The sequence below is a fragment of the Numenius arquata genome, chromosome 7, assembly GCF_964106895.1.
Source record: "Numenius arquata chromosome 7, bNumArq3.hap1.1, whole genome shotgun sequence".
NCBI classification, from domain to species: Eukaryota; Metazoa; Chordata; class Aves; order Charadriiformes; family Scolopacidae; genus Numenius; species Numenius arquata.
The window spans coordinates 57,178,808-57,322,986 of NC_133582.1; the positions used below are offsets into that span (position 1 = coordinate 57,178,808).

Genomic DNA, 144,179 nt, shown 5'->3' on the forward strand with positions numbered 1-144,179 from the left:
AGATGCCAGCTCTGGAAGCTGCCAGCCTGTCACCACAGGAGTGGCTTTTCTTCTGGCAGTGTATTGAAGCTTGATGGCACGGTTTCCCCTCGAGCAGCCTGAGTGGTGGCAGCTGGCAGTGTGCTTGGTGCTGCTCGCCTTGTCACTGCCACTGAGAGACGCAGCAGCTGAGAAGGCAATCCCTGGGATACTGAAAAACAAGGCTGCTCCAGCAGTAGCAAGGATCCAGCCTTAAATGAATATGATGTACTCAAAGTGCTCTTGAAGGCTGCTTTTCCCCCAGGAAGTATTTCTTCATGTAATTTAGGTAGAGCAAGCAATCAGTCGTGTTAGAAACAGACAGCTCTGGAGCACTGACCACCTGCAGATGCAGCCATTCAGTGGGATTGCTGACGTGAGTGATAATAGATCTGATGAGTGCTATTAGCTATCAAGTGATATTACGATAGGAGCAGGCCATCAAAAGCCAGGTAGACTTTATGGCACTCTCCCTGTCAACAGCAGGCCGGTCTTTGTTTCCGGTCTCAATTCTGGCTGTTGGTGCTAAGTTGTTTTCCTCTGAGATGACCAGCAGGAGTGGAATTCAGGTCTTTTTCTTCCGCTTCTCATTGCTATATCTGTGTTGGGGCTGGAACTCCACTGGTTCATCCCCGTAAGTCTCTGCTGTCAGAATTCCTGCAGTGTTTCCAGGTATCTCGGTGTCTGCCCTGAGTGTCATTCGCACCTGAGTCAAGGGACAGGAAGGCTGCAGGTCTGACAGAGCAAAGCAGAAGATCCCTCAAAAGTACAGGGTTTACTCCAAATACGGGGTAAATCCTTAACTGCAGAAGCCGCTAAGACAGTTCTTCTTTTAAATTTTAAGCTCTATTTTATTTCACATTCTTGTGTCAAAGGCATGTGCCCTGCACTAACCAAATGATGTAGGCATGTGGGAAATAGAGCACGTTTAATATTCTTAGTCAAGAGTTGGGGGTTTTTTTCACAGTGCTTTATCAGATCTATTTAATGTTATTTTAGTGAGCTGGGTGATTTCTGTTTTGGGGTTTTTTTATCCTGTGAAGGATGCATTTCTGCACATTACTGGCTAGCACAGCAGTGAAAGATGGCTGGTGAGAGGTGGGGCAGTACCATAATTAGAGGTTCAATACCTTCTCCAAAACTGGAAGGAGTTTCTGTTTCCAGTGCTGCCTCTTGGGGGAATATCTGGGTTTCCAACATTTCTGGGGTGGAGGAAGAACCCAGAATATCTATGGGTTCCTGATATTTTAAGGGGCTTCTTGTGAGAACAGCTAGCGTGAATTTCATCATGGAAAAAAATTTCCTGCTTAAATGTCATCTACAGCCTGCTTCAGACCCCCCACTACTGCAGGACTTCAATTGGCAGGTTGTTGCTCTGCTGTCTCTCAGTTATGTTTGTAGAAGAAAGTGCTTTTGTGCTTTTCCTCTTGTTTAATTTTAGGTTCCCAACTATATTATTAAAGTTGTCCCTTGTGGATTCTTCCCTCGATATGGGAAAATGTTGGCCTTTTTATTTTTTTAAAAAAATCTCTGAGGATTAATATTCCCAAGAAGATCACACTTGTCGTCTGTGCTATTTTGATGTTAAAAATTCAGGGTTCCTTTGCAACATCAGCACCACCATGTGTTCCTCTTCAGTCAGTCGTCGGTATATCCACTTACAGCTTTCAGACCCTGTGGAAACCAGTTGGAGTTTAGAGTCATGAGAACCACTCGCTTTAGGACTTCTTTAGTAGTTATATTTATATATCTCTGATTTATATCAGAGCTGATTTATCTATGCTGATTCTGCTTGCCTGCATCTGATTCTTGCCTTTCATCTATCCTACTCGACTTCAGTAATGTATTTAGGTGGGTTTGCACACAGGCAGAGCATAAACAAGCGTCCAGTTACTTTCCTGGTCCTTGAAGGGAGGATTGTGTTATTCAAGTTTAAATAAATCATCCAGATGTGTGCCTGTATCGTTTGAGCTGCATTTTGTCCTTAGAATTCCTCAGTTAAAGGAGGCCCTTCAGCTGCTGTTTCAGGAAGGGTTCTTTAAAAAAAGAGTCATTTCAGTTGCTGTGACAGCCAGGAAATTATAACACAAACGTAATGACATAGATGCTATATAAATCACTAAACTATAACTGGTTGTTACAAAAATATTAAAGCTTACCCACACAAACAAAACTAAGAAAATATGTAAAGAAAACTGTGAATGTGAATACGCACAAAATGTGGTTGAAAGCTGAAATAAAAGGAAAGAAAGAGAGGTAATGCTCTGCTGATGGTACCAGGGACGCGAGCGTGCCTGGAAGAGCAGCAGCACGCGAGAGAGCAGGACATACGTGCTATTTGGTGCAGAAGTGACAGCACGTGACATTATTCCAAATTATCTTTCTGTCCTGTTTTTTGTATCCGGGACCGGTACTGAATGCTCCTCTCTCTCTCTCTCTTTGCAGTGTTTCCAGGTGCTGGCAATTCCCCTGACAAGCTACTGGCCTCTTTAGGATCTCTAGAGACGGTGTCCCTTTGAATGTGGCTGCTGTGATTATTTCAGGGCTGGAGGCAGATTTCCCCAAGGAACAGAGAAATTGTGCCAGCAGATGTGGTTTGTGCGCTCTGCTTCCCGCGGGCCCGGCAAGGGAGGCTGGGGGGACACCAAGGGGGGGCCAAAGCAATGCCAGCTTGCTCCCTGCCCACAGGGAAAGGGGGCATCCCCCTTCCTTCCCCCTGGGCGAGGGGCTGTGGGAGGGCAGAGGTACAGAAGTTGAGCTGAGGGTATCAAAATGTTTGCCCGGTCTTTTTGGGACCAACCTGTGAGGGAGAGGAAGGTGGGATACTGCAGTAAGTGAGAGGTGATCTGTCTGGGAGCAGAAGGCGACTCCATGTTGGATTTGTTGAATTATGCATGTTTTGTGAGGGGAGAGAGAATTCAGGATGTTCTCAGCTGGGTACAGGATGAGATAGCCTTTGATTAGACATCAGCCTTAATGGTTTCTTCTGGAACAGCTTTACAGGTCCAGAGGTTTCTGCATTCGCTAATGTTTTAAGCTGAAATCAAAATGCAGGACATCTGAAGTCTGTGATAGCAAAAAGAAGTATAACATTGTTTCTGTTAATCCCAGAATCCTGCTGTCTCAATAAATCCACAGAAAAATATTTTTATATTCAAAAGGTGAGAAAAGCGTGAACTTCCAGGTCTGTCCATACACGCTTCTGTCTCTTGACACAAGAGACATTTCTGGTTGTGGAAATACAGTCTCATCTCCGGGCTCTTTCAGAAGATGTCTTTGCACTGGCATTAACCCAAGGGCCTGGATCACAGGGATAGCAAGAGACAGACTTGATGCAGGAATGGGCTCCCTGCCACATGGTAAATACCATTTCCTCCCAGGTAGTGTAGTGCTGACTGTGACCCTCGAGCAAAGGTGGAAGAATCTCAGTCTCCTATATTTGAATTTCTTTAGGTCATCAACACAGTGGCCACAAGAGAGATTCTGTGGCATCTTTTAACCTTTTCTTCCACTGTCATGTCCTACTTATTCTACAAACTATAAATTATCTGCCTGCCCACTTCCCTTTAGAATATCCTTCAGTATCACAGATACCATCTATTTTCTCTTGGGTGGTCTTATTGATACAAAGCTAACTACATTTTAGAGCAGTTGTTCTCAATTTGGTTTTTATTTTTTCAAGGCTGCTGCTTCTATTTTGGACCTGGAGAAGGACTGATGTACTTGAGAGCTTATTGATTTTTTCCAGGTAGACTAGGGGGTCTAATGACATAGAGCTGCCTACAAACCTTGGTTTTGGTTATATGCTTGGATACATCAATAATACTGTTTTGTTATTTCTTCTGGCATAATTTATAGCTGTCAGCATTACGCAAATATCCCAGCAATAACTCGTAATGATATGGGGAGAGTTATGTTGGCCTGTCAGCAATGTTCCTAAATTTCATCAGGGAAAAATAAACAGAAAAATCTCAGGCAATTGATGTCCAGGAAGAGACTGCAACACAAATGCATCTTGCCATGATAACAGTCATTTGTTCTTTCTGGGTTGAATCTTCCTTTTTTTTTTTTTCTTTTTTTTTCTTATTCTTGTGTGTTTCTAAATCAGAGAAATCTGGTGTTTCCGAGTGTGTTTCTCCCTGTTAGTGGAGCTACAGGGCAGCGTGTGGTTTCCCTGCGGTCCCGTAGGGTGAAGGGTGCTGGGTGACAGTTCGGAAGCAGACACTCGAGTCTTGTAACGCCATCAGCAGAAGTGCTGTGATGAGTGTAGGACGCAGCGGCACTCGTTAACGTTGAACTGTTAAATGAGACACTTGGACTGAGGTAATTGAGTTTCTGGCAGCCTGAAGCCATGGGAGTGACAGATCCAAGTACTAAAATGTTACCTGTCAGTCTGCAGCTGTGTCATATTAGCAGTTCCAGCACTGTCCTCTTCCCTCATGCTGACTGGGAGATGATGATGGTGGATTTTGGCATATACAGTCCACCAGTGCCTCCCCAGGGGACATGTCCTGTACGCGTGCAAAACACAGCCATCTGTGTGGTCCTACTCAGTGATGGCTGAGACTGGCAAGTGCATTTCTCTCTGCATTTGATGATCAGAGGGCTGGAGCACCTCTCCTATGAGGACAGGCTGAGACAGTTGGGGTTGTTCAGCCTGGAGAAGAGGAGGCTCCAGGGTGACCTTACAGCCCCTTCCAGTACCTGAAGGGGGCTACAGGAGAGACAGGGAGGGACTCTTGATCAGGGAGTGGAGCAATAGGGTGAGGGGTAATGGTTTTAAACTGAAAGAGGGGAGATGTAGATTAGATATTAGGAAGAAATTCTTTCCTGTGAGGGTGGTGAGACACTGGAACAGGCTGCCCAGAGAAGCTGTGGATGCCCCATCCCTGGAGGTGTTCAAGGCCAGGCTGGATGGGGCTTTGGGCAACCTGGTCTGGTGGGAGGTGTCCCTGCCCATGGCAGGGGGATTGGAACTGGATGATCTTTAAGGTCCTTTCCAACCCAAACCATTCTGTGATTCTCTCTTGCATCCCTCATGGGAGAGGCAGTGGGGAAGCAAGCATGTACCCTTCAATCTCCTTGTCTGGATCACCTCAGGTGGGTACTAGGGATGCTGCTCTCCCGGCATGGCCCCTGGTACTCCAGGGCAGCAGGGAACAGTGGTGAAGTGGGACTCCAACCTGCACAGTTCCCACCAAGCCTCCTGAGGTCCCTTGTAAGCTCAGGATTTCTTTCTCATCAGAGAATAACGCGGCTATACTGGAAAGAAGAAACCCAGAGAGGGCTGAGCATCTGAAAGCCCTGCTGGTGTGTGGGGTGACATGAGCCACCAGATGCTGTTGTCAAAACATTTAAAAATGAAAAACTATTTTTGAACATTATCTTTAATTATAAGTAATACATTAAAATGCTTACTCTAGTATGCCCAATTGAAAGGACACTGTAGAAAGGTTGGTGCTGGTCTCTTCGCACAGGTAATTAATGACAGAACGAGAGGGAATGGCTTCAAGCTCCAGCAGGGTAGGTTTAGACTGAACATTAGGAAAGAATTTTTCACAGAAAGAGTGGTCGGGCATTGGAATAGGCTGCCCAGGGAGGTGGTTGGGTCACCATCCCTGGATGTGTTTAAGAGCCGTTTAGATGTGGTGTTGGGGGATATGGTATAGGGGAGAACTTTGTAGAGTAGGGTAGATGGTTGGACTCGATGATCCCAAGGGTCTCTTCCAACCTAGACGATGCTATGATTCTATGCTATGCTATCTCTGGGGGAGTAAACCGTGGTAACTGTTGTGCTGGTAACTGGATTCCTGATGGGGGAAAAAATAGCAAATGAGCAGGTCACTGGGGACACCAGCGCAGCCAAGGGCCAAATATAGGCTACACACACAGCCTGGGGGTGCCCCCCTGCCTGAATGGCCTCGTCTGCAGGTGTTGCCATAACTTCCCCTCTCCGGATTTGTTTCTGTTTACATGACGCTCTAAAGGCCCACGCGGCTGGTAAGGAGCAGGATTTAACTTTTCCTTAAATATCATAGCACAAAACCAAAAGTCTGGTGGAGAAGTGGAAGAAGCCAACCCTGAAAGATTTGTTTTTTCCCTCCTTGAAAATCAAAAGATTGGCTTTTTTTAGAAAATATATACTTATGTAATCTGTCCTCGTTTTGATTGTTAATAACTGGCACAGCTCGGGCAGCACTGGATGGTTGGCTGCAATTAACCTGTGTAATATTATTTGTGCTTCTTTTTTGAGAAAGGACTGTTTTGTCTTAGCCCACAAGCCTTACTTTAGATAATGAAAAGCTCCGTTTTTTAAGTGCAAATGTGATTTTAAAGGTAGTTATTCTTCTTCAGGAACAAGATGGGAACCTAAAGCAAAGCCTTTGAGATGCCAGAGGAGACCCGTTACAATTGCAGGGCGCTTTTCCAGCGCATCATTCTCCCCTTCTTCTGAACGTGCTGTTCAGACAAACCCAGTGAGGCTGAATCACCTGGTGAGGCTGAATCAAATCTGCCACCGCTCTAGGGCTGAACCCGCCCGTTCTGAGAGCTCACGTTTTGAGGAAGGTCTTCAGAAACCAGAGTTCAGCAACCCCGCACCATTTCCGACACTGGAGGTAAGGGTTCGGACCATGTTTTTGTGCTCTCTTTGCTCGGTCTCCCATTGCTTAATGTACAAGCCGTCCTGAAACAAAATCATGTCGCTCAAATACAAGGTGCTTCACGCTGCTCGTGAGTGCTTAGTCGCCAGCTGGGGCCAAACCACGGCAACTTCGAAATCTCTTCATTTGAAAAGCTGTAGAGGTAAAATAATGCATAGCTTAGAGGTATTAAAAGGAATCTAAAACCAATTTTAATAGCTAGATGATCAGTTTTACGTGTTTTCCTAAAGTAGTTGCCCAGCCATTTCTTACAGCAGAGGAAGGGAGAAGGCTGAATCACTGTCTGTCTGGTTGTTACCTCCGTTACTCCTAGAGAGCAGGGTAAATTCCAAGCAGTGATTGCATTCAGGCTGAAATCATTATGTGTGAACAGTGCTGCCAAATCCCAATATTCTGGATTTTCTGAACATTTTTATTAAAATGAAAATATATTCCAAAAAGTTTTGAAGTTAAAACCCTAATGTATTTTCTTAGATAGAACTCTCGTGGACTGGAACTGAGTTGTAGTCAAAATACTCCATGTCTGATGATCTTCCCATTAGTATTGCACACACACCTCTTACTTGTGCAGTGACGTCCTCACACGTGTACATTTTAAATGGTTTTCTTTTAAAATAATTTTACATTTTATAAAATTTTATTTTTATGCTTAAAGACGTTTTATTATGTAAATATAATGCATGTCACATGAATTCTGAATATGCGTAAGATTTAGCAATCATATATTATTTCTATTGGGCATACTAGAGTAAGCATTTTAATGTATTACTTATAATTAAAGATAATGTTCAAAAATAGTTTTTAATTTTTAAATGTTTTGACAACAGCATCAATGGACAGGGCCCTAATCTGAAAGAAGTCCATTACTTGAGCTCAGGGTTCTTTGTTGAATGAACATAAGCATCAGTTCACCACTATCACCTATGTTCTGAATTTTTTAAATATTAAAAGAGTAACTGGCCATTATTTTTATATGTAAATAGTGGACATGTGGTTAATAAGAAAACTACTTAAATCCGTAAGACGGAACCAAGAGAAGAGCTAAGGCCAGGAGCAAGGAATCACCTTCACGTTCAATAATCCCCACTTCAAAGTGCATCCTATTGCAATTTATTGTTGAGTAAGAGAGAGATGTGCAGTTCTGATATTTAGATTCCACTGATGTTTCAAAACTAAATGCAATATATTATACGAAGCACATTTTCTGTGAAGTATCTTTTTATTTTTATAAGAAAACTGACTCCAGATTCAAAGACTATATTTAGCATTGACTGTAACTTTAATTTCTCTAGCAAACACCGATTCGAGGATTGCACTGAAGAAATGCTTTGGCTTGGGAACATTTTTAACTGAAATGCAGGCTCTGTGAAGGCTTCCAGGGAAGGGTCCTTCACCTGAACAGTCACATCAAAAGCTCTGCCCAGCTTCTACACCATGGCCTTATTGCAAAGCACCGGGTGCCTTTGTACTCAAATTCAGCCTGGTACAAACCAGGTCTATTTGCATTCATTCGGTTGCCTAGTTCAGTCTCCGGCAGATATTCAAAATGCTGGATGAAAATACACAGGGATGTGAGAAATCCCCATCTCAAAGATTTAAGTGGAGACAATTCCTGAAGACTAGAACTGGAAACAGTTCCTGCTTCAGCAAAGGACCGGGTTCTCTCGCTGGGTGCGGACAAGCTGAGAGGGGCTGCCAGGAGCTAAACGTGGATGCGACACGAACACAGAAGGCGTTGGGTTTTGGGAGTTGTGTGACTGAAAAAGGGACGACTACCCTCAGTCCTGGGTGCAACTCGTCACCCAGCTCTCAACCACAGCACTGTCCTAAAAGCACCCTTTTCTCTCCAACCCAGCGACACCGGCGTCAGTGATGGGGGTCTGGCTTGTAGGCACCAGAACTTCAGTGACGTGGACCCTGCCGAGTTTGAGAGTGAGCTCTGCTTCCCTCGGCTGCAAGCTGAGGGCACGGAGGCATTAGGGGTCTACGTTTTGCTGCCTTTGGCCACCAAGTGCCTCCTGGTCGTGACGATTTTTTTCTCTCCAGCAGGTGGCCCAGCCAGCCTTGTCTTGCCATCCCCAGCAGTCCCACCCCAGGTATGTTTCACCCTGTCCTCTGCGCATTATCCTAACGGGCACCTTTGAAATCAGCCTGAATTCTAGATTATAGTGAAATGTAGTTTTATGTACACCCCTCTGAATATTCTTTACAAAACTGCAATTGTGAATTTGAAATGTTTCTAAGCAATAGTGGCTCCTTATCGATAATGACTCAATGCTACCGCTTCACAGCTGCGGGGCTTTCTGTGAAGAAGAGATGGTCCTGGCTCAGCGGTGCCTGGCAAGTTTATTTTTTGTAATAACAAAGACTGAAATGGAAAACATGGAGCTAATGCATCAGTTCTGCTTTTTAACGTGACTGCCTTACTGTCTGCTCTAAGTTACTGGAAATACCCACGTGACATATTTCCCTTTCCAGAGATCAATACCTGTTACGAAAACAAACGCTGTTCAGACAGAGAGCTGGGAGGCAGCAGCACTTGGTTTACGCTTACTCTTTGCTGTTTCCAGTAAAGCCAGACACATCCTGAGACAAGACATTTACAACCACATGATCTGTGGTTTATACGAAGTGTTGAATTTCTGTAGAAAAATCTATACTATCTGTCAGCTTACTGGTTTCTAACGACTAAGCGCACTGCTTCATTATGCATATGCTCCTTCACGCTTGTCCCCTGTCAGAATAGGAGCCTGTCTTTTCTAACCCTCACTAACCCAATGGCTCATATTTCTCGTGGATTTAACTCTACGTTTACAGGGAAGGATGCAGGGTGTTTTAAGTAACATCTCCGATTCATCTTCTCTTTAAGGATCAGCGCGATGTATGGGCAAGCTGCCGGTGTCATCCTGGGCTACCAGCGGGGCCAGCGAAGGGGACAGTGGGGCAGGAGAAGGCGACTTCCCAAGGAACTGGAACTGTAAGAAATAAAACAGCAGCCACCGTTACCTGATCAACTGTGGCGCGCTAAGAACTGCCTGTCGGGAGATGCTGCTGCGCTGGACCACTGCTGCCCGGTTCCCATCCACGAGGCAGGATTCCAGGAATGCTGATCCTGGAGTGCTGGCTGAGCATTCCCACAAGGTCAGACCCCTGGCTCTGGGGTGTGAGACGTGCACGGGTGCACAAACCCCCACGGTGGCCCTGTCTATGCAACATCCCAGGCACTGGAATTGTAAGCGGCATCGCATCAAGGCACAAGGGAAGTATTAAAGGAAGCAGGATGGGTTCTGAGAAGTTTATATATTCACTTGTGTATTTCAGTCAAATATCTAATTGTAACATCATGCTGATGTAAATAAATTTCAGATTTCACATGTAATGATTTTGTAATGCACGTTTTGAAGCGAATGCTTCTAAAATGAGATGTTTTTTGTTGCAGAATTTAGCCATCACCAATAACCGGGTGCAGTCTGAACTGGGAACAGCCTATTATTCCACTGAGCATTTGCATCCATTTTGTACATTCAAAGCGGGGGACTCCGCAGGTTTGTTCCTGCACGTTTTATTGGAATTAATAAATTGAACAAATCAACATTTACTACGGAATCTGCTTAATCTGTCCAAAACTGTATGGGAATAAAGATTAGACAGTGATCCAAATTAACTACGGGTGCTGATTTTGTAATTAAGAAGTACGAAGACAAGCTTCTTGCCATTCTTAGGTAATTTCACTTGAAGAATCATAAAACCTTTGGCAAATCAAATTTAGGAAACGATGACACAAACACCACAAAACTAAGATATAAAAGCCATTTATTCAAAAAAATGTGGTGGTGTCAAATCACATACACAAGCCAATATTGAGCTACAAACACGGACCAAACAGTTCTATAAACAGAAACTGGAGTGTTCATATACCATAGTACCTGAAAAAGACCGTTAATAAAAAGGAGTCCATAAGTATTTCATGTCACTGTTTCTATATGGCTCCTTGCTGAATGGCGCTGCCTAAGTTAGTGTACAATGAGCCAGAGGTAGAGTCCCAAGTCAAGCATCTAATGCCTCAGGGCTCCGTTAAAAACCTTTATTCTTCTAAACAAAAGGAAAGCCTAGCCTATAGTTTTCTGTATGACACTGAAGTAAAGCCTCTCTGCTGGAAGAGCAGGGCATTCCCAAGCGCGTTTGGCCTTAACCCTAGATGGAGCCTCTGCTTTGTGGAACCGTCTCAGTTCTCCTCCCCTTCGGACTCCGACTCTGGAAAGAGAAGTAAAAACGCTTCATGTAGGTTTGTGCAAGGACAGCGACGCCAGTAATTCTGTGAAAGTAACACTACACCCTTCCAAAATTCAACACGAAAGTTTTCATCGCACCCGGTACTTCCCAGGAAAGGCTGGCAGATTAAGCGGAGTAAGGCGGAAGGAAACTCAGAGCTTCGGAGGAGGAAGATCTAACTCTGCCACCCTCCACCGAGCTCTTCGCTTACAGAGCTCCCACTAGAATTTTAACCAGATCCCTATGAATTCTTCTGGTCCTCGTCTGCGGAGCCCTGCGAAGCGTATCTGAGCCGAGTTTAATAAAGCATCAGCGTTATTTGCTCCCTCTTCTCCTCCCTGTGAGCAGCTGTGCTGCTCTCATCCAGGAAGCAGCCTTTAAACTATTTGCTCTGCAAATATCAATCACCATCATCATCATCATCGCCCAGCCTATCGAGAATGGCTGTTGCCCTACGGCAGGTATGAAATCTCTGCAAACACCAGCTTTGACGATTCGTACGGCACAAGATAAAAGCAATTTAGAAGTAGCAGGAGGGGAAGTACTGGGCACTGGTGAGGCCCCACCTCGAGGGCTGTGTCCAGTTTTGGGCCCCTTACCACAAAAAAGACACTGAGGTGCTGGAGCGGGTCCAGAGAAGGGCAACGGAGCTGGTGAGGGGTCTGGAGAACAAGTCTTACGAGGAGAGGCTGAGGGAGCTGAGGGTGTTCAGCCTGGAGAAAAGGAGGCTGAGGGGAGACCTTCTCGCTCTCTCCAACTCCCTGAAAGGAGGGTGTAGCCAGGGGGGGTCAGTCTCTTCTCCAAGTCACAGGCGATGGGACAAGAGGAAATGGCCTCAAGTTGCACCAGGGGAGGTTCCGATTGGATATTGGGAAAAAATTCTTCACTGGAAGGGTTACTAAGCATTGGAACAGGCTGCCCAGGGAAGTGGTTGAGGCACCATCCCTGGAGGTGTTTAAAAGAGGGGTAGCCATAGTGCTTAGAGACATGGTTTAGTGATGGTGTTTGTCAGTGTCGGGTTGAGGGTTGGCCTGGATGATCTGAGAGGTCACTTCCAACCTCGGCAATTCTACAATTCTATGATTCTAAGTAGAAGTAAGAAAAGTAGAAGTAATTTAGAAGTAGGAACACACACAGTGGTTTTGTCTCCTAAAGGTACTTTTTCTGCCTGTGCTCACCTGGCAGGGAAGGGCTTCCTGCCAACAAATACCACACCTTAGATCAGATTTCTCAGAGCAAACACGATCTGCATGTTCTTACAGAAACATTCTGTCTCCATTCGTACTGGACTTTGTAACTAAGGACATCTGACAGAGGGGACGTGCAGGAAAGGATAAAAATAAAGAGCCACAGAAAGGCACATAAGCAGAAGATTAAAAGGGGGAGGGATAATTTGCTTAATTAGACCAAGACTGCCAGTTCGAAGTCTCAAGTGTGAAAAGAGCTACCATCTTCACAGTGCTGCCTGCACACGTGAATTGCTGCAGCCTTATCTGCTCCTCGGCATCACTACATATTCCCCCAAGTTTCTAAAACCAATTATCATAGAATGGTTAGAGTTGGAGTTACATTAATTCCGTTTACATTTAATAAATACATTTAATTACATTAAATGGATGCAAATGAACAATAATAATTATATCCCCATCTATTACACACGGCTTACTTGTCCCAATTGAGCTGGAATTCCTTTCCCAGGCAAAAAAGATAAAGCTTCAAGAATTTACCTACAGACAAGCGGTATCTGGTGACTGAAGGATTTCACGGGGACACCACAAACACCGAAAAGCAGCGAGTGCTGTCGGGCTCAGGCCCGACTGGAAACACTCTGGAGGAGTCTCGGCTGCGGTTCTATTCTATGCCCGGGACAGCGAAAGGCTGGAAAAATAAATGTTATTTGCCAAGAGACCACCATATTGTTTTGTAATGAATCCGTACCTTCTTCGGCGTTTTGCAGCCACTCCACAAATTTCTTCATCTGGTCAAGGAAAACGCTTTTGCCTTTAGCGACATGTGCTTCTTTATACCACTTGAGGATGGCTTCTTCACTCAGAACATCGGCTGAAACACAGAGCGGCGTTCATAAGAAAATTAAATGTATTTTTTAGAGGTTAGAAGATTTTGAACATGAGAGAAGAAAGATTTTTTTTTTTTTTCTTTTAAAGGCAGCATAAAAAAAAAGTTAGCGTGATCGCAGTGGAACAAGCTTTGCATGAACTATATTAGGCTGCAACTGCAGAATATCCGATGCGTATGAAGGGATTCCAGATGCGATAAAATGTGCAACGTATTAGGCTGAAAATAAAGTACCAAACGTTGTGCTTCTGTAAAGGACAGTTCTCTATTCATCTGTTGTAAATACACCACGGAAGATGGTTGGATAAATATGAATAAATAAGTCTGCACATCAGAACTTGGCACAGGAAGAAATACTGTGCTTTTTCTTGCTGTTGGGTCACAAATCTCTGCACGGTTCTAGAAATCTGTAGCGACAGACACCTCCCGATGGAACAGTTAAAAGACAGCCAGGAGGGATTTTTTGTTGCAAACATTTTTCCCTGCAGGTTTTATATTGTGTTTTTAGCTACTAAGTTCTAAGGCCACTGTTCAGACCCCCCATTTGAAGGGACGGGCTCAGAGGGTCGGCACGGCTGAGGTTTCTCCGTCAAGCACCGAGAAGAAAATAGCCGTCAGCGCGGGAATGTGAGGCCGAGTGAGATTCGGAATAAAGAACTCCTAACAAAGGGTGAGGACACTTAATGTTTCCAACAGATGCAAATGGAAGTCCAGCAACAGACCTCTAGCCCCAGGAACAAAGCTCCCGTGATCCAGCCAAGCCAAATATCTCAGTAATTGATGGCTGCGGAGGCAAAATGTGGGATCCACACTGGCATTTTGGCAGTTACGTAACGTAAGAGGCAACAACAAAAATAATCCAACTGTATTTGTTCTATAAAAAGACTAAAGACAGCTTTCTACAGCTCATTAAAATTTCCATTCTTTTTGCCTTTGAACAAACTACCCTCCCCTCGCTCTGCAAAATCAACACGTTTATGACGAGTTCCTCATTGCCTCCTTGAGCTCCTCAGTGCCCTTCCCACCCATCTGGAAGTCACTGGCTGAAACGCCGACCCCGACCACCACCTTCTGCTTCAGCCTGAAGGTTACAGCAGATGTGGCGGGGAAAGGAAGGTGGCAAACGGGAATAAATGCCACCAAAACCCCAAAGCATCTGATCAAATGAGACAGAGCAGACACAGGCTGAGAGAGTTGGGGTTGTTCAGCCTGGAGAAGGTTTCGGGGAGACATTATAGCCCCTTCCAGTACCTAAAGGGGTCTACAGGAGAGATGGGGAGGGACTCTTTAACAGGGAGTGGAGCGATAGGACGAGGGGTAATGGTTTTAAACTGAAAGAGGGGAGATTTAGATTAGATATCAAGAAGAAATTCTTTCCTGTGAGGGTGGTGAGACACTGGAACAGGTTGCCCAGGGAAGCTGTGGTTGCCCCATCCCTGGAGGTGTTCAAGGCCAGGCTGGATGGGGCTTTGAGCAACCTGGTCTGGTGGGAGGTGTCCCTGCCCATGGCAGGGGGGTTGGAAATCGATGATTTTTAAGGTCCCTTCCAACCCAAACCATTCTATGATTCTATGATTTCACATATGCTGTTGAATAGTAAACAGATGGAAGCAAGCAGGGATGTGTCTGAACTTAATCAAAACTATCCCAAGGCATCCAACAGTAACCCAATAGGAAGTCTCCCTGAAAACGGGGAATTTAGTGAGTGTGTGTGACTGGAAGTTACCTTGTCTCTCAGGCACTTTTCCAAAATAAAACCTCTTCTGCAGTTTGCTGCAGCTGGCAGTAAGCTGGAAACGCAGGGAGAACAGGACTGTGCTGGCTCTGGGATTTTTTCAGTACATACACAGTTGTGCTTCGTGAACCCTACGAGTGGCACATAAAAGCTCTGTCTTCCCGAAATCACAACCCACCACAATAACCTTTTTCTCCGATGCAACAGAAACACTGGAGCTGCTACAATAAATACCCGCCAGTAGCCTCTAGCAGCAGCTCAAAGGCATTGCAGCATTTAACAAAACAGGATTTTCCTTTAGCAAACTTGAAAATATTTCACAGGGGCTGTCGTGGAACTGCAGCTTTATCGCTGCGTGTAAAAAGCTGACGTTCAGCACAGAGTCCTGAGGGTCACACAACTACGACACCTGCAGAATCACTCAGGCTGTGGCACATATTATGATCCTTAGTGACAGGTGAAGAAAATCAGGAGAGACTTCAGGGAAAAAAAAGAAAAGAAAAAAAAAAAAAAAAAGGAGCAATCTCCTTTCCAGGGTTCAAGCCACCTCTTGGGCATCGGGGACATTTAAAACCACGAAGCTGCTGTACAGAAGCAGCCGCAGAAGCCCTTGCTGCACACCCCGAGTGCTGTGTCCAATTTTGGGCCCCTTACCACAAAAAAGACACTGAGGTGCTGGAGCGGGTCCAGAGAAGGGCAACGGAGCTGGTGAGGGGTCTGGAGAACAAGTCTTATGAGGAGAGGCTGAGGGAGCTGGGGGTGTTCAGCCTGGAGAAAAGGAGGCTGAGGGGAGACCTTCTCGCTCCCTACAACTCCCTGAAAGGAGGGTGTAGCCAGGGGGGGTCGGTCTCTTCTCCCAAGGAACAGGCGATGGGACAAGAGGGAATGGGCTCAAGTTGCTCCAGGGGGGGTTCAGATTGGATATTAGGAGAAATTTCTTCACCGGAAGGGTTACTAAGCATTGGAACAGGCTGCCCAGGGAAGTGGTTGAGGCACCATCCCTGGAGGTATTTAAAAGACGGGTTGATATAGAGCTTAGAGACATGGTTTAGTAATGTGGGGGTTTTTTGGTGTTTTTTTTTTTTTTTTAAATCAGAGTTAGGTTGATGGTTGGACGAGATGATCTTAAAGGTCCCTTCCAAGCCAGGCAATTCTATGATTCCATGATTCTATGACAGTCCACAATACGATACCGTACCGGGAAGCGCCCCCAGGTAGGCTCATATCTCAGTCCAAGAGTAATAGCATTTAAGTTGGTTTTTGGTTTTTTTTTTTTTTTTTTTTTGATTTGCAGACTGGAAGCTCAAAGGATTTGTTACCAAAGAGGGAGAGGGAACTTCTCCTCCCTCCCTCCTTCCCCAAAACCCCAAAGCTGATAACAGCAGCAGGCAATCTCGCTGTCTGCCTGGAAGATTAAAACGTTCCCAAGTCAGGTGGATGAAAAATTTCCCTGTATATAACTCCATAGCAATGAGCCTCCTACACTAACAGAGAAGAACAAAATGCAGTTGGCTCCAAAAAGGACAACTGCAACTCTCCTTTCATTTCTGAGCAGTATTATCTGTAATACATTCATGCCCGCGGTGCTCATAAGAGATGATATTCTCCTGTCAGCACGGAGATGCTCAATTAATCACGCGGGACAGGGTGTAGTTAATCATACCTCTAGGTTGCTTTGAAGCAATGGGAACACTGAGGAGGACGGGAGGAGAAAGGGAATGATTCATTTTGTGTATATATATATATATATATAGTGATTCCTCATTAAAGTTGATTATAGATATATTTTAGCGGCTGAACCTGAACAGTGTGGTTTGTGGGTGTGTGCACATCGTTTTCACTGTGGTCCCAGGCGGTGTCAGCCCCAGAGAGCTGCTTTTCCTGCAGGTGCAGCCAAGTGCCATTCAACCCACCCACGGCCAGAGCCTCCAGGGAGGTCCCTCGCCAAGGGGAGAAGCAGAGACTCTGAAGAGCCCAGTGCCTTCACTGCGGGGTTAACTGGAAAGTTACTTGAAGCTCCGGTCTCGGCTTTGTACTAAATCACCCAGTTCAAATGAATTTTTGCTTTCAACTCCAACTGCATAGCCACGGGCAGCGAAGGGAAAAGCACACCCCGTCAGCTGCCAGCACAGTCAATCAATCCCCAAAATTCAGCTGTGTTGCAGCTAACTCAGCTGGCAGGACACAGCCTTAAGGCAACGGCTCTTTCAATGCAAGGAGTGTCACCCGCAGTACAGTTAAGGTCTTTATGGCTGGTTTTCTTTTCGCTGGGAAAGTTTTGCATCCGGGACCAGAAGAAAGTAATTGAATAATGAAGATATTTAAAGATAATCGTGTTCCATCAAAAAACAAAACCTGTATATCGAGAGGAACTTGAACATGCGGTTCTTGTAAGCGCAGGATTCCTGCAGCCTTTGAGAAGACAGTCTGCATCGTTTGGTTCCAACATCTCCAGACTGCAGAAGGGATCTGTGAGGACTATTTACGCTGCCACAAACCAGAGCGATGCTTCACATGTGATTTTTTTTTTTTTTTGGTATTTCATAAACGTTGTCTCGAATTCTAATGCAAAAGTACACAGAGGCTTTGTGCCTGCCAAGGGTGTTTGCTGTTCAAAGGGTGGAATTCTGATCCTGGTGAAAGGAATGGTCATTCCTTCCAATAGCATCAAGATTTCACATTTGAAATTTCCAGGTTGGAGACAAACTGAAAGAAAGGAGATTCTGAAAATGCGTATGATACACAGCATGTAATCCAATAACGCTTCTTTTACCCACAGTTAAGGGACAGACTGCAACGTGGAATGGCCTAAAAACCAACACACATCTTACAGTGCGAGCAGAGCTAGAAGGGAGACTGGCAAACTTGTTAGGCATCACTCAGGAGAAATCACTAATTCTTATTCTGCAACTGGCTTTTAGATTATTGGTCAAAATGCAGTCGGCAGATGTACAATTGCACTGGCTTTAAGTGACAGCCAGAGAAGCACCATCACAGCCAGGGATCAGTACAGAACCAGACAGCTTTTTTTTTTTTTCCTTTATACTGTACCAGGAACACAAAGATATAATAATAATAATGTCAATAAGCTTTAACTGACTACAGAACTGCTTTTGCAGATTACACCTACAACTTGGTAAGAAGCTGCTACCACATAAGGGAAAAGGAAGCTTGGGCTTTCATGGAGGGAAAGGCGGATATTCCTCCTTGTTTAGAGACAGAATAAGAAAAAAAAAAAAAAAAACCACAAAGAAACCCAACAGGTTTTCTAGACCTTCTAGGTGCTAATGAGCCCCACCGTTCCTGTTAACATGTTTAGGTATTTCCAGGTAATTCTCAGGAAAGTAATCCAACGGCTATTTTATGATGGAAATATGGGAAGGATTTAAATGGAAGACGTTGGACATGCTGATGAGAGCAGTCACACAACTGAATTTGTCAAAGCAGGAGTGGCATTTGGTGCCTTTCATCACTGATGACTGTCTTCATGCCCAGGAAGCACTCCCTCATAATGAGTAATAAGCAATAAAGCGTCCGTATTCATGCTGGTAGACAGCTGCATTTCTGTCTGCCCATCCACAGATACTTCAGATGCCTTTATTTTTCACCAGAAAAAGTCCATTAGGTACCCTGAAACATCTCCAGATGCCGTGCAGGTTACACTTGAAGCACAACAGAAAGGGGAACAGGGGTGTCTGCTGTTCCCTCACCACCAACACAGCCAGGAACAGCTTTTGGAGGCTGTTTTCCTTGACTCTCAGGAAACAGAAAACATGCTGTCGTCAGCAACTAATCCACAGTAAAGTGTAGGTCTCTAAAAAGACTTGATGGCTTGTTTCTAGTGGATAGGTATGAACTGGGGAGAAGGAGAGGGCGAGATCTACCTGCACTGAAATAAAGCAGAGGCAGGTGGCTCTGGACAAGCCAAAGCCATGAGCCCTTAAAGCTCAATAACATTGTGTAGGAGAAATTCTCTTGTTGCCCAGAGAAGCTGTGGATGCCCCATCCCTGGAAGTGTTCAAGGCCAGGCTGGATGGGGCTTTGAGCAACCTGGTCTGGTGGGAGGTGTCCCTGCCCATGGCAGGGGGGTTGGAACTGGATGATCTTTAAGGTCCCTTCCAACTCTAACCACTGTATGATTCTATGATAGTGTTTATCAATGGCAGAATTTGAGAGCAGAGGGATAAGGTGTACTGCTTTTGTTTCAAGTGATCATTGAGGCCACGTTATATTGACACAAAAATGGAGATAAATCCACACGATTCATTTACTTCTGCCTTCTGAAGCCATTAAATTATTTTAACAGTCTGAACTTGTTTGCCTTGAACATGTACCTGGACACAACCGGGTGAACAAAGATCAATATTGGGTTTCTGCTCCTGCTGATTTTTCTCCTTCAACTATTTATAGCGAGAATGTCGGAACAAACAGTTTGGCACCCACCCACCACACGCGGTGCAAGAGCATTAGTCTCTATGACAACCCCATCGGAATAAACTTGCGAAGAAGTCAACTTCACAATAAAAATTAAATCCCTCAAACTACAGCACCTGCAAGAAACTGGCAGGAAAAGGGAAAGGGAAAGGAGAATAAGGAAAGCTCCTTCTGGCAGGGAGGGAGCAGCAAAAAAACCCAAACAGACCCTGAAAAATCTTCCTGCCAAGAGGGTTTGCGCTTTCAAGGTTTCTTAAAACCAAGCTCTAATCTACTTTGAAAATCTGCCAGTACTTTATAGAAATGTCTTCCTAGAACAGGTCTTATACAAGGACTAAACTGCACTTGATCAGACTGTGGACGGTCCTTGGATCCTGCTACGCTTCTTTTCTATGGGATAAACACAACAGAGAGAGAAGGGCTTGTTTTGGCTTTTCCTGCCGCCCCACGCTCCTTTAAACTACCAAAGCATGAGGTATTTCAGAGTTCAACACAACCTTCCTGTATGCAATACCCTGAGAACGTCTCTGTCTCCTGTTACATCGTAGGTGAGTGGTTGGCACAGAGAATCCAGGCATATGACAGCGGGAGGAGGAGACTTTTACCTTTATAAAAGAGTACCACTATCTTCTGAAAGGCTTTCATGAAGTGGATGTTGTCGTAACAGTACTCCTGCACCTTCTGGAGAAGAATCAGCTCTGACTGGCCTTGAGTGCTGAACACAGCAAGCAGGGGGGCATATTGCTGCAAGGAAGAGAGGGTAAAAACCAAAATGTATGTCAGTATACTGAAAATCAAAATAAATAAATGAATTCTTTTAATGCAGGCATCATGAATTTTGATCCCTGAAAATCTGTTTCACTGAAACCATAGATTTACTCGCCAATTGCATTTACTTTTAACACATACAATGCATATACATAAATATCCATTAGCTTTTGTAAGATGTGCTGCATGCCATCAGCTCAAAGTCAGTACCACTTATAGATCACTGAATTTTGTAAAAATCCATTTATGAAGTCCACATCTTGGAGTATTGCTGCTCGTACATGTCACAAGGCAGCATCTGCTGATTTGGGAGTGATACTTTAGTGATGTTCATCATGGAAGACATCCAAAGATGAAGCACATGAAAATACAAACCTGTAGCTTCACAGGGGTTTCAGAAGTGCCAAGAAACTGAATTAAATGAAATTATTTCAGGTTAACTGTGATCAAGTGGCATTATTTTTTTCCTCATTATCCCCATCAGAGTATCATGACAACCTTTGCTTTGGTTAACAGCAATGCTTTCAAAGCACAGCATTAACTGCTAACTTTATTCTGACAAGACAGTGGCAGCACATTTCATTGTCTTTTCCTGGAATTTACTAATATAATAAAAGATCAAGCAAAAACTTCTTTGTTATGATTTCTTTTCTCTAATTTCTGATCTTAAAATAAAAAATTATGTCAGAGGACCATATCCTGTTCACTCTTGCCTTAAAAAAATACAGTGTTTAATATCCATATCTCTCCAATTTCCTTTCCTTTCAGGTGCTATTGAGTTCAGCTAAGACTGCAATCTTAAATTTAAGGTAATATTAATAGCATTTTTCAGAGCTGAAGGAAGATGAATTACCCTTAATCTTCAGAGCCCCCCGGCCAAATACGGTTACTATTGTTCTCACACTGCTCAGTTCAACTTTTCTCCATCGTTTTCAGTAACACTGTCAGTTTGGCATTTTTCAGGCAGGTTTGCAATGGCCTGGTATGGCAGAGTTCTGGTCTGTGGGACCAGGGCTGCTGATGGACGCGGCCAGGTAACAAATCACCTACTGGTGGACCTGTCCAAGGGTACATACACCTCAGGACTTCTGTACAAGGGCGTTTTACTCAACATGATCCATTCTTCGACTATTTTCCAATCAAAATACATGAAAATTGACTAAAATATGAAAAGTTGGTCCAGAATGTCTTTTGCAACATAACTATCAGCTATTACTTTATAGACAGAGGGAGCAAGAAATGACAGCAACTGTAGTAAGAGCAGCCAGGCAGGCAGCCAGCATTAGTACTTTGGGAAGAACCTTCCTTACAAAGCACCTATGAGAAATTACCAGTGGTAGCTAACACTAGAAACTGAGTTTTTCCCCTTCTGGCAGGTACAGCCACATCTTTAGAAACAACGTCACTGTTTTGGTAAAAGCACTGCAAAACTCACGCAGGCTTTTGGGTAACAAGACTCCCTCTTTTTCCCCTTCCGGCCCTTGAAGCAGGGAGGCAGGGTAATATATACATTGCAGTTCATCCGTTTAACAGCATCAGCAGAACCCCCTCCCATCCAGAGCTCTGTGAAGTGCTGCTGTCTGTAAGCCGTAAGAAATTTATAAAAAATAAAAATACCTATCTTTTCGGTTTAGAAGTAAGATAACTTCGCTTTGCCACATCTGACTGATGCCCTTCGCATTCCTCGCTCACGCCTCAACTGGTACAGATTTATAATTATAAGTTTCAGTGGTGTCTAACTGACTAAGGAATCATAAAATAAGCTTCCTCTCATCGCCGGCTGAGCTCAGTGGCATTATTTTCCCTTTGCCTGGGGTTAGGGAGCGGCGGGTCAGCAGCTGCAGTGTCACAGAGCTCCCACCACAGCCCTTCCTGCAGAGCACATTGTCTGGAGGATTCTCCCCATCCACGGGGAACGTCTCTCCTCTGCGCCGGAGGTGGCCCAGGGGCCAAGCCCCAGTGTCATAGTGAGGTTACTGGGACAATGAAGAGCTTATCCTGTACGATTCAGGGTTTAAGAGCTTGCCCTGTCTTCTGATTTCAGCTCCTGCCAGTCCTGCCATGCAGCTGGCACACGTGGCATTTCCTGGTTCATGGCTGCCCACCACCTCCATTAGGAAGCCACCCATCCATTAAAGCTTGTTAAGGAACTGTAAACTAAGTCAATATTCTGTGCCTTGACACATCTCTTCAGGGGTCCCTCATGTACAGTTTACTAGAAGAAACCTACTAAATCCAAGAGTATCTGGTACCCAGATGTCAAAGCTCTGGGAACTGCGCTTTGTGAAAGTTATCTGTCAGGTACAGCCATACAAGAATAAATCACAGAATGGTTAGAGCTGGAAGGGACCCCAAAGATCATCCAGTTCCAAACCCCTTGCCATGGGCAGGGACACCTCCCACCAGACCAGGTTGCTCAGAGCCCCATCCAGCCTGGCCTTGAACACCTCCAGGGATGGGGCATCCACAGCTTCTCTGGGCAACTTGTTCCAACCACCTGGCATGTCCCATGTCCAGCAGTCATTTACATGCATCCCAACTCAAGCCACCAGAACGGAACAACTCCATGATTGCTTCAGGGCATGTGGGCACACAGGAGGGCACAGGAACTCGGCTCCATGTCACGCTGACAGTGTTAATCTGATTTCTGGAGTGGGCTCACACATTGGGGCAGCTGGGAGGCCACAGAGAGCAATCTGAGATCTGTCTCCACCTACCCAGAGAGGGAGGATGTGAAACAAACGCTACTTGTTTTTGAACACTGAAATATGAAGAAGCAGCTTAGGGAAGTTTGAATTCCTATTTCTACTGCTTCTTTTAAAATCTTACCTCTAAGTGCAAATAGTAAACGCCCCATACAAATTTGACCTCTGCTTTTAAAACGGTGGATGTAGCTAGAAAGACACCTATCTTCTATAAACAAGATGCTTGACCAAATTCAGTGGCATTACATACACGGCTGATGGCTTGGGTCAGTGAGATGCACAGGACTAAGCATGCAGTCAACAATATTTGTATAAAGCCAGCTATTTTTCTCTTTTCCCAGTGTTCAAATATTCCAAAAAGCGTTTGTTAATTTGCCCCGCAGTACTAGACAATAAATCTCAATGGATACTCTGTTACAGCTCAGAGAGATACCATCATTTTTTACATCAAAAGAACAAGAAAAACAATGTCTCTCCTCCTTCTGGAAACTATCTCGTCTTTCTACTGCCGTTTGGGTGACTTGAGAAGACTTCAAGGCATTCAATTTTACCATCAAAGACTACACAAGATCCCAAGCGACTACATTTCTAGGATGACTGACTGGAAAACCAAACTGAGATGAAAGGACAGCAGTAGCAGGAGCTAAACCAAAGTGGGAACTCCGAGTATGGAGAGGCACCCAATATGAAGAAGAAAGGTATTCAGATCAAGCTTAAGATCCATTTTACCATAAGGAATAAAGTACAGATTGCTTCTATCATAGGGCAAATCCGTGCAGCTCTGGCTACGAGGGAGTATTCTCTTGCTCATGGTTTATCAGCTTAAAAGGACTTATTCTGCTAAAAAGCCTCCTGCCGCTGTTCTCAGTGCAAGTGTCTTGTACAACACAATTCCTTCAGACTTGAGTGAGGAATACCAACCACAGCAATGACTCCCATGCATCTGCACTATTTTTAGGTTTGGGGTATTTTTCACAAAATACTGGGTTTTTGTACCAATATGCAACTGTGATACTGTAATCTGTCACCACTTAGCAAACTACAGCCCGTCTCTCTGTGCTTCCAGTTCTCTCATTCACAAGGACATACCTGGATCAGAGATTAACCACAATATACAACCATAGAATGGTTAGAGTTGGAAGGAACCTTAAAGATTGTCGAGTTCCAACCCCCCTGCCATGGGCAGGGACACCTCCCACCAGACCAGGTTGCTCAGAGCCCCATCCAGCCTGGCCTTGAACACCTCCAGGGATGGGGCATCCACAGCTTCTATGGACAACCTGTTTCAGTGTCTCACCCTCCTCACAGGAAAGAATTTCTTCCTAATCTCTAATTTAAATCTCCCCTCTTTCTGTTTAAAATTGTTACCCCTCGTCCTATGGCTCCACTCCCTGATAAAGAGCCCCTCCCCATCTCTCCTGTAGACCCCTTTAGGTACTGGAAGGGGCTATGAGGTCTCCCTGGAGCCTTCTCTTCTCCAGGCTGAACGACCCCAACTCTCCCAAGCCTATACAGTGCACATGCTCTCAAGCCCACTCCCGGGCTATTAGTTGACAAGTCTCTGAGTATCCAGCTCCCACAGTCAACATGGGCAACAACCGTGTCACAGGTGCTGAGCTCAGCAGCCCTGCCTGGATCTAAGCAGCCCTGTGCAAAGCCAGCACAGGTGCCACCTGACCGCGCTCCCAAAACTTCTTTGTTTCTGGCAAAGGCAGTTCCTGCAAGCTTACTACTCAGAGCTGAGTCTCAGCATTTGCTCAGCGCTGTCCCCAAAGCCAGGCAAGCTCTCAGGACCCGGCACAGTGAGGAAGGACAAGGCAGAGGGGGTCAGGCTGTGACCACCTCCGTTTGCCCTGGTTCTCTGCACTGTATGTCTCAGGGCACTCAATAATCTCAACCAGCTCCGTTTTTCATTCATTTGACTAAAGGAGAAGGGACTATACACAACGCTTGGTGTGCTCAGTGTCAGCCCTCAAAACTCTAAATCTCATGGATTTAAACAGGTAAAAACTTGACAGCTGTAGAACCTACTCCGTTAATTCACTTCCCCTCGTCACCCATGCACACACCTTTAGATGTTTGAGGGCTTGCTCTGCAACCAGCTCTTCTTTCTTGTTCCATTCCACGGCGTTCATGACACAGGTCCACAGGAGACCGATCACCGCCGGCTCTGGCAGCTCATTTCTTTTCATTTCTTCTTTTACATAAAGCACTACCTGGAGCAGGAAATAAACTGCTGTCTTAAGCAACACTCCAAATCAACCAGAAACAATGCTGACAAATACATTTACAAATCATTTAATCATTTACAAATAACATCATGGTATAGAAATAATAAGAAACAAAATTACAACAAGAATAATAAAAAGGAAGCATTTAGCATGTTTTTTATTTAGCAACATTACTATTACTTGACTACAAGTTTTGTCCCTCCCCTCCAACCTAACACTTAATGCAGTTAAATTAAATACATTCTCATCAAAACCAAAACCAAACCCCATAGTCAGCTCCACTTGCAAACCCAGAGGATGATTGGTTGCTTTAGTCTTAAGCACAGAGTGAATTCACGAATAAATTAAAATAATTTCCAGAAAAGCAAAGGAAATCTATGAGGTGCTCATATCTGTTCCTCTGCACTTACTGTTGATTTAAATCTTTGACTATTAATACATAAACAGAAGTTGTGAAAAAAAAACTCTTTACCTCTTTAATTGGGCATTCCTGAGAGAGACGTTCTTGTAGCTCTTTTTGAAGTTCTTTACGAGTCCCCAGTGACTGCTGGACTCTAAGGAAATCTGAGAGCTCTTTTAGACCTGCTTCAGTAAAATACTTGGCAAAATGGTCCACATTCTGCCGGTTGGCTGGAAATAGTTCCTAAAAAGACAGGAACGGTTCTCTGTTGAATAAATAACCAACTATGACTCCTGACAGAACAGAAGCAACATTTTTTAAGAATGAACAGTGGGAATCACCTGGTATTGCCATTAAAAAAACAAGTCAGTGCTTGTATTAACACCAGAAAAGTCAACACTTCGTTTATAATGTGGTGTTTTGTTATAATGGAGGGCAAAGCGATGGTCAATTACACAAAAACCTAACACCCTCTCTATAAATTCGTGAAGTGCACGAACCTATGAATAGCTGTGAGCTTAAGATGTCGCTCAAATCAGACCTCAGAGAAACTATACCTTTTCCACAGTCCAAGAGTCTTGTAGGGAAAGTACAAAGGAATAGATGGTAAAGCCATTATATGCAAAAGCACATTTATCATGCCCTCCCAGTGCATCCACACATTTACCTCTCCAGAAAAATACACTTCTCAATACACACATGGCCCAGGCATCCTGGCCCAAGGTCGCTGCTCTGCTGAGCAGTGATTACCACTAATGAATCACTTCATAAAAATCACAAAATCCACTTTGCGCTGTTAGCTCTAACTCCTGTAGGCATTTCTAATTCAAAGACATTGTCATTCTATGATTTATGAACGTCCAGCTACTTAGGAAAGTTAAAATTATTCTTAAAAATTGCTACAGCAAAGGCCCCATCTTGGCAAGGATTCAGTGGCATTTGTTTACCATCCAGCCCTTGCTGCCTAACAATGATTTGTGGGATGGATAGAACTTTTTTTACAAAGAAGCTAGAGACCCTCAATCTGTTTGCTTACCTAAAATGAGATTAAGAAGAAACTATCATGAAGGCAACTAAGCTCAGCAACACCATCTGATACTTCATAGTTCTTCAATATAGCAGCATAATGAGAGCCAACAGCTGAAAGCTTAAGTCAGTCAAGTTTGAAATAGAAATAAGATGCAGTTTGCTTTTTTCCCCTCTCTAATCAAAAGTGTAATTAGCCCATTTCCCAGCTTTATGGCAAATTATTTATGACTTGGACTCTTAAAATCAAATACAAATTGAAGAGATGAAGGGGTGTGGGTGGTTGCTTCACTTTTGAAATATTCTTGCCTAATCATAAATTATTGAGGTGGAAACAGGAAATACTGCTGAAATTCTCCGGGCAGCGCTACACAGGATGTAGCGCATTTGACTGGATTATCACAGCAGAAATCTTTTTGAGGATTACAAAAACCCTATTGATCTTCAGAAAGACACCGGGAGAGAAAAGCACATGACGCTGATGCATATTCATATATACTCTCTTTAAATACCTCAGGCCATTGCTGCAAACCCAGAACACAGGTTCTGAGTCCAAAGGCTGAAAGCCTTTCTGCATCGCTCCTACCAGGCCTGCTGTCATCACTCCAGGAGCATTTATGCTGCCCAGATGGCTGTTGCTGCAGAAAATTAGCTTACTGTGCTTTTGCTATACTATTTAAATGCTGTTGCTTTGGAAACTTATATTCTAATCATAACCCTTTGTACTTTATTTACTATTTACAAAACAAAACATATTTCCAAAAATAAAAGTCCTCACGCACAGTTGCTGGTGGTGTGTGTTTTGTTGGCAGTGGTTAGAAAAAAACCCACATTTAATTAATTCCCAAGCCCTTTATATACAGTATTGCAGAAGGCATTTAACTACAGGAAAAATAGAGACAGAATGTAAAAACATGTGATATTTAATATTCCTGAACTTGTATCAATGCTACAGCCATAACAATATTGCTGTGATCCATAATATTTAAAAAATACTAAGAAAGTCTGAGGGGAAGTTAACATGCTTACAGCAAACTGTCATCAGCATTTCATTTCCTTCTCTTTCCCATGGAGAGATAAGGATTATTGAAAATATATTGTACTTACTAGCAATCTCTTATCGAGGTTGGCTTTCCTTAAAGCAGAGGTAACAGAATTGGCATCTTTCTCTGCCATCCACGCTTTAAAAAGCTTTACAGCAAAAGAGGCTGCAATCCCTGTTTGAAAGAAAAAAAAAAAAAACAAACACAAAACCTGCTTCAGCAATTTTCAACATGAATTAGAGATGGCTTTAAGAATTACAAGGTTACAAAACAGTTACAAGAATATGGAATGAAAATACATTTATGACAACAGGACCAAACACGCAGAGCTGAAATGCTTGGTTTTTTAATTTAATTCAGTATTAATTTTCTGAAGTATGCTACATCACTTGAAAATCTTTTCATTCTGTACCGCTCGTCTGCATTCGATTGTTCAAAGATTTTTTTTGCAATTATTTTTTCTACCTCCCCCAATTTACCAACCAAGTCCAATGCAAAAGGAAAAATTATGCGTTAAATCAGTTAGGAAATGAAGGCACAAAATAATAAAGGGTAGTCAGGAATAAGAACTGAAAAAGCCCATCTCTTTAAAGGGCTTTTAAGCAAGTCCTGGAATAGGATTAAATAACTTTGCAATTTCAAGGTAACTGGTTGTACCCCGTCCTCCCAGGAGGCATTTAGTAGCTGGCAGAACCAGGCACAAATACTATTTTAAGTGGAAAAATTCCTTCCTCAAGGCACAGCTTAGTATTTTGCGCATTAAATCGAACAAACTGTACCTCCATTAGCTGTAGGTTTCCCAGGGGAGCTAAGAAACCATTAGCCCCGCACCTCCTATTTCCCCGTTTCCTAGAGCAGCAGCACCACCACGGCTCTGCCCCGGCTTCTCGGCTCCAAGTGACAAGTGCAGGGACCTGAAGGGTCTCAGAGATGGAGACCCAGCTCATCCTTGAGGAAGGTCCCCTGCAGGCCAGGTGGCTGTTTCACCTCCAAACAGTCCTGAAGCTCTGAGAGCTGAACAGGACCTACTGGTAGGAAGTAGTTTCATCATTCTCAGCCACTTTCTAGATAGACATCTATTCTTTTTATTTCTAGAATGCATTGACTAAATGAGTCATCAAACAACAGAAGAGATTATTCCCAGAGCAGCATGAACTTCATTAACATTCATTACAGATCTTGATTGTTATGACAGTTTTGGCAACCTTATTTCAAGATCCTTAGAGAAGTACCATATGGAACCACACATGCACAACGCCACGCCAAGAGAGGCCTACAAATACTACTTTGGGCTTCTTTTACGTGTTGTTCAGCAGGTTCTAAGTGAAACCAGAATGATGAAGAGATCATAAGTTCCGTGGGCACAGTAGTCAAGACTGACAAAGCCTGGTCAACCAACAGGGGTCCCAGGTGTAATGAACCTGCAAACACAGTTCAGCATCTCTGATGTGCCTATGAGTTCAATACCAACATCAAATGGAACTCTCTGGTCTCTGTCACCAAGCACTGCCCCCAATAAACACGTCCTAAACCCTTTTTCAAATTTCAGCTTAAATAACACAAGTTTTATGTCAGTACAAATATTAGTAGGAGGTTGTTCTAGGGCTTCGCTACCCGCATGTCAACTTCAGCCACTCATTTCATAGATTAACGCTGTCAGCTGCTCTTTATGTTTACACTGGTTTTTCAGCATGGGCAACAATAAGGGCATACTTAACCCTCATGAGGTTTCACCATAGCCTAGACCTTTCTCTGTCTTTGCTAGAATAACCCCAGCCATTCCCAAAAGACATTTTTTCCCATCTATACATCCTAGTAAAAGTAATGACAACACTGAAAAAGGGTAATCCTAAAATGAATTAGGTATTTGTCCTCAAACTTGATAGATCTATTAGCACAATCTATCCTCTCTCCCTTTCAGCCAACTCTTTGCCAATAATAATTGCCAAGCTGATCAACTCCCTCAGATCATTTTTTCCTCGTGTATTTTAACCTCCCTTGCCTGCAGCATTGTTTTTTGTAAATTAAAGAAAGTATCAAGTTTACTTTTATATGATCTGTTTTAAGTCTTGATCATTTTCCTGTTCTTCATTTATCTTCGCATCTTTAATTATTCTTGAACAGTGTCCCTGATTGAACAATCTTTTCCTTAAATGCTGACACATGTACATTTTTAGTATATATAAACAAAGAACCAAAAATATATGTAAGGTCCTGACAAAAGTTTAGCGCTCCTAGAAACGTAAGTTCATAACATAAATGGAATTTGTTCTAGGATGTGTACATAACAACTGTATTCCTAAAATGTTACATTTTAAATATAACAAATTACTTGAGTTTTGAAAATTTGAGTTTTCAGATGCCTCTTGTCTTCCCATAACTAGGACCAGACTTTGATGTAAAAACATTGCAGGCATTCTCCCTAAGACACGGATTAGCGCTTTTGTTTGAATTTTCTCCTGGTTTAATTCTGATTCTGAAAGCTGTGGGTGATGACAGAGCAAAGCTGCAGCTGTGGCTTTTCTTTCTGCAGCATTTAGGAAACAAATGTAATGGTTAGCATGCTGCAAACAAGAACGTGAAGTTAGAATACTTTTTTTTAAAAAAAAAAATAAAGTTAGAATACGTTTTAGCTAATATATAGCTCTTCAACAAAACCAAAATGATTTCAAGAAAACTGTTTAACACTGACAGTGCATTTACAATTATTCCAGGTAGTTGGTAACTGGCAGAGAAAGACATCGTTGAGCAAACATTTGGAAAATCAAGACTCTGAGGTAGATGGCTATAAATAACTAACAAAACGAAACCCCTCAATTAAAAAAAAAAAACAAGAAAGAAGTAATCTCACAAAGGCATTATACCCTAAGACTGAAAGAACAGTTACTCATCATATGGTAAATACAAGTCCATGGGAAAGCGTATCAATCACTGATCAATAACAGGTATCAAGGCAAAATGAGGGCTGGAATTATTCTTTTTATTTCTGCAATCTCCAGCTGGCTGGCACGTGTAGGTTTCACCAAGTACGTTGGCCATTGCTGTCTGTACACACTTCTGCTTTAAAATACTGATTTCTGTTGTGCAGTTACGGGTTTCCAAAATATAGAGTATGTTGCAAGAAAATACATCTCCGATTAAAGCTAACGTAAGAAAAAAGATCACATAGAAAATTACCTTCTTTGACTATATTGTCAGTGAAGAGACTTGTTAAGATTGTAGCAGGAAGAGTCCCGTTGGCTAACAGGATGCCAGAAAGCATCGCCAGCTTCGTCTGCTCCGTCTCAGTGAAGGCTTTAAGGAACAGCAGAAGCTGTGGGTCAGACAAGAGAAAAAAGTAAAAGATATATTTGAGTCACAGGCAATGATAACAGGTAGAGACAAATATTAGTAGACACTTTAATTTCTTATTTCTCAACCAGTCCCACTATAACTCATAGCAATCACGTCAAAATCTGTCCCGAAGCACGGCAGTGCTGTTTCACTGACCGCTTATAATTTCCCATTCCGTATGAACGCAAGCAAGTGGAATATGGCCTTGCTCATGGAAATAACACCCATTTTCTCCAAATGTATGTATACATGTGTGAAAATAAAAGTGCTTGCTAAAGGCTTGAGACCCACAGAAATTATGGGATCACGGACTGGCTGTGTTCAACAGGAGCCTGCCCATCCACTTCTTCTGACTTCGGGCTAAGCCCCACGCAGTCGCAGTTGATTTTCTATCTTACAAAAACTACTACTCGTATGAACAATAAAAGGATGAGAAAGTTTCCTGTTTTCCTTTTGGGGAAGGGAACACAGCACAATTACAATAGATTTTTCTATTGGCTAAAATAAGAAATATATTTCAAGTTCTGACAATCTTGATAAAGCTGACAAAGGAACAAAAGCTGCTTTAAGACCTCACCGTTTCCACTACTAATTACAAGAGGAAATAAATAGCTTGAGAAAAATTACAAATCCCACAATCTTAAGTAATATATTAATTACCTTTTAAAAGTCTAAAACCGGCGATTAAGTTGATTTTAAGTATCTTAATTTAATATGTTAAAATGAATGACTTGAAAGCATACTGATGAAGTATATTACACCTCTTTTCCTTTATATCAGGAAAAAAGCTGTGCAAAAAATGAGGTTTTGTCAATAGCATCACTGTTAACAATGATGTTTTCTTAACATGTTGTTAGCAATCATGATACGGGTGATGGCAAAAGGAGAGAGAGCACAGGGCAGCTTCATTCACTGCAAAAAGCTGCTGACTCCATCAGAAGCTAGCTTACAAATTTACCATCACCACAAAAAAAAAAAAAAAAAAAAATCAAAAAAGGGGAAAAAAAAGACCGCAGACATCCATTTCTAGAGTTACAAAGGAATTCTCTTTCCTCCTCCAGCTACCAGTGCTTTATTCACCCACCTTCTGCTGTCATGACACCCTTTTTGCTTCCCCAAATGAGCAATAGATGCAAGCAAAGCAGATCAGCTCATTCTGATGGAAATGTCCCACCCACCCCGGTTTCCAAATTAAGGTTATTTCTTAATTATCAAATCCTACCCATAACAAAGGGACAGGCTCTCACACGTCCCTCTGCTTGTTTGTCACCATGGCCAGTGAGAGCTCTTCCCCAAAATATCTCAGCAGCTTTTCACTGACTGCAAAGCTTTCTCAATGTACTGACATTTAAAAAAATTCAGATAACTAACAAAGTTATTAAAAATCGTGCAGTGTTTTATGAATAGCTCTGCTCTGTGTCAGTGAACAGAACCGATAAAAAACCTCATTCATACGATAGTACTTTACATAATAACATCACTTTTCAATTACAGCTTGCACAGACCTGAATGATTCAGCCCCAGACTAATCATTTGGCTGAAGCCCCACTTCAAAAAAAAACTCAAACAAATGATTGCAACATGCAGTTTTAGCTTAAAAGAAAAAATTATGAAACTATAAAATCTCAAGGTGTAACTTTATTTCAGCAAACTGTGACTCACAACCAAAAAATGCAGGAAAATTTGGGATGCAGATGAATGGAATTATTATTTCTAAACATATGGATGAGAAACAAATGGTGTGTTGTATTCCCAAATGCAGCAATTAACTGGTATATATAATAGTGCAGGTAATGGAACTCCAGGGCCACAGTTAATGGGAAGAATGAAAACATTTTTACAGGATTTCAATATAAGCCTAGTGTAAAATGGAGGCCTGGAGGTTTAAACCTTTCCTTATACAAGCTTTACCAACAATACTGTACCAAAATGAGATCTGCACAAGCAAAAAATCAGAATTAGAGCTCTTGTTCTTTACTGATAAGTACGGAGACTGTTAACAAAGAGGACGGAGCTTTATTTCTGTGTAGCCTACTTAGCTCTTTTTCCTTCTGCTCCCATATAAGCAGAAGATGAGGATTTTGATTAGAAAGTGGCAACACTGACTACTTTAACATGACAGACCAGGTTTTGACATACTTCTGAGCTGGAACCTCCCTTGGGTTTTGTCAGTAATGAGTAGATCATGAACGGTTATACCCCTTCACGTCAGATTTGAGTCATGAAAGCACCAACAGTGGGAAATCCAGATGCAAAACCAGAGTTAAGCAGCCCAAGGTGGAAAAGGATGCTAAGGGAAGGGCATCCAAATACTTATCAACTCTTGTTCAAATGCTTTGGAAGCTCTGAAATCGCCCATCTATGAAGTTCACAGCCTCACCCTCTTCCCTCTCCTTCAAAATATGGTTCTTGGAAGTCTCTTAGTATGAATCTGAATTACAGTGTTGAACTGTACCCCACTGCGGTATGTTTTGAGCAGGAACCTTGTCTTCTACACGTCTCTCCCCACCCCAAGTACTGTTGGTGCTACGAACATATTTTTTGTTTTACTCTTTTTTTGAAAAGCACCTCAAACTCATACATGTCATTTTCTGCTGTTCAAGGATGTTATTCTATACTTTCAAGCACTTGTGAAACACGGTCTAATTTCGGGAGAAGCTGGGTGATAAGAAGAATCAAACCCTTTCAGAAACCCACTTAACCATCGAGAAGAACAAAACATTCAGTTCAGAGCTGTTGTTTCAGATTTTTACTGCCAATTACTTTAGGGGCTCTTCTTTTACCATCGCTATTACAAACCTCAGCAGGGAAGTCACAAAATGTCCAAGTCACTTCAGAATAGCACCAAACTACACCACCCACAGAACGTTCTCCAAGCTGATGCTTAGCCAAGGACTGGCATTACTGCTTTTGTTAGATACAGACTGATTCCAGGCATAAAATGCACAGTTCTGGCTCAGAATTTTGGATTTCTATCATAGCTATAAGAACTCCCACCTATTTAAGTGGGAGTTCAGAATGCCTAATAAGCACAAGACCAGACCTAATGTGTTGTTCCATGCTATTTTTGTCTTTAAAGAAAAAGTCTTTTAGGCACAAATTGTGGGCAGAAAAGATACGCACAAACAAAGATAGGCAAGCAACATTGAAAAGCTTCTGCTCTCTTGTGATCTGGAAAACTTAATAGCGAAAATTAAGGAATTTTATCCACACACAGGGAGGGTGGTGTCGTTTTATATCTTCATTATCTGAAGTGGTCTGTTGCTTTAGCATCTGACAGCTTGTCACATCTGTAGACAATCAGCCATGGAGAAGGCAGCCAACGTAACAACAGATACCCGCTGACTGGTTCTGTGCTTCTATTTAGCTGACTTAAAGCATCTCTGTTTACGCCCCATTTGATCTCAGAATGTTTGTCTCTTCTTATTTCATAATTCCCAACTTGACTTAAGGTTCTTTCATTAGGAAAACAAGAACACGAACAAGGGACCTCCCAGCACTTCAGACATCCTCATATGACTCAGCAATATTTACCGCTGTTAAGACCAAAAACATACGTCATTCCCAAGTTTGATAAAAAAAAAAACAACTATATATAGAATGTGACCTAAACACACACACTTATATAGACATATAAGATATATTGCATTCTTCATCTACTGAACAGAAATACGTCTGTAAGAAAGATGAACACATTCGGAACAGAGAATTTTGCTGAAATTATTGCAAAATGTTGTCGTAAGTTAATGCTGGGATACTGGGCAGTGGTCATATGAACTTAAGCTGCTTATATCAGAATCAACAAGTGAGAAATGCACTTAAATATCTTCCTCTTCTGTTGAAATTGCTTGCACAAAATTATTTACATGTAAAAATTCAGATGTACAGTTTGCTTATGTCACTAGAAGAAAGAATAACTGGCAATTTTGTAGGGAGAGAGTTAAGAAAAAACTTTTGAAAGCTAGAAGCAGACAAAAACCGGAAAGGTGCTGGGAAATGGTAATGTCCTAATGATAAAATTATGAACTAGAAGACATAAAGCAAATACTTGTACAAATACTGCCATTTAAGACAATCTCTCTTGACAGAGAAGTCCCATGGACACCATCTGCTTCTTTAGAGTGAAACTGGTGGTATTGCCTTGGTTTTTTTAGCATGACTTTTCCCACGAGAAGAGCTAATTTCCCCCCCCAAGTGCTCTGGCTGCCCAATGAACCTGCCAGAAAAATCACTTTCATTGCTGGGACAGTGACCCATGAAACATGAAGGAGTCGCTGTCTTGCTTTTCGAACTACTGACTAACTGCAGCAGTCTTTGAACTGCTAAATCTTGCAGAAACGCCTTCTAGAAATCATAGAATCGCGTAGGTTGGAAGGGATCTTTAAGATCATCAGGTCCAACCATCAACCTAACACTGACAAAAACCACCACTAAACCATATCGCTAAGCACCATGTCTACCTGTTTTTTAAATACCTCCAGGGATGGTGATACTAATACTACGAATAATACTAATGTATCTATCTTCTGACCCTCTGTGAGCAGCTGCTCTCATGCAAGTTACTGTATACGGGGATTAAAGCATTAAATAGTTAAAAAACCTAGCAGCATCCTCAAGGAGAAGACTTGGTGGGTTCACACAAGCAGGGGGAGGGAGAAGGTAAGCAAAAAGCATCTACACAAGCCCAAACTTTCACAACCACCTTCCCAGCTTCTAATAAAGAGCATTAACTGAGGAAGAGAGCACACCCAGCACCCACACCAAGATTCACACCAGAGGTAAGGGTGGTGATGGAAGGGCAGATGGAAAAGTTACCCCCCAGCCTAGGACCACTATGCAAACCTCCACCTTGTGATCGTGATACAATCTGACACCGAAAACTATAAAAAAAGATGGACATAAAATCGAGATTTGCAGACTGCAAGGTGAAGAAGCCCATTCTGACCCCGTGCTGCCAAGGCTACGATGCCTCCAACGCTTTTAAACGAGCAACATGACTCCAGTCCCACTGTACCTCAAATTATTCGCATCCTCTCAAGCTAGCTTGTTCCTCAGCTAGAGAGTCAAATTATTATACATTAAGCATAGTCTCATCTGGTTATTAAGTATGCAAAGTGAATTCTTAGAAACTTAAAAGGATTCAAACCCAAGCACGATACAGAAGAGAGAGGAGGCGGCTTGAATTGACACGGCAATTGCTTAATATGCAGAACACTCTCTGAAACTTGAATGCTATGAGTCAGCGCTTCTCATGTCCATGATTATAGTAATTAACAGCAAGAACATTAGATTTGTGTGGGGAGAGAGGTAAATTTAGGTCTTTAGAATGATGTACTGAGCAATCAGCATCAGTTAATAGGCATGCTGGCCACAAGCGCAAAAATAATTTCCTATATGAGCAAGAATGTAAAAATCGGAGCCAAATTTATCAGAGCCACGAGAGGTGGTGGCGAGGCATCATGCTCCAGACTTACCCTCACTTGACCCTTGGAGCAATCTTGCTACTGCTTAAATAATATGGAAACACACTTTTACTTTTTAACAAACGCATTTTAGTCAGAGGACAGGTTTTGCCATTATCAGGGTGCATGTTAACCTACAGCACAGCACAGCCTCTATCACTTAGGCATTAGAAAAAGATATTTACATCTGTTACTAGGAACTCAAAACAGACAAAATAAATCTGTATTTTGTTTTTCAAAAATTTCTACCCAGGTTTCTCCTGTCTCCTTAGAATTCAGGATCACACAACAAAAGAGTTTCCACAAATATCCACCACAGTCTAATCTGCAAATCCTAAGCGCTCAGTGGTGATGACTTTCTCTTGCACATATCTATGCCCTCAAATACAAAAACTCGTGGTTAGGATTCATTCCACAATTCAGGAGTAGTTTAATACTCATACATCAACAGTTATTAAGCATTGGAAGAAGCTGCCCAGGGAAGTGGAATCGTCATCCCTGGAGGTATTTAAAAGATGGGTAGACGTGGTGCTGAGGGACATGGTTTAGTGATGTTTTTTCTCAGTGTTGGGTTGATGGTTGATGGATGATCTGAAAGGTCCCTTCCAACCTCGGCAATTCTATGATTCTATGACACCCTGCACAGAAGACTTGTATATATTCTATGGAAGAAAACCACCAAGAGAGCTGTTCTGTTAGCAGGACAGTAACACTACTCCTCGTTAAGAACTATACCCCAAAGCATATCGAAGTTCTGCACAGAAAAGCCTGGGATAAAAAGGCAACCGAAGGAAGCATTAATCCAAAATTACTCTACAAGTGCTGCCAGCAGTGTTCCCACAGACCTAAATTCGCAGACGAAAGTTGCCACCTCTAGATTCCATCCTCTTTTCCAGTAGAGCTAAATAAAATACATAACAGTGCCGCACTTGTACAAATACAATTATATTAGACATTGGGTAAAAAATATTAACGCTCAAGAGGAGACTGCCACCAACATTACCTTTTTGATTTCATCTTCAAATGCTTTCTCCAGGTATTTGTATCTCCTGATAAGTTTATTGAAGACCTAAAGATAAACACAGATTAACTTAAAACAATATAAGAAGCAGCCATCTTTCTTTACAAAAAAGGCAAGGGGAAACAAGACTGACACTACTGAATCCATAAAGACTATATTTCACAAATCCATGATAAGATGATTCTTTTTCTTTTTATTATATCCACAACAGAAAAGAAAAATTAGGAAGCACTGGTGGCTGCTGACACTCTACTATTCCACTGCACAGTTTTCCTTTAGACACTGTTTCCAGGAAATAAGCAGCCAGCGGAATGATATCTCTGCAGTTATCTGATATTTCTGCAGTTATCTTAAATCATAGAATCATAGAATGGTTAGAGTTGGAAGGGACCTTAAAGATCATCGAGTTCCAACCCCCCTGCCATGGGCAGGGACACCTCCACTAGATATAATGGTTTGATAATATATAAATACTAAAATCCAGGAAGACAGAATCACCACAAGATATATTGACTCCCCTTCCAGAAATAAGTATATTTCACTTGTTCAGATTATCAAAGATGTGTTTTCAGAGGAGCTTTCTGCTATTTAGCAAAGTCTTGTTACTGATGCAGATTCTGATCCCAGCACCCTTTAAATCAACCGTGCACCTTTTCAGCAATTTACCATTCTCAACACCTTAGCAGGGACAGTGACTTCTATGCTTTCAGTTACTGTCTCCAGCACCCCAATAATAACTAGTTCTTTAAAAAGATAAATATGTTACTCAACTAACAATAGGACTTTTGACACACGAGTGTCTCAATGGCATTGCATTTTTATGCAATACTACTTGTATCCAAAATTGCATGGTGGCTTTGAACTCTCAATAGAATTCTTACTGTACTTTCTCATATAATATTATCTTCCATTAAGGAGTTATGCAAATTAGCTTCTCTTCAGTAATGTTTTAGGCTTCACCGCTTATTTGTGCAAATTTCACATAAGCCTATTTGTGCAAGCCTTATTCCTGCAAACAGAAACTATATATCACATACGTAGGAGAAAAAGAAAGCTCTTGGAGTATTTGGCCAATTCCTAACTAGTTATACAACTAAAGGTTGGAGGCGTGAGCTTTATGTTTTTTGTCATTCATATACTTCATGCATTTCTAAAAATACGTTCATACAAATCTTTCAGGGTGAATACAGAAAAGGTCAACAAAAATAATAAGGATGGAGTCTAAAAACATACTGGACCAACAGCAGACTGAAAAAAAACTGTGTCTCTGAGCTGTGACCAGACTATCCTAGACGTCCTGTTTTTTTACCTAAAATGGAGAGGTTAGGGCAGATTACTGGTTAACTGGATTTTCAGTTGCCCTCTAAGTAGCCTATTACAGCCCAGACAGTCTGCAGATGTTCCACTATAATCCCTTTTGAGACATGAAAGGAAAGCAGGAATCAACCACGCCTGGACTGACCTGAGCGTAATTTCGGATGGCATCATGATCTTCATCTGCGAAAAATACACAGTGGTTGGTCATCTTGGTCTTGTCATTGTCATCTATGCGTGTGCCTCCCGGAGCTAGAAGAAAGCAAGAAACAATTTCTCACTTTAGAATGTTCTCTAATTATAAGATTTAATAAGCCTTATGTTAGTATCACTTAAGCAAAAGGCAAGGGTAAGAGCAAGCAGAGGGGAACTGAGAGAGACAGAGCTGTGTGAGGCTGTGGTGGCACCTGACAGAAAGGACAGCTGGCCCATATGCACCTTAGATCATACAGACCTCACGAGACTGAGACATTCAGGTCAAACTAAAGAGTCTCAGCTGTTTTTGAGAGCACTGAGTGTGATCCAATAAGCATGGCTTGGAGCATAACCCTCGTGCATACTTTAACTACTTACTTCAATGTAAATCCTTTCCAAAGAGAAAAGTATTAGCACTCTCTTACTAATTTGAGGACTTGGAACATTTGATATCCTTGGAACAATGGTCTCCTGAGGTGCATTAAAAAAAGCATGGCCAGCAGGTCGAGGGAGGTCATCCTCCCCCTCTACTCTGCCCTGGTGAGGCCCCATCTGGAGCACTGTGTCCAGTTCTGAACTGCTCCCCAGTTCAAGAAGGACAGGGAACTGCTGGAAAGAGTCCAGCGGAGGCTACGAAGACGATCAGAGGACTGGAGCACCTCTCTGATGAGGAAAGGCTGAGGGACCTGGGTCTGTTTAGCCTGGAGAAGAGAAGACTGAGAAGGGATTGCATCAATATTTATAAATATCTAAAGGGCAGGTGTCAAGAGGATGGGGTCAGGCTCTTCTCAGTGGTGCCTGGTGACAAGACAAGGGACAACAGGCACAAACTGGAACACAGAAGTTCCATCTCAATATGAGGAAAAACTTCTTTACTTTGAAGGTGACAGAGCCCTGGAACAGGCTGCCCGGAGAGGTGGTGGACTCTCTTTCTCTGGAGATATTCAAAACCTGCCTGGATGAGTTCCTGTCCAACCTGCTCTGGGTGACCCCGCTTTGGCAGGGAGGTTGGACTAGATGATCTCCAGAGGTCCTTTCCAACCCCTGTGATTCTGTGTGATCTCCCTAACCCCTCTAATGCCCATGTAAACATTCAAAGCACCGCTGCAAAAGTTTTCTCACAGCTTATTTTGTTGAGAGCTTTTTTCCTAGATATTTCCGCTGGCTTTTGTTTCCTGCCTTACCTCAAGCCTTACAAAAACATCTTTTATTCTTACATACCAAAGAGCAGGAAGCAGGAATCAAATGAATATGACCAGTAAAAAGAGCCAACTTATTCAAAACACAGAGGAAGGCGAAAGGTATTTTTTTGCCCGTGCTGTCAGTGATTCCTGGGAGAAATGCCACATGAACATCCACTAAGCACTTCTCATTACCCTTCACTTCTCCTCTTAGCTAGCCTTTGTTGTGATGTCTACTAAGCAAGCTTTGCAACAGCTAATAACCTGGAGTGCTGTATACACCTTTTCACACTAATAAATTCTGCTGTTTCCCCTAATTAGCGTCTCTCATTTTCTTTGCTGCTGCATTTATATGCTCTTTCACCTCAGACTGAAGGCTTCTCATAGAACCATAGAATTGCCGAGGTTGAAAGGGACCTTTCAGATCATCCAGTCCAACCATCAACCCAACACTGACAAAAACCATGACTAAACCATATCTCTAAGCACTATGTCTACCCGTCTTTTAAATACCTCCAGGGATGGTGACTCAACCCCTTCCCTGGGCAGCCCATTCCAATGCTTAATAACCCTCTCAGTGTAAAAATTTTTTCCTAACATCAAGTCTAAACCTCCCCTGGTGCAGCTTGAGGCCATTTCCTCTTGTCCTATTGTCTGTAACTTGGGAGAAGAGGCCGACCCCCATGTCTCTAAAACCTCCTTTCAGGTAGCTGTAGACAGTGATAAGGTCTCCCCTCAGCCTCCTTTTCTTCAGACTAAACAATATGCATTTTTTCTCATATTTGCAGAATTCCTCACACAATCAAATGCCTGCATAGTACTTCACTACAACCAATGAACAATTTTATGATACCAGATCCAAGAAGTATCCAGATAAGTGAAACAGTAATACAGTTAATAGTTTCCACTTTGGAAGGGAAGACAGCATCTTAAAAGAAGCAAGGCTGATCCTCAAAACTCTGCAGTTTACCTAGCATGCTGCCAGCTACCAAAATATCAAAGAGCGTGTCAGCATAGCGGCGATAATCCAGCCGTGAGCCAGTTGCATCCAGAAACTTGGCTATAGCCTCCAGGTCATTCCCAGCTTCATTGAGGCCTTGGACAATCGTATCCCTGAAGACTGTGGGTTCAAATTTCTCCTTTTCATCTGGAACAGAGATAAAGGCAAAGGGGAGAGCGCGTCAGTTTGAAACTTTCTGTTTAAAATCCCCTACCAGCCAGCAATTGAAATGACCGTGGCACCTATTCTTCCCCTTCTGTCAATGCACCAAGAGTTAGTTTGTTTGGCTTTTACTATCTGTGGAAATTTTGTAGTGTTTACCCTTGCTTCCATCTCCTCCTCAACCCTCCAAAATACCAAAACACATAGAAACATACAGGAATAAGCAAATAAAAGGGAAGAAAAGCAACTATTGAAATTGTTTTCAAACTTCATACTCTTGCTTCTCTTGTTGAAGCTGTTATTGAATGTGCATATCCGTATGCATTGCTAAATCTGATGGCAGAATAAAGGGTATGTCAGTTATGTGTAAACAATCTCGCTGTAGGAACGCTTCATTTCTTGATACTTTTCTTTAAATACCTATGGTTGCATATCTAAAGTGTTTTCAAAAAGACAAGTCTTCAGGAAAAGAAGAGATCGAGGTATTCATAGAAATACTTTTTATGTAAACGTTTAGGACCCTGCCACGTGGCGTAACCGAGAATTTATCTGTCGTGTTCACAGACCTAAGCAGCACTAGGAACACAGAAACGCAGCGCTCGCATCACATTTTCTACAGCCGTCCCTGCTTGAACTCAATTAAGGTACCGTCTGACCCCCAGACAAGGTCCCTGTGTCCAGGCCATTCCCCGCAGCAGATGTAACTGCAAACTCCAGACAAAGCCAGATGGATTTACCCGTACCTCCCGCTGCTTTTTCTTGCAGGCTGTTAACAGCTTACCAGGGGCTTGAAGCTTCTTAGCAAAGCAAGACCTGACTTTATACAAGGGCACAGATAAAATGCTTGTTACCATCAAAATAATGCTGAACTTCATCAACGCAACCGCGAGCTGTTCTGTGACACCCAAAAACCAAACCAAAGTTTCTCATCACCCGCTGACACAAATGTTGATACAAGTTCTTTAAAAAACTCTGCACGTATTACAACCAGAAGATAAATCCCGGGATTTTAGTTACTGAGATGAATGAGGCTTGGTAAAATTCCTGTCTAAAGGTGTGCAGACTGAAACGTGCCAGCTGCAACCCTCGCAGGCTTTTTTGGGAGAAGAGGTTCTAGATATTACCCATCCTTTAGTTGAAGGATTCCTTTCTCTGAGACTCACAGGGCAGCTTTTTATCCCAAATATTATCCACAAGACCTTGGCTTACATTAGCCTTTCTTCCCCTAATCTCTTTCCTCTGGCCATATTAGCCTTAGGGCAATTAAATAACTATTTTACACACAATGCCTACTTTTCTCAGCGTTAGTATTTCTAATACGTTGCTCTCTCTTCTTATTCCCTTGCATGCGCTTGGCATGTGCTCATTCTACCGTCTTCAGTGCATCACTTGCATTTTCTCTCTCACTTTCAATGCATTCCCTTCCCCCATAACAATTGTACCCAAAAAGCACAAGTCCCTCCTGCTCAGTGTCCCAGGCCACCGGGAAGCTCAGGGGTCCAGTCAACCCTTCCAGCACGCAGCAACAGCAGCTCCAGGGCTGTCCATCAAGTGTTCAGCCGCACTGGAAAAATGAGACACCACCTTATTTTCCAGAAATCCCCTGCTATGCCAAGCTTTTAGTGGCTCGTTAACTCTGTTACCTATCTCCAATGTGAAGGATGGGATGTGCTGCCCCATCCTCCAAAGCTGACCTCCTCAGACCAAAGCTGAGGATTACCCAGCTCCGTGGATACCCACATACATATGGCACCACGATTGTGTGCATCGCTCCTGCAACCACCTGCTCCCAACCCCAGCTGGTCCTGAAGCCACGCACACAATCCTAGGGCCAACCTACCATCTCCCCTACCACACTCTCGGCATCCAAACTACTCAATACACCCCTTCTCTGAACTGCAAGTGACTTCTTCCCAGGCTTTTACTTCACCCCAGACCTTGGAGATATTCAGGCTTTCAGTTGTGTTACTTGACTTTCTGCTGTGATCACAGAATCACAGAATTGTAGGCTCTGGAAGGGACCCTCAGAGATTATTTAGTCCAACCCCCTGCCAGAGCAAGGTCACCCAGAGAAGGTTAGACAGGAACTCATCCAGGCAGGTTTTGAATGTCTCCAGAGAAAGAGACTCCACCACCTCTCTGGGCAGCCTGTTCCAGGGCTCTGTCACCTTCAAAGTAAAGAAGTTTTTCCTCATATTGAGATGGAACTTCCTGTGTTCCAGTTTGTGCCCGTTGCCCCTTGTCCTGTCACCAGGCACCACTGAAGAGACCCTGACCCCATCCTCTTGACACCTGCCCTTTAGATATTGATAAGCATTGATGAAATCCCTTCTCAGTCTTCTCTTCTCCAGGCTGAACAGATCCAGGTCTCTCAGCCTTTCCTCATCAGAGAGATGCTTCAGTCCCTTGATCATCTTCCTAGCCCTCCTCCTTCCAGCAGTTCCTTGTCCTTCTTGAACTGGGGAGCAGTTCAGAACTGGACACAGTGCTCCAGATGGAGCCTCACCAGGGCAGAGCAGAGGACTGATGAAGATGTGGAGTTCGCCTTTTGAGTAACCATCTTGAGTTTCCACAGGACATGCCTGTGGGGGACAAATCAGAGAGGGTTGAGTGGGGCAACTGAAGGACCGTGCCTTTGCTCTGGGGAAATGCCCACAGAGAAATATTACTGGACTCTGACTGGTTACCAAATACTCAGTTACAGCTCTCTTCCGACTTGGAAGTACTAAACCAACACAAAGCAAGCAACAAACCAACCAAACTACAACCAAACAAGCCTTTTACTGAAGTAAGTGTAAGTACTTCCCTATGTGTACTTCAGGCAGTTTTATTTGCGCTTAAGAAACCCAGCTCCACCCATAAACAAGTATCTGAGTATAATTGTTCTCTTTTGGGTTACCAAGTATAACATTTGCAGGGGAAAAAAAAAAAAAAAAGAAAAAAGCTTGATGACTCATTAACCACTAAAAAGACAGAGTTCTCTTAAGAGATGAGTTGAAAAAGTAAAATAGCATTATTTTTTAAACTGTATTTTGTTTAAAAATTTAAGATGCTCACGTCTAAACCGAAAGGTGTTCCATGCTTGGTATCATGGGTACAGAGTGCTCAGTACAAATACTAACACCACAATTAATATTTCTTAGCTATTTTAAAGATTCTTCTCCTGCCCCAGAAGCTCTCCTCTCATCTGGAGCACGCTGCTATTTTCTAGTCTGTCACAACCTAAAAATTTACCCAGGAAGAGGAGGTAAACTCACTGCAGGAAACATGATTTAGAATCTTATTGAATCATTTTCCTACCAAGCTAATGCGCCGAAAAGGAATATGCTGATGTAGTGCAGCAGGGTGAGTAAGAAGCCATCACCCAGAAGCGGTGACAGTAACGTTGAGCTGTGGAGTACTTAATTACTGACCCAGCAGAGCTTCAATCAGGGGGAGCGGAGGCAGGCGTAGTTTGCAGATGTGGTGCGTACAATACCCCAGGCAGCAGCACTGCACACAGCTTTTCACTTGCATCGTGTTCCCAGATCCTTATTTCCTTTCTTTTGCTTCTAAGGAAATCACAAAGCACACTTATGCCTCCCCTCCTTGAGAATTAATCTTAACTCTTAAACGGAAGGCCCACAATTATATCTCTGTGGAAGAAAAACGAGAAGCCCTCTTTGCCCCCCTCCTGACTTCACGTTAGCAGAAAGGTGTTAATACTGACTTTTTACTAGATAATTTCCATTCTGAAAGTCGTATGCGTTATTTAGCTTAGCTTCTTTTTATGCTGTGATTTACCTTTTCGCACCAGTTTTTTAGCAGATATAGAGATAACATAGAGATATTAACTCTATGGTATCTATACCGTGGGGAACAAACCTGGGTCTCAGGTGTTGCCCATCAGCTTACGTTAACCAATACGCACAGTTTGCTCCTGTTAATGCTTCAGAAGCTTTCTGCCCTGTAGGTGTTTGTCAACTGTTTGGATCACATACATTTTCTTTATTTCCTACTGACATTTTTGCTACTCCTACTTCTTCCTCTTCCATTTCAGAAGACGCAAAGGCATGGATTGGCATACGTGCAAGTACGGCACAGGCAACACAATCCACGTTCCACGTATCCGCACCACAAGCACAAATCCCAGCCAGATGCCAACTACTGCTAAACCTCAGCAAAAAAACCCAGTATTTAACAGGTACAGAGATTATACTAAGAACTAACCAAACTGCTTCCTTTGCCCAGGTTGCTAAAAACTTGATATGGAACTGTGAGATGCCTCCTTCCCTCAGGAGGTTCTTCCCTCTACAACATCATTTTTCTTCCTTCAAATCTTTTTAAAGTGATTTCAATGCCTGTCCCCCTATATGCTGGAGGCAAGGTTTATACCTTTCATTAGGTCAACTAATGGAACTGGAAGGAGTGGGATTTACAAGCTCCTCCTTCATAGTCCTTTCTCAAAAATGTTTTAGACACTAAGCACACTTTCAAACAGCAAAGAAAAGAAATATAAATCATCATCTTCCTTTTTTTTTTTTGCTCGGTGAAAGCTCAAAAATTGTTTGTGTTCAGAGATTAGTGGTAGTGATAGAGTTCATATGGACAACTGCAGCGTTCCCGGGAGCTGCAGGAGAGGAGAGAGAGTATTGTAAGACACAAATCAAGCGGTCAGAACAGGCAATCCTCTCTCAACCAGCTCGCTACCCTCAGCATTTACACGTTTCGGAGCCCCCTCCTGTCTGCCTGTTGCACACAAGAGAATAGTCTCCCAGGACCAAAAATGCCACATCCAACCACAGCCATGTCTAACCACAGCCACGGCACCCGAGATCTCCCGCCTGGCTGAAATGTCACGACTCCCTGATATACTGAAACTCAGCAGAAAAAAAACCTAATAATATCTTCTCATCTAAGTCCAAGATGTAACAGTCTGGGACACTGCTACGATACCAAAAGAAGGGAATGATACAAAAAGAAGGGAATAAACGTGTTAGGAAGCCCTTTTTCTTCCTCGAGCCCTCTGCCTCCAGAAAGAAAACAGGTATCTATAATTTTCTAAGCAGGATCCTCAAATATTAAGGCAACCAGGATCCTGCCGTATTTGAAGAAGAGATTTTATGTTTTAAGCACATAAAGAAGTGTTTGCATGTTAAGATTTCCATATTAAAGCCATTTAATATCCCCAATCTCATTTAAATAATCCTTCAAAAATAAACCCCAAACCACTCCCCAATCTTCCAGACTTCTGCAAGTCTTTTCCTTCTCCCATCTAGTCTCAATAGAGTCTCTGTTGCCACTTCCAATCACTGTAATAGAAATTCAAGAGATAGGCGCAGAATTACAAATAAAAGCTCTTTATTTATTCTAATTATTACTTGTATTAAATAGGAGTCAAAGACCAAATCTATATTAGGACCCATGATGCCAAATACACTGCAAAGCAGGGACTGAAAAGGAAGTCTTCATGAGAGAGAGAACGTTTTCTAAGCCAATTTTAAGCAAATAATATATGTACCATAATCGACTGACATAGAAGGAATACCACATGGGTTCAATCCAGCAGTATGCACGTCTCATTGCTTTTACTGGTTGGCCTGACAGGTATTTCTTTAGGGATTGTTAATTCCACTCCTCTAGCTACATCTGCGCTGTCGCTCGTTAACGCAGCGTTCAGCTACTGCGCAGTCTTCTAGAACATGCTGGTAGAAAATTAATCCTACTAATTACTGGAGCATCCTGACATTTATATACAAACTATATAGGTTTCTTTTTTTTTTAATTAGTTACACCTACAGGCTTTGTATGTATATCACAGAAAGGACATTTTCCATTTAGAGACGACACTACTTAAACTAAGGGAGGAAGTGATGTGTGCAAGGGAGGAAAGACGAGAGAACGCTGGTACAGCCTTTTAACACGACTGAAAACAAACTATTTTGCCATTTTTATCCAAGCTTCGTGATCGTTCTAGATCTTGAGACGCTCACTCAGCTCTTCAGACTCGTGATAGAGTTTGTAATTTTCTGAAAAAGTTCCAAACTCTTTTTGTTTCTCTCATCCACAATGAGAAAATGCTCTGATTTACATTTTCTGTCACAAGATGTTAAGACCAAGCCTTAGCTTCTGATAAGAAACAGGAAAGTCACGAAGGAAAAAGTCTTGTTACAGGAATCAGGAACCCCACCTGTGTGTGCTCTAATAATCTCCTATCACAACTGCAATAAATCTAACACTTCTTTTCACAAACCAACTTTTTTTTTTCCTGAAAAAAAATAAATCATTTATTACATATATTTTTGCTCTCTGCCTCAAAGTGTTGGATATTCATCTCAGATACCCAGACCATGACAAATGAACTCTGAGTATGGTATGAGCAAGCACGCCAGGATGACACTCGCTGTACAGAATACCTGCACGATCGCTATAATTAGCACCGCTCGGCTTTCTTTAAAAATCGGTGCAATATTGTTCATAAGGAAAGAGAGCATTAGTCACGTTTACAGAAAATCAGTATCACAATGAGTAAAATGGGTCTTAGGCAATGGCAATTGTTTTATTTTAATAATTAAAAAACAAACTACAACTAAACTGACCTACAGCAGAAATAAACATTTGTGAAAAAGGAGCTTTTTGACTTCTGTTGTTAACAGAAAGCAGGGCCGACGCGATGACCTGACCATCTCATCAGAAGGAAGGTGAGAGAATCCCTTTTTAGATGTGAAAGGTTCATTTAGAGAAATGGCATTGATTTGGGTCAAAGAAATAAAAATAAAATCAAAAACCAAAAAGCGCCACATTTTCTATATGCAACCTTTAAACTAAAGCTCATATTTTGCTTTCTTAGTTGAAAGGGACATTTTACAAACATCTCGTAAGTTTTCTTCCCTGTATGTAAATATACTATAAACTCAAGTAGAATCTGATTTTTTAACTGATACTTCTACAAGAATTAACAGCTAATAAACTTAAATTTTATAAAAGTTCTAAGATACATAGAGAAAATAATAAAATTCATAAGAGCTTAATTAAAAATAACATCTATACTCTTGATGTGGCTGAAGAGGAGAAAAAACTTAATCCTACTGAACTTTCAGTTATTCCACCTGCCCTGTTTCTAGTCATTTTAACAAAGAGGAAAATAAAGTTAAAAAATGTAAGGTAACCTACCCCTCTTCCTAGTTTTGAACCGCTGGCCTGTTAGCACCGGCTTCTGATTCTTATTCATAAAATTTCTGGAGAAAAAATAGAGAAAAATAGAGTTTTACTACGGCATTTAAAGACAACAGCTTAACCTAAAGGCAAAATAAACACACAGTGTAGTAAAATCCAAACATGAAAGTTTGCTCTTGCCGTACACTCAAAGAATAATTGATATTATTTTAAAGATGAAGAGCAGTATGACCCAAGAATGACTTTGATGAGATACGCTTCTCTCAAACCCTGGCTCTCAGCATCCCTATGAAAACGGTGAAGATTGAGACCCAAGCAGGAAGGTGATGGAGCCCCTGCCCTTCCTGCCAGGTGGGGGGGATGGCAGCACTGCCCACACAGCATTGTAAAAATAATAACAGATAACCAACTCCCCCCCCCATCAATTTTGTGTATAAATACATAGTTGAGGACCCATCCCTGGAGGTGTTCAAGGCCAGGCTGGATGGGGCTTTGAGCAACCTGGTCTAGTGGGAGGTGTCCCTGCCCAGGGCAGGGGGGTTGGAACTCAATCATCTTTAAGGTCCCTTCCAACTCTAACCATTCTGTGATTCTACGGCATATCGTATAACAACAACATTAAAAAAGAACATATTGGATATATATTTCTTCAGACGCTAACAGCAAATCTCAATGTGCAACGTTAAAAAATTTGGGAAGCAATCATATATCAACGCCATTTTATCTAAAGAAAACAAAACTATTTTCCAGCTTTGGATATAATTAGTTTAATCCCACGTGACGCAGCTTGCGCAATGAGCAGCTAAACCGAGAGCTGCCTGTGAACAGGAGGAAACTCTGCAGCACGTGGCCATCGTCACGAGTCACCCCCTGTCCTGCCAGCAGCGAGTGCCAGCGCTGGGACTTACAGGCCACCTATTTCACACCCCGCTGGTCATTAGGTCACTGTTACATAGGATTTGCTCGTCCAGAATTAAGCCTTACCATGCAAGAAGCTTTGTCCTTTCGGCATGTTCTTGTAGTAAGTTTAGTTTTATAAAAATGTGTATTATTTGTATTTTTTTCATTGTGGACTGCAGGTCTAGTTTAAAAGTACACACATTTGCCAACATTTTTTCCTACCATGAGCAAAGAGAAACAAGCTCCGTGGCTAGAAAGATGCCATCAAGCAGTCATTACCATCCAGTTAATGCTCTCTACCCCGAAAGTTCATTTAACAACTCTGTTAACAACGCTCCAGCTACGCAGTCTGTTCCCATTCACCAGAATAACTCCAGTTGCAGCATCACCGGCCGGCCAGTTCTGCAGCACTTCAAATGTTTAACCTGGCAAACCGCTGCTTTCTAGTCTAGGTCTACCATTTATCTGCAGTCAAAAACCACCTGCATGCACCGGTAACAGCCAGGAAAGTTCAGGGTCGAGACTGGTTTTGCTTCCCGGGAGTCATGAAAAATCCAAAGATGCAACAAGCAGTTAAACCGAGAGGTTCACACTCCTCACTGAGATTTAAAGCTATGGTTTTAACAGACCACAGAGCACTTTAAAACAACCGCAACACTAAATAGCGTTCTGGAAAACAAATAAATTGAGAGTTAAAAATGGCAAATCATGGTATCACAGGATCTTTCAAAGCGCTGTGGGAACCAAGCATCCCTTCACAACAGAGCTCAGAAGTCTCTTTCCCCACTCGGCTGCCTCGGTGGCAGAGGAACAGGAGGTGCTTTACAAGTTAATTAGGCAGATAATCTAGCAGTCAGCGGGGATAAAGCAACATCCCAGCCTCTAGCCAGTGACCGGCCAGATCTGACATACTTTTTGTTTTGCCTTTGTGCCCTTCAGTTACTTGTAAGAGACCGATCTATAAAATATAATATTCACCCAGGTATTTTTAATTGTTTTAATGCTTGGCCCCCATACCTTACGCCTTGTTCTGGGTCTAAAAACGCTCATTTCAATAGAACACAGGAGAAGCCCATGAGGTTTGGGAATAAAGTATCAAACAAGTCACACAGCAGGTAAGAATTAATCCTCTTATCACAGCCCTTTCAGAGCGCAAACATGCCGTGGGGCTGGGATCGACACTGCCCACTTCATGAACACACAGAAGCCGTGGGGACAATGACATGAATGATACCTGACCTTCAAACCCAGCCATACTGGTACGGTTTCCCAGTTGCTATAAAAGATATAAACACATATGCTGAATTTCTAGCGCTAGACTTCTCCTTTCCTTTGATGCAGCGTCTTTTTAAGCTGCCAAAAGAGCTGCACGCACCTGAAGCCTGATTTTAAAACCGCTCCCCGTGAATATAAAATACGTCCTTTACGACAGCTGGGAACAAGATTTTAAAAAGACTCACCACGTGTGGCAGATTTAATGAGTAGAGGTTCAGCGCGACAGAAGAGATGCTTGAATAGTTAATTACTAGGAACACAGGATCTGCCTTCTCCTATATTTAGCTTTAAATGCACTGCGCTCTCATCTGCTGGAGCCAGGGTCAGGCTTTATAAGGCGCTCCCTCAAGCTCTGGCCCTGGGAGAGCACAGACACTTCCATCAAGAAACTGCAGCGTGAGCCTGAACAAAACCAACCCAGGGATCTATTCCTTTTATATTAAGAAAAAAAAAAGTCTTCACAGAAAGGGTTATTAAGCATGAGAACAGGCTGCCCAGGGAAGCGGTTGAGGCACCATCCCTGGAGGTATTTAAAAGACGGGCAGACATAGAGCTTAGAGACACGGTTTAGTGATGGGTTTTGGCAGCGTTGGGTTGACGGTTGGACTCGATCTGAAAGGTCCCTTCCAACCCAGGCAATTCCATGATTCTATCTATACGACAGCCCGGGACGTATCCACACTACAAATGACACCAGCTACTGCAAATGAGATTTTAAAGCGCTGTTGCCATCACAACAGGTGCCTGGATGATAATTTAAAATTTCCAAAAAGTGAATGCAATGCAAAAACTTGTTGGTTTTTTTGTTTTTGTTTTTTTTTTTTTTAATCAAGAACGCACCGACAACAGCACAGAAGTGATGGCTGGAGGTTGTAAATTCAGGGTGGCAGCATATAAACTCGCATGGCACATTTGATCGCGTTGCAGCGCAGCCTGCCTCTCAGGTGTCACGCAGCTATAAAGCCTTGAAATCATAAAAGACCTTGAACGATTACAAATATTCTCCATTTTGAAAGGTACAGGATCTGGGTAGGTCAAAGCCAAAGGCAAATTTTGAAATGCCAGCTAGAGAAGTTATAGCGGTTTCAGAGGAATAAAGAGATCTTAAGGATGGGTATGGGTAGGAAGGAAATAGCCTCAAAAAGAAAAGCCAGTCAAACTTTTATCTTGCAGCTCAACATCCTCCAGGATTCGCAGGAATTGCCAGCAGGAGAGACAGCAAGAGATGTGGAAATGATAGCTCCTCGGCACACTCCTTTCACAGACTCCACTCTTCCAGGGAAGACAGGAGAGGCTCAGCGATGGATGCTTTACTCTTGATTCTCCCTTTAGCATCCAGAAAACCTCTTGTAGAAAACTCACGTGTTCAAATTACATACCCAAATACTTTTTATTTTATAAGCAGGTAAGTCAGAAGCTGGGCTGACTCAAGCGGGAGATGACAGAGAGCAGCTCAGAACCAGGCACCACACTCCAAAACGGGCTCATTTTCCATAAAAACCTCAAAATGCCTAAAGCTTGCTGATAACTAACTTGCAGCTACAAAATTCTTCAGAAAAATAAAAAAATGCACGACTTAAAACCGTTTCCCAAATTCCACTCCCACTCTTGTTAACAGGCTTCTACTAAACAGATTCCTACTTTAAAAATGCATAAATTGTTGATTTGGTACATTCTCCTGAAACTGCTTGAAGTTCACAAGTTCAGCTTTCTCTACACTTGCTTCTCATTTAGATGCTAAAGACCCTCAATGGTTAAAATAAAACTGAGAGACATCTACAGGTGTAGATATCTAGACATAAGTGATAGAGCAGTTTCTATAACCGACCAATCCTCAAACAACTAATAGAAATTGTAACAGTTTTAATTAATAAAACCAGTATTAATTATTAAAATTAAGCAGGTCCACCTGCTGTAGGTGGGGGGTTGGACTAGATCATCTCCAGAGGTCCCTTCCAACCCCATGTGATTCTGTGACTCTGTAATTATTCAAACTAATTTATAAAATCAGCCACAGATGAAGTAAAAGTTCCTTCAGAGCTTCAGCAAGTTCAAACTTGCTTCACAAGTCAAAAAAATGTAGTCTTTTATCCATACCACAGGGAAATTCTTATGATGATTAACTCCTAAATTATTTAAAGCCTTGATAAGGCTGAAGTTTCTACCCAGCTAAAATACTGGAAACACTTGCTCTTGGAAACATACTGCTCAAATTGAAAAAAAAATACGTACTGAAAACCTTTACCCAAACCAATACTGTTTTTCTAAGCACCATTTTACACTTCTTTTAACCGAAATCTCCGAATCATCTGAGATTCTTCAAACATTAACGTGCTCATGATGAATTCAAGAACAGTTGCTTCGCAGCAGCGGAACTTCACTGCCCTACTTAGGGAGAGGAGGAAATCAATGCCAGACAACATCAAAAAAACCCAAAAACCAAAACGTTTAATAAACCCCCCTACCAAGATTTTATGGCCCTAGGTACGCAGGGCACTGTAACAAGGGCAAGGGAGCCCATGGGGACAGGCAGTGACCCTTTGGGCAGCCCACCGGTGGGTTCCATGGGATGCGGATGCTGCTGCGGGGACTGGTGCCCGCGGTGTTTAATTGACAGGGTGCTGGGGAGAGCTGCCAGAGCCCCACCAACACAGCACCACCAGCTTTCGCAGGAACAGATGCTTGGCAGGAATGATTTCCATCCCCTTCCCTCGCTCAGACATCATACGCAAGACAAGGAGCGCTCATCGCAAAGTCAAAGGAAATAAAAGCATAGATGGGGAGAGTTTCTAGGAAGGAAAAACTCCAACCCACACATTAAGGTCCATCTTCCCCCCCTGCCCCAAGAAGTGGAATACCCAGGATATTAAAAGCTTTATTGGGTCTTTTTCACCCAGCAATGTTACTAGGTGTTTTCATCCTCTCACTGTTACAGTTCTAGGCTTAAGATGAAAACCTAAAGAGGGTTTTCCACTTCTTTCAGCGGCAAGCCAAGGAGTTATGTTAAAAGCAAATTACTGAACTCAAGCAGCATGGCGGAAGAGCTGCCCTTGCTCTTCTGCTGAAGAGGACACACGTCCGCACACAGCCAGCAGCTGTCTCCGTTCCCCGGCACGGCAGCTACATTATGAGCTAACGAAATCTGTAGGTGGAAAACTCATAAATTATTACCAGTACAGAGGAATGGAGCGATGCAAGGGGACGACAGGACAGCACGGATGCAATGCAGCTGCTGGTTCTCCCCAAATCCTTGTCAGGCTTCCCGCTTCCCACCCGGACACCGAGTCCCTGCGGGGGCTCTCGCAGCTCCTCCTTTTCCACAGGCGCTTCCCAATGGGTGCAGCAACAACCCCGTGCAGCGCTGCAGGCTTGGGGAAGGGTGGCTGGAGAGCTGCCTGGTGGAAAAGGACCTGGGGGTGTTGGTGGACAGACGGCTGAATATGAGCCAGCAGTGTGCCCAGGTGGCCAAGGCAGCCAATAGCATCCTGGCCCGTATCAGGCACAGTGTGGCCAGCAGTAGAGGAGTGATGGTCCCCCTGTACTGGGCACTGGTGAGGCCCCACCTCGAGGGATGTGTCCAGTTTTGGGCCCCTTACCACAAAAAAGACATTGAGGTGCTGGAGCGGGTCCAGAGAAGGGCAACGGAGCTGGTGAGGGGTCTGGAGAACAAGTCTTATGAGAAGAGGCTGAGGGAGATGGGGGTGTTCAGCCTGGAGAAAAGGAGGCTGAAGAGGGGGACCTTCTCGCTCTCTCCAACTCCCTGAAAGGAGGGTGTAGCCAGGGGGGGTCGGTCTCATCTCCCAAGTCACAAGCGATGGGACAAGAGGAAACGGCCTCAAGTTGCCCCAGGGGAGGTTCAGATTGGATATTAGGAAAGATTTTTACACTGAAAGGGTTATTAAGCATTGGAACAGGCTGCCCAGGGAAGTGGTTGAGGCACCATCCCTGGAGGTATTTAAAAGACAGGTAGCCATAGTGCTTAGAGATATGGTTTAGTGACGGTTTTTGTCAGTGTTGGGTTGATGGTTGGACTGGATGATCTGAAAGGTCCCTTCCAACCTCGGCAATTCTATGACTCTGTAAGAGGCGAGCAACCACAACGCACACCAGTCCCACAGCCTGCACGGCTGCCGCAGAGGTCACTGCCGCGATGGCCGTGAAGCATTTTCTGCTTTAACACAGATTTCACACTCTCATAAGGCCACGAAATCCATCTCAGCTGCTGACATTTCCCAGAACGGGTCAGTGTGAAGGAAAAGCACTTTATTTACACATCCAGGGCAGTACAACGGCCAGCCCGCAACAAGAAGAGCTGCGGTGACGCTCCCTACCTCCTGCTAAAGTCCACTTCAATATTGTTGAAAAATAAGGAAATAAGAAGCTGCATTTGCTGCTCTTTCCATGGTCCCAAGAGCTGAGGATGGGACCAAAGCTGCATTAAGAAGCCACCTCTCCTCTCTCCCTCATTGCACATCTGGAGAGCTGGCAAAACCAATCCACTACACTCGGTGAGACATGACAGGTTTTCTTGTTGGTTGACTTGTGCTATCTCATCACCATTTTCCAACTCTTGCCCTTCATTCCTAAAATATAGATTTTTTTTTTTTTTTAAAGAAATGACTAACTTCAGCCATGGTACAAATCAGCAGGAAGGGTGACGCTGTCAGCCGGAAGGTTTATCTTGCTATTTTGCCACCCAGGACACCAGCAGAACTGTAATGTTTATGAAATCTTCATCCCCAAAAGCACAAACAGCACAAAGAGCAAAGCCAGAGCCAGGCTCTCACCGTGTTAAAATCTCCCCACTGGTTTTACTGCACAAACGACCTCAATGACAACGTGCAGGGACCAAGCAGTCGCGTAACGATGCGCAGGGTAAATACTGAAACACGAGGTTGACTGTATTTACTTGAAAAAAGGATACTGCTAATCCAAAGGTTTATTGCTGAAAAATACATCTTCTGTTATGGATTAATTTTGTTTATGACATCGCAGTACATGGAGCAACTAGATACCTACCGACCTTTGATTTCAGGCTTGGAAGCGAGCCCCAGTCACCAGTGGCTGTCATGTGGAGTATCTGAAGATAGTGTTGTAGCGGGTTTTCCACACACCCCGAATGCCCTGTCTTCCCCATAAGAGCCTTCCAGAAGCTTTGAAGGCCCTTAATCTATCTTTTTTTTTTTTTTTTTTGTTTTTGTTTGGCTGGGTTTTTTTTTATAATCACAGGACAGTGTTTTTCCACAGTAAAGAGTAAGTGTCCACTCCAATAAAAGTACTTGTCCTTTATTAGTATGCCCACTGGGAGAGAGAAAACAAAAGAGATTAAACAAGTGGAATTGGTTTCATTCTGCAGCAAGTAAAAACAAATACCAAAAGAGAATGAAACTTACCACACATTAAATAAAAAAATTAAAATTTGTGCTTAGGCAAGATTCTCCAGCCAAGAATTGTGTAACCCGTGAATAGTTATCCAGCTGAGAAGTAAGTAAACCCAGACAAAAATGAGAGACTCACCGAAATGCGTCCCATAAATCTCATCACCTAACTGCTAAACTGGGATGTTTCTTGAAAAACAGCCAAAAAACCACACTTCCATCAATTAATGTACAATCACACACTGCATGAGAGACACAGTCGCACTGCACGTATTTCAGGAGAGCGGGTATTTCTTAGGTCACTAACAAGGATTCCTACAGAAGCAGCTCAGCTGAATAAGAACATACGAACACAACAGCAACCTCCCACGAGCGAAGCACTCCAGATGCACTTCACCAGGTCAAGAGAACTGTAAATTGAACCACTGAGGCAATGACTTCTGTGTCTCGTAATCAGCAACCATACGAAATATGCATGAGTCATGGCACAGTCAGCAAAAAAACCCAGAAAAATATCTTAATCACTGACAGGTGAAAATAGAACCATAGAATCATAGAATAGCTTGCATTTGAAGGACCTTTAAGGGTCATCTAGTCCAACCCCACCGTGATGAGCAGGGACATCTTCAACTAGATCAGGTGACTGATCAAAATCTAGTTGAACTAGATCAAAATACAAGTCAAGAAAACAAAATTATATACTTGGGTTGACACACACACGAAATTATCTTTCAGTAACAGTACCCTGAAATAATGGAGACAGTGTATGGCTACACATCGGTTCATACCCTATTAACATTCATTTTAAGGTGTTGGCTAATCATCCAGCTCCGAGTTTGCATGCCTTGCCAGCAGGAAAACTTCTTAGAAAAGAAGAAGGGGATAAAAAGCATCGGCAGAGATCAGGGTCAGGTGAAATTAGAAAACAAGCAGAAGACGGTACTCTTCCAAAGTTAATAAGGTTTTTTTTTCATATGCAAGACACCACTTTTCATGGACTGTGTAGATGTTAGAACAGGACTCTTGAATTCAGAGGGACATTGGATGTGCTTTTTATACTGAAAAATACAACCACCTCAACCATCACTGTAAGAGGTGATGTTGCTAAAGGAAAAATGGTGTAGGTGAAATTCTGCAAAAACGATTACAAAGCTACTGCTGCAATTTAGCTCAATCCTCCATTAACGTTTGGCAGGGGGAGTTGTACTAGCCACTGTTCACAGCACACCTGGAAGAAATCATTAATGGAGTTACTTTATAGGGTCCCCCTGAACCAGGTCTTTAATAAACCAGTAAATGCAAGCATTCGGAAGAAAACTTGTTAAAAAAAAAATTGCGAGAGAGGCTTCATTCCTAGCAACAAAGTCTGCCAGACACGAGACAACACAAGAACAGCTCAGTAATGAAGGAGCAGCTTCCTCCTGCAGCGTACCACCACTCTGCTCAATCCAACCCGCTTCTCTATTTTTAATGTATCAGCCCACCAAAAGGTATCTTCTACGGTGTCGACTCTACTCATACAATTGAGATACCACAACAGTAAAATCAGAAGATGTGCCACTCCGTTTTTCTTGCTGCCTCAAAGCTCCGAGCAGCAGTAAAAGCACAGGAGATCACCAGCGTCTCCAGAATACAGCGTTGCAGCATTCAAAAACCCTTACATTGTCTTCAAAATTACAAGGGCCAAACTTAAAAATAAAAAAAAAAAAATAAAATAATACAAAGTGTGTATTGCCCAGAAAGCGATGCCTCCCAGTTGCTACCAGTTTACTATTTCGTGAACTAAATACAGTAATGGGAGGAGGGGTGTATTAATAGCCAGCACCTCTTACACACTTGCACGCAGCGAAGGTCGTGGCTTTAACAAACCGACAACTGCTGTAAGCAGTAAAGCAAGTTTTACCTTAGAACTCCCTAATTATTTCTTCAAAGCGTGTAGAAGGGAAAGGAGCTCACTAAATTAACACGTGGCTTTTTACCTGCAGGATGGTGAGTCAGCCTCCGGATACCTGCGTTGTAGTATTTCTGGCTAAAAAGAGATGGCACAAAGAGCCAGCAGTGGAAACGCATAATGCTTTGCACCATGTCAACTATTCCAAACACACCAACTAACACCGATGATGCTTGTTAGCAGCATTCACTTGGATGGAAAAGGAGTCCGTAACTGACTGACATCACTCCGCATCCCAAAAGTCACCCCATATTCCCTGCGGCTGCCGCCTCCCCCTGGGAGCAGGCAGAACATTTTGATAGAACACAGTATGGTGAACAAACTCCTGGAGCGGGGGATAAAAGTACTCAGCGCTGATTGCTTTAACCTGCAAAGAGTTATTTTCTAGGCAGTGCCAGACACAATCCCTCTCAGACCGAGCCGAGATAATTCTATGGCAATAGATAGTCATTCATATCCACAAGTTGACTATTAAAAAAAGAATCAACAAAAAAACCCCACCCAAGAGTGCATGGCACGGGGTGCCTACACAATCAACTATGATCCTGGGTGAGTCACAGAAATAGCTATCCCAGGTGGAGCACACGGCGGGGGGGCACACACTTGCTGTGCTACCCACCGCTTGGCAGCTCACCTACCAGCGCTCCCAGCTCCTGACTTCGGAAAGTCATTTCCTCACCTCTGCGTGGAAGCCTGAAAGCTCTCAGATGGATTCACGGAAGGAGAGTCTATCAAGGGGTATTAAACACAGGGATGACACAGCCTTCTAAGCAGAAAATTGCTTTAAGTATGACAAAAGCATGAAAAAGAAATGTAGCACTTTCATCTATCTATATTTTTATACTATTTCATCCTCCCCTCCCCTTTGTTTTTGGGTGTTTTTTTTAACACCTACCCCACTCCACAAGCCACTTTCAGAGACCAGACTCTGGACCAAAGGCCAGTTTCTCCCAGTAAGCCAAGCTTTAGCACGAGGTCAGGTAACTTTTAGGCATCACGTATCCCACGTAGCTCCATCTCACCCTGTGCTTCAAGAAAGGCTGTCTTTTAAATCCACAAAAGCACGAGACAAGCGTTACTCACACGTGACAGCGTTCTCCACTTGGAAGGACTATGATGACAACGCTGAGAATGCCACTGGGTGACAATTCAGTGACACCAGGTGACGAGAAGAAGCAAACAAAACCCCTGAGAGGATTGGCCTGGGTCAGCATGTTGTAGTGCTAGCTTTGTAGGAGGACTTAAGGTCGCTTCTTTTGAGATGAGGGAAAACATTCAAATTATGTGTCTTCAGCGATGAAAACACAAAGCTTTGATCCAGTCTGTATAGAATACTGTGATTCAACCCACGTATTTCTTCCCAGTGACTGAGGATGCTCAGCGTCGTGACAGCGAGACTGGTAACAGGAATTATACTGCTATTGCGATTGAGCTGTGTATTGCAATTGCTTGATTTCGTTACATGTAACTTACATTTGTATCGTGTTTTCAATATATTTCGTATCACTCTGTGAAATCAGAAATCCCATGTAACATCAACTGTCTTCAGGTAAGTAAATTAGATATTAAACATCACATCCTCCACACGTGGAATAACGAAAAGAAGCTGGTCAGGGAGTATTGGACCTTGACACTCTCACACACCAGAACAAACTGGGAGATCAGTTTTGGTTTGGTAACCAAAAAGCTCAAATGTTAAAGCTATCAAATATGGCAAAGTTCCTTCTATTTTGATATTCCATGCACAGACACAGTCATGGAAGTGCTCAAAACACCACACCTTCTCTCCGAATCAACAGTTCACCTTTTCTTAATCTTCTTCCATGCTGTATCTGGACTTAAATGACATTAAATGCAACACTTAACTGAAAATATAAATGCATAAAACCAAGAATGTGTCTTTGTCGGTAATCTAGACTCAGATGACTCTGAAATCCGTCAAACTAACCCAAAGAATTCATACTCCATCTATAAACACAGCATTGCAAGCAATGGCTGTTATGAATCCATCTCGATAGATTTGCTCCTCAAAAAGATACATTTATAAGGAATTTTGATCATAATTGCAATTAGATGAAAACCCAGCTCTCAAAAATACATTTATATACACAGGTGGCCAGAGTCAGAATTCAGACACATTGCCATGAAAGGAAGTCAAATGAAGTAGCAACATAAATCACCCAAGCTAGAAAAAAAATAATAGAGTAATTAGCCTGTTGCTTAACTAATTTGTATCAATTTTCCAGTATTAGCATCATGCGCTAACAGCATAATCAGATTACAAAAAAGCTAGAAGCAGCTAGTCAGAGACATCTGCTTCACCCAGACACAGAGCGGGGCAGGTATATAATATTTTTACCCCACTCCACGGCAGAGGCAGCGAATCCCACCCGCGGGCAGTGCCCTTCACGCTGCAGCAGCTCCTCAAGCCCTTGGTGCCCATGGAAGCACGGAGGGATGGCCGTCAGCTCAGCTCAATGCAAACCCCAACAAGTTAATTGAGGCTACGGGTTGTGAGGACCACCACCTATTTCGCTGCCTCCTAAAATGATTGACAATCAGCCAAGTCAAAACCCATATCCACTTTTCTCGACCAAACAGCCAACCGTCAGAACACCCCCCAAAAAAAAAAAAGGGGTGCCTTTGAACTAACTTTAAAAATGAATGACAACAGGCACCCAAGTCTGACCCTGCGGTCGTTGCCTCTTTTCACCATCAATGGAGAAATGTAAACATTTCCAGAAAATAGCCGATTTAAAATTTTCTGCTTGCCCATCTCAGGGTGAGATCTTACGGAAGTCTCTCGTGAACAGCTCCACAGCTTCAGCTTTAGGCACTTTTTAGGTATTTGAACAAGATCAAACTTCCTCCATCGGTTTCTGCAACAGAAATTCGCACCTGCAGGGTGGCAATCCATGTGAAAGCAAACCCAGAGACAACTCAATGACAACTAAAAACATCTCGGGCAGAGTTAAAATTCTAATTATGCACCCAAAATTAACAATGGGACAATTATTAACAGTATACTATTGAATTCTACAGTTAACTCAGTAGACCTGCTTGTTTACCTTACTGAAACGATTCACAGAATTTCCACTGTTGGCTAAGAAGTTTCAAAATCCAGCGTTAACCACAAATACGCCGAGAGAACAGGCTCAGCATGAGACCACAACCACCCACCTGCACCCAACCCAGCTCCCGAAGCCAAGCATTACCGCCGGGGTTATGGATTTCTAAGCAGAATAGGTTTAATATCTTTTTAAACGAGCATAAAACATCACAACGCCAGGCTTCCTCGGGCAGAAAAAGCACACATCCGCTTTGCGGTTGTTTGGGCTGTATCAAGGGTCAGCTCGGCACAATGATATTTGACATTATTAATAAGGAAATCTATTTTCTTCTGTACAGCATCATTGTTTGTGCGCTGGAAAGGCCAGTATCAGCAACCTACTTTAGCAGATAACCTAATAAAGGTCCCACGGAATGGGCATCTGTGGGTGTGTGCATACGTATGGACATGGAAGAGAGCAGAATGCCAATAAAGCTACATTAGATTTCTACAACTCACTTCCTACAAGGACGCAAGACATGAGGAATTTAAAAGCTTTAGGGATAAGAGCTAAAGGATTGATTTTTATTTTTTTTTTTCCTGGACTGAGAAAACCCAATGAAAGGCTTGGCTGGTTTCTCTGAGGATTTCAGAAGGACATGCCAGTTAACCTAGGGCTCTTGAACGCGGATCTGGAAAAAGATTCTACAAAATACCTTAACTTCCAGTGAAAAAGGAGTATACACCTTTCACTGCTACACCTCCTTTGAAAGAAGCAGCTGCTTTTCAAAAGCCAAAAACCTGTTAACGGCTGCTGCACCTATTGGACAATAAGGAAAAGAAAAAAAAAATTCTTTCTAATTTTACGAAGTGAACTGATGCTAAACTCCAAAATGTAGATGTTTGGTCACGGATACAGCCAAATTTAAAGTGAATGAAGTGACTGTTAAAGCCCATGCAGGGCTACGCATTTGCATCCCACCTTGAATGTCGTTCTGCCTAGTTTTCTGCTCTGTAGAGCTGAAAAACTAGAAAACCTGGCATATGCTCTTTGGTAATGGAAGATAAAATGCAAAGGTAACAGAACTGCCAACCTAAACCTATTTAAAAAAAAAAAATCTAAAAAAAAAAGAAAGCAGATATTCAACATGATTCTCAATCAGGGGCTTTGCAATAGTTGGCCATTTTCCTCTATTTTGACAATGATGCAAAACCAGAGTTGATATTTGATATTAAGAATACGTTGATATGAACTTTTATTAATCAATTGCTGAGAAAAGTGTGTAAGGTAGCTATTCAGTAATCTAATAACTAGGTTATTAATAGGACCTGAGTAATTTATACTGGGACTACAAGAAAACCCTAAATAACAAGCATGTTGAAAAGAATAAGTGGGGAACGCCTTGGTCTACACTACAAAGACAGTGCCCTTTTCCCATCACCAACACCTTGCTCTCCCTCAGCTTCAAAAGATTCTTTGGGGGTTTCCTCCTCATACCATAACACTGCTTTTGCAGTGGTGATGCCTACCAGGTCAGACCGACAAAGTCAATGACAAGACAAGGCAGAGGGAAATGGGGAAAGAATCAGATCTTCCCATACCCAGGAAATAAAAGCAACTCCAGGAGGGCACTAAGGTACTAAACTAATCCCAGCATCGAACAGGCTACCCATGAAATGCTTTGGCTTGACACATTTGGCTTCAGGGAGCTGTGGATCGCTGCTTACGGATGAAAGCTCAAGAATCACACAACTTCATCGTATGAGAGATCCGATAGTCTGATGCCTCGATGATTTAACAGTGTAGGTCACTAAACAACCAGTCCACTATCGCACTTGGATCTTGGAGGCACAACAGCAAGCCAAATAAATTGACATTGGGAAGAAGACACCATGACTTTTCAGCATACAGCAATAAATACTTTAACAGGCATACAAGAATTGAAAATAAAAAGCCCTTCCCTTGGCTCCTTTGGAAAAGTAAATTATGAGTATGTTTTCCTTTCTCTAACTCAAAGAAAAGTCTTCTAATAAAGTTGTGCAAAACTAGATAGCCAAACTGACAACCTGGCAAAAGATCTCACCCATGTACTTGAGCACAGGAGAAGGAGGTGTTTCCCTGTGCTGGGAAGGGACCCGAGACTGATGCACAGGACATTGAATCTCAACGGCAGAGCCAAGGACTCGGGCAGCCCTGGGGACATGCTGACTGGGGCCTCTTCTGGCCACAAAATGTAGGAAAAAACTCCATCTCGGACAGAATATGGGATTCAACAGCACAACACTGGGTTTCCAAAGCACTGGCTGATGGTTTGGGGATCCTCAAGTCTCGGTCACAGGAAACCATGCATTAATATAACACAGTCAAAGTAGACCTAAGAGAGAAGGGAGACTACCAGGCTTCAGGAGCAACCTCAGAGAGGTACAGAGACACGGCACAAAACCAGCAACATGACTCTAACCAAATTCATCAATATTGGCTCTTACAGAGAAGGTTGCAGTTTGAGAAGAATCTCACCATCCTCTCTTCTTCTTAAAGGGTTGACTTCTCCTTGAGTATTTAAAATAAATAACATACTTTGTTTTTCTAATTTCCTATTGCTTGAGGCATGAAAGGCTAGTGAAAATAAATGACTAGCCCTGTATCTGCTAATGCTCAGTAACACATTACGAAGATTTAACCTCCTGTGCCTTAGAAGAAAAATGACTAACATATAACCTGAATGCACTGAATGAATATTTCCTCTTAGAAAAGATTTCCACAGAAGTAGGGGATTTTATTTCTGGAAACAAAATCTAAAATGATCACTTAAGCTTACAAATTACAAACTGCTGAAATGCTTAGACTTCTTTTTCTGTATGAAAAAACCCACATTTAAGGAAAACACATGAAATAGTGGTTATTAAACTAAGTACAACCCCATAAAAGCTGTATTTAATTGTTCCTGCAGTAGCTGAAGGAGCTGTAGAAGGGTGTAACGCATTGGAATTCAAGACATCAGAGGAGATGCTTCATTCCTGTGTCCTGACCAACCTCTCTCTCCCAGACTGCATCTAGCATTTTCCTTGCCTGACCTGTCTCTCCTCAACTCTAATTCTCACCAGAGGTAATCCATCCTTCTTACAAGCTAACTAAAAGCAATAATCTTTGTCCGCTACTATGAGTCTGCAATAACTGCAAGCATTCTCTATACAAAACTTCTCCATCTGACCTAAGAATAACTCAGCTTTTGCAGAGCAAATCCTTATATAGGACTCTAAAACATGCCTATGTATTATGTACTCAATGCATTTTAGAATTTCCTGCAGAAAAATCTATGTGAACACTACGGCAAATCCACCTTTGTAATTTCAAAAGCTCTTAGATACATAGCAACAAACAGCCCTTATATAGACAAAGTCCCTATTACCGGAGGAATTACTATTGATTTACTTCCTGGAAACATTTTCCTGACTTCTGGGAATTTAAAAACCAAAATACATAACTCAACAAAAGACTATCTGTTTTATATGGCACGTGAGAGGAAGTTTTTTTGCTATATTAAAACATAGTTAGCAATAAAAGCATATCTAAAGATGGAGTGGGAACAAGACTGAACGACAGGGAAAAAAAAGCTCGTGCCACGTGTATCAGCCATTGCCCAGGTTTCAGCTTCTGCACCGACTCACCACCACCCTACATCTTAACTACTTGCTGTCCCTTTGCCTAGGAAGTGCGCACCGAGTCCTGCAATCTGATTTACCACTGATCTCAGCTGCCACTTGCACCCATCCAACCCCATGGCAAAACTGTGATCCCAGTCAGAAGGTTTACCAGCAATACCTCACAAATACCCGATTTCCTTCTTATTGTGCTCGCACTACACAACCACACTTTATGGAAGACCAAAGCTGTTAAATCCTAAAACTCAAGTGTTTGGCTCTGCTTTCAGCTTTACAGGAGGTAAGAACCTTGAGGACCACAATACTGCCATAAACATGGCCCCCACACCACCGTACCCAGCCCTTCGGTCACTGGACTCTCTCTTTATTTTCCTTTTTATTTTGGAATAGCTTTTATTTTGACTTTGCAGTCTCTTATGAGATCTATAGCTAGATTTAAGAGGTATGATACGGCAAGTTGAAAAGGGTTTTCAGGCATGCCAGATTATTATTGCACTCCACAGACTCCTCTCTTTAGGGAGAAGCAGTAGATTCTTTTTTTTCCATTTTTTCCATTTGTCAATTTTCCCCTCACACACCAGCGGTACCCCTGTGATCTCCGCATATTCTAGTTATCTTTAATAATTACTATAATTACTATTTTAAATTAACACATCTGTACTGCCGCATCGAGGGGAGTACTCGTATTTAATCAAAAACGGATCACACAGAAAAAGAAATCAAATCCGCCGTTTAAGGGGCAACCGGTGACAGTTCACCGGTGAGATTTATTGCAGGCGACATCAGAATGGAATTACTTTACCTGTGGGCTCAGGCAGTGAGAACTGATACAGGCGACAGCCTATTGCCTTACGTGCAACACAGACAAAAGAATTCTTCAATTTGAACAGGAGGAATCAGGACAGAAAATAAACCGAGGAGCGAAAAATGATGTCTCTTAAACCAATCTGAACTTAAGAGCACATATCCGTTCAACGCATAATCTTATTCGTCTGTCCTAAACAATCACCTTACGCCTGCAAACAGGTACATATATCTGTACATGAATGGATTGTGTAAGCAGAGTTTAAATAAACTTGTATTAAGAAGTTACTCATGGATTAGATCTAATGAGATACGTTTAACCCAACTGCCTCCACCATTCTTCACCAGATAAAAGGTTTGATTGTCACTAACTGCTGCTGACGCATCACGCTCCCAGGGACTTGATTTTTCCCGGCATCACACTCACGATTCCCAAAAGCTGGAGTGGGGTCTATACATGCTATAAAGTTTTTCAAAGTTCTTCCACGTAGAGATATATTTCCTTTACAGCTTTATGTAATTTTATTTACTTTACAGCTCTGAAGATTTGAAATTATTTTAGCAACACCTGTCTGAAAAGCCACTGCAAATCAACTCCTACAGAAACCGTGCTAATTAATGCACGACTGGGTTATTGCCAACACTCGCAAAGCTTAAGTGGGAAAGAACTTAGTCTTGCAAAGGTGCTCAGCAGCCACTAAACACATCTCAGTCCTTTATCAGCAAAAAGCTGCTGCTTCTATTACACTCACAAAAAAAATAAATTGAAGTACCTACCTACCTACATGGGATTCATTTGCATGAAACAATTTGTTTAAAGCTTGGATTTTTCTTAATCAAAAAGAATCACAATGACTTGAAGTCTCACATGAAAAACAAAAAAGGTGTATTGTTTGAGCAAGCTGTTCATGTAAGGACCATCTAGAACAATTAAGAGAATAGGAAATCAACCTGCAAAGGGGCAATTTGTTGTTTTTTTTTTTTTCCCCTAAATTATAGATCCAACGGTGAGTATATAAATGGAGCAAAGGGCACACATATATGGCTTTGTTATGAAAATAAGGATGATTTTCTTTAAAGCAGCTTTTAACCAGGTAGTACAAATACACATTTATCTAAGGCACTCACATCGCCCTCATCATCACGATACCTGAGCACCTCAAAATTCCTTCTTTGCACCGTCAACCCTCCCTTTCTGTGGGAAGATTACGTGGGTTTTCCTTGCACAATTAGCAGTTAAAGATATACACAAAAATAAAAGCATATACGCAAAAAATACACTTTGCACCCAATACGGATAACCTCTTGAGCACTTTAAAGACATCTCTACAGATGGCTGCATTCCGGGTGCAAAACCACCAAAGCTGGCCCTGCTCAGTCAGATCAGGTCTAGGAGCAAGCCACCACCGCTTGTGCTAAAGCGGACTAATAAACCCTGTCAGGAGGACCATGCTGTCATATGAACCTTCAAGCCCCAGACTGGCACTTTGGCACTGCTCTGTCCTGTATTTCCCGCTGGAGAACATGCTCATCTCGACACTGATTACCCAACAGTCCGGAGCAGACAATCCCTTGGAGGATACTTTGGCGTCCTTCTGACCCATATGCTTGAGAATCCTTCAAGTCAGGATTCAAGAGGAGGTGAAGAGGGCATCAGTCTCATCCGGCTAGACTTTGGATCCAGCTAGAGTCAAACGCTGGGATCTGTTCCCGAATTTTGAAGTGTGGAAAAAACCTAACTTTGTCCCACAGGGAACTGGTGGCAGATGGAGATCTCTGTCCATGTCTCAGACAAGCACCCCGGATATAGCAATACCCTGTCATTCAAAGATAGACTTATTGTGTTCAAACACATCCTGTGCACACCAGTCTCTGCCTGCTTTCAGCCTGTCTCCAGGGGTCTTTTTATGACCTACCTTCTGGTACAACCCAAAACTTGGCAACATTGACAGATCAGATCATATCATACGTCCAGTGGCTGTCCTGAGATCCAAATACACATGAAACCCAGAAAACCCTCCACTTACAATAAAATAAAAATACTTAAGGAAGTCGAAGAGTTATACAATGCCAATCAACTGGGGGGGAAACAGTAAACTACCCACATCTGAGAGGAAAAAACAGAGAATGTTTCTAGCAACAAAAACCTCTTGACCTTGCATGAACTCAAAGTGATCTAAACGAATAATCCTATTAAATACTCCTCGCTTTGGCCAGGATATAGCTCCCAGGATTGGAGTAAGCAAGACCAAAACCCAGTGGAGGTCTGTCTCAAAGGCTCAGCTCCACATGAAGGTTTCCCATAGCCCAGGGCACGCAGGAGGCAGAACTGCTTTACACAAACGCACTTGAGAACCATACGAAATGGCTTTTACATCGGAATGACTAAACAGACCTGACCCAAAACAGCAACTGGGAGCGTAGGGGTGGGGAATCAAATGAAACTGTTAAGTAGCAGGTTCAAAAAAAAAAATTAAAAAAATAAAAGTTCCTTTTTTAAGCATCTGTGCAAGCTGTATTCAGAGGATGCTGCAGACACAAAGTTCACCTAAATTCAAAAAACCCACCGCAGGCTCTCGAATACAAAGGTAAACACAAAGGTACCGCTTTTTGCTGAGGAAGCTGTGAACCAGCGGGACGGGAGCTGGGAGAATAAGTCAAAGGAATTATCAGTAGCTGTTTGACCTATTCTTCTGTTTTTCCCTGAATAAAATGTAGTGGGTCAGACCAAGTCTCTGATCATGCCAAGCCCAGGCACAGAGAGTGGCTACAGGATCTTTGACTCAGGCTACCATTAGCAGAGCAGCAGAGTACATGGTCATAATTCAAGCAAGCCTCCAAGACACAAGCAAAGGTGTCATTTGAGAAAGAGCAGTGTGAAACCAGTGAAACCAGTTCAGCACTCTCCAAGGCATAAGGCAGCCTTTTCTCCCCTAGCTTGACCCAAAAAAAAAAGCTTATTGTTTTGTATATTCACCAAAAGTGAATATTACTCAATTAAAGAAACCCCTGTTATCTTCTTGCATGAATCTTGCTCTCAACAAGTGCAGAAAACATCAGGTGTTTAGGAACACCTATACATTGATTACAATTGCCATCATAAATTCCCACAAGCAGACCAGAACCAGCAAACCACGGGGGAAAAAAACGTACCTGCTTCACAAATCAAAAGCGTTGTGTTGTATCACCAGACGATGAAATAGGGAAATTTTTTTATATGTGATACTTATCATTTGAAATCTAAACAATATATCGAGTCGCGGTGAGGTCAACATTTCCTTCTCCCTCTGTAACACCCCAAACTGAAATTATTAATTACCACACGGTAATACAACTTAAATACATGAAACGAACAGAAACAGCAGACGAAAGAAAATGCTTTAAGGGGCAAGACACAAAGGTCCAGAACATTTTCACGTTCCAGTTTCCCTGCCCTAACACAGACTCGGAAAAATCACTTGCTGCCTCCGCGCTTCAAATTCTATACATAAAATGGAGGTTACACCACTTCATTACCTCATCGCGATCTCGCAAGGATAAACCAAAGACTGTGAAACATCCGGGAACTACTGGACTGACGGTCATACAGAAGCCTTCCATAGGTAAGAGGAAGAAACGTTTTTAACTACTCTTAAAGTATTTTATTACTCTTACAGACGGAGCGCTCCCGCAGCCCTAGTCACCGAGTGAGCTCCAGGGAGGCTGCCAAGGAAAAATTGTGTTTGCCTGTTCACTCTGTGAACCGGGGTGACATTCTCACATTAAACAGTGACACTACCGGGAACGGTAGTGACATTCTCACATTAAAAAAGAGGAATGTAATATGCATACTTTTACATACTGAATGCCTGACAGGGTTTGGATTGTTGTTTTTTGTTGGGTTTTTGTTTTTTTTTTTTTTAAATGTGAAAGGAAGCTTATAGGCTCTTGTTATTTAATAACGCCACAGAGATTATCAGCATACTATAATATCACAAAATTTGTTCGCAGCGGGTAAAATTCGCACCCTGCAGTGAACCAACAAAAGACCACTTAAACCCTAATCTCAGCCTTCACGGTTGAGCCAGTGCCAGACTTCTGATAGCACTACACGGGGATACCTTTCTGGACCAGAAAATAAAAAGCACTTTTGTCTCGAGGGCATTTCCTTCAAGGCATTTTTGGTTTCCCACAAAAAAAAAAAAAAAAAGTCAAGGGAATCTGTTATAATCTGAAATCCAAAGCAGTCTCTCTTATTTACACTTGTTGATTCAAGTAAAACTAGATGGTGGTACATGCCTGTATTTCTGTGACTTCTAAAATCAGGGAAACGTACAGAATTGGACCGTTTTGTTAAAATGAAATCGTATCGCATTTTGGGTTAGTACCCGAACAGTTATGAAGATTCATCAGATGCAGAGAGCGTGCTCTTCTGTGAACGCGGAAGCAAACGATGGGACTTCACCGTTTCTGAAATTCAGTCAAGCAATTAATAAATGTGAAAACGGAGAATAAGATTAGTATTTAAAAGCCAGATTCCAAGAAATAAGCAGCCATGAGACAACCTGCCAGTACTAAGGAAAGGACAAAAAAAATCAGCTTACCGATAAGGCTATGCCTTCAAAAATTACTTACGGGAAAAAATAGGCTCCTTGAAAGAAAGGATATAAAAAAATTTTATATTGAGGAGTCTGACGAAGGAGGGTGAAAAGCACCACCATGTATTAGGGTTCTGCTTCTCCCTCTCCCTCGCACAAACGCGGGCAGAAGCGGGGGGTGCCGGGCTCCCTCTGCCCCTCGCTGGGACCCGCGGGATCCCCCCTGCGCCCACCCAGCGCCGGCGGCAGCAGTGGAAAGTTGGAGCCGGAACAAAGATCGTTTTTCCACCGACGGTTTAATTTTAGAAAGGCGCTAACAAAAGGCAACGGCTCCAAATCCCCCGAACGCCCCGCTCCCCTTCTTCCCAATCCAGCAAAGCACGCTTCCTTCTGGAGACGCGACGCCGCCGGGGCTTCACCCGGCCGCTCCAGCCGAACAAACACCTTTTCCTGACTGGAAAAAAAAAAAAAAAAACAAAACACGCCCCGCCAACCGACACCATAAAAAGGAAAGAAAGCAGCCCCCGGGGAAGGAAGGGCAGCCGGGCACCAGGGCTGCCCGGCCGCGGGTGCCAGCCCGCACCGCCCGGCGGCCGCCCGTCCCGGGGGCTTCCAGCGGGCTCAGCAGCCCAGGCGCTTCCCCCCTCGCAGCGGCCGGGCAGGCGAGGGCGCACAAACCGTCGGGACGGCGGCATTTCCACCCGCCGGCACCCCCCTGGATCCCGCCCGGACCTGCCATGGCCGCCGCGCACAGGCCCCGCGCCTCGCCCGCCCGCCCGCCCGGAGCTGCCCCACCGCCGCCCGCTGGGGCTACGGCGCCTGCCGGGGCTGAGGAGCCGCTCCCGCCCGGGGGCGGCCCAGCCATAACGGAGGCTCGCTCGCCCGCCCGCCCGCCCGCACCTGTCGGGTGGTGTCGCGGTCCGGGGAGGGGAGGGCAGGCGCGGCGGCACTAGCGGCAGCGGCAGAGGGAGACAATGGAGGAGTGAAGGACAGACACATTGACACACGGGCGCCGCTGCGGCCGCCCCCTCCGCCCGGCCGCACCACTCCCTGCACCGCCCCGGGGGGGGGGGGTGGCACGGAGGAGGGACGGGAGGGAAGCCAGAAAGAATGGACAAAGGAAAAGCAAAACCCGCTTCTCAACTTCACAAAGAGGGAGAAGAGAGGAGCGGTCTCCTTATCTCCGGCAGCGCCGAGCTGGGAAGTCGGAAGAGGGGGACGACCTGCACACAATCCCCCCCACGCCGTGGAGAGAATGGTTTTCCCCGCGGCCGGCCCCTGGCGAGGCGGAGCTGAGGGAGGAAGCGGCCATGAGGAGCGGGGCGGGGGCGGGTGCTGGCGGGCCGGCCGCGGGGAGGGGACGGGCGGGGGGCGCTGCGGGGCCCGGGGTGCCACCGCCAGCGGGCTGAGCTCGCCACGCCGGGCGGCACCGTCCCGAGTCCGCCTTACCGTCTGCGGGAGGTAGGGGGGGCGCGATGGCTCCCCCCAGGAGAGGTGACCTGAGCCCGGAGGAGAAGGACTTGCTGGGAGTGATCGCCACAGGTGAGCCCGGCTCGGCTCTCGCCCCTCGCCGGCGGTGGGCGGTAGCGCCGCCCCGGCGGGCCTGGCCCTCCTCGTCGCGGCCTGGTGAGGCTGCCGCCGGCGCCCCTCTCGGCGGAGGCTGTGCTGCGCCCTGCCCTGCCGCCGCGGGACGGGCCCTGTGGCAGCTCCGGCGGGCCTGGTAGCGCGCGGGCCGCCCGTCCGCCCCCGCCGCACCGGCCCCACCGGCTGTACCCAGGGAGGGTTTGCTTTCGCAGCCGGCGGCGTTAGCGGCGGCGGGAGAAGGGCAGGCCGCGGCCCCTCGGCGGGGGCGCTGGAGTCGTTACCGGCCGCGCTGGCGCGGGCCGCGGCCGGGGCAAGGCTCCTCGGGTCGCCGTTGCCGGGGTCCGCGATGCGGGCCGGCCTGCCTGCCTTCCAGCCCTTGGGCCCCGGCCCCCTTCTGCCAGGCGGGGCGAGAGGCTGTTCCCCCACCCGGCGGGGAGAGCCCGGCCCGCTCCTCTCCCGCTGGCCGTGGCCTGAGGCCTCCCGGGAGCGCGGAGGGGCCGGGCGTGGAGGGGTGCGCGGTGCTGCTCGGTTCGGACCGGGGAAGCCCAGCTGTGAGGGTCTAACTCTGCCAAGGAAAACTTCTGTCTTCCTTGTGCGCGTCCGTATTAGTCACGGGCGTTGACATTTATCTACTGACTTGTGTTAATATGCTGGGGGAAAAAAATGTGTTCTTGGGGATAATCCAGTTCTTCAGCCTGTTACAGGTTTTTCCTACGTGTTCTTGCCAGACCAGGATGTCCTTGCAGACAGGACGTTCTTAAATTTACAGAACTTGAGCTTGTCCAGGGTATTGTGCGCCTCTTGTACCTTCTACTGTTTTATTTTGTGTTTCATGTAAGCACTGTGGTTTCACCATGTTATGTGGCGCATATGCTTATTGCTGGGGGGCTTTCTATCATGCTTCTCCTAACAGTTGGATTTCACGGTCCAGCAATGTGAATTCCGCAGCCCTGTCTAAATAGTTATACTCCAAACGGTATTTTGAAAATGATGAACGATGTTTGTTATTTGGAGATAAACTGAAAAGATGTGTTCCATGTATTTCTATACGTAGTTTTGAGGCAATTTGAACCCATAAAATTTTTATTTATAATTGAGAGAGAAGCCCCAAAACTATATTAAAATATTCTCTGTGTCAGAGGCACAAGCATAGAACGGTCAGCAATTAATTTATTGTGAATCAGAATCAGTTTGATCGACTCACTTTAATCAGAGCTTCAGGTTTCATCTTGCAGACACTTCTATCTAACTTACCTGATGCTTATGATTAGGGTCGTGGGATAATTCAGGTTAGAAGGGACCTCAGGAGGTCTCTAGGCCAACCTTCTCCTCAAAATAGGTCAGCTGTGAGGTCAAACAAGATTGCTCTGGGTTTTATCCCATCAGGCTTTGAACTCCAAGGATGGAGACTGCAGTGTCTCTGGGCAACCTCTTCTGCTGCCTTACTGGGCTCATAGTGAAAATGTTTTTCCTTATATCCAGTCTGAAGCTTCTTTTTTCCTCACAACTTCTGTCTGTTGTCTCTTGGCCTCCTACCATGCACCACTATGAAGAGCCTGGCTCCAGCCTGGCTCTGGCCAACTCTAGAAGTCTTGGCTTCCGCCAGTTTAGTGTCTTGTTTGGAAAACCTTCAGTGTTTTGTCATGCAGAACTCTGAACTTATAAATGCAACTTTGCTTTGCTTTACCTTACTTGCATTAAAATTTACTTTGAAGATTAACCCTTGAAGGCTTGCTCTTTCTGATGCTGCTTCTTTTGCTGGGATGCCCTTCTGAACTACTCCGGGTCCTAATAAGCTTCTCACATGTTTAAGATGCCTATATATGTATATATATCTGTATGTTTGGGACAGTAGGCTAGTTGACAGTGCCCTGACTGTCAGTTAGTGTATTTTATTGGGTCTTTATCAGGTTTGTGAGATGACTCAGGTGACTTTTTCCCTGAAAATAATTATTTTTTTAAAAAATGGCTAAAGAAATTTGTTTAGTATAGTTAAACCACACCAAAAGCTTTATGAAAATAAATTAATCCTAGTATTTGTAATACTCTTTTGAAAGAAAATGAGCAAAAGCTGAAGTTGCAAGAGCTGCTTTGCTGAAAATTTGCTGGAAGAGCACCTCCTTGTGATATAGTGAAGATAAACATGAAGCCTATCATTAAAATGAAGGATGTAATGTTTATTTTTATTAAGGACATCAGTGCTGAAAGAGCTTTGCTTATGACTGAATCAGTGATCAGAAGTTTCTGTTAATTTGCAATAAATTTAATTCCCCAAAGTTAGTCTCTTTGAATGTTCTTTTATTTCGATTTGTTTGAATGCCTGTTGAAGCCGCTACTGAATAATAGCCCTTCAATGGGCTTTAAATCAGGTTCTTAGATTTGTGGCTTAGCTGAAAGGATTCTCGTAGCAAATTGAAAAATACAAAGTTACGGCCTATTTCTCCTTGCACAGATTTTTTCCAGACTTCAGTCTATTTATGCATTTGGCAATTTTTAGAAATGTCAGTGATCAAGCTACCTCAGTCCTTGTCTTTTCCTCCTCTGTTCTCTGTTACCAAATGCAAATTCTTTCCACTTTTGTGCACCTGGGAACTGCAACGTTGAAAATTCCAAATTTAAACAGGAAAGGAGATGGGAGTAAATGATAAAGCCTATTTCATTCAGACCAGAAAAATCTTTGAAATGGGACAATTTATTTTTGTGAGAATTTAGATAGCTCTTAGGCATAAGATGCTCCAAAAGAGGTGAAAGTACAGAATGTGTTAAAATGCTCAGTATCGTATTACTCATTCAGAATTGTTCTGGTGCTGTCTATGAAGAGACGTAGTAGTGTCCTGTTCTTGTGTGTGTGTGTAGATCAGTTTACTTCACAGAAAATGGATGTTTACTTCTAGCGCATGCTCACAGACTACTCTTTGATGTTGTGACTTCTTGGCTTTTAGCTTCTAGAACAGAGCACTGTTCGTTCCTAAGCCTCTCCACTAAGAGTGATTGATTTATTGATGGTTAATCTACAAAGATTTTGACTCTAATCACAAATGGAACTGATCGTTTTCCTCTTGATTCTCGATATATTCCCTTTCTCACCCCTCTTTTTTCTCTTTGTGTCTTTTTTTTTTCTTTTTTTTTCAACTCAAGGAAACACCGAGGAGGCTGGAAGGCTACTGGGCAGCAAGAATGTCCGTGTCAATTGCTTGGATGAGGTACAGCCAAAGTGTACAAGCGTTATGCTGGGTTTAGCAAGGAAAATACTAGGTCTGAAGGCCTTCTTGTTTTTAAGTAACGTTGCTATACAGAATCCTGGAAATCACAGCTATTCTGAAGATATTTCCAGCCTGCAGATGAATAACGAACCTTTGAAGAGCTCTTACTTTTTTTTAAAGACTGTTTAAAGATTAGTATTACTTAAGGTTCTACGCTGTTTGTATTTTCTCTCAAGTTCCAGCATGAGCTTTGGTGTCTGTAAGGTAAGATGAACACTGCAGCGAGACACACGGAGGGGTGCTCCCTGACTTCTTGTTACCTCCACCAAAGGACTGGAGTCCCTTTGCTTAGAGAGCAGCAGACGATGCGGGTAAAGAATACCTGTCCCCATCTCACGCCTGCATCTTGTCACCCAAAGCAGAACCATAAACATACTCGGAGAGTGAGCAGCGAGGTCAGAAGCAGAAAACACACTCGCTTGTAGAGACAGATGTGATAGGTAGAAGATAAAATCCTTAAGTGCTACCTGGAGATGGAAGGAAGTTTGTGGAGAAAGGGACCTTGTGTGATGTTCATATCTGTTTCCCGTTCTCTTTACAGTGTTTTTCTAAAACGTGCAACGTTAATATGAAGTGTAACATGGAAGCAAAAGTAATTGCCCACCATGCGTGTTAGATCAATGTGGTGTTTATAAATTGAAATGTCAATTTGTGGTTTTTCCCAACTTTATCATTTTATAGGATCACTGAGAAATTCAGGCCAGAAGGGACCTCAGAAGGTCTGTAGTTCAGCTTCCCCCTCAAAGCAGCTTCAGCTCTGAACTCAGATCAGGTTGCTCTGTGCTTTATCCTGTCAATATTTTTGGGAAACTGGTTCCACTGCCTTACTGTGCTTACGGTGAAAATGTGTTTCCCTTATGTCTGAACCTTTATTTCAACTTAGGCTCATTGTTTCTTGCCCTCCTGCCACCATAGCTGCAAAGTGTGGCTCTGTCTTCTCCATGATCTTCCTGCAGGCACTGGTGCCTGTTGGGTCCCACCAAAGTCATCTCTTCTTCAGGCTGAACAAGCCTAGTTCCTGCAGCCTCTCTTCACTGCACAAGTGCTAAAGTTCCCACCGTGTCTTGGTGGTACTCGGCTGAACTCGCTGCACTTCAGCTGTGTCTTTGTTGTACTGGAAGGCCCCAAATTGGACAGGGTATTGTAGATGTGGTCTCATGAACGCTGAGTGAAGAAAAATTATCGCTTATTGTACTGGTTATCCTTGTGGAATACTGTTAGGCTTTTTTTTGTGCTGCCAACGGATCCATTTTCTGACTGTTCTTAAATACAGTTAAATATTTAAACCTTAATTGCTAATGTATGAATTTCAACAAGCTTCTGACAAACTAGTCAAACTAAGCTTTCCAGTAAACTTTAGGAACCCAGAATACAATGTAAGTATGTTTGCGAGTGTGCTTTATTCTCCTTTAAAAGCTTTTCTTGCAGTGTAAGTGCTGAACGACTGCACCCTTGATGCAGTATTAGCGCAATGTGCAGGATTACTGTTGAGAGGATATGGTTTATTAATAGAAACCATAACTGAGTTATGCCTCAGGCTATCGTTAAAGAAGAAATAGTATTAACAACACTTGCCTAGTGCTTGCATCTGACCAAATACACCCAAGGCACATAAGGCTTAAAGTTCGTGCAATGCACTTCTTGCAGTGCCCTTTTTATCCCCAAGAGTGGTGTGTAACGATGGATATCGAACAGGAAAGGGTTCAGATGTGTTTAGGATTCTTAATCCGTCAGTCATCTGGCATCAACTTACAGAGTTTTTCTGTTATAAACCGTTTTCTGTATCTATGCTTAAATAGAGTGTGTGAAACCCCCGTTAAACATTAGCTTCATCTGTTATTCAACGTTGCCATGACTGGAGACTGCTTTGAATGAATCGGGTCTTATTTTCTTCCTCTGTGGCCTTAGCTTTTATCCTGAAATTCACATTATTATTTATATTACTACTGTTACTTACTTTATTAATGTTAAGAAATGAGGAAACAGAGCCCTGAAAATTGAATGCTTAGATATTAAAATAGGAGCACAATTCAGTTGGGAACTAAGAACTCGTTTCCTTCCTTAAAGTCCTTTTTACATGAGAGAATCCACAGAATGAGCACAGGTTTAATGTAAATCTCTTCTGTTTGTGGTACAGCAAACATGGAGAATGCACAGGATCCAGTAGCAGGCTGTTACTTATTGCACTACCTGATTTAAAAAAATAAACACATAAGGCATCCCTTTTATTTTTGGTTTGACCATATATTCTAACTGCTTAGATCTACTTTCTTCTCGATTAAATCCTGTTGGCAGTTGGCAGTCTTTTCTCTATGTGCCTTTAGACAAGGACCACGTAACGTTTTAACATCTTTGAAATGCATTGACTTAAGTATTATGCATGAAGTTGTTTCTTCAGTAACTGAGCTATAACCATGACTCTCTGCTGAGTCCTTTCCAGTTGTTTCAGCTTCTTCCTTCAAAAATGTAGGCACGAGCTGGACACAGTGTTTCAGCATTGCTTCTCCTGTTGTTACATGTATTTAAAAAATAAAATACCGCTTCTCTAAGTCTATTTGCTTTTCCTGCCCATTTGCCAAGACTTAGGCTTCACCTCCTCCTATCTTCAGTGCCCTACTTAAAAGCAGAGTAAGACCTCTTTATTCAAATTAGTTTCACAGATGCCCATCTTCCAGAAGGTTGTAGATATCCAGCAGATACAGTCCTGTTTTTTTCCCCAGTGTCCTTTTTGACCAATTGTTTTGTTGTTTCTTTGTGGATTTAGGTAGTTGAAGAAAGAAAAGATGTTTAGGCTTAATCACTGTCTTTATGAAAATAGAAATACGTAGCTCTTCCACAAAACTTGTCTTTAACAGCTTGACTCCAGCAATTCTAAAATTCAGGGGCATTTAAGCTCAGGTGTCCCAAAATATTAGGAAAAATAGATGGGAAATGGATGCAAAAAACACAAATATTTTTCATTTAAATGCACACCGCATAGTCATTTTTTGTCCTATTTTAAATGGGAGTGGTTGCTAATTTGGAAACATAGTATGGAAGAAAGTGTTCAGGAATTTTCTTTCCCCTGGGAGCACAGAGCTTGTACATAGTGGTGTGACTTCACGTTGGCAGTTTGCTGGCTTTTAACTCCATCCATTTGCAGGGTGCGGCTAAGATCTGTCAGATTATTAGGGAAAGGCAGTCTAGAGGAAACACATGGGGTTTCTAGCTGTGGAAGTTTCCTCCAGTCATGGTGGTAGTTGAGGTTGCAAAGGAGGGCTGTGGTGCTCCAATCCCTTATTTTCTGCAGATCAAGCAGAGAGACTTGACCTGGAAAGACTTCACAGTTTTTCTATATTTAAAATAGCTTTAAGGTCGTTTATCATCTTCTTGTACACAGAAGTATCATTTGGCATTAGCAGTGTTACGTTTTTTTCCTGTAGTTTGGTAATTCAGCTGTTCACTTCTGTAATAAAATACGTCTTTTAGAAACAGTCCACTCTGTATGCTAATTGCAGAACTGAATACTTTCTGGGAATTACAGCAGCAGCCTGTTTATTAGTGTATGAGGGATGTGTAGCTTTCCTCATGCTGATTATGTTCAGTGGAGGGTTCTCAGTTAATCTGTCTCGTTATTCCAGTGAGAACTTCCTGTGCTAGCAGAAAATGCCCAGGTCCTTGGCCTTTATTGAGGAGAGAGAGTTCTGTCTTTTGATGGTTTTTACGTGCTATTTCAAGATACACAAACCAAAGAAAATCCAGCAGCTATTAAGAATTATCTGGTTTCAATTCAGGTCGCTGACTGATGCAGACTTTAACTTTTCATCGCTGCAGATGAACAGAAAGATCATCAGAGGAATCTAATGTGTTACATATGTGAAACCAGCAGCTCAGCAGGATGACTATAAAGGAGGAGAACTATAGCTCTGATCGGCACTCACTGAACAGTATTTCGTACTCTAATTAGTTCAGACTTAGCTATAGCTAAAATTATTTGTGCGTGTATTTGTTGACTACCTTCCAAATCCTGCTTGCCGTAAGTTTAAGGTAGGTAAGGGTGATCTTATTCAAAAGCTTTAAGGGTGAAATTTCTAAAAAGGCTTTCATCCAATGAAAATTCAAGATGTATTTCTAGACTAGCAGCGTTCAGGACCATTTCTGTTAAAAATCAGAGACATTTTTACAGTCCAGTCCCAAATACCTGCCTGAACCAGTCTTAATGAGTTGATCTAATTTTGGTTAGTGCTCTTCCTTCTTATTTAGGAGAGTTGATTTTGAATACATACATCAACTAGTATTCCTGCTCTTTTTGCATCATTTTTTTTCCTTTGTAGTAACTTCCCAAATACTGTCTCAAATAAAAGCCAAACCTTCAACCAAGGTGTTTGGTTTGTAATTTTCTGAATGAATAGAACTGGGTTTAGTTGCCTGAACCTAAAAAATAAGCTAAGGCACTCTCTCCATGTTAACGTGGGGCTGGGTTCCTCATTACAAAATGACAGAATGGTTTGGGTTGGAAGGGACCTTTAAAGGTCATCTGGTCCAACCCCCAGCAATGAGCAGGGACATCTTCATCTAGATCAGGTTCCTCAGAGCCCCGTCCAACCTGACCTTGAATGTTTCCAGACATGGAACATCTACCACCTCTCTGGGCAACCTGGGCCAGTGTTTCACCATCCTCAGTGTAAAAAATTTCTTCCTTATATCTAGCCTAGATCTACCCTCTTTTAGTTTAAAGCCGTTACCCCTTGTTCTATCACAACAGGCCCTGCTAAAAAGTTTGTCCCTGTCTTTCCTGTGGGCCCCCTTTAAGTACTGAAAGGCTGCAATGAAGGCTCCAGACAGGCCTTTCTTCTCTGGGGTGAACAACCCCAACTCTTTTGGCCTGTCTGGGCTGGGATAGGGAGAGGTGGGTGCTTTAATACTGTCAACGTATGAGTGTTTACAGTAGTTTTCAGCTCAGGTTTTGACAGCCCTTCCCCACACTATCTAGGTAGCTGGTATTCACATGTGCAGTGTTGTAGTGTCCCCCAGTTCCTGCTCAGGGAGCTGCTCCAGTGTGACCCAGCTGATGTGTGCCACATCTTGACCGAGTTTCCATGGTTGAGGAGAAGGGTGAAGTGAGCAGAAGTGTAAAACACTGGAAATGTTGGGTCCGCTTGGATTCCTCATTTCTCTTGAGTAGCACGGGTCTATGTGGCGACTTCATCAGTGTGTTATCCACAAAACAATGGCTTTTAAAAATATACATGCTTCTTGTCTCTTTTCATACAGTCAGCGGGAGTGCTTAAATGCCCACAGTATAGTAAGTTTTCTGCCAAATATGCACAGGTCACCGGGATGCAAGATGGTCTGGGTATTTTTTTTGTTTGTCCCAACTCTTGTTCCCCAGGCACCCCACACTCCCCGATTCCTCTGGTCAATGAAGGCTGAGAAACAGTGAAAACTTCCTCCAGAGTTCTTAGAAGGCAGAAGGTTACTTTTCCAGTTTATGAGCCTTATAAATTTGTTTTTTGTGCATCCTGTAGAATCCTCCACCTCTCCCAGGGGCTAAAGATGGACAGAGGGACTTGCTTTCTTCTTGCCCTGCTTTGGGCAGTGAAGTCCAACCCTTGCCTGGTTCTGGTACTCATCTGCCCCTTCTGCCTCCCTTCTTTTTTTGCCGCCTTAGCTGATTCAGCCCACTGAACCTGTAGTATTTTTTCTTTTTCTTCAATTGGCTCCCCTACCACGGCAGCATTAGGTCAGCTTAGCCCTTGGAATCCCATCCTGGTATGTTTTTAGCATCAGGAACTGGAAAGGGTGGTGTGTCATAGCTGGGCTGGCTGTGCCGTGAGGCATAGCCCCGTTGTGCCAGGGAGTCCTTGCTGGTTGATGAGCTGAAGAACCTGGTGAAGGGTGGTGCCAAGCAATTTCTAGAGGCGCTGCAAACTCTGTTCCCCTTGTACAGTCACACGTACGGGGAATACTTACAGCCCTGCAGAAGATGGGAGGTGTTAATTTTGCTGCCTGCAAAGTTAACAAGAAACTGGGGAAAGGTTAATTTTTGTCCTAGGGAATGAGGTTAAAAGACTGTATTTTTGGACAGAAGAATGTTACACAGTAGCTGCTAGAAAATGGATGCTTCATCCTATGTTCTATGCTGGAAAAAGAAATAATCTGTCATGTGGGTGCTTAATAAACTGTCTGCTAGTTTAGTCTTTTAAGTATGTTGTATTGACAATCCAAACCTCATCTGCCAGAAAACAGACTGTTGCTGGACCTGTCTTTGATGTTCACCCTGAGAAGAGCATTTTCACTTGTCTCAGTTTCTGCATAGGGGCGTAATACAGGAGACCAAGCCCTGTCAGCTTTTGTAACAACTGTCCACGTTTTCTGCTTCATACGTTTTTTTGATCCACGCCACAGCCTGACACTTTCAAAAGTTAGTCAAAGACTTTTTAAAAAAGTTTCCCAGGAGGAGGGGATGACAAAAAAAACCCCAACCCCAACCTTTTCCTTTGTCCTGTAATCTTCAGACAGATTGTTTAATTGAAACAACTGGCATTCAAGATAGAACCAAACTTGAAGTCATTGTTTTCTTAAGGTTCCTTCTCCAGTCCAAAACCTCACTGTGTTCATATCCCCTTTTCTGTGCTACTAAAGGAGGCAAATCTGTACTATGGCTCCAGACTGGGATTGGCCCATAAAAATTGCTGTCAACATAACATATAATATAACAGATTTTATATATGAGGATAGAAAGCCGTTACTTACCTTTATAGGACCATAAATGAAACCTAGCAAAACCAATGATAAATCTCTTTTATGCTGTGAAGTGCTCTCTTCTGATCTTTTGTTTCCTTTATGGCAGTTGATATTGCCGTTTACAAAAATATTTCAGGTTACTAAAATATAATGCATCAAGTCATAATTTTTTATTGTTTTCAGTTAGGATAGGGAATAATGAAAATATAATAGTTAAAAATTGTATAATTTTATCTTTCCCAATTGCCTTCACCTTTAGGAAATTTTTGAAAATTATACTGACAAATTTAACTCCACTGGGTTTTATTCTAGCGTAAATTGAAGCAAGAAATACATTAAGGCTCAGTGAGAATTACATTATTTCAGAGTATCCCATTACCATGTGTTTACAGAGTTGCAGTAATGGTGTACATGAGCGTATTCATACACACAGCCTTAACCTGCAAAAAAAGGTAGAAAATGCCATTTTGATTTTCCTTCGGGGACAAACTAAAGCACAATCCCTCGTATTCAGCGTTAGAGAACGTTCTTCGGCAATTACCGTGTCTTGGCTGATAACGGGAATCCTGACTGGATGTTAAGTGAAAATAAACAGTGTATTGGAAAAAGTGCATCAAATTCTCAAAGCGGAACGTCGTGCAATTTTCTCGGAGTTGTGCTTCTCCCTGCCCTGTGAGAGGGACAGACCCTGCACCAACAATTCCCCCCGAGTCCGGAAAATTTCCCTGTGGCTTTGCCCGGGTTTGAATTTACAATTACACCAGTGCGACTAATAAAAACTCAATGCCTCCCTTGCTGGAGCCAAATGCATTTTGTACTGGTGCCGTTTATCAAAAGGCAAGCTTTGGGACCGTGTGGCTGTTTGAGTCTAGTTAGAGCTGTGCATCTTCACAGGGGCTTTCGGAGCCTTGCCTGATACAACATCGCAGACGCGACACCAAAAGGGTGGATAAATGGGAGAGAGGGGGATAGCACGATTACCAATAATCATGACTAAAAATGAGCAAAATGGGTTTCACAAACTACAAATATTTGCAGTGGCAAAAACAACGAGAGCCTATTTCTGATTTTCTTGTTGCTTATCATATAATGTGGGTAAAAAAGAAATAACTTAGGTACCTAACGTATTTTCTAAAATAAGCTTTTGCAGCTAGTAGAAGCATTAGCTGTCTTTAATGTCTTATACAGAAGGCCAGTGACAAATGGGCAGTAAATGGTTTTCATCTATTGAGCACTGGTCTGTTTTCAAGTATATAGCACAGCATAATCAGAAGCGACAGGGGAACGGAAAATCTACTGCGTGTTGGTAACCATATATTTTCATGAAGATTCTGTGAGCTTTTTTTATTGTTGCTAACTTAAATATTATGGGAGGCTTTGGTAGTTACACTGAATATGTATGTTCAAGTAGAAATTATCAGTGGTATGAAGATGAAGAGATATAACTAATCCTTAATTGTATGCTGCTTCCTTCCTCTGTCTTTCGTTAGCATGGCATGACCCCCCTGATGCACGCAGCCTACAAGGGGAAGATAGAGATGTGCAGGCTGCTCTTGCGACACGGGGCTGACGTTAACTGTAACGAACACGAGCACGGATACACCGCCTTGATGTTCGCCGGACTTTCAGGTAACCTCTTACTAAACTGAGTTCACTGCCATGAATTAAATTTTTTAAAGGAAATCGTCAACACCTTTTTATTACTCAGGTTTACTGTTACTTATGTGAACCACGCGAATGCGTCAAGACCAGTAGAATCATCAGGACAGCGGAATAGGAGCGCTACAGTTCAGGCTTGGGATCTTTTTCCATATAAAAATTGATTTTGTTCAGCATTTTGAGGCATATAGTCTATCCATACTTTGCCCTGTTTGTTACGGATCTCAAAATTCAGTCTCCTGTGACGGTTTTCCTGTGCAGTGGGATACGTTCTGCTTAATTATACTGTGTTATACTGAAAAAGATGCTGAACCAAACTACCTTTTTTAGGACTACAAATCGGTAGCTTTTAGTAATATTTGAGGCTTGTAAATTAATTCAGTATTTTTTCAAATTTTGCCTTTCTCCTACATTATTTTTACAATTATCTTGTGGGCATTTAGAAATGTATTTGGTAAGTTTTAAAAATATTTTTTTCTCACATTTATTTTCTCTCTCTTGGTAGATTTTTTTTCATGAGAGCGCCTATAGCTGTGTTTTTCTCCTCTCTCAAGTGGTGGTTTGCACCTTTCCTCTTGCCATTCTTTTTTCCCGATGAAGCAAACAATTATTTCCTTGAGTGAGAAAAAGACACTACATAAAAAACATTGTTTCTTTGGGGGAAAATATTAGATTTGGGAATATTAGGTTATTATATTATCCTATATTTTAATATTAGTTTATTTTAATATATTTAATATATAAATATTTATATCTTCTTTACTGGACCACTTGCGTCTTCCCAAAAAGGAGATTCTAGGGAAGTAAGATTTCATAGTAGGTAGAGTTTAAACTCTGCCTTCTCTCATCGTAAGTATAAAAAGAGAAAGGCATATGTGTGTCTGTGGATCTGAACTGGACCATCGGGGTGCTTTTCTGCTAAAACTTTGGTAAAAGGATTTGGGAAATTTCAGCATTGTGTGGCACTGAGCAATATCAGAGCTGCAGCACACAGATGGGAACAAACTCTTAGAGGCTGTTAAATGACTGCAGCTTTATGGAAAATACTGGATTTTTACCATTTTCTCACAGCTGAGCTTTTAACTTGTCATCCCGGGTTTGAACGCTTCTGAATGTTGACTTTAAGGTCTGTTATCTGTGAGTGCAAAAGGTACACGAGCCCTACTGACACAACGCCTTCGTTTCTGAATCAGAAACATTCGTTTCCATCCACCAACCCCTTCTCTTTTTTTTATATTCGCTTTTCTGTACTCAGCATATGCGCAAAAACTCTTAAAGTAAGAATAGCTTTGAAAGCAGAACCAGCACGAGTGGTGACAAGTGTCCTTATTAGTCTCTGAAGGGCACCAATTAAGTCATCTAATCTTCCCATCAAATTTTAGCTTCATTTTACTTGGTATTTAGCCCAGTCTGAACACCCAGTTCCCGCTGTGGATCGAGGAACAATCTGTTCCCTTCTCTTGTGCTCCTGCTACATAATAGCACTGGATTTGTTTTTCTTCTTAGAATAGCAAATGTTGAAGTGTCAAACTAGATTAGTAGAATTTGCTTCTATATTGCTGTCCAGAGGGACCAAGCTCTAGTTATATGTATTTGACTCTCATAAGCTCCACAGGGAGCTTAATGTATATTACAGAGAGGAGGGTTATACCCTGCCTGGATTTAGTTTTTACTTTGATTTGACCCTCTGGAACCATAAATAAGGAGGCAGCACCGTGCCTTTCTCTCAATCCATTCTTAAAATAATAACATGAAGAACATTCATTTCCCTCAGTGTTATTCCTGGGCTTTAAGAAATTCACTCACGTAAAGAATTACAAGTTGTGGTTTGTTCTCTTTCATTCCCTGTATCTTCCCCCCAAATTCAGGAAACAAAGAAATCACCTGGATGATGTTAGAGGCTGGAGCAGAGACTGATGTTGTCAACTCCGTGGGAAGGACAGCAGCTCAGATGGCTGCTTTCGTGGGTAAAGTGAAAGTCTCTTACCATTTTCTAAATTCCTAAAGAAGTAAAACGTTCGTTTCTGATGCTTTTTATCGGAGAAACGCTATTTAATGACCTGTTCTGAACTGACACAGTTGTTCAGCTTTTTTTTTTTCCTGTTACTGACTGACCCGAACCTGACTAGAACAAGAGAAAAGATTTGGCATTCCAGTAGGTCTGATCCTGAGAAAAAAAGGGCGTTTTTCTGCTGTTACGTTTCTTTCGTCTTTTTTTTTCCTAAACCCTTTTTCATCCTTAACCCATCTTGAGAGTGCTGGGAGATTCCTGGATTAATGTTCCCAAATATACCATTTTTTTTCTCTACTTCTAGCAAGGACACGTGATAAAATAGTACCAGAAAAAGCGGAGTCATTTTAATGACTGGGCTGTTTCTGTCCGTATGACCTTCCCAAAACCCAGAAATGAAGACCCGTATTTTCACTTGCACGCAACCTTCTCATATTGTTTAAGTGTCTGAGAACTCTCTTGCGAGTCCATCAGGTGTTCTGGATTCAAGAGCCTACCTTGGCATTTAGATTTACTTCCTTGAACAGTGAGTTGGTGCAGTTTCAATTTCAATCGTATCTCATTCTGGTCTTTTAAAGAGGAAAAAATTGCCATTACTCGAGGTTTGGGCAGCAAAACCCTACTCACTTAATATGTCAGAGAAGTCAACTCCCATTAATTATACTTTGGATTTGGAGAGTCTTTTCCAATGTGATGCTGAATTCAGTCAATAGTGAATGGGGAATGTTATCTCCGACACAATTTTGGAGAATTCTTGTTTAAAATCTCATCACGTCACTAAGAACGGATAAATATTTTCAGGCATACTGAGATATGCTGCTCTGTAAAAGTCTGAACGTTGGAATCCGTTCCTGTTCTTTTTTATTCTCTGTCCAATCGACACTAATTCATCTGTCTGTGTGTGGGAAGCGAGGGTACTTCTTCCCCTGTCATTTGTCTTACGCTGCGCTCCATTAGCTTAGAACAGTCTCTTCCGAAACAGTGGAGGGTTTTAAATGCTGGAATTTGCTTGGCTCTGTCGTCTTCTCCCGATTCACAGGATCAGCGCCAAGATAAATCAATCAATTTAAAGAATGCGGTCTTGAACTAGAGAAGCTAAATTTTACTTTCCCTTTAGCCAAGTAATCCATCATTTTGTCAGATAGAGCAAACAAGAGGAGGGTATAACTTCTCTCATCTTTTTACTTTCATCACAGTCCTTTTTTTTTTTTGGTAAATTTTAAGCACGCTCTGTTCTTGTCATTTCTCCTGCATTCAGTTAATAAAGTAGTGTGTGTTTCAGTCTGAAAACTAACAAGCCCCAACGCAAATGTCGTTAATTTTTGAAAATACAATGTGGAGAGAACTTTTCCTGAGAAATTTTAACCCCGGTGTGACACTACCAGTGTAACGCAAGTTTGGGGAGAAAAACCCATTCTCTTAGCTTTGGCTTAGCAGGGAAAAAGGACGCGGGAAGGGCATAGAGTTCCCAAAATGGAATTTCAGGAAGTCATTCCCTGCTGGGAGTCAGTAAGTTACAGCTACTGAACGTAAAAGAACGGCAAAGCGTATCGGGCTCAGCTTCTGCGTGGGTAATTCTCACCTGTATTGCTTAGATCTGATTTGGGTTTAGGTCTTTTTGTTGTTGTTTTGTTACTGTTTCATTTCAGTGGTGATTTTTTTTTTTTTTCTTGTGTGCCTGTAGGTCAACATGACTGTGTGACTGTCATCAACAACTTCTTCCCGCGTGAAAGGCTGGACTACTACACCAAACCACAAGGCTTAGACAAAGAACCAAAACTGCCAGTAAAATTAGCTGGGCCTCTACATAAAATTATTACTACAACTAACATGCACCCTGTTAAGGTGAAGCAATATGTAAATTGTATATGTTGGCATGGGAACTGTTTCTTTATGTCACAAAGTGTTCAACCCTTCGGAGTCCAACTGAGATCAAAAGCGTTATCCATTCATTCAGATGCTTCTGAAAACGAGACAGAATCGGGCTCAGCATTTAGACACGACTCAGAAATGAAGCTATTTCATCCTTTATAGACACAACGCGTTCTTGAACTAACACCTCTCAGTGGAGAGGTTCTTACTTTTCACATCAATAGCCACAAATAGCTTTCGGGTTTGGCTTTTCTCTTTTTTCCCCCCCTTGAAATGAAAACATAAAACAATTTCCCATCTTAACAAAATCTCGTCGTTCCCTCACTGCTTGTCTCAGCACGTATCTTCCTGCCTCCATCCCTGGTTCACCATAGTAACATCTACTGCTGCTGGCTCTGAAAGTATGGGAAAGAGATGTTTATTTTTACTTCCCACTATATTTGCTGAAAATAATGTGTTCTATGGGTTGCTCTTCCAGTGTAGTTCGGTGCAATTAATACACCTAAATTCAAAGCCGGGTTCCTCGGGTTTGCCATTCAAAGCCGGGAGTTTGGCAGCAGCTGCCAGCCAGGTGTCTGCAGTACATACACACAGTAACGCACCGCTGGCAGATAAGTTAATGAGTAGAATATACAGTTTCCTCTTCAAATGGTTAATTTGGTGCTTTATTAGTCTACCTGAAGCGTTTCAAGAGCACGTGAGGTCAATGTGTTCTGTGAAACTGCTTAAATCATACAAGTCCCGTTTGTTTTAGGTGTTCGAAAGGAAAGGGATTTTAGGACAGCCTATGGTAGTCTGTGTAACTGTTTCTTTTGAAATGGTTTTGATTCGTCAGGTTCTTATTCTGGAAAAATCCATAATATTTTCAATACTGGTCTTAATTTGTAATGTTTCTTTTATGGGCACTGTGAATTACAGTATTCTAAATAGTAATACTAAATAATGACTGAAAAAAGAAGGGGAAGGCTGCACAAGGTGGAAGTAGAAGAATATTAGAAACTCCACTGAGATTTGGCTACTATGAGCTATACAACCTTTAATGCTAATGCACAAGTTGAAAAACTATTAGTTCCTAATCGGATTACATTTTCTTCACTCTTTCTCATAGATTGTGTTGCTGGTGAAAGAGAACCCTCTGTTGGCCGAAGTAGAAGCGCTGCAGAAATGTTACAGGGTTCTGGATCTGATTTGTGAGAAATGTATGAAGCAGAAAGATATGAATGAAGTACTTGCTATGAAAATGCACTACATCAGTTGCATCTTCCAGAAATGTATTACATTCTTAAAAGAGCGAGAGGATAAACTGGATGGATTTATCAAAAGGTACGTATTTCTACAGAGAGGCCTGAAGCTGCTTTACAGGTACCAGAGAAAGACAACTGTAATAATAGATTGGATTGTCTGGGATAAAGGCCGTGCCCAGTTGCAGTCTCACACACACACCATGGAGCACCACAGAGCAACGTGTAGTGGAGAAAAAGGGGAGCGATGGGCTTGAAAAAAAGGATTTCTCAATGTCCAGTATGGATCATCTGGGAATATTTCTATTTTACTCTCCAGCAGTCAGACAGGGGGAGAGGTTTTTTTCCAAAACACTTAAGCAACCAAGAGCTGCAAATCCCCCCTGGCTCTGGCTGAGGTTTGGATTCTTAAATCACTTGGATCTTCGGAACCTCCTCAGAGTTACCAAACCAGCTGCCTGATCTTAAGTATCAGTTAATGGCCTGGCTCTTAGAAGGACCACATTGCCCAGAGACCTCAGCAGATTTCTGTGCGATGCTGAAAATAAACAACGCAGTCAGCTTTCACATACTGAAATCAAATAGTTCATCAGCGATCCATATAAAAAAGTAGGAGCCAACCAGATAAATAGAGAAGCATCAGGGCTAGAACACATTGTTAAGCATAAGTAAAGCAGAATTTGTATTTTAAGGTAATGTGTATTCTTCAGTGGTTTTTTTTTTTTACAATGCTCATTTTTAGACAAAACAAGGCATTTTGCTACTTCAGTGTGATCAGATACTGGTCTACCTGTAGGTGATTATTTTTCTCTGTGTGGCTGAATTCATAAGGAGTGGTTTCAGAGCATACATTTAGTTATTTTATATTTCAAAATGACCGTGCATTAGAATAAAAATAATTTCATTTGCATTTTAAACACTGTTACGTTTGAGGTTGTGGAATAATTTTGCATTCGAATTCTTCTCTACAATTTGCTAGAGGACAGGGTCAGGAGGAGAGTTACAGCGCGCTGGGTATTTGTTCTTGACCATTTACTGTGTGACTTCTTATTTGACTTCGGTTTTAAAAAATCTAGTCTCTTGAAAGGGAGAGATAAAGATGGTTTCCCTGTGTATCAAGAGAAGCTAATTCGAGAAAGCATCCGAAAGTTTCCGTACTGTGAAGCTACGTTGCTCCAGCAGCTGGTGAGAAGTATCGCTCCTGTTGAAATAGTAAGTTTTTCCTATCAAGAAAATACTTTCTAAGCAGCTGGCACAGTAAATTCAGTTTAAACTAAGCCATCCTTCTGTTTCCCAGCTTCTGCAATGTATTATATTAAGCGAAGGTTTTTGAATGTCCCTGAACTTTCTGGCAAACTGGGATTTTATTTTACATATTGTAGGGAAATGCTCTAAAATACTTCAACTAGTAGTTTTTTCCGATGCCCATGATGAATGCTTAAATACCTCAGCTTTTAAAGACAATTGGAACAGTTTGTTTCTGTGTCAGAGCTTTCTTTTCCTACTCTATGATGTGTATTTAATTTTCCTTTGCCAATTTGCTTTCACAAATTGTACATTCAGACACAGCTGAAACCCATTTCGCGCTCTTTTTTCACAATGTCTAAATTCAATTTAGTATCAAATCATTTCCTAGATTTAATGCATTTCTAGTACACACAAGAAGTTGGTAATGTATGCTGGCAGAAAAGGGAAAACATTCTGTGAAGCTCCTTTTATCACAGAGAGAGGCACGAGGATGCAATATAGAGTAAAATGTGTATCTAAATTAGGAAATGAAAATTACAGGTAAAAAATCTAACTTTGGTTTTGCTCATACATCTTTGCCAACACACTCCTCGTTATAGTGCTATTAATTAGTTACGATAAATCTTACACGAGAGTTGTTACTCATTACTAAGAGTGATCTCTCTGGTCTCTGGGAGCTAGATGTTACATGCACTAACACTGGGGAAATGGAACAATTTAGTGACGTGTTTGGATTATGCTGAGTGAATTAAAAATAGCCTCCATCTTAAGTGGCTCCAGTCTCCTAAAGCGTCCCGAGGCTTAATGCCATCCCTGCTCTTTGTCTGAGCCAGAAAAACAAACACGAGCCATGGTGATGCATTAAGACCGGCTTTAGAGTAAACATCTTCCTTCCCGTCCCTTGTTTCTTAGCGGAGCTTGCAGTCTTTTCTGCCTTCTCCCTTTAGAGAAGTACAGTCGGTTGCAATGGATTTCTCTCCATTACGCCGAACCGGGAAGGAGGAGATGCTATACATTTTTAATTGTCTGGAAGGCAACCGGTACTTGCGTTCCGTCAGGGCATCTCAGCACTGTCGTAGGTTGTGATCACACATATTCCATGGCAGTCCTACAGTTTAAGGATTTACTTAGTGCCTGAGCAACTTGGGATTTTTTTCCTCTAATGTTTACATTGTTGTCCAAAAGAATAGTCGTAATTTCTGGTTACCAGTAAAATATACTACATCTTCCTGCTTGTATTGCATGGGGAAGATACTGCAAATAATATATAAATGATAACATGCAAAGAATTGTTTTGACGATTGTGAGTTGTGACTGTTTGGCCTGTGGTATCTGAGGACATTGAGCATAAAATATTTCGGTGACAAGCAAAGTATCTTTCTGTGTGCCAGCACAGAGACCCGTCTGTGGAGACCTGCTGCGTGTGATCTACAAGCGGATGACAGTGTGTAAAGAACACAGAGTTCATTAATAGTATTATGAATAATTTACAGAGTAAAAATCATAGAATTGTAGAATGGTTTGGGTTGGAAGGGACCTTAAAGATCATCGAGTTCCAACCCCCCTGCCCTGGGCAGGGACACCTCCCACCAGACCAGGTTGCTCAAAGCCCCATCCAGCCTGGCCTTGAACCCCTCCAGGGATGGGGCAGCCCCAGCTTCTCTGGGCAGCCTGTTCCAGTGTCTCACCACCCTCACAGCAAAGAATTTCTTCTTGATATCTCACCTAAATCTCCCCTCTGTCAGTTTACAACCGTTACCCCTCATCCTATCGCTCCACTCCCTTCTACAGAAGTGAAGGACTAAGTTAACTTTATACACAAGAATTTACCTAACTGTGTAAATGTTAGGTTGTGGGTGTTAATTGAAGTTCCACAATTTATTTTTATGTTCTTGCTGCTAGGGCATCTTCAGAGAGGCTGCAGCTGGCAGCTTGCAATGCTTGTTTGTTTTGGTTTTCGCTTAGGTGTCCCTCTTCATGACAGTGTTGTCTTTTAATCTCCTCCCCGCCTCTCCTCTCACCTTTCAGGGTTCTGATCCTACAGCTTTCTCTGTCCTTACACAAGCCATTACTGGCCAAGTGGGGTTTGTGGATGCTGAATTCTGTACAACTTGCGGGGGAAAGGGAGCAGACAAAAGATGTTCCGTATGTAAAATGGTAAGAATCCGTAACTAGTTATAATGAATCACAAAACCCGGTGCCACTGAGGTGCTGAGGATTTTGAATGCTTGACTATTTGCTGGGTAGAGGTGTGAGGAATGGCTTGTATTCCTGCACTGACAACGTGCAAGCTCAGCTACTTCTGGGACAGGTGCCTGGAATTCCCAAGTAGGAGTACTTGGAATTCCAAGTGTGTATGTTTAACAATTAAGAGTAAAATTTCTGTATGGTCAGCGTTAAGAAAACGAACTATTCTTTATAGAGTTTTATATAGGTTAGAATCACTCCACATGACCTTACGCATTGCTTAAAAATACCACTAAGTAATATACATAGAGAGCTGTAACTTGGTACACTATAAAATGCAAAAATATTGTTTATTTTTAGTACATGAAGATGAATTTTTAGCTCTGGTACCTTTCAGGTGATGTACTGCGACCAGAACTGCCAGAAAATACACTGGTTCACCCACAAAAAAGTCTGCAAGACCCTGAAGGAAATTCATGAGAAACAAGAACTAGAAGCTGCCAAAGAAAAAAGGAAACAAGAAAAAAAGCAAAAGAAAGGTTAGGATCTCTAGTCCGCTCGCTGAAACCAACGCTGCGTTAACTGCACCACGAGGAACACCAGTAACAGGTCTTAAAATCTGTAACAGCTGAGGTTGAAAGAAAAACCTTAGTTGTAACCTAAGAGCACACTTGCGTTTGTCGGAGTTCTGGTCTTTCCATTTACAAATGCTATAAACTTTCTAAAATGCGGGGTTTGATGCTGGAGTTACACAGGTTTCTACAACCACAGCATTCCGAGTGCTCCAATACGTATTAAAAAGAAGTATGGCAAAATTAAAGATAAATTACTGACAGCTTTGTGCGGGGTTAGTTTCAGAGTAATCTTACGGCAGCTCAGGCAGAACTGTAGTGTCTTAAGGCTTTTTTTTGATGAAGCTTGGTTAAATTAATCACTTTGGTAACCGATGCAAAGTTTCCTAGTGTTTATTGCTCTTCGACAATAAAAACGTTTGCCTGCAGACGAGTTCAGCGTTTACTGAGGATGCGATTTCTCTTTTGTTCAGATGAAGCGCAACCAGTAGAGGGCAGTTCTCCAAGTGAAGAACAGTCTGATCCTGGGCCAGATGCTACCAAAGAAGCGGATCCAAATCACGCTCCTGACCGAGGGGAAGAACCTGAATTTACCAAAGAGACGGAGGCACCAGCCCCACATCCTGAAAGTCCAGCGGAAAGCGAGACTGGCTTAGCTGACATCGCTCTTCAGAAAATTCAAGGTTCCGAGGAGTAAGAAAAGGACAGGAAGGGACTGAGTGTTCTGGCCGCGTCCCTGTACCTCAAGGGTCCTAAAGATTCTTTTATGCTGACCGTGCCTGAGTTCTTACAGCATGGCTTAAGCAGGACAGCATGTCTCTGTTCATCGCGAGATGAAATACTGCCTAATTCCTCCATAAATACTTCAGGCTCTGTCGTAGATTGTCAAAACGTGTATTTATTATCTGATAAAAAACTAGAGCGGCATAGATCCATCTGTACGCGCACCGACAGTAAGCAGAGATCTGTGAGTTCTGTGGTTAATCTGCCACTTAGTGGGAAAAAAAAAAAGCATTTGATTTGCATTATTCGTGTTTTCAGAACCTAAAATCTATTTTAATTCTAATTGAAATATTTTTTTCTGCAAGTGCACAGAAGTGTAGTTGAAAGCATTGGGAAGCCAACCGGTAAATTGCTTTTTTACACCGTTTTGTGCACCTTTATCTGAAGGAATTCAGTAGCAGTTAAATTCTGAAGGTACTCACCTGAATTCTCAACTTTTCACGACGTTTCTGTACGTATTTCTGACTAGTGAGTGCACAACGATACTATCTATTTTGTATCTAAAGGATACTGCTGGTTTAGATGTCTCAAGCCGACTGTGAAATGTGTGTTTCAACAGAATTATTTCACTATTGCTTTGGTCAAAAATATTCCAGGTTTTGTCAAAGTCTAATGAAGGGAAGACCAGAATGATGCAAAATATTTTGACTGACAAGAATAATGGCTTCTAAATCTCAGCTTTCAGGTAAAGATGCTTCAGAGCACAGTGGAATGTTGCTTATGAATTATTTCATAAACAAAAATGATGCTTAATATTGCTAATGCTGAGTCTGGTCACAGTGAATTAAATGGGAAAATTCCTGTATGCATTGATACAACTGGGATTTCAACTAAATACCGTATCTAGAAAATAGCTTCCCTTAACTGTCCTGTTTTCACTCGGATTTACTGCTGTGTCTCGGAAAATCCATGGGAATGATACAACCGAAAACATCTCTTGCTGCATAACAAAATTTGAGATTCTCTAATTGTTGGATGAATAACTGGTGTTTTGAACACGGCAATATCCTTCAACTCCTCAAAGCAGAGGAAAAACGCTATTAATTTTTTACTATTTAATATATTGAAGGGTTTTGTTTAATATTCTGCAAACTGTAAGAGTGAGGATATGTAAATGCACCCGTGCAGGGAATGTACCTGTCTCTTCATTTCAAGGATGAGAGGAATAAATTGTGAAGAATAAAGGGAAGTTTTTTAAAAGAACCGAGCTGAGTGGCAAGTCTTGTTCATTGCATCTGTTAATGTTACTTAGAAGGAACTTAAAGCAGAAGGAAAATTCATGTGCAACTGAGTCATTCCTTGTCAAGGCTTTAAGTGACCAGCCAGCTGCGGAGGGCAAAGCCAACAGCCACACTTTTGTACCTTCAAGGGTGTGTGATTTTCCCCTCCACCAGCAAAAATGGAGTTCTCGCTTCTTCAGCTGGTTTGCAAGATGTAAGAACGTGGCAGCTGTGAATCCTTCCAGGCTGCTCCATCGCGCTTCCCGCTCCCTAGTTCACTTGCAGGCTAAGTGTTTTTTCATATCTACTCTCTCCTCCACTGTTGTCTTCACCTTGGGAAATCTGATTGAGTTAAGAACATCTCAAAGCTTCTAAAACCACCTGAGCAGATCAAAGATTATATATGTATAAATGAACTCACTGTTGTCTTCTCTGAGCCCATCTTGCTCAGAAAAGATTACAAGAAGTCATGTTAAAATTATTTAACAGTTACTACTGTAAAATAAATATTTTCTTTTCAAAATCTATATTCTTTGGGGAAAACGTGAAATTAGTTGCTAAAGATTCTGTAATGAAATTCTGTATGTTGAAATACTGCATTGCAACATTCTCTGAGCAGAAAAGTGAAACAATTCTTCGTTTCACTTTTGATTAAAGAAAAATTAAAGAAGACAGCGGCAGAAAAATATTCCAGACCAGAAATACTGTGCCTCTAATTCGATCCAAAAATTTGAAATCAATGAAATTTACTCTGAAATGACAGAGTAAATGACAGCTTCCTACCTTAGTCCAGCTCCAGGTTCCAAGCGGGATACAGTCTGCTTTCAGGGAAGCTCTTAAATTCAGCCTTTTCTGTGTCTGTTATGACATGTAAAATCTACAGCTTCTGGGATTGTGAAATCGCCACCATGGAATGATGGTGTCATAGACCACCTCCACGAGCACAGGCAGCTTCAGAGTTCCAAAGATTCAAGACAAACGAGGGACTAAATTTACTAAATCCTAAAGGACAGTTACTCAGGGAGGACCTCTTTGAGAAAACGTGTTAGCCGGAGCTCAGTTTGGTCTAGTTTCTTTGTAAACAACTCATTCAATTTGAGAAATTAAACATTCTTGAAACCTAATCAAAACCAAGCTGTTGATCTACCTTTTAAAACCGCAAAGAGGTGGCTAATTTAAGGGCTTGTACCATTAAGCAAGAAAAATAAGGAAGCAGAAATAAAAACGGAAGGAATCTAACATCAAAGAAGGTGAGAGGAATTACAAGAGCCAGCAGAATGCCCCGGCAGCACCCGAGGTAAATGGGGCCATGTATCGGTGACGACAGGAGTAGGGTACAGGCTAGAGGTAGTTGTAGAGGAGATGGGGGACGCCCAGTGACAGAACAACAGCCAACAGGACCGAGGTGTTGCAGGTGAAATTCCGTCTGAATAGAAGATAGATATGGTGGCCAGGAAGTGGTGGCACCTCCCTCATTGGAAATACTTGACCCACCTTGACAGGGCACTGGAGAACCGAATCTCAGACCCGCTTTCAACAGGAAGGTTGTACTAGATGAGCTCCAGAAATCCCTGCCAACCTAGACTATCTTGTGACTCTGTGCTACCTTAGGAAAGAAAGAAGGAACCCAGAAGACAAGCCACAGGCTGAAGAGAGGCTTTGATAGCTCAGACAGCATTGACCTGAAGCCTTTGGCAGGATGGAGGGAGAAAGACATGAGGAAATGTCTTATTTTCCATCTATAAGCCCATTTCCCCCAGCTCCCTTGGTGGTAACAGGCTGGAGAAGCTGCGGGTGTGAGGTGTAGTGCTAGGGCGTACGTCAGTGCATCCCTGCAGCACGCTAATTAGCAAATGGAAACTTTAATCCCCCTCAGAACTGAGAAAAGCTTAACGGTTGCTTTCTCCTATCTCTATTTTGAGGGAGGAAGACAAATTACTGCTAGTGAACACGCCAAGTCTAATTCTCCAGTAGAAACTATAAGGAATGAAATTAATTATACTTAGTTTCTTAAAAATTAACCTGCTGTTTAGCCTTAATAATTTCAGGTATCAAAAGTACAGTAAGAATTGCGTCCCAAGCAACTTTTATTGTAACACTGCCACTATTTATCATCTGCTGTCTTAATGTCTTCACTCTCCATATTATATATCTGATGATAAAAGCAACGTTACGCTGATATTTTTTTTGCTGGAAGTTCACTTAATTAGATGCATGTTTTAGTGTACTTGTTTTATAGAGATATTAACTTACATAAGAGGCTTATCTTCACACTAGAGAGAGGAATAATTTTTTTTTTTTCTTAGGGAAGAAAGCTCTCATCTAAATTGGATTGTCAGCTTCTCACGGGGTTCTTCCGCTTTGTTTTCAAGCCGTCTTTCTTGGCAGGTGGGGACTTTGTTCCAGTCAACAGAGGAAAATTCCATTAGAGATCGTGCCATTGCCCGTAGTAAAACGGCGTCTTCGGGGTTCTCAAATGGTACCCTGCAAAGAGAACAAAGGAAATGCGCAGCGTCTGAATGTCTCCAAACTACTTCGGAGGTAATTTACTGGACCCACTCTGTGTAGAAAGTGAAGTCAGAAGTCATGATGACACTAACAGCAAGGACTTTGGAATATCTGGAAGGCTTCCATCTGTTAGCAAATTCAAGAAAGCAAAACAAAATGAGAAAAGGTCAGAATCACAGGATCCTAATGAAAAAAATTCATGCCATAAATTATTTAAAATACATTTATAGCAGACTTTAGAATGGTTTTTTGTTTTCACTGCTTTTTTTTCCCCACAAAAAATATTATTGTTGTATACTTTTAATGCTCTGATTCAATGGAAACCATAAAACTAATTTTATGATTTCATAGTGATACGACACCCACTAATGCAAATGCACTTTTATTTCAACATGGATCTTTTAACCGCGCCAACATCCCTTCTCTGAGCTCTGAATCCCAAACACTGGCAGCTCGTGTTGTTCACATATCCTGCAGTCTGGGAGATTGTGGGAAAATGGGAGATGGGAGAAAGCGGGAGAGTCACAACATGGATGCAGAATCCACAAGGACTTTGTGTTAGACCAAAGTCTTTTAACTCTGACACAATATTAAAATCTGATCTTGTAGCAACTTATTTCATGAAGACGTACGTGTGGCTACACACACCTAATATAAACCATGGGACTATTTTCCATTTCATCGACGTGAGATGGAGAGGACGCTGCGCATCCATTCTCTCAATGAGAACAGCCAGCTCCACCCAAAGCAGGTAAGAATTCATTTTTAAACATAAACTAGCTTGATTGTAAAGAGCTGTACTCAAAGTGCGTAGCTATATAAAATCACATTGTTAAAGGATATCATCCTATGTCGGCTTTTAGTATTTTCTTTAATAAAAATTTCAAATATATTCCCATGTAAAGCCACAAAGTAAAAACAAGCCTCATATCTGAAGTCTGTAAATTTACTCTTATAGAGATAGCATCTAAAAATGTCATCACTTTACAATGCAACCTTTGTGCTGCCTCAATCGAGACACAGAGATAACGGAGATAAATTTTTCATTTATTTCTGTGATTTTGAAACTAAACAGAATAAAAGTAACATCGAGTACAAGCTAAAAAAGTTTCATTCTACGAGTCATAATATTTTTCAGAGTATGTATTTGTGACCAGCCAGTCAGGGCCATAACAAAGAACAGCTACTCTGATGCTCTAACACTTAAAGCGTGCTTTTTCTAGTGATTTGTATTTGATCTTACAAATAAACAGCATTTTTATCTACCCATTTCCAAACGGGGAATACTTTTCAATATCACGTTTCAGACAGCAGCGGGTAGTTTGTCTCATCAGAACAGCACAGAGTTGCAACTGTGTTAAATACAAAGATCAGAAATTTCTTCAAAAGCTCCTCTTTACTGGACGTTTTCTCTGGTTCGGGTACTTCTTAGGCACGAGAAAAGGAAATTAAGTAAACGCTTCAGAGATGCAAAAGAAAAACAAAATCCAAAAATTTACTTACCTATTTGTGTGATTTCCAAATTCACAACCTGTAACAAAAAGTTCAAATTAAAGCATTAATGGCTGTACAGCATTTTGATTAGTTGAGGATTACCGTCCCGATCCAAAATTACTTGTTCAAATGGACAGAAAACTACCAGATGATTTGAAATGTTAAAGATCATCTTTCATTAAGTTATTGTGGAAAAAAAGTATCTATTGTTGTTTTGGGTTTTTTTAAGTTTATGTAGTTCTTGTATTTCATTTCCCATACACATACATTTCCATGTATTTATTTTTCTTTCACAGAAAAATGATGCCACTGTCTATACATGTGAATGACTGTACGGCAGAGATAAACACAGTTGTATGCCTACTTTGATAATTATGAGCAAACCAAATAAATTATTAAATATGATTAAATTATCCTTTTTTTCCCCAACATTTTCAAAATTATTGTTAAACGCATTGCTTTCAGGTTTACTATTGTGGTATATCCATTAAAAAAAAAAAGAATCGCATGTATTTTATTAAATACCAAACTTCATTCCAAACCTCACTGACACTACTGTTTAAAATGCCACCATTTCAGTCATTTATGCAAAATATTTTTATTGTGTGGCGTTTCAAGGCTTGTTCTGGATTGTCACACAGCACGAGTCAGAAGGTACCAGGTGGTATTCACCTGCCTTCCTGTGCCAGGATCCTGCTGTCTTCCAGATCTGAGCATTGTTAAGAACTCTAAAAATTACTTTATATGCTATTATAAGACATCATCAAAATATTCTCACCTTGGAAAGCATAAAAAAGAACCTTCTTACAAAACTAGGCAAGATATGTAAAATTTAAAATGCTATTTAGAAGAAAATACTTTCTTCAAGAGATTATTTTATAAAAGCACTAGAGGGCATCAAAACTCTACGATGCTGATCGCTGTCTAAGACTCAGCCTAGAAGTGTATTGAGATGCTTTTAATTAAATAAAACTAAACACTCAGAAGGCACGTATTGAAAAAAATGAAATTTTGTTTGTTCAGCTATCTTTAAAGACAATTCTGTAACTACAGGAAGTGACTAGAACTTATTTGCCACAATACTCTTAGTAGGATACCTTTGTTGCCCATTGCTGCTACTACCACTTACTTTGCGAAGCAATTTGATTGAGTTCATGTATATATTTTATTACTAATACCAATAACTTTTCTTAGATGAATGAAAAGAACTTTTTCTAATTCAAATCACCTAAAAAACATATGCTTTTCCTTGCATTATGATAAATACCTGAGGGCAACATCAGTCTTCTGGCTGGTTGAGAGCACCTGCTGGATCCCGCTGTAGTTTCCAGGGATGTCTTCACTCTTTTTCCAAAAGCTATTGAATGCACAAGACGAGACCTTTCGCGGTTGTAATGATGAAGCGCTGACTCCCTTTCTTTTTGTGTAACTACTGTTAAAAGGGATATAAAAACGTTGGTTTTTTCTACCAACTGAAAAGGCTGGTATTATCTATTTGCACGCAGAAGGTGATCCGCTTTTTTTTTGGTGCAGAGTTTTGTAACAGCAGCAGTGTAAATCTGCATAATTTCACAACAACTCAAAATGGGAACATGGAGTGATACTTCCTAAGGCTTTAGGGTGAAGCCCTGTCTTTTGAGTGCAGTAGGATCAGAAGTTTTAAACCAAGGAACTAGAAAGTAAGACTTTTCGTACCACTGAAATGAGATCTATTGCAGAAGTCAGTAAAGATTTGGAAGTCTCTTTATGAATAGCAAAAACGAGTCCTGGTTCAAGGCCAGTTCAACTGCCATCGCTCAATTACAGAGAAAACTGTAGGATTTGATTCTTTTGATTGCACATCAAAAGAAAAGCTCACATTTTCCTGTTTTGCACTTTAATTAAAAAATAACTTTAAATTTTAAACAAAGATTTTGAGACCGTTATATCAAATAGGGGATTTTAACTTCAGTGCTACGAGCTGCGTACGGAGCTAGCGCTTCGGCTACGGAACAGAAGTGAGCGAAAGGTTCAGAACAAGTAACTAAGTCTGGCAGAAGCATTTTGAATTCAGGGAAGTTTTTAAGTCACAGTGTCTTGGGGACCAATTAGGAAGGAACTGCAGTAGTCGTGCCTGGAGGTAACAGAAGTGTGAGCACACGTCTTGTGTAGAGGAGACAGCCAGGACTATGCCGGGGTAATGTTCCACAGATGGTGAAGAAGCTTTGTAATGTTAGAGAAATAGTTCACTAAATAGAAAGTCCAGGGTACAGCTTGATAGAAATTAATGCCCCAAGTCTTAATCCGGGACTGATTGCAATATTACTGTATTTAGGAGATTAAATCCAGGAAGTTTTACAGAAGTGTTTCTAGACCTGTAAATGCAACACATATTTTCCAGCACATTAAGCTTCAGTCATCACTCCCTAGTCAAAAATGATCATTAATAAAACAGCCTGACAGACACGCTAAGCACAAACGTAACACAAACCCAAACAGTCAAGAGACTGGAGGTACCAGTGCAAAATGAAATACTCTATTTGAAAGCTTGGTCAGCATGTACCTCATCAAGAAACGCTCATATACATATTTAAACTATACAGAAACATGTAGATAGCTGAGGATATTAGCCATATCTACGTAAACACGCTCACCATATTGAATGTGCAAATGTAGGTCCATGTTTCTAAGCACAGGCTTTTACCTGTCTTACCCAAGCCCAAGATAAACATATAGAATTTAAAAAGACAGAAATCAAGAACATTTGGCAAAATAAACTGTTTATGCCACGTGAACTCTATTTGCTTGACAAATCTGGCAAAAGAACCCCAGGTGTCTGTTCATTAAGTATTTCGCTAAATCAACAAATGCATGTAAAAGAACAGGCAACATTAATTCACCTGTTTTCCAAACTGATTAAAACTAAAAGCAACCGTCAATGCTTTGTGAAAAGAGGAAAGCAATCCTTACACTTCCTGTCAAGGAGCTGCACTGAGGGAAGGCAGTATATCACATAAAGCCGGTAGTCTCGGTCTTGTGCCAGAGGGTTATGGAATAGGTCTGCAAAATTTATACAGAGAAAAAACAAACAACATCAGAGAAAACCAAATCCAGCAAAAGGAAAACAACTCACTTAGCAAGGCAGGAAAATGAAAAAATCACTAGTAGCCACAGATTTTGTACGACACATTATCAAATTCCAATTGTTCTTACGCTGGGTAAACACAGCACAGTCTCTTTACACACGCAAAATTACTCACCGAACACAGACAGCAAGAACTGGCTTATTGCTGAGTGTGCAAAATACCACGGGCAAGAACTGAGTAAAGGTGCCATCACGCGCTCCAAACCTTTGGAGACTTCTTTCTATTTTTTATGATATACAGATAAAACTACCAAGTGTTTGCCTTTGATTTTCTCACGTATTGTTCGCTGATGCCTATTTTAAATAATGGTAGTCTTTTAGGTGTGACAGCTTAAAGGTAAGATGTTCAATTTGTAAGGGGAGAGAGTTACTAAAACCACATGAGCCTCAGGACACCTATTATAGTGGATATGAAGTTTTTATCCCATAGACACAATATAAAATGCAAACACCCAGGTCTTCTGATGTTTTCCCACCAACTTTCATTGAGACCTGAGGAACTAAGCTCCAAAAGCCCATTAGCAACTTGACTAAAATACTTAAGTTCAGGTTCCCATGACCTGACTGACCAAACCTTTCAACACAGAGACAGGTATCGATGCTGCGCTGCTGCTTTGCCAGATGTGGAAGAATTGCCTGGAAGACATGCCAGATCAGTTTGTTTCAAGAGAGTGGTATCTGAGGTTGGTTAAAATAGAAACTGGCTCATTCCCAGATCAGCTAACGAACAAACAAACAAACAACTGTTTTTGAGGGTGGGCTTTTTTTTTTTTCTAAATGAAAAACATAATAATGCTATTTTTCTCTCCTTACTCAAATGCTGTTCTTCTAAGACAGTAAAAGTAATCAGGAAGCTGCGACCTTGAGATCAGAGCAGAGAAAAAAAATTATCTTAAATTGATAACTTTGACAACTTCTACCAAGGTCTACACTGGTCTGGTTTTCTCTTTTTTAAGAAAGGCTGCAGCTAATATTCACTCCAGGGTAAAAAAAAAACCCTGTTATATGTAATTTTAGCATTTAGGGAAGGAAAGATGGTGTTACGGAAGTGAGTAAGAGGTAACAGAAGAAGAAAAAAGTCTAGAAATATTCCACACAGATTTGTAAACTATAAGATGCTGGTTCCTGTTCTTCAGGGTAAATATGACAGGCAAAGAGGGCTCAGCGCGTGATGTGATTTAGCAGTTATTCTGAGGGTGCAATAAGGCTGGAATGGGTATTTCATATCTCCTACACAGAAAATGCCTGTTCATGTATTCAGAGGGGAACTTGAAATATTTTAATTCTTTAATAAATTTTTTTAAAGTCGCTGTACTTAGAAGTAGTAAGAGACCCACAAGGTGGCAGCAAAAGAAAGTTCCATTTTTGCCAAACCAAGTAGTATGGTTATTTTTTCTAGAAAGTGTTAATCAGAAAGAATACTAGGTGTGTATCAGCTAAGTCTGTTCTTAAGTCAAGACAATACATGATAGCATTCCAGAATGAGAGATGTTTCAGAAAGATGTCTAAAAGCAGGTATGTTTGGTAGTAGAATGGAATGAAGGTTCAAGAGAGACTTTTTCCAATGCACAAACCAGGGCTGACACTAAATACTTCTGAATCTGGATCCTACTTGGAGCACGTCCCTCCTCATCAACATTGATTTGTAGGTTTGTTTTAGAATATATGAATTTTTCTACTCCTCGTTCTTACAATAAATCCAACCATTGTATGGATCAAGATGGTCTTATTTTACAAAACATCTGGGATCAATTTTTGGCTCTGCTATCTACTTTTTGTCAAGGTCATGCAATTTTACTTCTACAAATTAGGGATAATGCTTTCTTCCTCCACAGTTTTGTCTGTTTTCTCTATTTGGAGTGTAGGAAAACAGTGTGCCTAACCCACATGGGGCAGAAGGGAACTACTGAGGCAGAAAAATATTGAAGATGATGTTATCAGCTGTGGAAAATAAATCAGTTGAGGCAATTTACGGAGTACCTAACAAAAATCTTGGATTCCAAAAGGGAGATGTGAGCACAAGGTGAGTCCATAAAGAAACCCTCCATATCTCCCAAAGGGCTGCTGTTGTGAGCAACCCACTCAGGAAATCTTTAGAAGCTGAGTGTCTTCCCTAAACGCCTGATGAAGACCAGTGTTGGGCTATAAATCCAGTGTGGGGGCAGTGGTTAGAAGTCACTTAAGAGAGCCTTAAGGAAGCAAAATGCAACATTTTGGCAGCCGGATGCTACTTCTGAAGTGAGCAATTACAGTGTATTAAACTGCTCCATTTTAATAGTTCTAATGTCCCCAAAAGCTACAAAATAATAAAATGTTATTATGCATCAAGAAGTTCTGTGGGAGGCTAGGGAGTGGGTTTTTCTAATCAGATTGTCCGGCAATAAAAAAGACCTACCTCACAACAGCGAGAACTCTCCCGTTCCCAACAGAGTTTTTATTTTATAATGGGGAATTATGAGCGCAGGACTTTTCAAAGCTACACAGAGCAAATTCTGCACCCTTTTTATATTTCTGAACAGTGCAAGCAGGCAAATAAATGATATAGTAATATGATGTATAGGCTTTGAAAATTTATTTTGTTCATTTACTGCTGTCATTTACTTCAAATATGACAGTGCACTTTATTAAAACAGTAATATTCCTGTTAATTTGAGAACTCATTATTATGAAATTTCTTTGAAACAACTTCTTTGACAATTTTTTCATGACAGCAAAGGAATGACTATAAAGTTAAGGTTATTAAGTTTCTTCCACTGATTAGCATTTACTTTCATATCTAGAGAACAATTTTTTAGGAGGGTAGATTGGTATATTCTATACATTGTTTGAAAATTCTCATAAACACCTGCTTTTCTATGGTGGTGGCTAGTACAACACGCAGCCAATTTTCACTACGTCTTTGGGACTGCCCATCATAACTCAGCAGCACTTCAACTATCTGCTATTTGTCTGTTTCTCACAGATGGTTGCAACAAGCGTAACAAACTCCCTGTGCTTGCTGAAGCTCCTTATTAATTGGTAGGGCTATAACATTAAATTCAAGTGACTGCACCATTCATACATAGGATGCCTGCCCAGACTTTGCCTAATCATTTCCAACAACTTGCACAGAATGAAAAAAATGACAATTTGGCTGGCATGTCATCTTCTTAAACACTTGATTTGTTTTTTAATTTTGGCCTAGGGTCAAGTTCAATTAAAAGTGTACTTTTCGAGCCATATTTTCTTTTCCTGCAATCAGGCATTCAATTTTTCGAATGTATAAGGAGGTATGGCATGATGACAGTCACCTCTACTAATGGTGTCATTAAGACACGAAACCTGTTTCCTGTTTTCTCAAAGTACTGAGCGTTTGGCATGACCCATGACGACATTCCTTTAGGAACCATGGAAAAAGACTGCTTACACTTACACTTTCACTAGGTTAATAGCATATAATCCTACTTTCCCTGGAGGCTAATTCTTACATTGTAACTCAGTGGCGCCAACACAGCCTTGTATAACTTAATTTGAAATTTCAGAGCCTATGCTGCTTTCATTTCCAGCCAGTATATCGAAGAGTAAGCCACTTAACAGATATTGTTATACTTAATATCTAAAGTCTATTTATTCTTAGACTCCAGAAATCCATGGAGTCTGCCAAAAAGATGCAGAAAGTAAGTTCTACGAGCAACAGAATTAACAAGGCAGGAATTTGGGTTCTATAACCTATCACTCACACTCTCAACAACAATAACATCCGTTTCTCAACTCCCTTCACCTCTGTGATAATCTCACTGCACTCCCATGTTCCCTTACAAAAAAGGTAGCAGTGAACTGCTTTGATTGCCTCCAAGCTACTCATCCAGGAGACTGGCTCGCCAGCAGCCAAAAGAAGTTAAACTTCTGAACTCATCTGGCAGTTTTTTCTTACTTGAGGTACTCTCTGTGGAATTTTCGTGTCTTAAAGATCTCTTTCTTCTGTCAAATTTGGTTGAAATTGATAATTAGCTTCAAAAGCTATTTGCAAATGATGCGGAAACAGACAAGAAACATCCTGATAAGAAACACTAAAAAAACTACTGCTCACTGTTCTGCAAAATAAAAATAAGGTATTACTTAAGGTCTGCAAGCTCATCATTCCCTCCAGTTCCTTCACTGTCTTGTCAAGTTTTTTTAACTGGTTGTTGTGAAGCAAGAGAATCTGTAACGCACATAAGTGTTTCAGAGCACCTGAAATAAAATGAAAAACAATTAATTATTCTCATCATACCTGACTGCCTTTATTAGATAATAAATTTGTGATGCTGCATGCTCAACTTGGTATTCTAGCTATCCATCTATGTCTGCCTTTTGGTAACACCTTGCATGAGATTAGTAAAATAAAAGTTACCAGAGATTTCAATACCCCTTTCATCTTTCTAGTCACATCCTTTGAATTCATGCCTTTTTTCATTCCAGTTCCTTCCATTTGTCCCCATTGCCCTTGCCTCAACAAATCAACACCAACTACACCCTCTCTTCTTCCTCCCTTCCTTTCTCCTATATCTCAGTAATCTTTGATTAATTCGCCTTCACCCCCTCTTACCCTTACCTAATACTACCTTTACCTCACAATCATATATCCCTAATACTGCCTCTGCCTCACAAGCAACAAATAATGAATTCCTTAGAAAATAGTTCAATTTCAAATAATTAGTAATGTATTAAAAAGTTATTACAAAATTATTGTCGTGGCTGACCCAGACTATGTGTTCACATCCTCACACCACATGAGGCGTAGAGACCTCATTTTCTAAATTCTATACAGTATTTCTCATCCACATTTCTCTACCACTGATACTTGCCCTCCGTTTACCCATATTTTGTTGTCTTCTGTATTGTCTCTTGTGCCCATGTGTTTGTTTCTTTCAAACGTCCATTTTTCTCAAAATCTCACAGAAACCAATCAACATTATTTCTCATCCCATGAGAAATGTCCCTTTATAAGGACAGAGAAAAGTAAAAAATTAAAATTTAAAATGTCTAGAATATACACAAATATATACCTCTTCAGGGAGGTGTCCCTGCCCATGGCAGGGGGGTTGGAACTCAATGATCTTTAAGGTCCCTTCCAACTCTAACCATTCTATGATTGTATGATTACACTTTGGCTTCTTCGTTCACAAATTCACTAGTCTGGCACAGCCACTTTAATCTACAAGAGCAAGCAAGACTGAAATAGAAGCGTACAACAGATGCAAGTTTAAAATAAAAGTTTTAAGGTAACTTTATGAAATATTCCCGATCCTAAATGTAACTATATCATGAGGAAACTGCAGAACCTTAGTAACTACCTTAGAAGTGGGACAACTTATTAATTTATTACCCTTTTATTTTCATGTTAAGTCTGTCAGCACCGCTATTAGGCTTTCATCATATAAACATAAATGGCTCTCAAAAGGTACTTCTATCAGGTTACGGAGTACCTGGTCAGCAAGAGGGCTACAAATCATCACGTAAAAAGGGCTTTGCATGTTCATTTTCAATATGAAATATGGTCATGTAAGATGAAAAATATTTTACTATTGCCTGACATTGAAGTGAATGACATTTCACCCCTTAGACCAGGATAAACATATCACCTTATTGACACTCAATCAAATCACTAAGAAAAAACAATTAACATGTATTCTTATGCATACATAGGAGTTTTCAACCTCGAAGTTACCTACTGTTGTCCACTTTTATAAATTTCAATGCCAATACACAGAAAAGAAAGCATAGGCCTCTGCTCAATAATCTAAAAAGGGGATATTGGTACCTGAGATATCTGTCAGTTCATTATTGTTGAGATAGAGTTCAGTCAAGCAACAGTTTTTGATCAAAAAGGTTAAATCTTGGATCTGAAATTAGAGTTAGGAAACCTGCTATATGTCAGTCTGCATTTAACTTTGGACAAGTATAAACACAGCATCTTGAAAACTGTTTAACTATTGGTAGTTTCTTATATTTCTGTTCAAGACTTGGTTTAAGGATTCTCTTGACAACTGAACCTTCATCAGCAATACTAACTACACATCAAATACATGTAGCACAGCCTTACCTAATTTTTTGAACTAAAAAATTACTTTTTACATTTGGAAGCAGATTTCATTGAATTACCAGTAGTCACATTTTCTTTTATTTCTATTCACATTTGAAATATTTTTTATTGCGAGAGCACTCTTGTACGACGTAATAATTCGACGTTTATTTAAGAAAACTCCTGAACTATATCCTTAGAAAAAGCCCAGCTTCTAGTTTTAAAATTATTTCTTCATCAGCAGGTCCAAAGAGCACATATTTGTTCTAAATTTCCAAAAACGAAGTCGTGACTTCAATGTGAGGTAACATACACGCAATGGGACACCGAAATGACAATTTTAATAGTTGAGAACCGGGAGCACTAATGGTGCTTAAGTATTTATCCCACAGTCTAAATGCAAGAGCAAACATAACTTTGTTCCTGACACTACTTGGATTTCTGTGATGCAAAGCCATTTGTTAGTGGGGGAATGATTCCAATCCTTGAATTGCGCCACTGATTTTAAAACAAATGTGCTTTGCTCTCTGTATTAATGGTATCTGAAAGTTGGAAAGAAGAGAATGAGACACAGGTTTTTCCATTCCTAAAGTTCTCTTAAATCCTTTGAGAAAAGATACTTTAAAGTTCAAAATAATACCATTCTCTGAGTTTTGCTTCATCTCAGAAAAACCTGGTTCAGTGAAAACAGCAATATCCTACAAATAAAAATATCCCGTTCTTCACAATGATTATTGTATCTTGTGTAGTGTACAGCCCACGCATACCAATTGTATAGAGTGGTGTTTCCCTATCTTTGGTTTTCCCTATCTTTGGGTTTTTTAGGATCAATTGAAATTCAGTTTCTTGTGATAAAATTATTGTGATGCGTTTTTAAGGAAAGCAAAAAAGACCTCAGATCTTCTGAGTTCAGAAAAATATCCTCCCCCTATTAGAGCATTTAGCTGAGACTTCTCCTAAGAAAAGCCACTGAGTGGCTGCTGCACACAAGTTATATACAGAATGACATTTCCACACAAGTTATATAGAACAACAGAAGAATGCTCTTTGTTACTGCATAGGTAGGAAAGTTAGATCTGTGCAAAAATCACATTTATGTATCTTTTACGGCCAGCAAGATCAGTTCTGCTTAGTCAACAAGCCACTTCCCCTTAGTCTTCAGTGCCCTTTAGAAATACAAGGGAAAGCTTTATTATATCTATGATTTTAGTTCAACCTTTTAATGTATCTGTATTTTTGCTTTTTTTTGAAAATAGTTGGATAACCACAGGTCTTTCAATGAAGTCGACACAAGATGCTATATAATTGATGTTAGCCCGGGGCAGCAGATATACATACACTCCTAAGTGACATGGAATGTAAATTTATTTTTTCTGCTGCTCACAGAGCTACTTATTTACCTGAGCAAGCAATTCTGGTGTTTTAAGAACTTGAGGTCATTGTGGAAGTCGCGTAAATTTCTGTACAGTAAGATACTTAAAAACAGGTCAGAAATTTGTGGGTTTTATCACTTTTCTTGCTTTTTAATTACCAGTGGCTAACGGTGAAGGTTTGGATTCAATTCAACCATTTAATAATGGTTGGCTATGTATTTGGAGATTTCTAAATTGGATAATTCTACTGTCAAATAGATGGTCTTGCATAAGACACAATGTGCTTAGACTTGGCTGGAAACTCTAGTGTCCGGAGATTTTGACAGAGCATTGTCTTAAAACCCCTACAGGATATAATAAATAATATAGGCGAGATTTGCACAGATGGAGAAAGTAAGGCCCATGGTTTCTGTGACTGATTTAGGACTATACAGTGCACTGGAAACAAGAGACATTAATGTGGCCCAGCGTCATAGTCTCTTAAATCAAACACGTTTAGGTGGCATGAAGGCCTGCAGAATGGCAGAAGATCCCCCATCCCTACCCTAGCACAGCGGTGCTACTGCCCATGCACTACACGTGTCTGCAAGGGCATTATACAACATGCTACACATTTCCACTCTTTTCCCCAAAAACTAGGAAGGCCAGGAGTTGTTATAAGAATAACTTACAGCCACATCGCCCCTCGGTCTGTTCCAAGAGCTGCCCACTCTGCTGGGCACTGAATACTCGCTGTGAGCTACACTGTGAACTGCTACCCCAGACCTCGGGTATCGGTACGCTATCAGGCAATTTGGCCAATAACTTAGTTCTAAATATACTCAATCTTTCTTTTTATTGCTAAGGTGTTAGCACAACACCTCAGCTTCTTAAATCCACAACATTTTCTAAAGGAAAATCTATGAGTTTATACTCTGTAATGTAGAACAAAACCCTGTTTCTTCAAAACTGTCGTATTTAAGTCAGTTAAATTTGTCTGGAAATTAAGAATAACTTATTAGCTTGACAATTATATAATACTTCATGTTAGAAAAACTATGAAATAATAATCAGGGAGTATAGACACATTGTTCTGCTCTTTAAAGCAATACCTTATTACCTTATTGTCGTTAATCCACAAATACCTTAACCTATGAAACCTCGATAGACTTGGGATAATTGTTAGTCCTCTGGTGGAAGAGAAAAAAAAAAAAGAGTAACAAATTTCTTAACATTAATGGTGCTTAATCACTTAATAAACAGTTGAATTTTTTATAATGTAATACAAGCACTGTATTATAAAAGCATATTTTATAATGTAAATACAAGCACTAAAAAGCCACACTTCTTTAGAAATCATAGCAGAGAGAGTGGAAGCATTCTACACACCTGAAAGCGTAACAAAGCAGCAGGTGGTAAAGAAATGGGAACAACCTTTTTTTTTTTCCCATTTATTTTCCCAGGGAGAATGAGTCCCACGTACTTTGCAGTTTGTAGCAACTGCTCAGAACACAGGTGGGGAAGTCTGGCATTCTGGGGACACCAACCTAAAAGGAGAGTTGCTTTGAGGGCATAGTGTGGATTGTCCAGCTTCCAGAGAAGCCAACGGAAGACAGAGACCAAGCACATCAATGTACACGTCTTATTATTTTTCATTTTAGTGCACAGTGTGAAATCTTTTGCCCTTTTCTCACCCCTCTTCTCTCCTGTCCTCATATAAACTTAGTATTTACTCATATTCATTAGGAGTCTTGTTTCAAATAAAACTGCAGATCCACTGAGGCTGGAACTATCTCCTATGTGCTGGTAGGGTTTTTGGTTTAATTGTGTCTCTAGCACTTTGAGCTTTCTATAAAGAACAAATTACCTACTAACCAAGAGGATATTTGTGAGCTGCCAAGTAATTTTTACTAATTGCTCCTCCTTATTTTTCATTGCTTTAAATAAATGTTCTTGATTTCCTCTACAATAATTATAGATGACCTTTACATGACAAATTTTAATTGACTTAATAAAACTTTCCTCATGGATTTTAACGTGCTGCAAGACTAAGGCAAATGTTTCAGAAAGAACTAACAGGACTGCTAAAAATTAACCTCATATCATCAGGCTAAAATGATCTGCCTGAAGCCTGGTATCTAGTTTCCCATGGGTGAGTTTTTTTGGTTGGTTTTTTGTTTTCATCAAACCCTCCAGATACAGACAAATGGGGACTGGACACCTTTTCTGATCTTGCATTTAAAAAAAATAAAGAAAAATAATCTGTGGGGAGCAAACCCTACAAAGTTGAGGTGCTGTACTTCTATTCTCCCATATTTCTGAAAATCAGATTATCCCATGCCGCTACTTTGTTAAACTGTTTATTTGGCTGCCTCAAATAATCCATAAAAATGAACCCTGAAAATAGGCATTTATGTGTCTATTGTCACAAGTAGCCAGAAAATACATTACTGCAAGTAGTACAGACGAGCAGATGAGTGTTGACAGGAGGTACAGAGCTCTGACAGAGCTACTGTCTATTCTTCTGTATAGTTCTAGCTTACACTTCGCAACTATTTTTCAGGCAGCAAAGCCAAAATTTCCTCATATTCTTTGTCACTGCCATTCTATACTTAGTTCACAGGTTTACATTTTAATTGGCTTTACTCCCTCTCTGGTAACAGCCTCATCTCAACTATCTCCAAGCCTTGATCTGTTTTGTTTTGTTTTTTAAGGCATTTAATTTGCCCCAGGTTGAGCTTAATACCTCTAACATTTTAAAAGAGCCTGTCCCTTTCTGTATGCCTTCCAGACTTTGCGTGTCTCTTACAAACTGATCCTTTTTGGCCTGCAGCACTCTTTTCGTACCTACTGCTAAGTTAATCAGTTTTCCCAGGATGACAGCTTTCAGTGTCCAAAAGTACATTTTTTCATGTCCCTTTAACAGTAGTGGTTTAAAAATATAATCTCATTCCCTCTTATTTGATTGACTTCAATTATTATTTTCTCATTTTCTTATTTTAGCCAGCAGAAAATTATGTCAAACCGACAGTTAAGGAGGCATGATCTGATACTGAGATCGGCTGAGGTTCAAGGTTTATATAAATTAGTATAGAATAAAAGGAATTCACTTCTATCCCATCATCAGAGAAGCATCATCTTTCTCAAAATGGTTTCACAGGAAGACAGATCACTTCTGTATCTGCCATCTGAACATTTCTTTTTATTCCATACCCCAAAAATATTTCAAAACCAGTGAGGGCAACATTTAAGAATTTAAAATCAGAAAATACGCCTATTAAGACTGCATACAGTGTCTTAATTCTTTTACACATATCCATTAAAATAATTTTCTTATATATTTTCTAAAATACACATCTATACATCTTGTAATTTTCTCATTATTTAAACTTCTCCCTTAGGTTTTTATGTATGTTTTCTTCTTTCTAAAATACACATTTTAATAAATTTAACAGTAAATATATGTTTTACGTTTTCTTTTCAAAGCGTTAAATGCTTTCTGAGTGTAAATCAGGAGATGTGCTAAGGAGTTTAAAGATACCAGGGGGCACATTTAGATTTTCAAGACAATCTGATTTCCACTAAAAACAGGCTAGACAACACTCAAATCCCTTAACACCTTTTTTTTTTTTTTTTTGGCATTCATAGGACCTAGAGACCTTGAAAACCTTGTCCCTGAATTATTAAACTACATTTAGTTCTTTATATATGATATCAACCGTACAGACACTAGATGCAGTTGTGAGGCTGCAGACGGGTATGTAACACTTGGAACTATGCCCTGGCCAGAAGTTCAAAGTACGTTTTTCAAAAACTTTGAAGTGTGCCCTGTCACGTCTCCATCTTTCTACGGTAGCCTCTCAGCATGTTCATTCTACAACACACACCTCTATCGCCCTAGATCACCCACGGGTTCATGAAAGCTTTGCCTTCCTTCACTTAGCAGGGTTTCTTCTCCCCATCTGCCCTACATCTCAGGCTGTTTCATAAAGCTCACAGAGGAGATCAGTGCTCTGATCAGTACTGCCAGCCCCAAACAAGCGGTCTTGTTCTCACTTCATGCTGCCCTGCCCTCCCTTCAGTTCTTAACAGCAGAGATGCAGGTAATTTCAAAGGTGCTACCAGTGAGTTTACTGTTGCAATAACAGATCTCTTCAGGGAGGTCAGAAATTTGGCAGTTCTTAGACTGGGCAGGTCCCATGTTTTTTGGTTTGGTTTTTTTTTTTTTTTTTTTTATTTGCCTTCTTGATACTCCTTCCACCCAGCCTTACGAGCCAGTTAGAACAGGCAGAGCTCAGCCCACTAAGCCTCTCTCCTCTGCTCCCTGTGGTAGAAGTTCATGCACAACCTTGTGAACTCGCAGACCCTCCAGCGATTCTGGGTTGCTGGAGGATTGTGTATCCAGGGCTGAGGCAGTTAACTGCTTCGCTCCGAGTACAGCTCTGCTGCGTATGTCAGTGTTACCTTCACCGTTTCTTCTTACACAACATGTATGGGCTAGGTATAAATACAATTTATTGATATTTTACATATAAACCATGTTCAGAGAGTATCTGATATAGAAAGTGCTATAAAAGGGTACCATTTACCGTGCTCTACTTTTAGTAAAAGCCAGAGAAACGTATTCTACTTACTGTCCAGCCAGATACAATGCTAAGACATCCATGTTCCTCTTAAAGCCACCGATCTTCAGCTGGTTTTCCACTGCCTGACAGCACACAGTACATTTGTCAGCATAATATACCGCGTAACCATGCATTCATTACATTACAACATTTGCCTATTTGGCATCTAAACTAATAGGCACACCAAAATTAATATATGCATCACAGCACCTCGCAAACTATACTGTAGTCTAAGAGACATAAAGAGATATGAACAATATAATTAGCAGTCTCTATTTAAAAATTGATAAAAATACTCCAACGATTAATGTTACGCTCGCGCTAATTTTCTTTCCCTGTGGAGAATCAGAGTTCATGCACAGGAAGTAAGGAAGTACCGTCTGATGACCGGAGAATGGGATTCTCACTCAGGTCAGCCCAACCCCGTACAGGTGATCGACCACAAAACTCCTTACCTTGCAATACAGTTGTGACCTTATTTCATGCAACTTTATGCACGTGACGGTTTTAAATTGCGCACCCAGAAAGCTCTGCTTGTACATTTAATGTTGAAAAATGTAGGCACTATTTTAATTTTCAGTGTACTACTGACGTGCTGCAATTTGTAAAAGCAGCGAATCCTAGTTAACGTAAGGATTATGGATCACAGCTACTTGTGGTTGATGAAAAGTAAAATGTTTACCAGAAAAAAAACGGTTTTACTACACGAGTTACCACACCCAACACCATTAAAACCACTACTGTTTAAAACACAGAACTAGTCTAACTCTGCAAATGCAAAATGGCTTGGAAGCACCGACCGGCACATCTGGAGCGACCCGTACGGGCCGTGCGATGGCTCCAGCGTGTTCCGGGCACACCGAATGTACCCAGGGTAACTGGGGCAGGGGGGCACCCCCAGAGGGGCTGGGCCTGTGGCACCTTCTGGAGCCCGGGCGCAGGAGCTGGCGGGACCCGCCGGGCGCACTCCCCACAGACTCCTCACAGACCCCAGGCACCGCGCTCGACGGCCGTGCCCAGAGATCTCTTACTTCTCAAACTCCATCATTTGGGATGGCTCCATCCCAACGCTTCGCCCCGGCTCCCACCACCCCAGGCCCCGGCCGAGCCCCCCCGCGGGCTCGGGTGTGCGGGCTCTCCCGACCAAATCCTTCCCCCCAGGGGCAGGCTGCCTCGGAGCAGCCGAGCCGCCCCAGGCCGTTCCGCGCTGCCAGGGCGAGCGGGGAACACGCCTCCCTTTGCTGCGGGCTGGCCACAGCTTCCCCCGCGCCCCCGGCCCGGCAAAGCGAGGGTGCGAGACCGGCGCCGCCCGCCTTGCGGGGCCGGGCCGCGAGCGCTGCGGGAGCGGAAGGGCTGCGAGGGGCCCGCCGGGGGCGGGAGGCGGGGGAGCAGTGCGGGGCCTGGCGGGGCGGGGTGAAGCCGCCGCTCCGCTCACCTGCCCGCCCGCGCTGGCGGCCGCCATTTTGGCGTCCCGTTCCTAGGCGGCGGGAGGAAGGAGGGCGAGCCTCGGGACAGGGGGTGACAGAGGCCGGGTGGGGCCGGCCCGGTCCCAGCGCTCCCTGAAAGGCGGCGGCAGCGCTCTAACGGCGGAACGGGAGCTCGAGGCCGAGCGTTAGCCCGGGCGGGGCTCGGGGAGCGGCCCCGACCGCGGGGGCTGAGGGAGACGGGAGAGACCCGCCTCGCCCCCGCTTCCTCCCTGTGTGGGTTTGGGCCTCCTGTGCCTGGGTGGGGTTTTTTTAACGCACGAATCCTACCTGCACGTGTGTCTCTGTCACCTATCGATCAGGAGAACACTCGCGACTTTAATTTACAACTAATTTACACCTTACGCTCATTTGCAGGTCACCTCGGTGCCTGAGGAAACGCGTTCCTGAGACGGGCCCGCTGCGGCGGCGCTGCCTTTGGTTGTAAATGACATCCACATGTGCAAGCAACCATTGCCATGCTGTTATTTTTATAACCGTTTTACTGCACAGCACAAGCTGAGAAATAGAAAAAGCCATTTCCAGCGTGTGTGTGCGTGCACGCACATGCTTATGCGCATGTCGGACAATAGAAAATGTTTGATCAAGCTACACCAAAAATACATCTGAAAACTTGAGGCTTTATTTAGAATATAATTTACACGGAGTACTCAAGTTAGCAGAAACAGTCACTGTAAATTACGTGGAACTGACATACAAAGAGCAAGGGGTTGTGTGTGCAAATGTATGAATACCCTGTCCCTCATGGAGTTAATTACGAGCGTGCCTTTGCTTGTTCAGAGCAGTGAAACTAGATGTCGGGTGTATGATAGAGGAATGGAACTACAGTACAAGTATTAGATTGCAAATACCTCGTTTTCATAGAAAAATTGTGTGGGTGGCTTCCATTTCAGCTAGGTAGTTTTAAACAAATAGAAACCTCAAATAAGAAAGACTAGACATCTTAAAAGTATAAAACTGACAACAGAAATGTCTTTAATCATTTATTTTAGCTTCCAAAAATATCTCGAGGGTATTAAAAATCATAAAAAGAGGAAATGTAGCGAAGAAGAAGAAACTGGAACACAGATCCATCTTTTTTTCCCTTTTACATTTGAGTTTGGTTTTCTCAATCAACAAGATAAAGCTACCACTTCAGAAGAGTGAAAGGTGAGATGGTAATTAAAGAAAAAGTCAACTTTAATAATAAAATTGTCTTATCAAGGAGTCCAATTAACATGGTATGACAAGCAAATTCAGTAATCTAAAGTATGTAGAGGGGGAACCTCTAGGACCTATTTTGTTGCATTCCAACACAGAGGTGTGACATACAAGGGCTGAGGTTTGTTTAGATAAGTTTTGGGTTTTTTGGAGGTGCTTGTCTCGACTGATAACTGTGAGCTACAGACTTAGTCCGAAAACTAAACCAACTGCTTGAAATGAAATAATCTTCTTCTTTCTGCATTTGTAAGTTGACACTTTAAATCCCGACCAAGCTTAAAGGAACTTGGGCAGAAAATGAGTATTTTTATATTCAAACTGAATTATTACCATATTTTATACTGACTAGGTGGTGTCCTTTTCCAAAATATGTAACCTGTCACCAATTTAATGCTATTCCGGGATTGCTGTGCAGAAATGAAGAAACGATCACTTGTCCTTTGGGATATTCAGGACATGAAAATAGGGGAAAGCACAGATGTTCTAGTTTTACTGACAAAGGTGGTCGGCCAGAAGAGGAGAAGATTCCACCTGTCAACCACCAGGGCTGCAGATGCCCGGAGGAGTTCATCTGACACACAGAGGAGCACCTTTTATTCCCTGAAGTACTTCAAAGGCCCCGCACTGTGGGCAGAGGGGATCGTCACTGTGTCACTTTAGAGACCACATTATAGAAACACAGGTTTGCTTTGGATAGAAAAGTTCAGATTAAACCTGGTTTAAAGTGTAACCTGCCTTTGTCTGCGTTGCTGAGGGGCTTGGATGCTCTCCGGTCCAGTCTCCCACAGTTTCCATTCTCTCTGGGGAACATACGGTGCCAAGAGTTTTATCACCGTCTAGCAAGTGACACTTGGACAATAATTAGGAGATGGGCTAAATCATTCTAACATTTTTTTTTATTTTGTTTTTTGACTGCCCGATGACTTTGATAGGGCTTTACTGAAAAATCGATAGTGCAATGGCTCTTCGTAACTTCCCCCTGTTGTTCGGTAGCAGTGAAAGATACAACATGATAAACCCCATGTCTAATACGTGATATTTTTAATCACCAAAGTTTATAATCTTCAAAATCCTGTTGTCCTTTGCCTATGATATGAACTATGTTCTTTAATTTTTCAGGGTTTACATTCCATTTTTGTTTCTGAAGTCCTACATGACTTCTAAAAATTGCAGTTTTGAAGGTCTCCGTTTCTCTCTTTATTATACTAGTAAGGTTTTTGTTTCATGCAATATCCCAAATACTTTAAGTAAAATCTGTTTTCATTTTCATACAGATAATTTAAACTACTTGCATGTGACTCTCACCTTTCTAGTCTCATTGACCCTGGATTTAATGTTGTGTTCCAATGCGCCTCCCTGACAAGGCCTGCCTTTTTACAGCACATTTATTTAGTGTAAAAAGAAAAATATTTAACAACGAAAAATAAGATAGCAAGACTGCACTCCCCACATTTTTGAAGAAGCGGATACAATATACACCATTACAGTATGGTGCTTGCACAGTGCTTTTGTTTACTGTCTTCTCTAATTAAATAGTTATCAAAGGTACTGTGCTGTATGGCTTTTTTATGAAAGGTATTTTTAAAAACTGCATCTTCCTTGTATTGAATCAAGGTATTTATGTTGGAAGGGATCTCTGGAGGTCATCTAATCTAACCCCCCCCCTCAAAGAAAGCAGATCCTACTAAAGAATTATTTCCCATCTCATGTGTTTGTACAGTTCTGCACACCTACAGAACGTCCATCAAAAAAAAAAAAGAGAATTACCTGGGAGAAATTAAAAATGGTGTGTGTTACGCTACGTAGAAACTAGTACAATTAACCTGCTTTTGAGGTTGTAGATAGATTTTACTTGGAAAAGTGTGAAGTAAATGCAAAATACTGTAGATAAATGCATATTTCCTTTTTTCTTCTTGTTCCCGGAAATATTTTGTCAGTGTTTATCAGGTGAAGCCCAGAAGCCTGAGGACAGATGGGTAGGATGTCCCACCTGCATTCCAGCTCTTGCTCCAGAAGAGCGCGGCTCTCCCCTAGGTCCGGTAGCTGCAAGCCCCGTGCAGATGTTTGAAATACTCCGCGCTGTCTGAAGCACTCAGGCATTTGAACGGCTTCTCTCCCTCGTACTATTAATCTTGCTGATGGCACTGACGACATCGGGGTGACCCTAACAAGTACAAGAGCAGAATTTTGGGAGAATGTGGGGTTTTTTTTCCAATAAGTGATACATGCTTGACCCTTTAAACAGCTCAGACTATTTTCAGTTTGAAGCTAGTGATTAGCTTAAATGGTTAGACTCCTGCCTGGAAAATGAGAGATTTGAATTTAGTTTTTCCAGTATTATGTGTAATACAAATGAATACATGTTACTCAATGGTAAGTGTAAGGGAAGAAGGAAATATAGTCCATATGAAGCCTACGGATAAATTTTCCCAGCGGATTGTATCATAGGTATGAACTAGCTCATGCAAATCCAGCTTCAGTCTGACTGGACATCTGAACGTTACCCTGGAGAATACAGACCACAACCACTGCCAGTGTGACAGGCCCGATGGAGAAGTGTTCCAAGAGGTCTAGAAATGCTTAGTCTTATTTTTCTATCAGCACAATTGGGATGTATCATTCATTTCAGCCTAACCAGCTCTTGACTTCCTTCTCCAGCCATTCCACATGCTGGAGTGTTCCTGCAGTTCAGCTTCCAGGTCTAATCCAACAGGCAGAAAAGAAGTTCTTGTCCACTGCAGCTCTTCTATGGGTACGTAAACAACATCATGTCAAACGATCCTTGTACTCCAGCCTCAGAAATTTATATCCTCACGTTTCAAAATGTTGTATATGCACTTCCGCAGTGGTTTGTATCTATCCTAACATATATTTAAAAAAAAAAAAAAGAAAAGTCTCCATTGCTATGATCACATGTGCTTTCCAGAACACGACTAACTGGAATTTTTGGTCTTCTCTAATGTGCAAGCTTGGAATGCCTGAGGCTTCATGGGAAGGTATTTTAATAGAGAAGTTATAAAAGTATTGCTGTTAGTCACATAAGTAAAAATTCTCTGTTTAGTACTTGAAATCAAGGTACTAACGTTGGTATTTTTCATAAAAACATGTTATGCATGTTTAAAACTTATAATACTGCTTCCCAACAAAACTGACCACCTTAGCCTTTAACTAGTAACTGTTTCTAAAAGGGTAATGTCTGCAGAGCTCTCTACCTGTAGAAGTCAATACTGTTCTGGCTGATGTCTGAGGGCAGAGTGCCTGTTAACTCAGAGCATTTCTTGTCACTGGGCTGGTTTCATAACCTACAGATACTGAAAAAAAGCCCTTAACTTCTCATTTTCAAATAGTTTTTTAATTGTGAGGGCTGCCACAGTAACTTTCAGATGTAAACTTTTGGTATTCGGTCTTTTTAATATGTTGGCAATGAGGGTCTGAAGGAGAGTGTGAGTTTATACATGTAAGAACTGCATGTAGATTGATTCAAGGGAAAAGGAGTGCAATCACAATACCAGAACTCTTTAAAAGTATTATCTTAATCACACAAAAAGTCTTAATTTATATGATACTGATCATGCATCTTAATGTAAATATGGGATAAATGATGTTTATTGGCTACCTGGCACCGAAATTGTTTCTTCATGCCTCCTGCCCCGGGAAAAACCCTGACTCATCCATCTCATAGATTTGACATTTTGGGGTCCTGTGAGTTCTGTTTAGTCTATCAAAGCTCTGCTGATCTAAGCTGTAGGAATGAATTAATTATACACTACGTTACTACTACTATTCTTATTCTCTAATGATTACCATATACTTAGTACTGTACCTAAGCTAAAGGTACTAAAAAATTACGTAAAGCTACTAAGAGTTAGCATCAAGTGAAATCCGGACACTGTAGCGGTATATCAAAGGTAATTGATGGATTAATTCTCAGGTGTCTCTTGAACCTGTGTACATGCCAAAAGCCACTGTTACCGTATGTTCTGCACAGAAAATAGCATCTAGACCTGGAACAGACCTTCTAGATCAAGTCCACTATTTTCCCCTTACGTTCATATAATCACATTCATAAATTTGTTTTGTTGTTGCCAATTAGCAGCAGAATGAAAATAGCATAATTACGTTTCATAGCTGTTTCTAATTCTGTTTTTCCTTTCTTGCCTTCATGGTTGAGCAAAAGGGAGCAGGTAACCCTGCATGAGGAAGGGCTGGAGAAGGTGCGTGAAGAGCACCTTCACAAACTGCAAGGTTCTCACAAACTACGTAGTTGTGATTGACTTTTTCAGTTTTTCTACAGCTGGAAGGCAGGATGATTTCACTGCCGTGTAGGAACAGTTTAATAAATTCAGATGAGAGTTTTCTTAGGCCCAAGCTCTCATTTTTCATATTATTATCTTGCAATGATATGTTGAGGCATGGTATGTATACTGGTATGTATTGGCATTAATTAGGCCTGTGACTAACAAAGGTTTGTGTTCAAGTTCACAAAAATGTACTGGGGAGAAAAACACTTGAGAGTATGTTTGTAAAAGGGGTAGGGAATTTGAATAAATAACAGCCATTGTAGCAGAGCACAATTTGAACCCTATATGGACTCTTTGGAACTGTCAAACGTAGAGGAATTAAACTACGTGAATTATAAAGAACTTTTAGATAACTGTGGACTTCTAGGTACACTGATACCTTTGAGAATGCCTGTCAGGCTGAGTTTGTGACTTCTTTTTAAAAAGACATGTACAGTTATAAAATCACGTACGGGTAGAGTCCACTTCCATTTCTACAGAAATATTTGTGTTTTTAAAATGAAGTGATAGATGTGTTCTGTAAAGCGTCCCGGCAGACCTTAAAAGCAGTTGTTATCTTGGAGAGCTGTTCTACCTCCATATAGTTCCATGTATAAACACTGCTTTAATTTATAATACAGCTTTCTCCTCTTCTAAGTGTATTTGGTAATTGCTCCAACACCACAGTAAGCTCACTTTTGGTGAGTTCTAGGGGTTTTTATTAGCAAAGAGTAGTACTTCGTAACTGTACAATTTCTAAGCACCAGCTGAAGTATTTTCAGTGTTTACTCTATTTATATTTCCCCAGGCTCCCACTAGTTTGATTCCTTCTTAGACAAATGTTTCCAGTAGCTGCAGGTGTCAGAGCTACCGGATTGTTTGCCTTGAGGAAAAGAAGATTTGCTGTTAGTTAAAGGTTATTGATGGAAGGAAGCTCCCTGTTTTGTGTGTCCGCTTATTGATGAGTAGGAATAACTTTCCATTAAAAGGTGTATGTCTGATGTCATAAAAAAAAATTCTAATGACACACACATACATAGCATCACCTTTGGTTATTTTAGCTCATTCAAGGTATTAAGAAGATTGTCACCTTAAAAATATTACCCAAATATACTGTTCTGTTAAAGCCAAATATTTTTAGGAAGTTCTAGTGATCCAGGAAACTTATGTAACTTCAGAATGGAAAGAAGAATTGTAAGAGATGAACTTTGGCATTTAAAAAATACTACTTTGAAACAAAGCATTTCACATAAACGTTTCAAATATTCTGTTCAACAAGGACATAGTTCAGAATTTTTAAATACTTTTGCAAAATGGGGTGGATGCCTTCTAGTTGTTTCTTGGTTTCCTTGCTGTCTTTTAGTAGTGACATAAGTTTGATCTTGCTGATTGTAATTCTGTTTTCCAGGACCATCACCATTTTGTCAGACAGTTCAGAATACAGCTGGGGTGTATTTGCCTTCCAATTATTCTATCTCAAAATTCTTTTCCCTGGATGCAACAAAAAATGATAGATTGAATTTAAGGTGGAATGCCGTACTATTTACTATTGATTCAATTTAAATGTGTAAGATATATAAAACCCTGGTTAAACTAGCCCACATAATCAAGAAGAGATTAGTGTACCTAGAAGGACAACTTTAATCCTTGATTTTCCCAATTTTTTAAATCTAAGCCAAGAACATATATTCCATGAAATTCATGCCAAACTATCAGTATATTTAAACAGATTTGGTTTTCCAATTTGATGCACTTTAATTTTTCAGATTTTCAGAAAGTAACAAACATCCATCCTTTGAAGATATTCTAGTCCCTGTTACTTTTGAATTCACAGAATCACAGAATCCCAGGTTGGAAGGGACTTCAGGGATCACCTGGTCCAACCTTTCCTGGCAAAAGCAGCTTCTAGACAAGACGGCCCAGCACCCTGTCCAGCTCAATCTTAAAAGTGTCCAATGTTGGGGCATCCACCACTTCCCTGGGGAGATAATTCCAACGGCTCATTGTTCTCATTGCAAAAAATCTTCCTCTTGTGTCCAATGGGAATCTCCCCGGGAGTAACTTGTACCTATCACCCCTCATCGTTGCCATGTGACTCCTTGTAAAAAGGGAGTCTCCATCTTTGTAGCTATCCTTTAAATACTGGGACGTGGTGATAAGGTCTCCCCTCAGCCTCCTTTTCTCAAGGGTGAATTCATTCTTTATGTCCAGGAATTTAGTTTTTACACCCTGTTCTAGGCTCCTCTCTCTGAACTCTGAATAGGCCCAAGTGGGAAGAAAAAAATCAGATTTCTAAGCTGAGAGCATCAACCCAGCTTCAACAAATTGTATTTTTTCTTCAACCTTAATAGCTGACACCGCCAGGGCAAAAATACAGTAGCTTGGGATAAAATTAGGGCTCTTTCAAAAAATTCTCTCATGTTACAGTTTCCCTTTGGTGTTCTGGGACAAAGTGCAGTTCTAGTAAGGTTTTAAAAAATCCTAAAAATTAATTTTTAGCCGTCTGGATGACTAAGAAAACTGATTAATGCTAGACATTTTGGAAGGTGGCATTACACACTTGCTTGTAGCTCTAGATGTCTGAGTAGCTTTTAGATCTAGTCCTTGGTTTCAGCTTGAAAGACAATAAAAAAAAAGGTATACATTTTCTGAAACTTCACTTTCTATATGTAAATGCCTTGATTAAAATATTCAAAGAAGGGCAAAGAATACAATATTGCCTCGTCTGCACTGGGATAGTTTTCTACAAGTTTCCCGTGTCTGCCAGTGCCTTGTTGGGAATTTACTGGAGTTGGGTATATATCTGCAAGCTTTTTCTAGAGTAGCATCTTAACTCTCAGAAGGGTCTAAAACACGTACTATTAGAACATTAATAACCACCAAAAACTTACACTTTTTAATGCTAATCTAGGTCACTAGAAAGCAGTGATTAATATTTAACTCCTGGGTGGATGGGATTGTAGTTAAATACTGTTTTTTCCCAAATAATCACTAGCAAAAACACCCCACCACAAATAAGAAGATAAACTGCCATTCATTGCAATTGTCTTTCTGCTTGGTTCTTTTTTGTTTTGTTTTTTTCCCCTCTCTATTACTGTGCTAACCACAGACATAAACAGCTCTGGCAAACAATGTGTGTGCTAAAATTAAACAGCACATGCCGAACAATTTTCTCTGATCTCCCATCCTGCCCAAAAGAACCACAGAAGTCCCCATTAGTGTTTTAGAAACAGCTTCAACAAAGGTAGAAAACGGTTCTGCAGCATTCTCAGAGAACTTCAAAACTGACACCAATGAATAACCCCCTGCACCAGTACAGGTTGGGGGATGACCTGCTGGAAAGCAACTCTGTAAAGAGACCTTGGAGTCCTGGTGGACAACAAGTTGACCATGTAGCCAGCAATGTGCCCTGGTGGCCAAGAAGGCCAGTGGTCTCCTGGGGTGCATTAAAAAGAACATGGCCAGCAGGTCGAGGGATGTCATCCTCCCCCTCTACTCTGCCCTAGTGAGGCCCCATCTGGAGCACTGTGTCCAGTTCTGGGCTCCCCGGTTCAAGAAAGACAGGGAACTACTGGAAAGAGTCCAGCAGAGGCTACGAAGATGATCAAGGGACTGAAACATCTCTCTGATGAGGAAAGGCTGAGAGACCTTGGGTCTGTTTAGCCTGGAGAAGAGAAGACTGAGAGGGGATCTCATCAATGCTGATTAATAACTAAAGGGTGGGTGACAAGAGCGTGGGGTCAGGCTCTTCTCAGTGGTGCCCAGCAATGGGACAAGGGGCAACAGGCACAAACTGGAACACAGGAAGTTCCATCTCAACATGCGGAAAAACTTCCTTACTTTGAGGGTGGCAGAGCCCTGGAACAGGCTGCCCAGGGAGGTGGTGGAGTCTCCTTCTCTGGAGATATTCAAAACCCACCTGGGTGTGTTCCTGTCCAGCCTGCTCTGGGTGACCCTGCTTTGACAGGGGGTTGGACTAGATAATCTCCAGAGGTCCTTTCCAACCCCTGTAATTCTGTGATTCTGTGTGAATATTTGGAACTGGTACCTGAGATATCCCACAGTGAAATTCCAAAATGGTGCTCCGTAACAGCAGAGATGCTTGGTCACCTCGGCAAGGCGGTCAGACAGAACAGCCTACGTGCACAAGTGCCCTCCTGACAACCTCTGTCCTCAATGCCCTGATCGCCTCCAGGACTTCACTGCTGGTCTTTAAAGTTCTTAATTGTGCAGCTTCTCGTTATACTCTGGCTCTCAGCAGACGCATTTACATCAGTGATCCAGTACCACCTATGCTGCGTGGCCCATGCTATTTTGCATCACAAGGCTGGTGGAAGGAAGGTAGACAAGAAGAAAGAAAAAAATTCAAGTTGTGGAATCATAAAGACATAAAGGCAAGATCAAAAAAATAGAAACAAGTGCCCCTTTCTTAACAATCCCATAATGAAATGTAACTGTGTGAAAATCAGGGGAAAGCAATGCCTCCCTTCAGTGGCATTCTTCACATGGGAACAATTATCTCCTTTTTATCAAACGCTCAAAAGCAGAAGATCTTTCTCTAGATTAAAAAAGGGAGACATATGAGTTATAAAACTTTGTATGGCTGTGCCTTACTCCTGAAAAGCCTCTCATTTACAGAAATTCAGAATTTTAAGTAAACTTGCCATGCTCAATGCCCTGGAAAAGTTAGGTGTCTAGAAGAGGATTAACTGAAATCAGTTTGCAGGGCAGATTGTAACCGAAGCCACCCAACAGAAAATGCAATTTGCAGCCGTGACTTGTGTGGGGGTGCCCACAGCAGCCCAGTGCCCTTTTCCTCTGCCTCTAAACAATGAAGAGAACATCTTCAGAGGGAATTTTGGGGCAGGACCACTGTACTCAGACTCACCATGCAGCTGAAAGCTTGATAAACCTTTCACTTAAAGAAAGATCAATCATTTTGGGTCTCAAAATTGTTCTAAGATGTCTAGATACCATATAGGTTTTCTTGTAAGCCCAGCAACCAAAATTAATCTTGTTGGTTTGTGTGAAGAGATACTTTCATCAATAAATCCTGAAGATTTATACCAAGGACATTATTTTTATCCATGTTTTACTCATGGAAAATTCAAAGCGCAGAATTCTAAAAGCACAGAACGGTACTGATGGAAACACGATTAAGATCTACACACTCTCAACTCTATGTCCAAATAGCAGGGCTTTCTGCAATTGGAAAGGAAAAAACCAAGAAAGTAGACTTAAAGATACTTTAATAAAATAGTTTTAAAAACTTTTAAAATACTTAAATGCATACAGGGAAGTTTGAATCTTAGAATTTTTTGAAGTGCCTGAAAATTGGTATGTTAAAAGTGATCCTACATTCTTGCTTTACTAAGACACTCATAATGATTGTTTCCATGTTCCATTAAACAATTTTGAAATAACTTTTTATTCCAAATTTTGACTGAAAAGCGGGATGCTTTTCAGAGGGAGAACACACTCTCCCTCAGCCTGTGCTTTGTCAAAGTGAATCTGGTCACTCTTTTTGAAAGATGTCTGCATATTTAATACTAACTTTCGAGACAAACAATTTTTAAATGGGAACATTGTTTTATTCTCTCAGCCTCACAAACTAAGAACTTCCTTTATACCTCCTTTTGAGAGGGCAGATAGCTTACTATAAGAACATACAAGAAAAACTGGAAGTTGAATTGAGTCCAAATCCATACTGTGAGAATGAATTTTCATATTTATGTGACAAAGACACAACTTATACAAATAAGCAATTTTAATTGAAAAATGCTGACAAAATGCTAACTATTTGGACTGTACAATCTGTTTGTTATTTTGGACATAAAAGAGTCTTAATTTTATAGAAGAGATGTGATGGGACTATGTATTATTCAAAGTTCTCAATTGTCAATATAAATATTGTGATCTTGTTCAACAGTGAGGGGATTGTATTCATTTTGGCAATATTCAAAATGCAATCAACCATAGATTATGAATGCCTTTAGACACTGTGCAATGGTGCATAAACCAAATCAATTATCATTTTTGGCTAGGCTTATCTGGCACTGAGACTGGAAACCTGGTCTATTGTGAATTGTGTGCACCTCCAAAATACATACAAACTATTTTCTTGTTTCTGTTTGCTTAATTAGTATACATGACATTCCTAGTTGTACCGGGCATGGGAATCTTTACCATCCAATTTTCACATATGTGTCCTACTTCTATGAAATTTATCTAGGAATTAAACAAACCCAGTTTATCAGTCTTGAGTACCTTGTTGCACGTAGCTTCTTGTCTCGCTCTTACGTGGTACCTCACCACGTTATTAATCAACATGTGCAGCACGGAGCTCACACCATGAGATTTTAGCAGCATTTTGAACTCCACATGGAAGTAAATGACTAAATGTGTTTTCAGTACGGTTGCCTGGATAATTACTCGAATTATGCTGCCAGTACAGGTCAGTCTGGATCTTTGCCACCCCTGCTATTTGTAATCCTGATCAGAAATAGACAACTCTGCCAAACTGGGCATCCTGTCAATCTGCTCATACGAAACTCAGCAGCATCGAGGAATTTTCTTGAGTGCTAAACAGTGGCCTCCCACAGAGGAACAAAGGAGCCAGAGAAAGAGATTATATTCTCTGAGCTTCCTGCATATCACTCTGCTTTATTCCAAATGTCAAAACCCCTCTCTTCTTGGCTAAATAAGCCATTCATTTAAGACTTGATTCCAATCAGTAATTCAGTTCACCATTCCATTAAAAATGGCACATCCCATTTTATCACAACTGTAAGGCATGGAAGTTTTCCCCACATTCCTCAGTATATGTTGCATTTAGAGGATGCTCTCTTCAATCATACTATTACTGTCTTGACAGTTTAGTCATTGTTATTCATGAGGACTTCTTGATGCTTATCTGCAAGTTGTTCAAACTTGTCAAGAAGATCACATAGCGATGACCTTGAAATGAGAATGAATGAGGCCTTTGTGTTCTATAAATCAGTAACAGTCAGCACAATGCTTATATTTTTCTCCTGGGAGAAAAGAAGATAGCTTACCTGTGGCCAGAAGCTTCTGTACTTGCACGTAATACTTGTAACTAATGCAAAATTAAACCTCTAATATAGAAGGTGGAAAAAAACCCCATCCCTCAAAGGAAAGCAAAAAGGACAGTTTTCAAAACCGGTGTTCAGCCCAAGTTGCTGGAGCAGAAGAAATCTGAGTGTCAGAGAAGGAAACGAATATATATGATTCAGAGTCTTTCAGGAAAACTTTAAAGACATTCCAGAAGAGCCTGACATAATTAAAAGAGCTGTAGATAGATAAATACATTGAAGGAATAACCAAACAGCACATTAGAGGAAAGTGTAAGTATTACTGAAACACAGCTAAATTTATTAGCAAAAATAAGGTACTCCTCAAAATTTTAAATTTGAAGTTAATGAATAGCATTACGTATAAAATAGTAGGTTGAAATTTTAAGGAGAAAAATCAAATTATATTCTCCAGAATCATTTTTTTTTTAACCCTTAGGAGTAAGCAATAAGGAAAAGCAACCTGTCTTTCTAGAAAAGCGACTATCAGATTGATGATACGGAAACCTTCAGTTTTCTTTTCACCAGTATGGCAACTGGATCCCAGAATTTGCTGAGAAACCCTCAAAAAAATTTAAAAATGTCTTGGCATTCTGTGTAAAAACACGTAGCTCTAAGGGCAACTTAAATGAGTAAGGGATTGAGCAGCTACCTTATGAGGAGGGACTAGAAAGGTTGGGAGACTTCAGCAGTGAAAGGAGAAGGCTGGGAAGAAAAGTGATGAAGGGTTAAAAAGTCATGAAAATAGTCGATAAGGTGAAGGCAGAACTTCTGTTTACTCTGTCCTGTAACACGAGAACTTAATAAAAATAATAGAACATTGGTTCAAAACAGATAAAGCATTTCTTTAAACACAACGTAGTGGACTTCCGGCACTCGCTATCACGTGAGATTGTAGAGACAAACTGGTTCAACAGGTTCAAAAAGGGATTAGACAAATAGATGGACAATAGCTCCATAGGGTTGGGATGTACCTCTACATCCCTAACACAGCAGTTAGTGGAAGCGAAAGGGGAACGGACCTCTGAAAACAGCTGGGCTTGTTATTCTCCCTGAGCAGCCTCTCCCATTGCCACTGCTGGACACAGAGAACTGTGCTGGAGGGACCATTGGTCTGACCCAGTAAAGCCTTTCTTACCTTTTTAAAATAAAGTTAGGAACTCTATTTGAATGCAAGCATCAATCTGATACTAATCCTCAAAGTGAATGTGAAGCTTGAGTAGTTAAATTTGTTGTTAAAATAACTTAAGAAATCAGTGTTACTTATCTTGGCCTCATAAAAGTAAAAATTGGGTGTGCCAAGTAAAACCAATTTCAGTAAATGCTGTTCTCCCTTTGCAGGAATACTGCTGCTTTCTGAATTGTAGGAATTTGTGGTTAATTTGTTTTAAATATACAGCTTGTATATTTTAAGATTCTATATTGTATCGTATATGGAGAAAGTACTACATGGTTGTATGTACTTACAAATTTACAGCCAGGCTTAACCCAGACACCAGCATAGAGCAATTTATTGCTTGTTAGACATATAGTGGTGCCCATAATATTTCCCAACACACTGCTTTATTTTTTACATTTATGATGTAGAAAAGTCCAAGCTATAAAACTCATTTTGTTGGCATAAAAAGGGGATGATTGTGTGAGGCTTTGTTGAGCATGAGCTCACAAAAGATGTGTAAATTTTCAGCACATCAGCTCTAATTATACACAGATGTGATTCTCTGTCTCCATTTTTTTTTAAATTTTAAAAAAGACACCCTATCCCTCTATTTGCTTGCTTCATGAAAAATATAGAAGCAGCAGACAAAATGCATTTTTCAAGCAAATGTGTAACATACATATTACTAATGCTGTCTTCAAAATGCTAAGAAATTCAGTAGAATACTCTACTTCTAAGGAAATCTCTCTAAACATTCATTCTATCACACCAAGGGGGGGTGGGTGGGAAGAAAGCATGTTCTGAAAATTAATTGTTCTGGACTCAGTTTCAGTAAGGAGGAAGGTTTTGATCCAGGGCTTCTTGCTTAGCTGCTGCATTACATACCTTAGATCCACATAACAAATCTTCAAGCGTACAGGAGCCTGCCCCATCTGTGTTTCCACTTTGAAGTTCACGTTGCCGGATGGACCGAAGTTTCCAGTCAGATTCACAAAGCCCACCTGGGTGGTCTCTGCTCTGCAGGTAGGCTCAGGTGAGCCACATGAAGGATGTCTACATTAGTTAAGTTATGCAGGCTAATAGGACAGGAACTGTGGCATTGAAGAGTTAGTGCTGAGAGCTTAATATAGAATCACAGAATCATAGAATGGTTTGGGTTGGAAGGGACCTTAAAGATTCCAAACCCCCCTGCCCTGGGCAGGGACACCTCCCAGCAGACCAAGTTGCTCAAAGCCCCATCCAGCCTGGCCTTGAACACCTCCTGGGATGGGGCATCCACAGCTTCTCTGGGCAACCTGTTCCAGTGTCTCACCACCCTCACAGTCAAGAATTTCTTTCTGAGATCTCATCTAAATCTCCCCTCTTTCAGTTTAAAACCATTACCCCTTGTCCTATTGCTCCACTCCCTGATAAAGATTCCCTCCCCATCTCTCCTGTAGCCCCCTTCAGGTATCGGAAGGCTGCTGTAACATGCACACCATACATTTTGGGAAGGTTTCCTTAGGGGCATTTCTAGCCTGGTCCCGTGGCTGGAGAACATTAGGTGTGCTTTTGGACCGTATCTCCTAGTTTGATCTCATCCAAAAGCAACCTAGTTCCTATGCTTTGAAGTTGCTTCCTGATGTGAGTAAAAGCATGGTAAATACTCTAGAAGCATATGCTGAAATTCTAATGGTGAAATTCAGCCATGTGAATGATCAACATTCAAAATCAGTTACATTTCAGTACTTTAAGCACAAAGGTCTTTCATGGTCTGGGTTACTTAGAGGCCATGCTTGAGAAGGGTTTGCATCAGAATACTTCTAACCTTCCTCTAGTATGAGACTAGATAAGGCTATGGAAACTGTAAGGTATCTGAGGAACTTCATAGTATGAACAAAAATAAGAGCTTGTTTGCAAATATAACTTTTGCTTTAACTGCATTTATCCACCAGATGGTGTCCCACAACATGTCCTTTCGGAGCTGCCTGAAAGAAGGAGGAATGGTTCTACATCTATTTCACAGATACCAACGCTGGATTTTGGAAACTCACAGATATTTTTCAATATTTGAATGCACAAGGAAAAATTTTAAATTTTATCAAAATGCCAGGTCTGGAAAAAATAATGGTAAACGGTGCTCTTTATTGCTGCATTATATATTGCCTATTTTCCTCTTTCAGTGAGCCATGGAGGGAGGAAGCTCTCAAGTGTCCATATTTTATTAGAAGTGTAGAAAAACTGCATGGTTTAGGGAATATTGACGCTAAACTAATCAATCCAAGCTGGTTTAGGAAAAGGTTGGGCTTATATAGACAGAAAATATTCAACAGTCTACTCAATGACAAAATTTTGAAAGAGGGAGGCCACTAAAATGTGGAAAAATAGATCCTTTTGATTAATGACTCAGTAATGGAAGAATGTTGCCCATACCCATCTGCGTCCCAGAAGTGAAGGAGATGGTTTATCTCCTGCCAGGACAAAAGCCAACACAAAAAGAAGATCTTACAATGGAGAATTCTGGTGAATCTTTGTGGTCCCTATGGGGTCTATAGTAACAACAGGCAAAGGAAACGTGACAGACTAAAAAAAATCTCACAGAAAGCCAGAAGATGAGAAATTAATTTTTTTACTGAATAGGGCTACAGGTGTGCATTGGAGTGGAATTTGGTTCTGTGTTTACAAAAGTATACAATATCACTTTAAATTCTCTCCTAGCAGAATAGTAAGACAGGAAAAAACAAATAGAAGATAAAAATAGAATCTACAGTTCCTGTAGTGTGTGGTTCATTATGCATCTGTTGACTAAACGGAAAGAGCTCATGGCAATGGGCTATATTACCATCTGTACAAAATGCTTCATAAATTCTTGATACTTAAGCCAACATTTCAAATACTTTTTCAAAATTAGGAGTCTAAAACTGGTTCTTAAATTAATGGTCTGATTCTCAGTTGTACCAAGTGCCCCACAATATCTGCTGAGTCGTTAAGAACTACAGCGATCAACATTTTAATAGAACTCACATAGGTTTGTAAACTTTTCCCCTCACCTTTGCCACTGCTCTCACCAAGATATTCTCCCCTGCTGTTTCCTCTTTCCTCTGCAGGATGAGAACTGTTGCCAGCAGGCAATTTTTGTGTTGGACAAGTAGATACATAATCAAGGGCAAAGAAAAGTTGACCTCATACCATGTAGATCCCACACTCACAGCTGTGACTGATTCAGTTAACTTTGAAGAGCGTCGATGTTTCTTTTCCTGGTGCTCTTTCCAACATCTGCTTTGGATGAGGAGGAAGGTTCTGGAGATACCATCGTTCAGGAGGTGGCTTTACTGCTTCATGGCCTCCTTCTGCTCTATGCCTTGGCCTCATCCATCCTGTAGTCACTTCTCAAGCAGCGTGATTCGTGGGGAGTGACCTTCCTATGTGGAGAACTGGCCTGGAACGACAAATAAGCAACAGTTACACAAAAAGCAAAAAACTGAAGAACTCGTGTTTCTTTTGGCTTTAAGTCATAGATTTCTATGAAATGGTTGAGGTAGAGCTCATAATTTGATATAGAAGAGATTAGTAATGATGTGCAGCTATTTGGAACTCTATTTATAGTATGCTCCATCTTTTTATTCACTATATTCTGTCTCCAATTTTCTAATTGGTTTCCAATCTTTGTATTTAATCCTTGTTTATTAGTAAAAGTTATTTTTTGTTACTTCTCAGGGACTTCTACAGCACTTATGAAACATGAGGAGCAACTATATGTATCCGTAAGTGTTTTAAAATGTCAGCATTCACTGCCTTTATTCCTTGGTATGCACCTGGACTGTAGCACTCCGCTGGTATGTGGGGCATCAGTGTAATTGCTAAGGCCTTCTGCAGATTCAGGAGTTTGCCCTGATGAAATACAGAAGAAATATACCTCTAGGGGATGGAAATTTTGGTCTGAAACCATAATACTTGCCTGAACACGTAAGCTTGCCCCCAGTTCACATCAAATGACATCAAGCTTCATCCCACAAGTCCTAGGAACACATTATTTTCTTGTTCATGAAAGCACCAACCTCCTGATCTGTGTCTGGCTTTAGAATCAAAGACAATGTCTCTGTTACTTATTCATTAACCAGTACATTTCTATGAAATCAGTCTAATGATTCTGGAATTTCTACTGTGAGAGGTTTCTAGAGAGAATGCGTAATTGGACTGCACAGAGGTAGAAAAGGCCAGCATCCAATGAAAAAACATCAACCAGCCTGAAACAGGCCCCCTTCTTGTTATATGATCTTTGTATGTCAAAAAAATGGGCGAAGGGGGTGCCCCTCAACTAATTAAATTTCCAGCAGTATCTATTTGCCTGATGAAGCAAAGCTTGTAAAAGGTGGAGACACACATAACTGGTATTATTGAGGTATTCTTCACTTTGATACTGCTGAGAATCTGACAGCACTGTTCTTAAATTAGAAGTTTTGTGCTCTGTGCAGAGTAGGCCTCATGCCATATTCTTAGAGATAAAAATAACTCCTTTGTGTTCAGCTGAGTAGCTTGGTAGCTGTCTGAGAGACTGAACAGTGATAAATGAGAGAGAAATAAAAGACTTAAGAGATTACTGAAACCTAATGTGCTGCACCTTTACAAGGGAAAGTACCGGGTAGTATTAGAGATGAGAAATCTTTTCGTGGCCAAAAAATGAAAACCCAAACCTTCAGACTACTGATAAGACATACATTCTTAATAGCAAGGGTGAATGTCCAAATTAGCAGGGGAGATGGATTCTGCATCTGCTGAAGTCTTCCTTCACATCTCAGTGCCTTTCTGAAACACAGTCTTCAGTCAAATACAGGTTACAAAGTAGGGTACCAAAGTACCTGGATGCGTTGTATCTAATCATCTAGCAATCTCCCTTGCCCTTCCAATATTACAAAAAGCTTTGGGAAATGCAGTAAAATTGGTTCCATGCTCTGTTTACCCTTCCATTTAAAAAACAGTAACAAATAGCATTTAAATACTTTTCATGTGTGCGTCAAATATTTTGCCATATCTGTAGCCTTTAGAATGAGTAATTTGCATAATATTTTGTGGCTTCATAGTCTCTTATTGAGCTGTAATGAAAAGTAATGCCTTGCTTTAGCGGCTTTTTTAGGCAAATGTAAAGATAATAGAAACTATCCTCGTGAACCAACAGGACAGCTTATTTTCTTTGGCTCTTTTAAAGACTGCAGCCAAAATCACTTTTCCTTTTTTTATGTTTTTCCTGCAAATACAATCTCAGAAACAAGAAAAATTTGCATTCCATACACTTCAAAAGAAATAGACTATTTTCCTTCTGTTTTTTTCTAAACAGCTATCGTTGAAACAAAGAAATACTGTATAAAAGACTTTACAGCCTGTGGCACAGGATAACACACAACTTGGCCAGTAGACTGTGTGTGGAAAAGAAAAAAAAAACAATTTTAATGAACAATAGGTCCCAAGAAACAACATCAATTGTTATTATTACTTTCTTTTAAAATTAAAATGGTCCAGTTTTAAGAGAACTCTTCCAAAAACTTGTACAAAAAAATGGAAAGTATGTAGATTATAGTTTACAATTAGAAAGGGAAAAAGAAAATGTACATTTAAAAATGTTTTATATACATGTTTATTATCTGTACCATATGAGTTGTGCTTTGTCCATAAGTGTTCTATTGATAATTTACTGAAAATGCTTGGATAAGGACTGGCCCCTTGGCAGGAGTGAGGTAGCAGAGAGTACATGAAACAAGAACCAGTGTAATCCGTTTCTTCTGGTGAAATACATTTTTATTTTGTTGAGACTTTTCTCTCAATGTACAAAAAATGCAGTTTCTATTTAATTTAAGATTTCTAATGCCACAAACTAAGTCCATTACTCTTCCAGTCTGAACTAACATTTCAGTGAATGGTGCAGCTACTCTTCAGCAAGCTTGATCCTGCCTCGCTTATGCACAATCTCAGTTGAACTCCGTGAGAGTTCTCTCTTCTAAAGAAGTAGACATCTGAGTTCTAACTTGTATCCAGCATTTTTGGATCTTTCAACATGCTTGATGCCAAAATATAATGCTATATGACAGTTTTGTAAGGTAACAAAATGAGCACTCGCTATATCCTCCATTTTATTTCCACTGTAACGAAAAAGCTCATGACGTTAACATGTACATTCACCTAATGCTCTTACTTGCATTAGTTGCTTGCGTGCAGTCCTTCTTTTTTTTTTTTTTTTTTTTTTTTATAAATTACTGCTATGTTTAGTATTTTCTTTTTTTTTAACAGAGCGTACCAGTCTGGCAAAAGATTGCTAGTAACATTCAGTTCATCCCCTTCCTGTAGGAAAGTTCTTTTGCTTGACCCGACAACTGTCTCATCTGCATGCAAAACACAGAGAGCTGGAACTAACAACCAGATAAATCTGGCAGGGAAAGCCTAATGCTCTAAGCATTATTTTTAAGACACCCTGGCTACTACTATTCCAGTCCCGACCAAATTGTTTCACTGTTTCTACCTTCCCAGGTACTTAGTGGGCTGGTAAAGTTTACAATCAACTGATTATTTTGAAAAACCAGGGTCCTGGCCATTTTACGTAGATTAAAAAAAAAAAAAAAAGCATTATTCTTTCAAGTGTTAGAATTTTAGTCTAGTGGTTTTGGCCAAAAATTCCGTGGTCCAAAGTATGTGTTGTGCTTCCATGTCTGGTTGTTGCTCCCCATGCAGTTTAGTCCCATGTAGGTGATTTTGAACGAATGCAGTTTGCAAAGTCTGTAGGGAATTTTCAGGATGAAAGGCACTTTATAAAATGTAAAATATTGTATTATTACAGCTGCCTCCAAGAGAGAATTTGTGTTTAGCAGAACATTCGGAAAGAAAATTTACAGAAATTTATTAGAAGCTTAATTTTTTTTCCAAACCACAGTCACTAGAGAGTCAAACTATTTATCTTGAATTGTACCTGCCAAATTTTGATGAGATGAAATTCCCCCCTCCCCATTTAAAAGAGCAGGATTGACCACAGTCATACTGCAGACGTTAAAGTAACCTGCATTATTAGGTTTTCTCCACATTCCAACCCATCTGCCTTAGGGTATTAAACCCCACTTTCATCTCTGGGAGGTTCAGTATTTCCAAATCCAAGCCATAAGGCCATGTCTAGACTACGAACTGAGAAGGAGGTTTGACTGCACACATGCGCACACTAAGCCACACGTCCCACAAATTTTCCATCAATACTTTTGTACGTAGCCCACTCGCAGCTCGGTTTTAAATAATCTACACTGTTATAAAAAAAAAAAAAAAACAAAAACCAAACCCCAACCTCCCAGTACTAACTGATGAACCATTCCTATGATTGATTTTGCCTGGCTGCAGGCCAAGCAAACTGCCTGAACAAAAGCTTGGCCCACACAAAGCCACCGAGTATAATCAGTGTTTCTGAGTATAGCGAGAGTTTTTCCACCTCCTGGCGCTCACGCTAAAATAACGCCTCGGCGTTAGTTTAAGGGTTTTTGTGGTGTGAACTATGGGAGAGTTAGGTCTTGAGAATATTCCGAGATGCACACGTGCTTGAAAGTATAGATGCAAATCCTAGACATAAAAAATACTGTAATGCCCTCAAAATCATAAGATTAGATTAAGGAGATATTTTCAAGTACACCGCCAACTTTTGATGCTGGAGCCCAAACCTATTAGCGTTCAGGATACAGCCTGAATTTTTACCATGCAAAGATTATGTGCACCACAAAGCTGAAGGCTAGATCTGCAGAGCAAACTCAGTGTTCCTGCTCCTCAGATGTTTTGCTGAAGGTAATAAGGCAAACAATGAGTGGCTTCAATCCTCTGCAACATCCCTAGCCAAAAAGGACCTTAATAACCAAGCGTAATCCTGAAGTATGATTACATTAAGCAGCCTCTCTCTATTCCTGGGACTCTCTTCCTTCCTTTAATCTTCATGTGGGGAATAATTAAGATATTTTGAAGTTCTTTCAGGTATTGTAGTTTCCCAAACCACTGGTCATGTGGTGTGAGGTCACTGTTACACTACCTATTGTATCAAAATAGAAAACAGTCAGTGATACAAAGAGGACTTGAATGGGAATGGAGGATTCCCAAGCCTCCCTTTAAGGACAATCCCTGATTTCTTACAGCGGCAGACTAAGCTTCTGTCAGGAAGAATGAGAAAAAGTCCTCCTTCAGATGTTTGGAACGAGGACTTGGGAAGGACTGCCACCACATTCTAAGCACGAGTGTTCTGACATTGGTAATAAACATTAAGTAATGGAAAAACTGAAAAATGTAAACTATTTTTAACAAGCTGGATAAATCAAATATTTTATAACCAAGCTATTCATAAATATGATGAGCTCTTTTTAACATGGAAATTTGAATCTAATAATGCTGATTAAATAAAAGCTAATAAAAAGAGCACATTTGTTGCTGCATGTAGACAGTTATAGTTCATGTTGGCCTTTTAGACCTAACTGGTTGAAATACCATTTTCCTGCATTGGTGGTGACATGCCATGGCTTTATTTACGTTTCAGACTATGAGATCTCATGTGCCACCTACTGGACAGATGTTTTAAGTTAATTTAATGTGCACGCTATGAACAGGGATTATCGGAACGCTGCCAGCTGGTCTCTCGGTGATTGCTTTACTGCGTGGAGGCTCTATACCCAACTCCCTTTAAGACAATTGAAAGATTTCAATCGACTTCAACAAAGTTTGAATTGTATCCTTAAAGAAAGTTAATGCTGCAGCAAAAGCAGGCATAGTGCTTCCTTCTGGCAGTTTATAAAACTAATGATCTATCTGAAATAGTTTATTCATGACAATAGGTGTTTTCTGGAATGTAAAAGAAAATGAAGTCTTTCATGGCCTTATCTACCTCTGTCTTTACTAACCATTATATCCATTCATTTTTGTTTATACTTGGTGACTAAATGAATAGTAATAAAATAACCCTTTTCCTCACTTCACTTAAGAACAGAGAAAGTCATTAAAGTCTTATTGAGTAAATTAGTTCCAGTAGTTCAGTTTTAGTGCTTTTTTAACAGACCTTATGATGATACCGACTGTTGACAAGAGTTATGTATTAGGTTGCCCAGAACAAAATCTTTTATTCTGAGTATGATATCCTTCCTTTATGTTCTCCATATTACTTTTTTAGAAGGAGCACAAAATATCTATTCTATGCACAATTTATAACATGCTACATATGTAAATGGGGTACTGTTCACGTAAGAAGCAGATGTAAAACTGGTTATAGACTAGAGTGGACCTAAAAGTTTGTGTAGGCATTTGAGATATAATAGCATTTACTGACATTCTCTACAACTATCAAACAGAAATTATGCTATAGCTTCTTGGATGTATAGAAGTAGAATTTTTAAGTAGTTTTCCTTCAAGTAATTTCTTTGAAGGAGAAAAATTCACAGATATGGTTCTTCAATATTGTAAGGAGCTCTACAGCAACAGCTACCTTCATCTGTCATAGAAACTACTAAAATTCTTTTCCACTCTTTTTACAAAAATGGGGAAGAAATGCATTGCCACCTACTAGTTAACAGAATACTTATGTTATAAAATTTGTCCCTAAACTGCCTCCTGGACCTGCATAGTCTACTAGCTCTTTATGACATTGTGCAAGTATGCAGCTTTAACAAGTATCTCAAATACTTTTTTCTCTCTTGAAGCTTCAACTGTGAAAAAAAATAATCTCTGGAGAGGTACCCTTCCAATACTTTATCTGTCTCCTCTGTTGGTTGCTAAAGGTACGTCCTACGCAGAGGAACCAGGTGGACAGAGACGGAAATGCCAGGCAGTCCTTATCACAGGATGCTCCAACAGGTTGCCCAAGTTTGCAACTGAAGAAGTAAAGGAGGGAATCAGTATGGAATGCGAATTCCCACCAGGAGGATGGAAATGAGCATCTGTGATGCAAAACTCTGAAAAGAAGCTGGAAGGTGGAATTTCATGATGCCACCCTCCCAAGAGGTAGCAATAGTAGCAAGTCAAGAGAAAACCGAAAATTATGCAGGTGAGACGCACATACCAAACCACCATCTTTTACTGGCTGTTTATAAAATGGTTGTTTCCTACATCCAACCTTAAAAGGGAAACATGCATGTTCTGGACTTAGAGGAGGCCAAACTGGTTACATTAATGGAAGAATCATGCTAGGGATTTTCACCTGCAGGATTTTCCATTTACAGTAAAAAGTGTTTTGTTGTTCTAATCAGGTGGGCATGAATTTGTGAGATGAGAGCTACATTTTAGATGAAAACTACCAGAAGGGAGGACACTATTCTTTTTTTCCTCAGAGTGAAAATTTACTGGAAATATTCCTCCTGAAAAACAAATTCAGATGTTGACAGTTATAAAAGCTTTATTTGTGTAACATTTCCATGTTAGGATACATTTTAGAAAAGCAACCCTGTGAAAAGCTTTGAAGAATTGCAGAAAGGCCAAGTGAACAAACAGAATGTTCTGACATTTCCTTTCTTGAATACTGTTTACATGTCATCTAAACCAGCTTGTAATTCCAAATAGACTTAAGATTGATGTCCCAAAATAAATCTCTCTCACAACAATCATGTTTTGCATTGGAAAATGTCTTCGCGGCTTGAAGATTACAGACATAAACGGTACAGGCCAACTCTGCTTGGCCCATAAAGGCAACCATATCCTGGACTGCATCAGAAGAAGCGTGGCCAGAAGGGTGGTCTCACTCTGGTGAGACCCCACCTGGAGTGCTGCAGCCAGCTCTGGGGCCCCCAACATACGAAGGTCATGGACCTGTTGGAATGGCTCCAGAGGAGGGCCACGAAGATGATCAGAGGGCTGGAGCACCTCTCCTATGAAGACAGACTGAGAGAGTTGGTGTTGTTCAGCCTGGAGAAGAGAAGGCTCTGAGGAGACCTTATAGTGGCATTTCAGTACTTAAAGGGGGCTACAGGAGAGATCGGGAGGGACTCTTTTATCAGGCAGTGGAGCCATAGGATGACGGGGAACGATTTTAAACTGAAAGAGGGGAGATTTAGATTAGATATTAGGAGGAAATTCTTGACTGTGAGGGTGGTGAGACACTGGAAGAGGCTCCCCAGAGAAGTTGTGGCTGCCCCATCCCTGGAGGTGTTCAAGGCCAGGCTGGATGGGGCTTTGAGCAACCTGGTCCGGTGGGAGGTGTCCCTGCCCATGGCAGGGGGTTGGAACTGGATGATCTTTAAGGTCCCTTCCAACTCTAACCACTCTTATGATTCTATGAAACGTTGACAAGGTTTTGAATATGGGGTAGCACATGTTCGTTATGGAGCCTATTAAGATTCTGGACGCTGATGTCAGGTGCAATAGTGACAAGAAGTACTGTTATGGTCAGTTATGAACAGTATGGACAAAGTTTAATCTTTGGAGAAGTAGTAATTTTAAATTCATTGTTGCTCATCATCTCTACTGACAGCAGCCTCATTGTTAAGTTGTTTTGTAACCATATTACTTTAACTACATTTTAATTCTAAATGCTAATCTGTTGTGATTATATAGATATATAGAGCATTAGCTGAAGACTGAAATCCCACTGCACTTCAGGCTAGAGGATGGTTTTGCTAAAACTCTGTGATTAAGCAAGTACAGCTAATATTTGCTTATTACCATAAAGGTATACTGAGAGAGTTCTAAGATGATAAGATAAGAGAAAATAATCCTTTAAAACCTAATGTCATGCTTAAGGCGGGGATTATCCTGCTGTTGTTGAACCTTCATTATTAAAAGCCAAGAATAATCAAAGAAAAAATCAAAACTGAGCAGTAACATCTGGTTAGATTTTCTTTTTTCTCTGAAATTTCTTCTGTAAGTAGTCACAGAATGTGAGGATTTTTTTCTGACTTGAAGATTCTGAAAACTGGACACCTACTGCTGCAAAGAATTTCCACTCTTTGTTCTTCCCTGAAGTGTTTTGATATTAAATTTTACATACAACCTGGAGAATGGGTGGAATGTATTGAACAGTCATTCCCACCTCTCAGCTTCATGGCAGTAGCATTTTTCACACTCTTAGCCATGTGTTTGTGTAGATTGTATTTGTGTACATGAGTCAACAGCAACAACAAAATGTTCTCACTGTGAAAACACCTGAAAAAAACCCGTTCAGCACTTGGCCATAGGATTTTGGAAACTTGACTCTCAGTGTGCATTTTGCCACTTTATTAGTCAGAGCAGTACTGGAGTCATAGTAAGTTTTACTAAATCTTAGTTCAGTAAAAATGCAATCTTATTGTTTTAAAAGAACATTTCAGTGAGGAGATCTTCAATTAGCAGGGATCTATCGGCTTTTCTGTTACATTTTCTTTCACATGTGAATTCAAGGTAATTAAAATTGCTGGAAAGGAAGTGTGGAATGGGCTTTAGTGTCTGTGTAGGCAGGTGATACTTGGTTCTGTGTCTTAATTCCATTAGGCCTGGCTCATTCATTGATTGCATGAAAGAGTTTGGGACTTAAAAAAGAACTAGGTTACGGAAACTAACCTCAGGTAGGAAAGAAATACCAGCAGCAGAGAGTAAAAACCAACACGTGAAATGTTGTTCTTATAGATCCTTTGAGAGAGAGACAGATCTCCATTTTAATTAGGGTTTCCAGTGTTTAAAACTGTGTTTGGGGTGATAACGTGGAAACATTTGCTGGATTATAGCAGATCCTACATGTGCAAATAAGAGATTTTCAGTACTGTACAAATGCACCATAATATTGGATGGATTCATTTTAATAAAAAAAGTTGTATATGCTTAGTTCAGCTACACTCTGGTTCATGTGTTGTAAGTGAAACCCCGATACTGAGCGCGTGGTAAGTCTGTGGATTTGTTGTACAGGACGGGCCATTTCTGTCTCTTGGCAGGGAAAGGATTATACAGTACTACAATTATTAAAATTCTAATTTGGGGCCAGGTTTTGCCCTCAGGTACTTCCTTAATTTCAGTAGGGAGTTGTGCACGTTTATCTGATTGAAGCATTTGGACACTAACATTCTTGGTGAAGACAACTTTTTTCTTTAACAAGAATATGCACTAGCCACATCCAAAATCTGAACGTAGCAGGGATAGGTTTCTTACCAGGAGAGAAATGTCAGTAACTGTTCTGATTTGATAAGGTAAAGCGATTTCCTTGTAAGGGAGTGGGAGATGGAGCAGAAGGAAGGAAAGAGGGATCTTCTTCCAGATACCTTGTAGGCTTGTTTTTAAATTATGACTTTGGATCTAACAACAGGTTTGGCAAGTGTTTGCCTAGGAAATCCTGAAACTATGCCAGATTTTCTTAGCTGGTTTGTTGTAGAGTGTGCATTTTTTAAATACACTGTAATCATTTCAGACCACGTAATTAGAAACACAAAGCAGTTTACTGAAACATAGTGATATATTAAGAGTTCAGTTAATTACATGTAAAGAAACAAGACAGACTTCAAAACCTTAACTCAGTTTTCTATTTTATTTGCAACTGGGGCATGTTGATGGGACTTTGCCTGCTTAACACTGAGTAGGAGTTTCAGAATTTTAACCCGAGGGTAAAATTTTCAAAAGCATTTAAGCAACTGGCTCACCGAAAATCAATAGGACTTTCACTCCTTAGGGCAACATTTTAGAAAGCATGTAGATGCTGAAGTCCGGTTGACTTCAGTGGCTATGTATATTAAAAAATTCTGCTTTATTGCCCTAAATCTCTTTAAAATACGTGTTACATTTCAATGTCATCTAAGAGTTTCCAAGGAAGTTATCCCAAATAACCAAGCTGCTATTCTTTTTTTTTTTTTCATTTGTAAACACCTGTTTTGTTTTTCTTTCTTCTCCAATATACACAGAAAATAATAAAACATATTTTGGATAATAATAAGCCACATTGTCTTCAATCTGGCCTTAAAATCTTACTGCAAATGCTCAAGGAGAGGTGGCAACTGTAATTACTGCAGACACTTCTTCACTCTACTGTAAATTTTCCTAGAATTTCAAAATAAACTTAAATATTTCCCCCTTTTGAGTTCTGTATTTAATGTCTTTTTTGATAAAAGTGATAAACTGCCTCCTTTGAAGCCACAGCCTGACCTAAATTATTCTGTCTACATAATGTATAACAGCAAGTAGAAAAAAAATAAAATTGTAATACGAAATCTTAGGGAGATGAAGAAGACATAAATCAGAACTAATTAGTCATTGTCATTAATGAGAATATACGTTATGTTTTCCATTGAATCTCTCAAATGTAATTTGCTGAGAAAATTAAAAAGTAGCACTTAGGATAGAAAAAATTCAGTATTCAAAAAATCTTTGGTTTGAGAATTTGTGGGGGGGTATCTTGGTTCTCTAACGTGTTTTCGGTATGAGCTTTAAAACTATGCTGACTTGTTGCACAACAGCTTACAAGTTCTCAACAGTTGCATTTATTACAGTTTTACCTCACTTTCAGACAAGTTCTCTTATCATGCTCCAAATCATATTTTATGCTACTTTGAAGTACGTTACTAATATGCTTATTGCTTAACAGAAAATAGCCTGACAGTCATTTCTGTTTTAAGGTGCAAAGTAATAAATGTCAGTCTCTTTTCTGCAGTCATTTATCTGAGCCTGTACTTATTCTCAAAGTATCTGCCTTTGGAAACAAGTCAGAAGTGCAATGCCCCTAATGGTCTTCTCTTTGGGACTAACAATAAAAATATACAATTGAATTTTGAACCTTTCTTTCCGTGCAGTCTTCATTCTAAATCTGGCCTTTTCCAGTCATTATTAAAACCGGGCAGGCCCAAGTTTTATGAAAAAGTGGGAACTCCTTCTTATTCTGTGTATGTTCAGTGATCATGTGGGTTGCAAAGACAGGGCTCTCTGGCAGTCATTTGTACTTGTCAGAGCATACCCTTCTATTCCCTGTGGCTATTTTGTGCTGCTAGACAGGTGTGTGCACTCCACACAAAATTCTGCCTTTTGGACATCATTATAGTGTCTAAGAAACACGGAGGATGGGATCCTGACAGACTTATAACTGACCATGAAGAAGGGAATTCTCTTTGGGGGATCTTTACCGAACATATGCCTTGTATTATTCTGCATCCATTGAGAGAAGTGTGGGTTTTTTCATTACAGAAAATGGAGAAAGCAAGATTTAAGGTGTGGATAACCCTGGATGCCATTCTCTCTGAAGAGTGATGGATGGCTTTACTACTGTATTTAGGTTCACTCAGAAGCAAGGCTGTTAAGATACAAGAAGCAGTTGGGTTGAAAAAAGCCTGTAGTTAAATGTAGGGCTTTATCCCTGGGTACGTGTACAAACATTTAAATTAATGTGGTTAATGGATTTCTTCCCTGTGCCTTCCCCACCATCACCTTTCAAGGATCTGACTAAGTAATGGCCTTTATGCCATCCCAAGCAGCAGAGTGGAGCCCTCGTGGATCCTTGGGAGCAGTGAAATCCAGTCTCCTTCCTGGGCCCTTCACGTTGAGCATTCCACCTCTGCAGACGCTCAGGTATAGTCAGTTTGCCCTGGCTGATCTCAAGAGTCATAATGGAAGATAAAGGAGAGAGAATTTATTGCCTAGGACTCAAAGCATATAGGGTTTTATAGATCAATAAGAACATCCTGAGTTATGCCCAGAGGCAAAAAGGAAGCCAGTATAGACTTCAAAGACCTTGTGTAATATATTCCTTAT

General features: G+C 41.4%; 4 protein-coding genes across 4 annotated transcripts; 2 read left to right on the forward strand and 2 right to left on the reverse strand.

Annotated features, from left to right (window-relative positions):
• The first annotated feature begins 2,236 nt into the window (after nt 1–2,236).
• Nucleotides 2,237–10,056, forward strand: LOC141466814 (uncharacterized). Its single transcript, XM_074150910.1, has 6 exons — nt 2,237–2,274; nt 2,512–2,612; nt 6,373–6,635; nt 8,727–8,776; nt 8,972–9,020; nt 9,550–10,056. Exons 1-6 carry the CDS (start codon nt 2,237–2,239, stop codon nt 9,688–9,690), a joined length of 642 nt encoding a protein of 213 aa, XP_074007011.1. The 3' UTR covers nt 9,691–10,056.
• Nucleotides 10,057–10,232: 176 nt separating this feature from the next.
• Nucleotides 10,233–50,635, reverse strand: BZW2 (basic leucine zipper and W2 domains 2). The gene is made up of 12 exons (XM_074151098.1): nt 50,554–50,635; nt 48,191–48,255; nt 40,847–41,023; nt 38,649–38,752; nt 37,169–37,234; nt 30,548–30,683; nt 27,435–27,544; nt 25,374–25,544; nt 24,740–24,886; nt 19,803–19,941; nt 12,891–13,013; nt 10,233–10,934 (listed from the first exon to the last, which is right to left on the reverse strand). Exons 2-12 carry the CDS (start codon nt 48,246–48,248, stop codon nt 10,906–10,908), a joined length of 1,260 nt encoding a protein of 419 aa, XP_074007199.1. The 5' UTR covers nt 48,249–48,255; nt 50,554–50,635; the 3' UTR covers nt 10,233–10,905.
• A 20,511-nt stretch (nt 50,636–71,146) lies between these two features.
• Nucleotides 71,147–94,132, forward strand: ANKMY2 (ankyrin repeat and MYND domain containing 2). The gene is made up of 10 exons (XM_074150519.1): nt 71,147–71,332; nt 74,513–74,577; nt 82,854–82,992; nt 84,891–84,989; nt 86,718–86,878; nt 88,014–88,228; nt 89,223–89,358; nt 91,423–91,551; nt 91,979–92,120; nt 92,627–94,132. The coding sequence occupies exons 1-10, from the start codon at nt 71,266–71,268 to the stop codon at nt 92,848–92,850; spliced, it is 1,377 nt and encodes a 458-aa protein (XP_074006620.1). The 5' UTR covers nt 71,147–71,265; the 3' UTR covers nt 92,851–94,132.
• Nucleotides 94,133–96,227: 2,095 nt separating this feature from the next.
• Nucleotides 96,228–114,775, reverse strand: LRRC72 (leucine rich repeat containing 72). Its single transcript, XM_074150970.1, has 9 exons — nt 114,738–114,775; nt 113,312–113,385; nt 109,798–109,867; nt 107,065–107,146; nt 105,381–105,494; nt 101,108–101,197; nt 99,426–99,590; nt 98,168–98,195; nt 96,228–96,640 (listed from the first exon to the last, which is right to left on the reverse strand). Exons 1-9 carry the CDS (start codon nt 114,762–114,764, stop codon nt 96,475–96,477), a joined length of 816 nt encoding a protein of 271 aa, XP_074007071.1. The 5' UTR covers nt 114,765–114,775; the 3' UTR covers nt 96,228–96,474.
• Nucleotides 114,776–144,179: the final 29,404 nt, after the last annotated feature.

What these genes read in the sequence shown, in the direction of transcription:
- ANKMY2 (XM_074150519.1), top strand. Translation starts at nt 71,266, where the DNA reads ATGGCTCCCCCCAGGAGAGGTGACCTGAGCCCGGAGGAGAAGGACTTG. An exon ending in GATGTTCCGTATGTAAAATG is followed by an intron (nt 91,552 to 91,978) that starts GTAAGAATCCGT and finishes GGTACCTTTCAG; the next exon opens with GTGATGTACTGCGACCAGAA. An exon ending in AGAAAAAAAGCAAAAGAAAG is followed by an intron (nt 92,121 to 92,626) that starts GTTAGGATCTCT and finishes TCTTTTGTTCAG; the next exon opens with ATGAAGCGCAACCAGTAGAG.
- LOC141466814 (XM_074150910.1), top strand. Translation starts at nt 2,237, where the DNA reads ATGTGGTTGAAAGCTGAAATAAAAGGAAAGAAAGAGAG. An exon ending in AAATTGTGCCAGCAGATGTG is followed by an intron (nt 2,613 to 6,372) that starts GTTTGTGCGCTC and finishes ATTCTTCTTCAG; the next exon opens with GAACAAGATGGGAACCTAAA. An exon ending in CCCCAGCAGTCCCACCCCAG is followed by an intron (nt 8,777 to 8,971) that starts GTATGTTTCACC and finishes ACCGCTTCACAG; the next exon opens with CTGCGGGGCTTTCTGTGAAG.
- BZW2 (XM_074151098.1), bottom strand. Translation starts at nt 48,248, where the DNA reads ATGAATAAGAATCAGAAGCCGGTGCTAACAGGCCAGCGGTTCAAAACT. An exon ending in TTGAAGATGAAATCAAAAAG is followed by an intron (nt 30,684 to 37,168) that starts GTAATGTTGGTG and finishes TCTGACCCACAG; the next exon opens with CTTCTGCTGTTCCTTAAAGC. An exon ending in TGACAATATAGTCAAAGAAG is followed by an intron (nt 27,545 to 30,547) that starts GTAATTTTCTAT and finishes TCTTTCAAACAG; the next exon opens with GGATTGCAGCCTCTTTTGCT.
- LRRC72 (XM_074150970.1), bottom strand. Translation starts at nt 114,764, where the DNA reads ATGGCGGCCGCCAGCGCGGGCGGGCAG. An exon ending in TGTGGATTAACGACAATAAG is followed by an intron (nt 107,147 to 109,797) that starts GTAATAAGGTAT and finishes CTCTAATTTCAG; the next exon opens with ATCCAAGATTTAACCTTTTT. An exon ending in GCAGCTCCTTGACAGGAAGT is followed by an intron (nt 99,591 to 101,107) that starts GTAAGGATTGCT and finishes CCCTTTTAACAG; the next exon opens with TAGTTACACAAAAAGAAAGG.